This window comes from Helianthus annuus, chromosome 6 (genome assembly GCF_002127325.2).
Source record: "Helianthus annuus cultivar XRQ/B chromosome 6, HanXRQr2.0-SUNRISE, whole genome shotgun sequence".
NCBI lineage: Eukaryota > Viridiplantae > Streptophyta > Magnoliopsida > Asterales > Asteraceae > Helianthus > Helianthus annuus.
This window is the reverse complement of record NC_035438.2, coordinates 768,873-874,702: the sequence shown is the minus strand read 5'-3', so window position 1 is coordinate 874,702 and position 105,830 is coordinate 768,873. Positions and strand designations below refer to the sequence as shown.

The following is a 105,830-nucleotide window of genomic DNA, read 5'->3' as shown; positions in this document are numbered from 1 at the left end:
CAATAGTTGCCTGTGAATTGTCTGAACCAGGAATGCAGCTCAACCCCAGCCAGGGGCTCTGCCCCTTGGACCCCGCCAGGGGCTGCCGCCCCTGGGACCCTGCAACCAGGGGCTGCCGCCCCCGGACCCCCGCCAAGATCGTAAAACGCAATGACTAAATCAAAAACCCAGATCGTGAAAATGAAATTAAAGAATTTCTTACATGGATCGAAGCCGATTTCTTCATCGATTGACGAAATTTGAATGATCGAAACACTTATCAGTGACTGAATCGAACGGATCGAGTGATTATCTTCAAAATCACGGGAAAAAACGAGATTTTGAATGAATTTAAACTAGGTTTTCTTCAAAAAAAAAAGCTGAAGAACACGTTGATCGGGTGTTTAAATCATTGATTGATGACGAAAATCACACTATAATGTAGTGATTATTGAGATAGTAAGTGAAGAAAAGGTTGGAGATGGTGGATTTTGAAAATGGTGGGTTTTGAAGTAACTGGGGAGAAGAAGGAAGAAGAAAGGATGAGATTGACTAAAATACCCTTTCTCTTTATTTTAAAATTTGCCACATGTCATAATCCTATTGCTTCCTATCCTTCCTAGCCAAAATAAACTTCTTATTTGATCTTTTCCCTATATTTGGATTGTTAAAATAATCAAAACAACTTTTTAGATCTGAAATTTATCGGCTTCTAATCTCGATCTGTTCAAATATTTTTTTTGAATGCTTAAAATACTTTTATCAGAAATGGTAAGCTTATCAGAAACAATCACTTCAGTATTTGTTGATTAAATGTATAGGTTATATAAGGCCATTTCTAATAAGGTGATTAGATATGTATATAGAATACATTTGTTAAAAATTAGAACAAGCTTTCTTAGTAGATAGTAGTTTTACCTTTCCAAGACAAGGCTAACACATCCTCGGACACACCGCTAGCACTAGTAACTCAGTATGAGTAACCCTGCCTCCGCTACTGAAACCCCTCTTCCGAACTCTGCACTATTGGTCGTTGATGTTATACTCGTTTTGTTTCATACGATTGGTGTCATTGTTTTACGATAACGCATTTCTGGCGATTTTTCCTGTGATAAGAACCGTCGTCGACCATCACCGATTTTTCCAGCGGCACCATATTCAACTTCTGTGGCAGTTACAGTCAACACCGATTCAAATCGGTGAACCGTCGTCGACCATCACCGATTTTTCCAGCGGCACCATATTCAACGACGAATTCTCCGTGGCAGTTACAGTCAACACCGATTCAAATCAGAAATAAAAGGAGAGATATGCGGATATTCTTGTTGAAATTCTTTTAAGTTATCATCTAAATTTTTTTTACTCAATCATTACTATATATTTTTTCTTCACTATCAATGGCTCAGATTGCCTCATCAAATCCAATGGTGGATTTGACTACTTCCTCATCAAATACGTAACTGACCAAATTAAAAGGCATTAATTTTGAAGTAACTTTTTCAAATTAAAAGGCATTAATTGCTCATTAAATACGTAACTAACCAAATTAAATACGTAACTGACCAAATTAATGCCTCATCAAAATGGCTCAGATTGCCTCATCAAATTTATGACCAAATTAACTGACCAAATTATTTACTTAAATTTTTTTTTCACTTAAAAAAAAGGCTTTCATTATTAAGCTCGTAGTTTTATCAACTGAGAATTTTGTAGCTCATCCGTGTAGCTCGTCCTGGTTTACATTTTTTTTTACAGACCAATTTAAGAAACATGAATCTTTTATATTAAGATACCATGTCGAGTTTGTCAAATCTTGAATTCACTGCACTTGAAATCTCGGGCAACTACCCCTCGTGGGTTTTTGATGCTAAAACCCATCTTGAAGCATTGAGTCTGGGGAGACAATCATTAATGGGAATAAAACATCACTTCAAGAAAAAGCTAAAGCCATGGCATTCCTTCGCCTTCATCTTCATGAAGACCTAAAGATGGAAAACTGTATTGTCGAGGACCCTCTCGAGTTATGGAAAAACATTCAAGAAAGATTTGACCACCTGAAGTTGGTCTTACTCTCTAAAACTCGCTACAAGTGCGTTCATTTAAGGCTACAAGATCATAAGACTGTTAATGAGTACAACTCTGCCCTTCTTCACATCACCTCTGAACTTAAATTATGTGGTGAACAAATCACCGACAAAGACATGATTGAGCAAACTATCTCAACGTTCCGTTTATCAAACATGCTCCTGGCGCAACAGTACAGGGAACGTAATTTTACAAAATATTCTGAGCTAATATCATGTTTGTTGGTCGCGGAACAAAACAACAAACTCATACTACAAAATCATTAAATGCGTGTTATGTGATGATTTTTTTTAGACTATGTTTTTTTTTTGGATTTTATTTCAACTCTATTGGTATTTTATGTTTTGAACTATTGTTATGGTTTCACTTAAAATCTTTGTGATGTTTGATTCATATTTGTGTGATGTGATGTGATATTTTTTTATCATACTCAAGCAAGTAGTTCGTTATATTAATTTATTTTATTATTACCAGAGGAAATATGTTTACAAGCTCCAATAAAGCTATCATTGGTGATGAATGTCTCGTTGATAGTGGTACTACCAACACTATTCTCAAACATAAGAAATTTTTCTCTGAGTTGTCTCCTCCTGAGACACTTGTGGGTACTATTTCTAGTGTGTGTGATCTTATAGAAGGCTCTGGAAGAGCAAGCATCATATTACCATCGGGTACTAAACTAATTATAAATGATGCATTATACTCTAGTAAATCAAGATGAAATTTATTTAGTTTTAAAAGTATTCGACAAAATGGTTACCACTTCAAAACAACATCCGAAAATAATATTGAATACATACAAATTACTTCAAATGAAAATGGCAAAGATACTATTGTAGAAAAGCTAAAAGCTTTATCCTCTGAATTATATTGTACAAATATTACTCCTATTGAAGCATACATGGTGGTGAGTAACCATATGTTACTAGATAAAGACACATTCACAATATGGCATGACCAACTAGGTCACCCAGGTAACATAATGATGAGGCGAATAATTAAGAATACAAATGGGCACCCTCTTAAAAATTTAAAAGTCTTACAATCAAAAGATTTGTTATGTGCGGCATGCTCTCTAGGCAAACTCATTACTCGGCCCTCACCAACTAAATTGACACAAGAAAACCCATCATTTTTGGAAAGAATCCAAGGGGACATCTGTGGGCCTATACATCCTCCTTGTGGTCCATTTCGCTATTTCTTAGTCTTAATTGATGCCTCATCGCGATAGTCACACGTGAGTCTTTTATGTCACACCCCCAAAATCCCACCTGCGGAGTACTACCGCTTGGAGGCGTGACTGACCAGGATCCAGCCACCAATCATACTGAACAAGCATATAAATAATTATAAAAGTTTAACCATTCACGATTGGTGTTCCAAAACAAATAAGTTTAAGTTGCAGGCGGAAGCATAAGTTTAAAGTTATAACATAAGTTCCAAAAGTTTCAAGTTTAACATAGTCTTGTAGCAATCCCTGTCCCACAACGATCTTCCTCCATGCAAGCTCCCACTGAGTACCTATGGTCCTGCAAAGCATGTAGTAACGAGTCAACAACTAGTTGAGTGAGTTCACGGGTGGGCGTTCGTTTTAGTTGTTTCGAAAACAGTTTACTTTATCAGGCATCCTGCCGTGGGGGTTACCCCATAGTTTAAAAAGACGTGACCAGTTCATTCCCAGTTACTCCGGCACTCCGGCCGTGGGGGCTACCCCATGTAGTTATCAGGCATTTCGGCCGTGGGGGCTACCCCATGTACATCATCTGGCTCTCCAGCCGTGGGGGCTACCCCATGTGTATACTAGACTCGTTACCGTATCGATTGCTGACTGTAGTCATGTTTATGTGCCCTGAAAACATCAATGTCTATCATCATTGACGTGCCCCAGATCCATTAGTTCACGCCCGTCCTCTGCGGCACGGTGTGAGGCTTGTCAGACCTAAATAGCGCTATCTAACTAATGACCCGCTCGCCATTGGCCCGGCGATTAGTCGATACAAAAAGGAGGGACTTCGTGATAGAGTTTTAGTCTAGTACGTTTATTCGTCCATCCGGACGAGGAATCACATTCCTGAACCACTGACGTCCTACCCAAGGTAGACGAGGAACCACGTTCCTTAACCCCGTTCCCAACCCAGGGAATCCCATGCTTTGTAAAGGGTGTGAACTCACCTTGGTTTGCTCGGCAGTCAAACACAGAAAGTCAATCAAGTCGCAAGTAGTCAATAACGTCCTATCACGGTTATCACGTATAATCAGAGTCGAACCAAGTAGTGCACAAATGTTCAGTACGTTTGGCAATCACGTATAATCAGTAACAGTTAACAGTCAATAGAAGCACATACGGTTCACAAGTTCAGCCCAACTACTTAGGCCCAAACACGTAAAAGCAGTTAACACAGAAGCCCATCAGTCTGGCCCATTAACTAAGGCCCAAAAGTGTGGTCTCGAGTCGCAACCGGACTCGCAAGCATGGTCTCGAGTCATGCTGTGTGTTGATCATGGATGGTTGCGAGTCGCAACTGGTGTCGCAACCATGGTTTCGATTCATCATGCTGAGGTCTCGAGTCGCAACGGGACTCGTAACCTGTGGTTTCGGCTTGTCCTGTTATGGTTGCGAGTCGCAACCGCGTGGTCTCGAGTCATCACGCTGTGGTTGCGAGTCGCAACGGGTGATTGCGAGTCGGTAAGCTGTCATTTTCAAGTTCACGTGTTGATGCAGATGTAGTCAGATTAGTGGTACAATATAATCAGGCCCAAATCCGGAAATAACCAATAGAATTCCACTAACATATTTCCTAATCAGGTTATTAGTCAAAGATGGATCAAAATCACAAGGGTTTTCAATCTTCAACTATCATTCAAAGTGTTCTTCATACATTCAAAGCATATATTCAAGTTCTTCATAACATAAACAACACTTATTCACCCAAAATCATGAACAACCATCAAGATACAATTTTCTAGCATGCATCCTACTTGACAACCATATTTATTAGCCGATTTGTTTAGTTTAAACACCCACTTTTCGGATCAAGTGCAACCAATTTCATCATTCACCTTTTAACATATAATGAACCCATTTTTAACATCAAGCACTTATGCATAGTTCAACACATAACAAGAACATTCATGAACCGATTTCTTTTCAAATATCATGCATAACTCAACCACCATATTATCACATAATCTTATCATACATTTATTCAAGCACAAACACATCATGAACATATTTAACACTAGGCATTCAACAATAACCAACAAGAAATACTAACCGGTTGGTGAGGTGTGTGTGTGTGCCGATCCAAAGTCCAAATCCGAGAGTTTCTTGTGCCAACCGAGTGGATCCGAGAGTCTTGGAAATGTGTTTGTGTGCTAGAGTTCTAGTGGGAGAGAAGATAGAAGTGTGTGTGTGTTCTAATGTTCAACAAAGTGGTAACAAGTAACTAGGGGTGGTGTATTTATAGCCAAGTTCCAAGTGTTGCACCCTTATGGGTTTCGAGTGGGGGTTCACGGCCCAATGGCCCAACCGGCCACAAGGTTCTCGGCCCAAAGGCCTATTCGGTCACTATTCACTCGAGACCTCTTGGTCTCGAGTCGGGTCCGTTGTTTCGTGTCGGGTTCTCGGTTCACATATAACACGTACACACATATATATATATACAATACACGCGTAACAAAGCACTTATCACATAAAAAGATTCACGTTATCATTTTAACTAGTCACATAACGTACAAGTAAGTTACAACGAAAGGTTCTAAATTTCGAGTTGTCACATCATCCCCAAGTTGAAAGAAATTTCGTCCCGAAATTTGATGGCACTCACTGAGGAAGCTAGTCAAGTTGCAAGGTTTTCCCGGTTTTCCTGGGGTGTCACATCCACCCCCCGTTGATCTGGAATTTCGTCCCGAAATTCCGTAGCTTCAGCCTCAGTAGCGTTTGTACTGTTCTCAAACAGTTGGGGATACTTTTGTTTCATCCGATCTTCGCGCTCCCAGGTAAACTCTGGGCCGCGACGTGAGTTCCAACGAACTCGAACAAGAGGTATTCTAGTGCTCTTGAGGACCTTAACATCCCGGTCCGTGATTTCGACAGGTTCTTCGACGAATTTCAACTGTTCGTCGATCGTGAGTTCCTTCAGAGGAACTACGTGCGTCTCATCTGACAGACACTTCTTCAGATTTGACACATGGAAAACGTTGTGAACTGCACCGAGTTCTGCTGGTAATTTCAGTCGGTAGGCCACCTTGCCTATTTTCTCAAGAATCTCAAAAGGTCCAACGTACCGTGGGTTGAGTTTGCCTCGTTTACCAAAACGAACCACACCCTTCCAGGGTGAAACTTTGAGTAATACCCGCTCCCCAACCTGGAGCTCAAGTGGTTTCCTGCCCTTATCGGCGTATGCCTTCTGACGGTCACGAGCGGCCGCCATGCGTTGTCGTATTTGAGCAATCCGCTCAGTAGTGTCTACCACATGTTCTGGACCAGTGATCTGACTATCCCCCACCTCTGCCCAACAGAGGGGTGACCGGCATTTACGTCCGTACAATGCCTCAAACGGAGCAGCTTTAATGCTGGTGTGGTAGCTATTATTGTACGAGAATTCTACGAGTGGCAGATGCTTTTCCCAGCTGTTGCCAAAGTCGATTACACAAGCGCGAAGCATGTCTTCTAGTGTTTGGATAGTACGCTCGGACTGCCCGTCCGTCTGCGGGTGGTACGCTGTGCTCATATCAAGACGTGAGCCAAAAGACTTGTGCATTGCCTGCCACAGTTCCGAAGTAAAACGTGCATCTCGATCAGAGATAATAGAAGTGGGCACCCCGTGCCTCGAAACAACTTCCTTGAGGTATATTTCTGCTAAAGTGGAGAACTTATCCGTTTCCTTGATTGCCAAAAAGTGTGCGGATTTTGTGAGTCGATCCACGATCACCCAGATAGTATCGTTTCCGCGCTGTGATCTAGGTAGGCCAGTAACGAAATCCATGGAAATTTGCTCCCATTTCCATTGTGGTATCTCTGGTTGCTGAAGTAGGCCTGAGGGTTTCTGATATTCCGTCTTGACTCGCGCACAAGTCAAACACTTGCTGACATACGTTGCTATGTGGGCCTTCATGCTAGGCCACCAATACGTGGTTTTAATATCGTGGTACATCTTGTCCGAACCAGGGTGTACCGAGTAGCGAGATTTGTGCGCTTCATCCATCACAAGTTCTCGTAAATCGCCATAGAGTGGGACCCAAATGCGTCCTGTTACATAATAAGCACCGTCTTCCTTCTGTTCTAAGCGTTGCCTTGACCCGCGTAGAGCTTCAGCTCTAACGTTTTCTGGTTTCAGTGCTTCTATCTGAGCAGCTCGTATTTGCGAAGGTAGACTAGAATGGATCGTGAGTTGTAAAGCTCTTACGCGCTTAGGCGTAGTGTCCTTTCGACTGAGGGCGTCTGCCACAACATTGGCCTTGCCCGGGTGATACCTGATAGAGCACTCGTAATCATTCAGCAGCTCGACCCATCGTCGCTGCCGCATATTCAGTTCCTTCTGTTTGAATATGTGTTCTAAACTTCTGTGGTCGGTGTAGATGGCGCACTTGGTTCCGTAAAGGTAATGCCGCCATAACTTAAGTGCGAAAACAACCGCTCCCAGCTCTAAATCATGTGTCGTGTAGTTCTTCTCGTGAACTTTAAGTTGTCGTGAGGCGTAAGCTATGACTTTATCTCGTTGCATCAATACACAACCAAGACCTTGAATTGATGCATCACAGTAAACCACAAAATCGTCTGTGCCTTCTGGCAGTGAAAGGATAGGTGCACTGCAAAGTCTATCCTTTAGATGCTGAAAAGCTAACTCTTGTGCATTTCCCCAATGATAAACAACGCCTTTCTGCGTTAGTAAGGTGAGAGGCTGCGCGATCTTAGAAAAATCCTTAATGAATCTCCTGTAATATCCTGCCAATCCCAAAAATTGGCGAATTTCCTTTGGTGTGCGAGGCGCAGGCCAGTTCTTAATAGAGTCCACTTTGGATGGATCAACGTGGATCCCATCCTTGTTCACCACATGACCTAGGAAATGGACTTCACGAAGCCAGAAGTCGCATTTCGAGAATTTTGCGTAAAGCTGTTCCTTCCGAAGGAGTTCCAGAATAAGTCGTAGATGTTGTTCGTGCTCTTCTTTGCTCTTAGAATAGATCAGGATGTCGTCGATAAAGACTATAACAAACTTATCCAGGTACGGTTTGCACACTCGATTCATCAAATCCATAAAAACTGCCGGTGCGTTCGTCAGCCCAAACGGCATGACCAGAAACTCATAGTGCCCATATCGAGTCCTAAAGGCCGTCTTAGAGACATCCTCTTCCCGAACTCTCAGCTGGTGATATCCCGATCTCAGATCGATCTTTGAGTAGTAACTCGACCCCTGCAACTGGTCGAACAAGTCGTCAATACGCGGTAGAGGATAACGATTCTTCACGGTTACTTTGTTGAGTTCGCGATAGTCGATACACATTCTGAAGGTACCATCCTTCTTCTTCACAAATAACACTGGAGCTCCCCAAGGCGATGAGCTAGGACGAATAAAACCCTTATCCAAGAGTTCTTGTAGTTGCGTGGAGAGTTCCTCCAACTCTGATGGCGCTAAACGATAAGGTGCACGGGCTACAGGCGCGGCTCCAGGAGCTAGATCAATCTGAAACTCGACTTGGCGATGGGGCGGAAGACCAGGTAATTCCTCAGGGAATACCTCAGGATAGTCGCGTACAACCGGAAAATCCTCTAGCTTCTTCTCCTTCTCTGTGGTATCAGTAACTAAAGCCAAAATCGCAGTGTGGCCCTTTCGTAAGCATTTCTGGGCTTTAAGAAGAGAGATAATGTTCTCAACAGCACTTCTCTTGTCGCCTCGAATCATGAGAGGTTCACCACCTAAACCAGGAATACGAACGATCTTCTCGTTACAAAGAATCTCTGCTCGGTGTTGGGATAACCAATCCATCCCAATGACAACGTCGAAACTACCCAAGACAATAGGTATAAGATCAATAGAGAAGGTCTGGTTAGCGAGAATAAGCTGGCAACCCTTGACTACGTGTGAGGCCTCCAAACTCTTACCATTAGCTAGCTCGACAGTGTGCTTGTCGCTCAGGGGTGTAGGAATACGCTTAAGCATCTTACTAACTTCTAGTGACACATAGCTAGTATCGGCACCCGAATCAAATAAGACTGTAACATAAAAGTCGTCGAGAAGGAACTTACCCGTCACCACGTTGGGATCATTCCTTGCTTCACCTTGACCAATCACGAACACTCGTCCCCTAGCACCATTGTTGTTCCCATTGTTACCATTCCCCTGATTGTTGTTGTTGTTCTGGTTCAGTTGGGGACAATCCTTCTTGAAGTGGCCTTCAGCTCCACACTGAAAGCACCCTTTGTTGTTACCCTGCTGCTGTCGCTGGTTCTGCTGAGGTTGCTGACGATTCTGGTTGACGGGATATGCGCTCCTGCAATCCTTCGCAACATGACCAGGCTTGTTGCACCGATGACAGTTGCCCCTGGTGCATGGCCCACTGTGGTGTAGGCTACAACGATTGCACTTGGGGTGATTCCCCTTGTATCCACCATGACTTTGACCACCAGACGACTGCTGACTGGGGCTCTTGTGATCGTCCGTCTTTCTCTGCTGAGACTGAGTTTGCACTGAAGTTGAACCCCTGCTTGAAGTTCCATCCCATTTCCGTTTATCTCCACTAGAAGTACCAGAAGTAGTTGCAGCACCTATACGCTTCGGTAACTTGTTCTGCTCCACCGCTTGGTCAGTGAGACGGTGAGCCAACTGTACAACCTGCTGGATAGTAGTCAACCTCGCTGAAGTCACATGACTTTGGATCTCTGGCACCAAGCCCTTGAGATAGAGTTCAATTCGCTTGTAGGGAGGATCCACCATAGTAGGACACAACAAAGCAAGCTCATGCGATCTCTTAGTGTATGCCTCAATTTCTGACCCCGACATCTTAAGATTGTAGAACTCATCTTCCAGTTTGTGAATGTCGTCACGGCTGCAGTATTCCTCCCTGATCATTTCCTTGAAAGTTTCCCATGGGGTGGCGTTGGCAGCAACCAACCCTAACATCTGCACCTGAGCATTCCACCACGTGAGAGCCAAACCCTCGAGAGTACCAGTAGCATACTTCACTCTGCGCGCTTCAGGGCATTCGCACATTTCGAACACAGACTCCAGTTTCTCAAACCAATGTAGGAGACCTACTGCTCCTTCAGTGCCGCTAAAAGTTGTGGGTCGACAGTCCATAAAGGTCTTAAAAGTGCACACCGGTGCCTGACCTAAGGTAGGTGAAAGAAAAGACAGAGTTTAACACAAAGGTTGGTTCACGAGAGTAGGATCCAAACGATCCTAGAACAATTTCGGACTGCAGGATATACCTCCTGCGTGTGCAGCTGCGAGCGCTGCGGCAACTCGTTCGTTGATCAAAGCCGTCAACTGGGCTTGTGTCATGTTAACGCGTCCAGACATGGTTCTTCATAACAAGGGTAATACGTATGAGAGAGGTTCGCAAAAGCACGATAGTAGGACAGAGTAAGAACGCACGTGTTCAAACAACAGTAGTTATACTAATCAAGCATACCATGAGCAGTGTACTACGCAACTAACAAGTAGGCAATATACATACATCATATTACCTAGAACGTCGAGCCTTGCATGAGGAGCGAAGTGTCGTTGTGGACCGTTGAGCACTAAACCGGTTATAGTCTGGTTTTAACAAAAACGTTTCTCCTTTATTAAAACCAAGTTCACTATAACCAATGGCTCTGATACCAATCTGTCACACCCCCAAAATCCCACCTGCGGAGTACTACCGCTTGGAGGCGTGACTGACCAGGATCCAGCCACCAATCATACTGAACAAGCATATAAATAATTATAAAAGTTTAACCATTCACGATTGGTGTTCCAAAACAAATAAGTTTAAGTTGCAGGCGGAAGCATAAGTTTAAAGTTATAACATAAGTTCCAAAAGTTTCAAGTTTAACATAGTCTTGTAGCAATCCCTGTCCCACAACGATCTTCCTCCATGCAAGCTCCCACTGAGTACCTATGGTCCTGCAAAGCATGTAGTAACGAGTCAACAACTAGTTGAGTGAGTTCACGGGTGGGCGTTCGTTTTAGTTGTTTCGAAAACAGTTTACTTTATCAGGCATCCTGCCGTGGGGGTTACCCCATAGTTTAAAAAGACGTGACCAGTTCATTCCCAGTTACTCCGGCACTCCGGCCGTGGGGGCTACCCCATGTAGTTATCAGGCATTTCGGCCGTGGGGGCTACCCCATGTACATCATCTGGCTCTCCAGCCGTGGGGGCTACCCCATGTGTATACTAGACTCGTTACCGTATCGATTGCTGACTGTAGTCATGTTTATGTGCCCTGAAAACATCAATGTCTATCATCATTGACGTGCCCCAGATCCATTAGTTCACGCCCGTCCTCTGCGGCACGGTGTGAGGCTTGTCAGACCTAAATAGCGCTATCTAACTAATGACCCGCTCGCCATTGGCCCGGCGATTAGTCGATACAAAAAGGAGGGACTTCGTGATAGAGTTTTAGTCTAGTACGTTTATTCGTCCATCCGGACGAGGAATCACATTCCTGAACCACTGACGTCCTACCCAAGGTAGACGAGGAACCACGTTCCTTAACCCCGTTCCCAACCCAGGGAATCCCATGCTTTGTAAAGGGTGTGAACTCACCTTGGTTTGCTCGGCAGTCAAACACAGAAAGTCAATCAAGTCGCAAGTAGTCAATAACGTCCTATCACGGTTATCACGTATAATCAGAGTCGAACCAAGTAGTGCACAAATGTTCAGTACGTTTGGCAATCACGTATAATCAGTAACAGTTAACAGTCAATAGAAGCACATACGGTTCACAAGTTCAGCCCAACTACTTAGGCCCAAACACGTAAAAGCAGTTAACACAGAAGCCCATCAGTCTGGCCCATTAACTAAGGCCCAAAAGTGTGGTCTCGAGTCGCAACCGGACTCGCAAGCATGGTCTCGAGTCATGCTGTGTGTTGATCATGGATGGTTGCGAGTCGCAACTGGTGTCGCAACCATGGTTTCGATTCATCATGCTGAGGTCTCGAGTCGCAACGGGACTCGTAACCTGTGGTTTCGGCTTGTCCTGTTATGGTTGCGAGTCGCAACCGCGTGGTCTCGAGTCATCACGCTGTGGTTGCGAGTCGCAACGGGTGATTGCGAGTCGGTAAGCTGTCATTTTCAAGTTCACGTGTTGATGCAGATGTAGTCAGATTAGTGGTACAATATAATCAGGCCCAAATCCGGAAATAACCAATAGAATTCCACTAACATATTTCCTAATCAGGTTATTAGTCAAAGATGGATCAAAATCACAAGGGTTTTCAATCTTCAACTATCATTCAAAGTGTTCTTCATACATTCAAAGCATATATTCAAGTTCTTCATAACATAAACAACACTTATTCACCCAAAATCATGAACAACCATCAAGATACAATTTTCTAGCATGCATCCTACTTGACAACCATATTTATTAGCCGATTTGTTTAGTTTAAACACCCACTTTTCGGATCAAGTGCAACCAATTTCATCATTCACCTTTTAACATATAATGAACCCATTTTTAACATCAAGCACTTATGCATAGTTCAACACATAACAAGAACATTCATGAACCGATTTCTTTTCAAATATCATGCATAACTCAACCACCATATTATCACATAATCTTATCATACATTTATTCAAGCACAAACACATCATGAACATATTTAACACTAGGCATTCAACAATAACCAACAAGAAATACTAACCGGTTGGTGAGGTGTGTGTGTGTGCCGATCCAAAGTCCAAATCCGAGAGTTTCTTGTGCCAACCGAGTGGATCCGAGAGTCTTGGAAATGTGTTTGTGTGCTAGAGTTCTAGTGGGAGAGAAGATAGAAGTGTGTGTGTGTTCTAATGTTCAACAAAGTGGTAACAAGTAACTAGGGGTGGTGTATTTATAGCCAAGTTCCAAGTGTTGCACCCTTATGGGTTTCGAGTGGGGGTTCACGGCCCAATGGCCCAACCGGCCACAAGGTTCTCGGCCCAAAGGCCTATTCGGTCACTATTCACTCGAGACCTCTTGGTCTCGAGTCGGGTCCGTTGTTTCGTGTCGGGTTCTCGGTTCACATATAACACGTACACACATATATATATATACAATACACGCGTAACAAAGCACTTATCACATAAAAAGATTCACGTTATCATTTTAACTAGTCACATAACGTACAAGTAAGTTACAACGAAAGGTTCTAAATTTCGAGTTGTCACATTTTAGCTACCCGAAATGTAGCGTTTGCCCGACTATTAGCGCAAATGATACAGTTGAGAGCTCATTTCCCTGAAAATCCAATTAAAACCATACGAGTGGATAATGCAGGAGAATTCACATCCCAAGCTTTTAACGATTATTGTATGTCGATTGGGATAAAGGTTGAACATTCAGTAGCTCATGTTCATACACAAAATGGTTTAGCTGAATCATTAATTAAACGATTACAAATAATCGCTAGACCTCTCCTGATGAGATGCAAATTGCCATCTTCTGCATGGGGACATGCTATTTTACACGCTGCTGCACTAATCCGATTAAGACCAACTGCCGATCATGAATATTCCCCATTATAACAGGTCTCCGGAAGACAACCAAATCTGTCCCACCTCAAAATATTTGGTTGTGCGGTATATGTACCGATATCGCCACCACAACGTACCATAATGGGACCATAGAGAAGACTGGGCATTTACATTAGTTTTAATTCCCTTTCTATTATTAAATATTTAGAACTATTAATGGGTGGCATATTTACAGCACGCTTTGCTGACTGTCAGTTTAATGAGACAGTATTCCCAGTCTTAGGGGGAGATAAGACTAAAGAAACACTGGTAACACAAGAGTTGACATGGAATGCATCATCGTTTTCAAATCTCGACCCCCGAAGTGGTCAATGTGAATCTGAAGTCCAAAAGATTATACATTTGCAATGAATCGCAAATGAAGTACCAGATGCATTCACAGACACAAATAGGGTGACAAAGTCACATATACCAGCATCAAATGCACCTGCTTGAATTGAAGCAATCCCAGAAGCGATTACCATACAAAGAAAGCGTGGGAGACCAATAGGTTCCAAAGATAAGAACCCACGTAAACAGAAAGAGCAGAATAAATCAGTTGGTGAAAACTTAGTAAATGAAACCCTAGAAGAGGTAAATGTCCCAGAAGAGACAAATATAATTCCAGAGGAAAATGAAAATCCAGAAGACGCACCGGTACCAAACGAAAACGAGATCTCTATCAATTATGTACAAAATAGTACAATACGGAACCGAAATGAAACACGTGTTAATGATATATTTGCATATGCTATAGCAACATATGTAATCAATGAAAATGATTACATACGTAAAACTCTAGAAGAGTGCATGCACAGAATTGATTGGCCAAAATGGCAAGAGACCATAAAGGCTGTGTTAGATTCGCTTGAAAAGCGAAATGTTTTCGGACCTGTAGTCCGAACACCCATACACGTCAAATCAGTAGGTTATAAATGGGTGTTTGCTATAAAAAGAAATGAAAAGAATGAGATTGTACGATACAAGGCACGTCTTGTAGCACAAGGGTTTTCCCAAATCCCAGGAGTTGATTATGAGGAAACGTATTCCCCTGTAGTGGATGCGATAACCCTTAGATTTCTAATTGGCCTTGCAATCTCAGAAGGACTTCAAATGAGACTTATGGATGTCGTCACTGCATACTTGTACGGGACATTTGAAAATGACATCTACATGAAAATACCTAAAGGGTTAAAAATGCCCGAAGCATTAAAATCAATACCTCGAGACATGTGTGCTATAAAGCTAAAAAGATCTTTATATGGTCTTAAACAATCTGGCCGCATGTGGTACAATCAGCTCAGTGAATATCTCGAAAAAGAAGGATACAAGTCTGATGTAATCAGTCCATATGTTTTTATAAAAAGATCACACTCAAAATTCATTATTGTAGTAGTCTACATTGATTATATAAACATCATCGGAGCTCCTGAAGAGATAGAAAAAACTGCTAATATATTAAAGAGAGAATTTGAGATGAAAGACCTTGGCACAACAAAATTATGTCTCGGCCTGCAGTTTGAGCATTTACGAAACAGTACATTCGTCCATCAGTCAAACTACATCCAGAAGATGTTAGTACGTTTTAATATGGACAAAGCTCATCCGTTTAGCACACCCATGGCTGTCCGACATGATACTTAAGTGCGATCGGTGCTCTTATGTATCTTGCAAATAACACGAGACCCGATATTGCATTCTCGGTACATGTACTAGCAAGATATAGTTCAAACCCAACACATAGATACTGGAATGGAATAAAACACATATTCCGATATATTTGCAGGACACAAGACTTAGGTCTTTTCTACCAGAAAGATCAAAAGTCCCAGCTTGTTGGGTATGCTGATGCTGGATATCAATCAGATCCACATAAAGCAAAATCTCAAACAGGTTATGTATTCACATATGGTGGCACAGCAATTTCTTGGAAGTCAACTAAGCAAATAGTTACAGCAACGTCATCAAATCATGCCTAACTAATCGCACTATATGAAGCTGGTCGAGAATGCGTGTGGTTGAGATCAATGATTACTCACATACAAGAAGCATGTGGATTAGAACAGATCAAGAAGGAGCCGACGATTATTTATGAATACAATGCTGCTTGCATAGCTCAGATCAAAGAAGGTTACATCAAGGGTGATCGAACAAAGCACATATCACCAAAATTCTTCTCAACATAAGACTTGCAGAAAGAAGGGGAAATTGATGTTTGCCAAATCAAGTCAAGTGAAAATTTAGCTGACCTATTCACAAAATCTTTACCAAGAAACAGTTTCGAGCAACTATCACACAAGATCGGTCTACGTAGATTGAAAGATGTTTGTTGAATTTAGGGGGAAAATTATACACACTGTACTCTTTTTCCCTTAACTAAGTTTTGTCCCAATGGGTTTTCTTAGTAAGGTTTTTAATGAGGCAGTACAACTGATCCAGTAGTACCAGGTTATTATATAGGTCCTGAAGTATCTATTTAATATCATTCGGAAGTATGTTATTAACTGTGTATAATAAATAATAATATATATCTGAGGGGGAGTGTTATAAATATAGATATATTCCCTCCTGATTCTCCTCCTAAGTGGTTATGTTTTCAATTATATTTTGACTACATCAATGTGTATATATATGTGGCTAATAAATGAAAGAGAATACACTTCTCATATTTCTCTAAATTTTCATATCAAATATTAATTAATTGAAATGAAAGAGAAAATGTCTTTGTTTTTAGTGTAATTATATGGTAGAATTTGATAGAAGGATTGTGAATGCTCTTACATATCTAAGGGGTTGTTTGTTTACCTCTTAATGAGCCTCTTAATGGTTCAGACCTCTTACTAGTTCAGCACTTAATGGTTCAGACTGTTTGTTTCACGAGCAGATGTCTGAATGGTTCAGACATTTGCCTCTGAATGGTTAAGATTTATACAGAGTTTGAATGGTTAAGACCTCTAATCTGAATTGGTTAGACATTTGCCTCTAGACGGTTAAGCATTACACAGACTCTTAATGGTTCAGAACTCTTACTGGTTCAGCACTTAATAGTTCAGACCTCTTAATGGTTCAGCACTTAACCATTAAGATGTTGCTAAACAGCCCCTAAACGTTTGTTTTGAAGTTGTGGTTACATATAATTGTTTCAAAACTACCCTATAAACAAAGTACTATCTACATATTATGTAGAGCAAATTGATATACATAGTTGGGGTTATAAATGGACCAAACGTTCAGCGAACAATTCGTGAACCGCTTAGTGGGAAGTTCGTTTATTTTCGTTTGTTTAATAAAGGAACATCAACAAGAAATTTCATTCAATTAGTGAAATGAACAAATATGAACAGATGTCACGTTCGTTCAATTGTGTTCGTGAACGTTCGGTAACATGTTCGTTAATGTTCGTTTGTTTATGTTGTTCATGAAGATTTTTGTACTTTTATTTTACTTAAACTTTTTATATTTTATTATTTTTATCACCCTAACAATCAAAATAGGAAACTTTATTCCCACCGTGTTTATGCACATTTCTCATTTCTTTCTCAATATTTACATTGACGAGCACTACCACCTTATTCTATGATTATGGTTTCAAGTTCTGGTGCTGCTCCCTTCACCCTTCACCATTCACCTCTAGCCTTTGCACTTTGCCAATTTGATTTGTGTTCGTTTGTATTTATGAACCGTTCATAAACGCGTTATATATTTCCTTAATGAACGAACAGGAACATAAAATTCGTTCGGTAAGTGTTCATGGACCGTCGTGAACACATTTATTTCCTTAACGAATAAACTTCGTGATCGTTCGGTTCATTTACAATCCTATGCATACACGTACTAACAAAAAGTAAAATTAAGTTTTTACAATATTTGGAATTTTTATTTCATCATTTCCCTATATAGAGAATAATTTAAAAAAATAAGTCTACTAAAAAAAATTACTTGTAGCCTATTATTTGCAAAAATGATATGTTTTATATAATTACATGTAAAACCCGGAGTATATAGATATAAAATTTCGCATTTTATATAAATAATTTTAACAAAAGATTACATGTTTTGGATAACACGTATTAACTTGGTTAAATGTTACTAGTTAAAACATTTCATGTCAAAATATCATATTACACGAAATAGTCAATGTTAGTATTTTGGGAGTGTTACATTTCACGAAGAAAAAAAAATTATTTGGATGTATACAAATATTTTTTTTAACAACAAACTCACTTTATATATGAATATAAAGAGCCAGTAAGCGGCTGGAAACAGCAAACAATACAAAACGAAACACAAGAAAATTACATAATATCTATGATATCAAAAACCTTCCAATTCTCCCATTTCAGCGGCTTGAGCTTCGCGCGATTGCTAATCCAGAGATAAGCATCCTCTTTAATCTGCTCCACCATCCTGCTGGTCGGAATGAAATTGCCTTCAAAAAGTTTCTCGTTCCTAGCCCACCGAATTCTCCACATTGTCGCAATGGCGATCATGTAAATTGTTTTTTCCAAACTTTATCTACCGGGCTTTGAGTAATATGCTTAATAAAATCTATTAAGTTATTACAGTCAATGAACTTAATCCGAACCCAAGCCAATATATTCCACCACACACATCTGGCCCACAAGCAACTAATGAAAATGTGATCCGGGCTTTCATCGTATAAGCTGCATCTGGGACATAAACTATCACCGAGAGTGACACCCCTATGCATAAGCCGAACCTTTGACGCGATCTTCCCCATCATCGCCCTCCATAACAGATAATTCGCTTTCAGGGTGGCCCAATTATTCCAGCCGTATACTAACCCGTCGGGAGTCACCTGTTGCGTTGCTTTTTCGATGTCCTCCCGTGTCGCAACCCCCGTCTCCTATCTACCCGGGAACGGGCAGCCGCGAGATCAGATTCAGTGGTATCGGTGTTTATCAGTTTGGCTGCGGAATTTACATTAGGACCGTAGTTAGGAAATATTTTATCAGAGTAAAATACCATATTTTTATAATATTAAATACGTGGGAAATTCCCAAGTTTTCAGTACACACGTTTTCATATGGATAAACCTTATTTTATTTAAATAAAAACATCTCTTTATTTAGGTAACTTTTATAGCCACTTTTCCAAGCCTTCAGTATTGTCCAGCTGGCTTCTATTTGGCTTTCACATTTTGTTACCTGAAACGCGTTTAAAAACATTTTGTCAGTGGGAAATACTGGTGAGTGAATCCCAGTTTAATCAAGACAGGTAAAACCGTTTACAGCATTGAGGGCGGTCACGCAATTACATTTGTTTATTTTCTACTTTAATTACCACTCACAGTACTGTCAACCCGACTTGTGGTCATGTTACTACTCACAGTGTAGTAACAAATTTTGTATACAAAACCCCAACAAACCGACGATAACTGTAGAATACAAATACTCAATCACTGTTTAATATAATGTAAAACATTTGAGGTTTTGTAAAAACAGTTTACAAAAAGGAGGATTACTCACATTGTTATCTTATGGTTTTCCTTTGTGATTTCCTAGTGATTATCTATTAATTACACAATGCACATGCGTTAGTATAATAACCCAATATTTACATTAGTTATACCCTCTCCGAGACAGAACTCCAACGACTACGTCGGGCAGAGCCTCGACAGTCGTTACGGAATCCTTGATCAATCGGGCAGCGTATCTAATACGTAACCAGGGGTTATGATACTTATAACGAGGCAGAACTTCGTTATTTAGGGGGGGGGTATAATGCCCGGGTATAGTGTATACTATTCAGAAATTAGAGAGAATTCGTGGCTTAGCCTTCGCGGCCCGCGACGTAGGGGTAGTAGGGCCTAGCTTGGTCCAGTCACAAGTGTAGCTTTGACGGATGGCCTGACACGTGGCAGCACCGGGCTGCGCCCTGGTGACCAGCTGTCGCGGCCCGCGTAAGACGAAGAGCAAGTCTTCGCGGCCCGCCAAAGACTCCAGAATTTTGTTTTTATTTTGTTTTTAATTATATAAAGGTATTTAGGGTTATAATATGTATACGGGGTGTATTTTAAGACATATAGGGACATTCTAAATATATTAGGGGTGTCGGAAAAATTTTGGAGGGTTGTTATATCCTCCCCACCTTGTTTTAGAACTCGTCCTCAAGGTCTACTGAAATAAGTGTGGATATCTACTTTGCATTTCTTATTCAAGTTCCCAAGTGTACTCTGGTCCTCTCTTGGAGTCCCATTTCACTTTGACCAGAACTAATCTCTTGTGTTTGAGATTCTTGACTTTCATGTCTTCAATCTGTAGCGGCTTCTCTACAAACTTTAGTTTTTCATTTACCTCTATATCCTTAAGAGGTACTATTAATGATCCATCGGCTAAACAGTTTTTGAGATTACATACATGAAATACATCATGTATTCCTGCCATTTCCTCTGGCAGTTGTAGCTGATAGGCTACGGGTCCTATTCTTCTAATAATCTCAAAAGATCCTACATACCTGGGGCTTGGCTTTCCCCTTTTGATGAATCTTACCACTCCTTTCCTAGGAGAAACTTTCACTAGCACCTTGTCTCCTACTTGAAATTCCAATGGTTTTCGCCTGTTATCAGCATAACTCTTTTGTCGATCGCGTGCTGCTTTCAGTCGTTCCTTGACTTGAATGATTTTGTCCGTTGTTTCTTGCACTATCTCAGGTCCGGATAGTTGCTTTTCTCCAATTTCTGCCCAACAGACTGGAGTTCGGCACTTTCGTCCATAAAGTGATTCGAATGGTGCAACATTGATACTTGTGTGATAGCTGTTATTGTAAGATAATTCTATTAATAGTAGATGATCGTCCCAATTACCTCCGAAATCAATTACACAAGCTCTAAGCATATCTTCCATTGTCTGAATTGTTCTTTCGCTTTGTCCGTCTGTTTGAGGATGATAAGCGGTGCTTAGATTTAACTTGGTTCCCATTGCTTTTTGGAAACTTGTCCAAAAATGAGAGGTAAAACGGCTATCTCTATCAGAAACAATTGATAAAGGAATTCAATGTAATGAAACTATTTCATTTACATATAACTTAGCTAATTGTTCCATACTGAAAGTTTCCTTCATTGGTAGGAAATGAGCTGAGTTAGTTAGTCTGTCTACAATCACCCAGATTGTATCATTACCTTTTCTTGTTTTGGGTAATTTGGTAACAAAATCCATTGTTATCAATTCCCATTTCCAAACTGGCATTTCTAACTGCTGCAATAAACCTGAGGGTTTCTAATGTTCAGCTTTAACTTGTGAACAAGTTAGACACTTGGCAACATAAGCTGCTATATCCTTTTTCATTCCTATCCACCAAAAGTTCTTTCTTAAATCTTGATATATCTTATCATTTCCAGGATGTATCGTATACTTAGACTTATGGGCTTCCTCTAATATACGGTGGCATAAGTTTCCTAATTTAGGGATCCACATCCTTTTCTTATGGAATCTCCAAATTCCATCTGTTTCTTGTTCTAATTCCTTAATCATTCCTTTCAATTTCTCAGTATCATCCTTGATTACTGATTCCTGTGCTTTTCTAATCTGTTCACTTAAATCTACTTGTAGATTTAACTTAAGAGAACATACTCTTTTTGGCTTTTCGTGATACTTTCGACTTAAAGCATCGGCAACTACATTTGCCTTTCCTGTATGATACTGAATATTACAATCGTAATCACTAAGTATTTCCATCCAGCGTCTTTGCCTCATATTCAACTCCTTTTGCCCGAAAACATAACTTAAACTCTTATGATCTGTAAAAATGGTAAACTTACTACCATAAAGGTAATGTCTCCAAATTTTAAGGGCAAAAATTATGGCTCTTAATTCTAGATCATGGGTTGAATAATTCTCTTCATGATTCTTAAGTTGTCTAAAGGCGTAATGTAACACCCTTGCTATTATTTTAATGTTTTAGTATAATTTACGAAAATAAACATGTACTTATGATTACATATCAATTAATAATACAAGTTAATTAAAACTTTTCTAAATTTTATAACGTTACATCATGATTGGTAAAAATTTGCCGTTTAGAAATAACGACTAAACTATGTGCGGAAGCTTGTAACTGCATTGTGTTCGGTCCTTCAACAAGCTTGATCTTCATCCGTAAGCTTACTAAAGTTTACCTGTAATCAAAACCAACACCAATGTTAGGGGCTGTTTGGTAGCCTCTTAATGACCATTCAGATGCTACCTCTTAATGGTTTAAAACCTCTGAATGAATAAGAGGTAACCTCAAGTCTGAATGGTTAAGAGGTAACCTCTGAATGGTAAATCATTACATGTCACATTCTTCTACCTTCTCATTAGTAAAATTCTTAATGGTTCCATTAAGAGGTAGCCTCTTAATGACCATTCAGAGGCTACCAAACAGCCCCTTAGTTTTGATACTAAGATAACTAGTTTTATCAAGTCCCTTTATCAACAAATGAAAATAAAATAAATTTTTCCAATTCGTGCCTCCCGCGACACGCGGGAGGAGTCCCTTGTTCTGTCGCGTGTCGCGACAATCGTCGCGTGTCACGCCCCAATTACCGAATCCCGTCGCGTGGCGCGGGGGAAACTAATTTCCAGCAGGTCCGTTTCTGGACCTGCATGTTCTGCCCAGCTCAAGTTTTTTTTAACAAAAATTAAACTTCAAATGGCCATAACTTTTAATCCAGATGTCCGTTTTACACGATTCTTTTTCTTACGCGTCCGTAATTAAATTACGGACCCGTTTATCACCTTGGTTTGCATAAAAATCTGATTTATCCAATGTTGGCTCATAAGTCCTTTAGGTGATTATTCGACCCGTTTGGCATTATTATTTCACTACATGCTCTAAAAAGAAATTAGTTAATTCCTATCATTTTACCCATCCCGGGCTTGTCAAACCTTAACGTTTTCGCTCCCATCCTAGAGTTTACGTAGGTGTTTACATTCACCGATTCATTTGTTTCTATCTAAGCATTTAACCACAATTTACTTCTTAGTCTACTTTGACCTGCAAACGTTTTTGCCTATACTTTTTATATGTATCTAAGGGTTTCAAAATCAATAAACACGTTTCTAAACAAACTCTAACGGTCGTTTACCCGATTTACCCATCAAGGGATTTTTGGTCAATTCTAGTCTCTTTTTTTAAGACGAAGTCTCTCACTAATTATTTGACCAAAAATAACACTTTTAACCACAACATAATTATGCGTACCTGGCTCGGATCAACATATTGACCCATTGTAATACCTTGTCTTCATTTATTTGCTATTTCATAGCTTCGCTAATTCCCGAGCCGTTCATCCTGCGAGCATGAGACTCGGCATACACTTATTAGTCGTTAATTGTCAAATGGTATCAATATTACCATTTGACCCGTTTTACCCTTTTTATTAGTTTAGGCTTACTTATAAAGTAGCCGTCAAACACTCATTTTATCTTAGTCCTTTCGTGACTAATTTACCGTTCCACCCCGTTTCACCATTAACTATGGTTTTTACCATTTGTTTTTGGTTCCGACCCGTATCATTTTGGGTCAAAAACCTTATTTCGAATACTATCTCTATTGTATTTATAACTTATAGAGTAGACACATATTCTACAAAAGGTGTAAGTTTCACTTACCTTGCATCCATGCCACGCTTTTCTTTCCGTACTTGCTCCATTTGACCCGCTTCATCCACAAGCTTCCATCTAGCTCGTTAGGCGTCAAACTATCATCATATTTCGTAAGGTGGTTAGATTAGTCATAATCATTTATGACTATTCCATCCTACGGTTTTATGTCGAATTTATCATTCGTCCATATCAAAATTATCATTCGATCTAATCATTGGTCGGTTTGACTTTTTAAAAGTCAATTGACTTATCAACATATTCAAATGCACATTTGGTTCAATGAACTCACTTAGGCACATTTCATCCGAACTCTTAACGAAATCAAATTTTACATACCAACTAGTAGGCCGCGATTTCATTTAGACGTTTCATATCACTGAAAATGGGCTGTTTTTGGTGACTTGTTTAACCTGTTTACAAGCCTTCAAAAATTATGATTTTTTTTGTCTGGCATACCCCTCGGAGGGTTAGACCTTTTGTTAAAATTTCAAGATCTAACTCTTTACCAAAAATTCGTAAAAATTCATTTACTAAGCTGCAATCAGATTCGTCACTTCTGACTGCAGCTTACGGAAAAATTCATTTATAATTCCTCGTTTATCCGATCGATGAAATTCCAATTGGCAATTCTTCTAATCACTTAAATCTATCTACAGTAAGAATTTGAGATCATAACTCAATTCCTAAATTGAGTTATGTCATTCGTAATGGGCTGCAAATTCTGCCAGAAAACGCAGATTGAACCTTTGATACGGAAAAATTCATAAAACGCTCAATTTTTGTCGAAAAAATGCGATTCCAGTGGGGTTTTAAAGATATTTCCTGGAATTACATTTTAGACTCAAGAAACACATGTTTTTGTCACGTTTTATTCAGGTTACAGCCAATACAAGTCGGCTATAAATTCTGATCAGGAGTTGTTTGAATTCAGCTTTCAATTTAAGCATGTTCTTGACATCATAACACCAATTTTTAGCAGTCAAAACCCTAAAAACATCTCATACATGAATTTAGCATTAAAAAAATCTGAATTTACTTGAGCTAGGGATGATTTCAATATATACTTGTCTAGGGTTTACTCCTAAACAATATTTCACTTCAATATCATCCAAACAACACTCATGCAATACTAATTTCGGATTATAATTGTTCATCCAGAATTTTGAATAGAATCAAACAACGAATTTTGACATACCTTGTGATCCCCTAGGCTTGGTGATCACTAATTTATTAAAAGCCCCAATTTCCTAGCTTGATTTCCCTTGATTTGGCTGAATTTCTTGTGATTTAGGGTTTTGATCAAGAATCCTTTGTGGCTCATGTGTAAATCACGACCAGAACACACACATGAGTGTGTGTTTTGGTGTTTTGATTTTTATTAAATTAAAACTATTTTCTCATTTAACCCTTTTAGTCCCTCAAGTTTTTAGAGTTATCAAAAGGATTATAAACCAAGTTTTCTTTATTGTTTTCAAAGCACATAATTAACAAGGTTGATATTCCTAGTTACTTAGTGGGTTTTGAGAGTTATAACCCATTTTATTTTAAGTCCCGTTAACTCGGGCTTCTTATAAACTTACTTTTCTCAAAGCATTTATTCTCCTTTTAATTAATATTAGGTTTATTTACTTAAATCCTAATATTTACCGGGTAAATTTTCACCACTAACGGTACTTTACCCGTCTTTTCGTATTAACGTGGTTTGATTACCAAACCCGTTTTCGGGGTGTTACACATAAGCTATTAGCTTTTGGCGTTGCATCAACACACATCTATAACCTAACTTAGAAGCGTCACAATAGACTACAAAGTCTTCTGTCCCTTCTGGTAATTCGAGTATGGGTGCGTTGGTTAATTTTTGCTTAAGAATTCTAAAGGATTCTTCTTGTTTTGGTCCCCATTCAAATTTAACAGACTTACAGGTTAACTTTGTTAAGGGAATGGCTATTCTAGAAAAATCTCGGATAAATCTTCTATAATAACCCGCTAATCCCAGGAAGCTTCTAACCTCGGTTGGTGACTCAGGGGTTTTCCATATAGTAATTGCCTCAATCTTTGTGGGATCCACATGAATTCCTTCATGGTTGACTAGGTGTCCGAGAAACTGCACTTCTTCTAACCAAAATTCACACTTCGAGAATTTTGCATAAAGCTTTTCTTTTCTCAGTAAATTTAGGAGTGCATGCAGATGCGCTGCATGTTCCTCTTTACTCTTAGAGTAAATTAGAATATCATCTATAAAGACAATTATGAATTTATCCAAATATGGCTTACATATTCGGTTCATCATGTCCATAAATGCGGCTGGGGCATTGGTTAAACCAAATGGCATGACAGTAAATTCATAATGGCCATACCTTGTTCTAAATGCGGTCTTAGGAATGTCCTCTTCCTGTAACTTTAATTGATGATATCTTGAGCGTAAATCGATTTTAGAGAAAAATCGAGCTCCTTGCAACTAATCAAACAAATCATCGATTCTTGGTAATGGATACCGATTTTTAATTGTGACCTTGTTCAATTCACGGTAATCGATGCACATACGCATTGACCCGTCTTTCTTCTTAACGAATAAAATCGGTGCTCCCCATGGCGATGAACTTGGCTGTATGAATCCTTTCTCCAACAGTTCGTCTAACTGTTTCTTTAACTCTTGCATTTCTGCTGGTGCCAAGCGGTAAGGTGCTTCGGCAATTGGTGTTGTCCCTGGTAGCAGGTGGATTATGAATTCGACTTCTTCGTCTGGCGGTAGTCCTAGTAATTCTTCTGGAAACACATCTGAAAACTGAGATACTACTGGGATCTCCTTTAGTTCTTTTCCTTTAGTGTTAATGATTATGGAAATCAAATACACTAATGATCCTTTTCTTACATAACTAGCTGTTTTCATCACAGAGATGAATTTTGTGGATCTAGACGGCTTATCTCCTTTAATTATGTTCTGTTCACCCCTTGGTGAATTTACTTGGATTGACTTTTGTTCACATAGAATATTGGCTTTATTGGCTACTAACCAATCCGTTCCTAATACAACATCAAATCCTGCCAGATTCATTGGATAAAGGTTTACAATAAACTTTTGATTTAAAAACTCTATTCTTGCTCCCTGCAAGATTTCAGTAATCTTAATGGTTTCCATATTTGTTGTCTCTGCTAGACATTCTTGTGGGAGTTTAGTTAATGGTTGATTGAGAAGTTTGCAAAATGAAGTATTAATAAAACTTTGGTTTGCACCAGAGCCAAATAATACTTTAGCAAAAACATCATTAACTAAAAACGTACCAGCGATCACATCCGGGATCATCTTTGCTTCTTCTGCGGTCAGAACAAATGCTCTAGCATTTTTAGTAGTCTTGTTGTTTGTGGCTGAAGCTAGTTTCGGACAGTTTGGCTTGATGTGACCTTTTTCTCCACAGCTGAAGCACACTCCATTACTAGGTTTCTTCCTACAATCTTCTTCATTGTGTCCTGGTATCTTGCAGAAGTTACAGTAGGTGGAGCATCTTCCTGAATGTTTTTTTCTTACAGGCCTTACAGTAAGGTGCAGAGGTAGAACCTATGTTATTCCCACGATTTGAATTTCCATAGCGGAATTCCTGGGTGTGCCTTTGAGCTAGGTTCCTTCTCTGGTCATCTTCTCGTGTACGTACTAACTCATCAGTCAAGGTATTTGCTAGTTCTACAGCTTCTTCTATAGTTTGAGGTCTAGCCGCCTTGACTACATGCCTAATCTCACTGATTAATCCCCATATGTAACGGGAGATTAATACTAGTTCTAGGGATGTAAGGGTTGGTACTATTCTATCATATTCAAAGAATGTAGTGGTGTAACCCTTACTATCCACTCCAGTCATTCTAAGGTTTAGGAACTTATTTGCTATTTGTTCCTTTTCATTGGGAGGACAGAATTTTCTTTCTACCATGTTCTTAAATTCCTCCCATTCTATATTATAAACCATGTCACTTCCCCTAGATTGGAGGATAGTGTTCCACCATTCTAATGCTGAGTTTTTAAACAGATTGGAGGCAAACATTATCTTATCCTCTTCCGCGCACTTGCTTATTTTTAAGACTGCCTCAGTCTTTTCTATCCAGCATAAGACATGGTTCTTCTTCTTTTTGGAATGGGCACTTGAAGTATGGGTCCATTGTTTACACTGTGTTCTGGTTCAGTAGGTTGTTTACTGCCATTATTACTTTTATTATCCGCTTCCTTAACCGTTTTGATAATATATGACATTGCGTCTATAATCCTTGTGCCACTATGTGTTGGATGGCACTGTTATCCACTTGGTTTCCATTATTATTGTTATTCTGGTTATCGTTATTCTGGTTTTCCTGGTTCACTTCGTTGTCCATCTGAATTTTAAACATTTACCACGTATTAATATCACAAGATAATATCCAATACAAACAATCACATCACACGCATATTGATCCAAAATCGTTGTCATTGCGACCTTTACTCTATTTTATATATTATGTGTCTTGTACAAACTGGAACTGAAATAAAAAATCACAATACTAGTATGCATTCGTAGCTAATTATCTATTATTACTACTATATATTATTATTATTTTTTTCAACCATACACACATATTATATATTATTATTATTATTATTATTATTATTATTATTATTATTAATACTACTATTACTGGTATGGGTTCATCCAAAATTCCATGTTACGCTCGTTATATTTCCAGACGAGCCTTTCACCTATTTGCCCCATCCTCTCACTTCCTTCTAAAATCTCCTCACCAAAGGTTCGGAGTTCTTGTACATTTTCAGTGCTCATTGGTGGTGCAGGGGCTGGTATTGGGTCTGGGAACTGTGGCATGGGTTCTTCGTGTGGGTAAGGGTTCTCTAAGATTTCCCTGATGAATTGGTCATTATCATAATATGGGTCCAGGGGGTCCAGGTTTGGGTAGGCTGCTAGATTTGGCATGGGTTCTTCTGGTATTGGGTAGCGTTGTTGGTAATCCCTATGGTCGTCAAACCAGGGGTCATAGTCTGGGTCTGAGGGATGGGGTGCTGGTATTCTAGCTATTTCAGCTGGGTCAAAAGCAGGCATTGGGATTTGGTTTTCTGGGTTGGCTTCAATTTCTATTGGTTGTGTGGGAAACAGTGTTTACGGTTGGGGTGCTATGAGTTGCTCTAGATTCGGGTCTGCAGCTGTAATTGCTAAGATATGAAAATTTGCTAGTCTCCTATTAATCATATCCTGTGTTTGAGCATTCATTTCTCTATTGGCCGCTGCTAAGGCCCGCTGGTGCTGAAGTTTTCTCATCCTTTTTCTACGTTCATGGGCTCCTCTACTGAACCATCATCTCTTCTTGGGGGGGGGGGGATGGCTCTTCAGATTGTGCCTTGAACACGAATATCCCATCTTCGGTATCAGCCGAATACCCCGAGGGGGTAGGCTGTGAAGAGGTGCCTTCGTCCCTAGGTGAGCTGGACAACTGACGGTAAGCGTCTGAAGTTCCTTGGTCGCTCATACTGTAAACTAACAAATTGTTAAATAACACACAACAATAATATACAGATATGCATGTATCCATGTAAATTATTTCCTAACATATTGAATAATATTTTGGGTGTCAGCAGAACACTTCTCTGGCTGAATCAGTGGTTGTGGCCCTGATACCACCTTCTGTCGCAACCCCCGTCCCCTATCTACCTGGGAACGGGCGGCCGCGAGATTAGATTCAGTGGTATCAGTGTTTATAAGTTTGGCAGCGGAATTTACATCAGGACCGTAGCTAGGAAATATTTTATCAGAGTAAAATACCACATTTTTATAATATTAAATACGTGGGAAATTCCCAAGTTTCTAGTATACACATTTTCATAAGGATAAACCCTATTTTATTTAAAAAAAAACATCTCTTTATTTAGGTAATTTTTGTAGCCACTTTTCCAAGCCTTCATTGCTGTCCAACTGCCTTCTATTTAGCTTTCACATTTTGTTACCTAAAACGCGTTTAAAAACATTTTGTCAGTGGGAAATACTGGTGAGTGAATCCCAGTTTAATCAAGACAGGTAAAACCGTTTACAGCATTGAGGGCGGTCGCACAATTACATTTGTTTATTTTCTACTTTAATTACCACCCACGGTACTGTCAACCCGACTTGTGGTCATGTTACTACTCACAATTTAGTAACAAATTTTGTATACAAAACCCCAACATACCGACGATAATTGTAGAATACAAATACTCAATCACTGTTTAATATAATGTAAACCATTTGAGGTTTGGTAAAAACAGTTTACAAAAAGGAGGATTACTCGCATTGCTATCTTAGGGTTTTCCTTTGTGATTTCCTGGTGATTATCTATTAATTACACAATGCACACGCGTTAGTATGATAACCCAATATTTACATTAGTTATACCCTCCCCGAGACAGAACTCCAACGACTACGTCGGGCAGAGCCTCGACAGCCGTTACGGAATCCTAAATCAATCGGGCAACGTATCTAATACGTAACCAGGGGTTATGATACTTACAACGAGGCAGAACTTCGTTATTTAGGGGGGTATAATGCCCGGGTATAGTGTATACTATTCAGAAATTAGAGAGAATTCGTGGGAAATGAGCGACGACAACTGAAGACTGAAGGCCCTTATTTGTAGTTCTGTTCGACCACTTTCTCGTGCCCCGCGTAAGCCGAAGGCTTAGCCTTCGCGGCCCGCGACGTAGGGGTAGTAGGGTCTAGCATTGGCCAGTCACAAGTGTAGCTTTGATGGATGGTCTGGCACGTGGCAGCACCGGGCTGCGCCCTGATGACCAGGTGTCGCGGCCCGCCAGAGACTCCAGAATTTTGTTTTTAATTATATAAAGGTATTTAGGGTTATAATATGTATACGGGGTGTATTTTAAGACATATAGGGACATTCTAAATATATTAGGGGTGTCGGAAAAATTTTAGAAGGTTGTTATATCCCGTACCTGCCTCACATAGAACGAGCCGCCCGGATCGTTGCGCCATTTCCAACCCGTACCGTCATTAATAAGTTTATCTTTGATATCAATCCCAATTTTAGAGAGGGCCAAATCAATCGACCCGATGTCCTTCCAAACCACGGGAACCGATTTTTTTAACGGAATCATGGCCATACTACTATGAGAGTGCATATTACCTCCGTGAACAGCGGTGACGACCTCGGCCCAAAGCTGATTCGGATGGGCCTTTATCCTCCACCACCATTTTGAAAGCATAGAATGATTGTATCCTTGAATATCCCCCATGCCCATTCCTCCAGCTTTCCTAGATTTGAGCAAAATTTCCCATCATCCATCTCATCTTATGCCCAGAGTTAGTCTTGCCCCAAATAAAATCCCTCCTGATCTTCTTGAGTTTTTTAACAACACTTTTGGGCGCAGAAAATAAAGAGAGAAAATAAGACGGCAAGCTCCCAAGGACCGACTTAGCTAACGTCATCTGATCCGCAAAAGAAAGGTATCTCGCTTTCCATTTAGATAGTTTTGCAACGAATTTATCGACAATCGGCTTCCAGAACTTGACTCTTTTCATATTGGCACCTATTGGGATCCCCAGATAGGTGAAAGGAAACGAACCCACTTCACAATTGACCATTTTAGCGACCCGAACCACCTCATTATCATTCATCCTGATGCCATACAGTTTACTTTTATGTCTGTTAACTTTGAGACCAGTAACCAAATATATCCATCTTATAATCCGGCTTAAAGCTAACATATTTTCTTGGGCCAGTCTCCTATAAAGAGCACATCGTCAGCGTAGCAGAGATGTGATATGTTTGGACCCCCATTAGGAAGTTGACAACCATGAAAAATGCCCAAGTTTTTTGCCCTGTTGATGAATAAGCTGATGACTTCCATAGCAATAATGAACAAAAAAGAAGCTAAGGGATCACCCTGTCTAAAATCCCGCTTGTGTTTGAATTCTTTTATAGGCAACCCATTAACAAGCACCGATCCCATACCGGATTCGAGACAACCCTTCACCCAACCAATCCATTGCTCAGGAAAAAGCCATTTTTGTCAACATTATCATGCGACCAAATATTATTTATAGATTTTAATTATAAAATTTGTTTATTTGCAAAATTCGAGAACTATTTACAAATTACAAGTTAATTATTTTGTCATTTTCAAACGACCAAACAAACAAAAAGTCTCCCATTTGAAAGTATTGCCTGTCTAGAGATTTGAAAGTATTGCCCGTCTAGATTTAGAAAACTCAGGCCTCATAAGACCCAACCATTCAGTCATCCCAAAAAAAGTCTGTAGAATCGGTCTTTCTAGATTTTTTTGATTTTCTTTTTTTTGGAACGGGGCACTATTCAAAAAAGAAAACTAGCAATGGGCTAATAACATATTATAACATGAGCGCCAACAATCTCAAAGCCAGAATCACCTACATGTAATATATTTTTTAGAATTTGTAGCTCTAAGAAAGTGGGGGCCCAAAACCCTTGTTTTATTTTAGTCCCTTTTGAACCGGCCCGTACATAGGTAAATATGATAGTATCAACACATGTATCAACACACCCGTGAGAATAATCATATGCACCAGCTTTTCTAGAATAACTATACAATTGTTTTGCAATAAGTAAATATGATAGTATTAATAATAAAAAGAACGTAATATCAATTTTAAATCTTGTAAAACACGTTTAACTACTTGAGAGAAAGTCTTATAAAGATATAACTAAGATGCTGTTTGTTTTTTCTGCAGGAAAAGGTTTGCAGTCTGCGGACCACATCTGCAGCCATCTGCAGGAGAAGAGGTGGACCAAAGGTCTGCAGTCTGTAAGGAGAAGAGTGTTTGTTTTACATATAACCCTTCTCTTCTCTTCTCTTCTCTTCTCACACACAAAGACACACAGAAACACACACAACACCTCATCTCTCTCTGCCTATCATCTACCACCACCACCACAACCACCGCCACCACCTCATCTACTACCACCACCACCACCACAACCGTCGCAACCACCACCACTACCGAACACCCACCCTCGTCGCAACCACCACCACAACCACCCACCCCCGTCGCAACCACCACCACCACCGAACACCCACTGCCATCACCGTCACCGGAAGGATTGAGGGAGAGAGATCGAGGGAGGAGAGAGAGATCAAGGGAGGAGATGAACGGTAAGGAGGGTTTCGATTTGGGGGTTTTATTTGCCTTCATCTACCACCGCTGCCACCACCGTCACCGGAAGGATCGACGGTTTTCGAAATCGAATCTTCAGGTTAGGGTTTATGTATTTGTTATATTTAATGGTTTGGGGATTTTTTTTCCTTTGTTAAGAGATTTGGGGTTTTTTTTTGGTTCAGATGAGGGTGTGGTGTCGGAGTGGAGGTGGTGGCAGAGTGGAGGTGGCGGCAGGTAAGGGTGGGAGGTGGTGGCAGAGTGGAGGTGGCGGCAGGTGAGGGTGGGAGGTGGTGGCGGAGTGGAGGTGGTGGCAGAGGATGTGGTGGTTTCTGCTGGAGTGGAGGGAGAACAGGGAGAAGAGGGAGAAGAGGTTGTGCAGACCTTAGAAGACATGGGTTCATGTCTGTTTGAAGCAGAGGTCTCGTAGACCTTTTTTAATGAAAGGTCTGCGAGAAAACAAACAAGCTGCAGACCCTTATGTCTGCGCATGGTCTGCGTGGCGCAGAGATAAGAGACTCTGAAGTGCTTCTAGCAAAAAACAAACACCACCTAAGCTAATTCACCGGTGATAGCAATTTTCTGGCCTCTACATGAGCATTTGATTTAACAACATCAAGGGTGTGGGATTTTCTATTTAAATAAAAAGTTATATAAATATCAAGAACATATAATTTAATTTAAATTTAATTTAAATACTATAAATAACAGTTGGCAAATTGGAAATAAATAATCCCAACTCACTGTTATTGGCCAATAATAAACTCAACTCATTTAATCATCAATAATAATCCAAACTATTCACTTTTGTTTGTAAAATACTCTCACGTTAAAAAAACACTAACTAGGTTAAAATATTTCTGATGTGGCTTAACATGTGTAGACTGACGTGGCTGGTTAACATCGTACCTGTGTATAAAAGGATTATCAGCCTCATTTGCACACACAATCGACTGAATTTGCCCAATTTGTAGAATTAGGGGTTTGAAGGAGAGTGCGATTGTGTGTGCAAATGAGGCTGATAATCATTTTATACACAGGTAAGATGTTAACCAGTCATGCCAGTCCACACATGTTAAGCCACATCAGCAATATTTTAACCTACTTAGTGTTTTTTTAACGTGGGAGTATTTTACAAACAAAAGTGAATAGTTCGGATTATTATTGGTGATTAAATGAGTTGAGATTATTATTGGCCAATAACAGTGAGTTGGGATTATTTATTTCCAATTTGCCATAACACTTTGATGCATAGGGGTGTTGTAACCCATGCTTAGGAGAATTTTCAAAAAAAAAAATTTTTTCATATTACACTTTTAGCCCAAAACTATTTTATTGTTTACTTTTAACCCAAAAGTTTTCATATTTTCAATTTAAACTCACAACTTTTTTACTTTCAACTTTGATCCCCTATACTTTTTATATTTGCAAATTTTTCATTTTATGTTTTGTTCTAAATTTTGCGAGTTAACACGGCGCAAGGTGCGTGTGTGGTTTAACGTTTTTACGTTTCGTTTTTTGCTTCGTTCTAAATTTTGCGAGTAAACATGGCGCAACGTGCATGTGTGGTTCAACGTTTTTATGTCGTCTATTTTTTTTCACCGTTTGATAGGTTCGTCGCGACGTCGGGTCTTAAATCGTCTTAGTTAGTACTTTCTATGTTTTACGTTTCGGTCTAATTTCTTCACATTAACACTCCGCAACTTTAGTGTTGATTGTTGCTGACCAGTGGCGAAGCTTGAGATTTCCGACCTGGGGTCGAAAACGTATATACTCAAAAATTTCTATAAAACCGGGGGGTCAAAAACGTATATACCCAAAAATTTCTATATGAAAACTACATACTCTCCACTACTGAGCGAAAAGTTCGGGGGGTCGGCCGCCCCTTTCTGCCCCCACTATGTTGCGCCATTGTTGCTGACGATGCATTGGTGTTATTTATCATGGTTTTACGCTCCCACCGCAACGCAGGACTTAATACTAGTTATATATAAATATCAATCTAAAATAATGGCTTATTGTTTATAGGGCAGTCTACTTATCCACTTTAATATAGTTTGAATTGATTTTTTGTATATAAAAACCCGTGAGCTTCTTCTAAAAAATCGTTTATAGGGCAGTCTACTTATCCACTTTAATATTAATATTAATATTAATATTAAGTATGAAATCCACTTTAATATAGTATGAATTATCAAGTATGAAATCCACTTTAATATAGTATGAATTAACTTTTTGTATATAAAAACCGCGAGCTTCTTCTAAAAAGTATATGTAGTCTAAAACAAAAGGTTCATTAATTAATTTGTATTTTTCTTGGTTGGTTTTCTCTTTTCATCTTTAATCAATCCATTTTTTAAGAATTTATGTATATGTATGGCTTTTTATTTTAAATAAGTCATGAAAAGTTTCTTTAAAAAAAAAGTGGCTTCTTGTGCTAAACACATAGTCCCAACTATAAGCAACTTTTTCATCAAAGTACTAGTTGATTATAGATATGTGATGATCATTTTATGCTACTTGATCCGGGAAAAACCATGTAATCAATAAACAAAACTCAACTACTATGCACAAGAAAAAATAGATGAAAATTATGTGTAGATCACTGTATTTTTATGAAACAGTTGTTTGTTGTTAGGTTTTTGAGTTGAGACTGTCATAGAAAAACTTCATTATTTATTATTATAAAGCCATACATACATACATACATACATACATACATACAAATTAATCAACGGTTCTTAGAACACCAACAAAGAAAAATGCAAACTAATGAACCTTTTCGTTTAGACTATGCTTTTAGAAGAAGCTCATGGATTTCATGTCTATACAAAGGGGTAATTAGGTACCTTTTTAGTATGCGACGGTGAGAGTATTTATAGCTTAACTTAATAGAGACATAAAAGTACAAATGATAAGCCACTAGATTGATATTCCTACAGTTTTGTTTTAATTAAAAAGAAATACATAGACGGGCTAGAACATGTAGATAACATCCGACATCAATCGATGTACTCTAGGACACTGGATTACCTCCTTTATGTTGGTTGTAGAATCAGCTAGTGGGAGACGTCAAATGGTAGCGTACACCATTTCTAAACAAGCCTAAACATGTCCAAAACTCAAAAAAAAAAGGTCTTTTTTTTGCTATGCGTCTTGCTCGTCTCTGGCCCTCTCTTTTCTAAGTGTCTTGCCCCTAGGCCCAAAGCTCACCATTTACGTCTTTCACCTTTGACAACTATGCCCAATATAGTAAACATCTATTACTCGTGTTGAACTAAAGTCACTCAAAAGGTTTTTTTGTTCGTCTAAATTACAAAGTATCTCAACTTTCATCAGGTGTCCCATTCTAGAGAATTATTTTTTTAGATGTTTTTAACTTTTTTTAAAAGTAGGTGAGATGAAGGAATCATATATGAATCCAAATTATTGTTTAGTAATTATTTTTTTTTTTAAATTGACTTGAGGTAGAAAGTAATAGTAAAGGAAAAAAAACTCATGCTTTTTTATAGTAAAGGAACATTTTTAATAGTAATATCAGGTTTAAAAAAAAGTAATAGTAATATCAGGTCTAAAAAAGTAATAGTAATATCATGTTTAAAAAACTACTAAAAGCTAGTGGTAAAAAAGTAATAGTAATATGAGGTTTAAACTTTGATAAAAAGCATGTTTAGAAGTTTGTTACGGTACCAATATGGTACCTACACCTAATATAGCTTACGATACCAAAATAGTATTTACTCGCTTTTGACATGATGGTCCCCTCATGTTATGCATTTGGTAAATATCAAAATCGACCAAATAGATTTTGACTTGCATTGTAGGAAACGGGTTTGTAGTGTAGGAAATGGATCGGTTTATGAATGCTAAAAAACATTTTAGATGTCGCTGGTATATCAAAATTTACGAACTTATCATGTTGTGTCGTTAGTCAAATGACTCAAGGTGTACCGGATTTTTTATGATTTAAATGTATTAACTGACTAACTTAATTAAAAAATATTTGAAAAAAAATCATATATAAGTTTAGATATATGATATTTATGTTTGTACATTGCTGTCAAGTACAAGGATTACCTTTACATATGGTTATTTTAAGATGTTTATCTAGTATGATTGTTTTTTTGTAATATCATTTGGATTCATCCATAAGATCATTTGGTTTTCAGGAGTATTTTATGTTTAATCAAACTATAAGTAATGTTTTTTAACTTAATTCTAAGTTATAAAAATAGCAATGTAACGTGGCAAATGGGTAAAGCTAATATGTTAATAGTTTGTGAAAACATTAAAGGGTATCTTCTTTTTTTTTTGAGCATCAAACATAAGAATCGCCGGATACTCCGTACGCGACACCCATTGGCCGAAAGGTAGCCCGCGGCAACCCAACCTGCACGCACGGAGCCCCTAGCCCACCATGCCACCAGTTCCGGGGAAAACCCGACCCTGCACCCACCCGAAAGCACGACAATGCCGAGCCGGTAAAACCCGGGTGGATCGGGAATCGAACTCGAGACCTTTCGGTCAAGAGTCTTCCTTCATTTCCATAACCACTGAGCCAAAGCCCAGGTTTATTAAAGGGTATCTTCTACTTATTGTGTTTCAAAGAAAAAACGAGTGTTTGTTTATTTTATCTGTTTTCGTAGTTTAGATTGGGCGAAATGGTCAGCCTTCGATTTGTAATGTTATGGTTGTTGTGGTTGTGTTTTGGCCCGTTCCTAGCGGCTTGCTAGGGGCGTTTTCTAATGAAATTTGTCGTTCCAAAAATAATTTGTTTTTGTAACAAGACCATCAAATTTGTTTGCCTAGAAACATAGTTTTGGAGAATACACCGGATGCAACTACATGTCATATGGCCCTCATTCCATGCAAAGGTCAAGCTGGAAGAAGGAGCGGCACCACTAGGGGTGTAAACAAGCCCAGAGACTCGAAAGCTACTTGGGATCGGCTCGGTTGAAAGCTCCAAAGAGTCCAAGCACGAGCTCGAGCCTGAAATACAACTCGTTTAGTTATCGAGCCTGAGCTCGAGCCTGAAATACAAAGCTCGTTTAGGCTCGAGTAGCGGAATGCTTGGGCCCGGCCCGACTCGTTTATACTCTAGGCACTACCAAAAGAGAAGGTAGGCACTACTAGGGGTGCAAACGAGAGCCCGAGCTCGGCCAGGCTCGAGCTCGAGCTCGATTAACTTATGAGAGCTCGGGCTCGAGCTCGGCTTGATTCGAGCTTTGTTTTCAAAGCTCGAGCTAGGCTCGTTTGTATTTTATCAAGCTCGAGCTCGGCTCGGGCTCGACTCGTTTATTATCTATTAATTAGTATATTAAATAAAAATAATATAAATAATAGACTTTTTAGGCTTGCGAGCTCGATAAGTAAAGCTCGAGCTCGGGCTCGTTTACTAAATAAGCTTATTTTTAGGTTCGAGGTCGGCTTGTAAACAAGTTTAAATAAGCTCGGCTCGACTCGGCTCGTTTACACTAAGGCTCGATAAGGCTCGACGAGCCTAACGAGCTTCACATGTGAGGCTCGAGCTCGGGCTCGATAAACAAACGAGCTTTGTTTTGAGTCTCAAGCTCGGCTCGGGCTTGATAAGGCTCGGCTTGTTTCGAGCTTTTTCTCGAGCCGATCTCGAGTAGCTCGCGAGCTGCTCGGCTCGTTTGCACCCCTAGGCACTACCAAAAGAGAAGGAACAAAGACAATAGCCTTTCAAATTCTTGTACCGTTCAAAGTTATACGTCGCTCGCGCGACAACAGTCAACACCTTGCCACCAGTCGACCATAGGCCTCCACCCTCCGGCCACAACCTTAGCCCACCGGCGCACCACCACAACTATTACAGTATATCATTCTACTATTTTAATACTATATTTTTAATTTTTGTTATGTAACGTATCACCGTTTAAAAAATAGTTTATGTAATTTATTAGGCTTAAGGGCCTTTTTTTCAGCTCGTACAAGACACTTAAATCCACAAGGACAGCTCTGGGTTTGTGTATCAAGTATTAACAACTGATTAAGAGTCGCATATACACAAATAAGCATTATCTATGTCAAAGAAAAGAATGGAAACAAATCAATGAATCATATACTTTCACTAAACACTCCCTATTCGAGAACATGTCTCAATTTTCGATTTGCCAACCACACTCAAAGACCAAGTGTTATGTCATAACTTTTATAAAATGTGTAAGAAATTGTCACAAGGATGAGTTTCTACGTATTTTATAGCCTCGAAATATACAAATTTATATACTTCCATTGAGCACTCAACTATTTGAGAAGTTGTCTTAACCTTCCATTCAGCAACCATACTCAAAAGAATTTAAAAAGATTTCTCAATTAAGTGATTAACTTGATGCTTTCTAAGACGTTAATCTCACTTATATTCTTAAGAAAGTTTCTTCTAAATGAGTTTGTCACAGCTACAAATGGATCCATTTCAATGCACAGGAAATGCATAACTGCAAAAGAACGGTGGACTGTTGCTTCAGTCACTTTTGGCCTTAGCTTTTGCTTTCCTATGGATCACACCTAACAGTACTTAACACTAGATCAAAGATTCAAGAATGCAAGAAAAGATGCGACGTTGTTACTTGTTAGCATTAACATATAGTATACACTATTAAACGCCCAATTGTATTCATGAGTGAGACGAGGTCATAAATCATCTAGAACTGTAAAGACCTAAAACCTATGAACACAAACGAAACACCATCATAAACATACAAACATATAACATAAATTTGCTACGGAAGTCTCCTAAAAACTCATTCATAGATATGAAGTATTGGCTTCCATCAAAGAATGAGAAAACAAGCGACAGTTTCGGGTTCTTTAGACAACACAAACTCATAACTTGAATGCTGAAACATAATAGAATTGATCTGCATTCCAACATAAACTTAAATCTTGAAACTAACAAAAACAGAGCATCATTTTGCATGAAATAAGCTTCAATCCCAAATTTCAATTCTTGAAATCAATCTCCCCAAACACTACCTAAATGCAGATTTTAAAAACTCATATATACAAGATTAACTAAGCATCAAATTCATCTCAAAACAACACAGATCGGAGCCACAAAAACATACAGAAATAAGTATAAATCTCGTAATCCATAACAACCGATTTCAAATTTATATCAAACTCATCTTCAATAACCTATTTAATAACAAAATCCCAATTCGATTTTGGTCATTATAACCCTAATTGCAATCAAATCCCCAGGGGTTTTCAACAAAACAATATTCAAACCTCCTTCAATTAACCAAAAACAAAATATAGGGTTATTAAATTGTTACTTGAAAGCATCATCGTCGTCGTCTTTCTTCTTGGGTTTGCGATAATTCTCTTCATAGTGTTTGGCAATAACGAGACCGGTCTTGTAAAGCTTGTGAATGTTGGGAACATCGTAGTTCTGAGCAACGTAGATCCCACAAACTGTTCCGATCATGAACGAGAAGCTGCTTTTAATGATACCCATGGTGGATTTTTGAACCAAATCGTCGACTTTTGGATCGGATTGAAATAGGTTTGATTCGGAAGAAGATCGTGATCTTGGTTTCGGGGATTTTTCTTGCAGATGAGGCAACAATTTGCGTATTGTTGGTATGTGTTTTGGGTTAGTGGATGTTTCGCGATGAATGCGAGCGAAACGCTTTTGCCCTAACTTGTTTTCAATGTAAACCAGAATTTTGACCCGTGTCGCGTGACGGCTATATTGCGTTTGTGATTTTCTTATTTGCGTAACGATGATGACATTAATGTCATTAAACGTAGATAAAAAAGAGTATATCTCAGACATTTGCGGTGTAAAATCGTAAAAGTAATTTAAACAGTGTTATAAAGTCGTAAAAAGTAAATTAGACATTAACGTGGTATCGTATTTGTTCAACGTAAAAGTAAGACATCATTTGTAAATGACTTTAACGTGTCAATATAAAATTGAGGTTGCTATAGTAATTGTATTAAGGAACATTATATTTATCAATTACAAATATTTAGTTAAATAATTCAAAAAATAACACTTATAATCTAGTGGTATAGTTGTATGGTATTGGCTCACCACAAAAGTGACGTTAGTTCAATAATTTGCAAATAAAAATATTTAAAAAACATTTTATTCTGAATACGCCAACATCTTCATCAAAGGCTTAGCGTGTCCGCTGTTTCAAACGTTTAGGAGCAGTTTGAACGTTTGTCAACCGCCCGCTCTAACCGCGGGGTACTATTAGCGTATATATTCTGTCCATTATTGTATCAGTATTATATATGGTTATATTAAAAAAAAAAGTATTATATATGGCTAGGTGATTAGATTTCCTTTTAACTAGGATTGTGACCCGTCGCAATGCGGCGGGTATATTCTTTAGTTATAACTAAGTCGATTTAGGACATGCACGTTATGTTAAACCTGTCAAACGGGGAAAAAACAGACGATGTAAAAACGTTCACCCACACACGCACGTTGCGTCATGTTAACTCGCAAAATTTAGAACGAAACGTAAAAACGTTAAACCAAAGACGCACGTTGCGATGTGTTAAGTGACAAAATTTAGAACCAATCATAAAGCGAAAAATTTGCGGAAAATGAAAACTATAAAGGATCAAAGTTGAAAGTAAAAAAAAGTTATGAGGATAGATTGCAAAAGATAAAAAGTTTTGGGTTAAAAGTAAAAAAAAACAAATAGTTTTGGGTTAAAAGTAATTTATGAAATACTTTTGGGTAAAAAGTAAAAAAAATCAATTTTTTTTGGAAAACCCCCAAAGCCAACGTTACGACAACCATACGCATAACCATTTTTTCTTTGAAAAACCCCCAAAGCACACCCCGAGTTGCAGCGGGGCGTAAAACGGTGTCAAATAGTACTAATGTCACACAACCGTCATCGAACACTAACACTGACTCGACCTAGGATATGCGTGTTGAGACGAACCTGTCAAACATGGAAAAATAGAGGTAAAAACGTTGAACCACACATGCACGTTGCGTCGTATTAACTCGAAAAATTTAGACCTATACGTAAAACAAAAATTTGTGAAAGATGAAAAGTATAAGTGACAAAAGTTGTGAAGTTAAATTGTAAATAATGAAAAGTTTTGGGTTAAAGTTAAAAAACAAAGTATGTAGGGTTAAAATTACAAAAGGTAAAAACTTTTGGGTTAAAAGTAAAAAATCAATTTGTTATTTTTTTTTTTTTTTTGACAAATACCCAAAGAACAATGTATAACTCATGATACAGATATAACTTGCTAATTTATATATGGAATAATTGGCTAGTGTGTTTCATGGTGTATATATAGATTGTACAGTACTCTCTTTTGTATCATTCTTTACACTCAATTGCTTTTATATAGATACAGATATATCTATTTTTTCTGATATTATTTAACAAAGAATCACTTTCTTAGATAAGAAAAAATCAAAATAAGTTATCAACATTTTCTGATTTTGCCTCTTTATGCTTTTTTTAGTTTAGTTTATTACTTTTCTCTTTATCTACAACGTCTTCTTCACACTTTCCATTTCTCATTATATTTATTAAAGAAAACAATATATTTAATTATTTATTAAAGATAAAAAAATTAAAAAATGCTTATTAAGGAAACAAAAGCACTTTATTTCTTTGTATCCTTTCTTAAACGAGCATGGGCTATGCGTACAAGTAAACCTATATGTCTTGCACGAAACAGAATTAATCAAGACTTACAAGTTACAATCAAGCCATAAACATCATTATTGGTTCTTAGGTCTCGATGCTCCATTATTAATGTCATTCCAATTTCCATGCCATATTGAATTAACTCCACACATAATTTTCAACATAGATCTAGACCCCCTTTAACTTTACCCATTCGAATTTTCATTTTTCAATGATGATAGGATAGGAGTGTCCAAAAAGTAAAAGATAAGAATATAAACTTATATATACACAACCCCTTGTCTCAACACAATTAAGCTAATTCTCTTTCTCTTCCAAATCTAGCTAATGGGGTTGCACATACTCTTAGGGTTTTCTAAGCTTAATGGTGCTCCATTTGTGGCCACCTTGGCATGGCCATTCTTCCTAAAAGTGTTATTGAGTTTCAAACCATTTAAAAATGTTATCATGTCCATGGTGCAAGATTCCAGGCTGTTTGTGTTTCAGTTGAACCAGATAATTGGGTCCGAGGGTGGGTTAAGGTTCGCTATCGGTCTGAGAAGATGGGGGCGGGTTGTCCGGTTAGTGCATGAACGGTTACCTAATGTTAGCCGCTCGACGCCATTCTCCAACTATGATCAAAGCTTGCAGGCTCTCTCGATTGTAGCCTTCTAATGGCACGTACTAGCTTCATTCATTTTTCCTGATGTTTTATCTCACTTATAATTATAAGTTAATTAATAGAATATTTTTTATCATAAGTTTATGTTTTGTTTATATGCTTTTTTAACATGAAACTATGAAAGAGAACAAAGTTTGTCCCTCTTCCCAATGCAAAAGGTGAGTGTGTGTGACACTCGAATGTTGTTTCGTAAAAGTAACGCCAATAAAATCTTCCGTTCAAAAGATAAAAAGAAAAAAAAAATATTTTAAGCAAAGATAATAGCTAATCACAAGGATAATTAATTAATTACATGTATATTGATCACATAACGAGTAGCTTTACAATCAAGGCCGGTTCTGAGAATTCATGTACCATGTTCGAGCTTGAAAAAACGTGTCCTTAGGCCTTAACGAAATTAGGTATTGGGCTCGTTAAAGGTTTAAACCTAATGGCAATGGGCTCTCGTTAAAGGTTTAAACCTAATTGCAATAGGCTAATAACTAATCTAAACTATAAAAATAGTTTTGTAAGTGGGCCAATGTTGGTATTTGTATGAGTATACCCTATTAATTTATTTATTTTTACATTTACATATCGGATTTTTTTAAATAACGTGCCCTTCGAGGTATCGGACCATGGCTGGTGGTCCCCCCGCCACCCTAAGGGCCGACCATGTTTATAATGATTTAACTTTTGTCTATAGAATGTGTGTAGTGGAGGCACCAAAGACTCCACATCACACCCAACTGGCGCCAAACGCAGCTGGCCATCCGTCAACTTGGGCCGCGTAAGGTACTCTCCACCATTGCAATGACTGGCGTGAGAGGAGAAGTAGCGGGACCAAGAGGTCTCTCAACCAATCACATTTTGTTATCTTTAATTTAATTTTTAGTTAAACCACTACACTCATGTGAATTTGTGAACTTTTTACTTTTTTAGTGATTTGACAGTAGATGTGTACAAAAAAAAAAAAAAAAAAAAAAAAAAAAAAACTGTTTGAGGCTGCTAAACCAGTTTGTTGATGGTAAAAAACCGCTATGGGCCACACGGGTCTGGCCCCGACCTAGCCCAATAGGTTATGTCTAGTTCGAGATCTCATATGCACAAACCGGTTTGAGCCCGAACCAGATCGAGGATCTAAGAAAGATGCATGAAAAAATAGGCTGTTTTGGGTCGAATCGGTTTTGAGATCGATCCAGATCGGTTTGAGCTGGTTGAGTTTTTCAACCCTAAAATCAGTTCTCAACCCGCACTGATTTGGGCCCAGCTGGTTTGAGTCCAATAAAAAATAAACCGATCTGCTTTGGGTCCAAACTAGATTTTGTACGCCTTTACATGGCAGTGACATCTGAACTTTTTAGTTATTCCACTGCACTCGATCTTAGTGACCAACATATCGTTTCTATAATATAAGTTTTTTAACAATTCATTCATCGTTACAATCATATTTTTAAAATTTTAATTAAATATTATATTTCATAAAATATTTCATTATTTAATAAACTATTTATGTTTATTATAGTATTACTATTACTTAATTAAAAATAAGCTTTACGTACATTCATTCTTATCACCATCTTTACCCACACGGAGAACACACATCAACCACAAATGTGTGTAACTTAAGACCATGCGTAGTGGTAAGGGTGAATAATGCCCCTACCCTTTGGCGTTTTCTGTCATGTGGCAGTACAGTTAGCAAGAGACATTATTGGGCGTTTTTCTAAAACGGGTGTAGTGGGGATGTGTGCATTATGTTAAAGGGTGTAAAGAATTAAATAAAAATAAAAAACCAACAAAAAAAAGCTATTGGACTAAAAAAGGAAGATTAAATGTTATTGGCCAACTCGCGAAAAAAAAAAAAACAAGCCAAACACGCCCAGGGGTGGATCCCCGGCATGATTTGGCGTTTTCGGGCACAAAAAAACGCCCCAAATGGAGCCACTACGGGTGGTCTAAGGACGTTAAATACGTCAATTACATGCTAAACAATATAATATGTCAAGTTTTAATTATGCAGGACGTTAAATTGCCTTATTGAGATGTTAAACAATATCACCCGCGAGATGTATAATCTATAGTTAATAAGATCTTCAAGAAGCTGATTAACATTTGAACCAATATAATACATGAAATTTACCGCAAGACTTACAATATATAGGACGTTAATTAGGTTAATAACATGTTTAACAACATAACCCTTGAGCTATCATAACTGTCATGTAACCTATAAATCAACCATTAAGTATATCAACATAAAAAACAAAATATCCTGCATAACCGCTATAAGATACATATCACAAGTATCTTACCCGTCTCACACTTACGCCTTAGATACTACTCTATTAGAGTATTAGGTGTACCAAAGGGCTTGTAGCCTAGTGGTACTAGGTGTTGGAAATGTGTACCTCCCCATTAAGTCCTATAGTGGACAAAAAGGTGTAGCTTTAACCCATATATCGTGAGATACCCCACTCGAGAACATGTAATGTTCGAGAGAATCAAGTGTAGCTTCTACTTTAAGTTGTGTAGTTAGATATATAAAAGTGTTCGACAACTGTTTTAACCATAGCTAATATTGTGAAGTGACATACAAATGGTAAACTTCAGGCAAAAACAACATTATTCCCATCCTTTCTTCACATTATGCAGCAGTTTCCCTGAGAATCAAGCATTTCTGGTGATCTGCAATAAAAAAACTTAATAAAGTAACCAAAACTATATATGCAATGCCAATATTGGAAAGAGACTTATTCCAGCAATGATCTCTGTTCCAAGAATCATGTACACTTTGAACTTTTTGGGTCAAATTTCTTACCTTTTTTGTGTCCAAGATGATCTGTTTTTCTTCATGAAACTAAAATTAGAGTTTTGGGTTTTGCAATGCTTGCTTTATAGTTCAACTCAATTGTCAAACTCTTCGAATATTAAAAAAAAAAATTATCTCAGTTTTGTATTAGAATATTAATCAGTTTGACCTCAAAAGTCAGCCTATAAGAATTTCAATACTCTTGCCAGGTTAATAGTATGACATACGAATTACACGACGAATACCTTACGCATAAAACTTAAAATGGCCTTTTTACCCAATACGTTCATACATTTTGTTGTATGTGTCGCCTAGAGTCAAAACTGGAAGTAGAAGTCAAACTTAACATAATTCTCATTCTGAACATTGAAAGATGGAGAAAAGAGCACTTACAGCTGGTTAAAAGTTGATGTATCAAAATCAGGAGCAAGCTCTTTCACAATATCATTTGGCGGTTGACCACATTCTTGCATTTTTTGCATGAGCTCAGCGATTTTTCCAAAATTACCAGGCTCGGTCTCATAAACCATGTTTAATTCCTTTATGAGTTGATGCTGACGAAAATAACGGTCGTATTCTATTTTATTTAGTTTAGATTCATTGTCTTGTAACCATTTCGGATATTTTTCTTCAATTTCCTTCATGGGTTCATGAAGAACTTGTTTTGACAGAAGCTGTTGCATCATCGTCTCCATCATAGACTCCAGTTCCTGGAGAGGGGGAAATGAAGTGTATTTTAGTACCTCTCGATTCCAAACAATTAAAACTTAATACCCCCCCCCCCCCCTCTCCCTCCTCATGTCCCGTTTAAATTGAAAATTCCCATGTGATGGTGTGTGTCCAATCGGGCTCAATGTTTGGGCTTAGGCCTGTATGAGGTCTGGCCCATTGGGCCCAACCCAGCCCACATTGTCTCCTATACAAAGGGGGATCACGGATCACCAATGCGACTAGACCACAAAGCCTTTGGCAGATGAACAATAAACATGTAATCAAGCAAAAAAATCACAATTGAACCAAACCATGGAACAAGGTTTACCTGAGAGCTTGTAAGTTCCTCGAACTGTTTGACCCAATCCTCCAACATTGCATCATCATCACCACCACCTGCTATAGACTCCAACCCCTTAACAGTCTCCCTAGTTTGCTCCCTTAGCTTATTCAGGGTCTCGGAAACATGCGACTCCTTTTGCTTTCCTTCCTTCTTACTTCTCAAAACAGGTAATCCCAATCCTAACCCTTTAGGTAAACAAGATCCCTCTGCTTTCTTAACTCCATCATCTCTGCTTTATCACCCACCACATAACATGAAAGTTGAAACCATATGAAAAGGCTTCAAAATAATATTCGATGTGCGGTTTAAAAACGATTATTGCAGTTTCCAGTATCCAGGTACCTATCGACTTATGATCATATGTTTTTTTTTTTGGGGTGGGGTGGGGTGGGGTGGGGGGGGGGGGGTCAAATTACTACATTTTATCAATAATCAAGCATTAAACCATTCATCACAATAACTTCAATGTTTATCAACTATGTGCATGCATGTGGGAATTCTATTCTATTTTGAATTAAAAATAAATGAGAAGTTACAAAACCTTTGAGCAGAGGAGGCAAGATTAAGAGTTTGGAAATCATCCAAAGCACCTAATACATACAATTAAACAATTATAGTCATATGCACAAAATAATAACAAAAATCATGTGAAATAATATAGTGGACTTACTGTCAAGAAGTTGGTCTAAATCGTCTGAATGGTTGGTGGTCTGAGCCATGATCTTCTCTTCTCTCTAGGAATCGTTTCTCTCTCCTAATAAACAAATTCTATGTTGTCGGAGAATCTTTGTATAATTCAAGGAATCGGCTACGTGACGTCGCTAGACGAGTGGACGGAGAGTTCGAAGAGGAACCGAGCATCTGGACTATGGTTATGATCGTCGTTCCTTATTATTATTGTGAAAAAAGAATAGCAAGCAAATTGCCCAATGATTTAGGAATGAGAGGTTATTTAGTATTTCTTTAGTCCTTTTCTACTTTATCTTTTCTTTTTTCTACAGCCTTTATTTTATACATAAGTTTTAAGTGATATTAAGTATTTATATTATCTGAAATTTTCTGAAAAAAAATGTGTTCTAAAACTTGACCACGTAATTATATAATACTATAATTATGTGTAGTGAATTAAAATCTTTAGCCTTAAATATAGTGAACTTTGTTGATTGAATTATACTATATATTATACAATATATAATTGAGGAAGGTAATCAGGGAGTCTCAATTTGAATTGAGAAGACGGAGAACACTACGACCCCCGTCCATGCTACATTATTATTTGAATACCTCATCACCTTTATGATTTCGTCGCCCCACCAACGAGTCTCCTTAGCAATATTGCCATTCCCCTCCCCTTCTTGGTACCCTCCTTATAAGGCTTTATTAGTGATAGTAATGAATCCAAGAAATAAAGAACAGATACAGTTTAATAGCAATATAATTGAAACAACAAATACAAATTAATTAATTTAGTGATGCCAAAATGAAAAAAAAAAAAAAGGTTACCAACTACTGCAAGTACTTTTTTTTTGTTGTTGCAAATGATTAATATGTTATATTAGGTTACAGTTACGTTACAGAGGTATTAATTTAACCAATGAGGTTTTGTTGTATTGAAGTCTCAAATATTAAGCCCAATGCTGAATCAACGACTCAACTTTCATTTGGCCCATTATTAAGTCCATACAAACCTAACCCGTACCCGTATCGGCCCTGTCAGAGGGAGTAACAGAGGGAGGGGTCAGTAAACATATTAAATTTACCTTCCGATTACGACTTCTTCGACCGTTCCGGTTGGCGGCAAAATATCAATTTTATAGTATTCCAAAACCCTAACAATCATCCTGCAATCTGTTTCTTGAAGTCAAAATCAACAAGGCATCGATCGATCAAAGGATGGTGAAGCATAAGGCGCAGTTGAAGAAGCGCGGTGTAGACTTCAAAGTAAGTATCATATTTCATTGTCTTCACAAATGAGTTTGAAAACTGTCGACGTTTTTTTCACTGATATCGTGTTTTGAAATCCTGCAGAAAATAAAGCGAAAGATTGGAAAGAAATTGCGGCCACCGAAGAATACTACGAATACCGAACTCAAATCGAAAGGTAACATCATGTAATTGATTAGATTGTGAGTTGTGACTTATGAGAGTATAAGTTTATGCTGGATAAATTATGTTGTTGAGGATGATCGATGAAATTAAAAACATCATGAAAGCTTATAGACTTTACAAATAAAAGCCAAGGAAATTAGAAGTTTTCGTGTCATCATCTTATACATATATATGGTCAGGATTATCTCCTCTCCGGATGTAGCAAATGCTTGACTATTATATTCAATAACTATGAATTTCAGAGACGAGGTACCTACACAACGGGACTACCGTTTTGACGACTTTTATTATGTTGCCATCTTTTGGCACTGAGAGTGTCATGGTTGTTCCTAAGTTGAACTTGTTGATATGTTATTATCTGAAAGTAGAATTGTAAATGGTAAAAGTTTGCTACATCAGAGGGCTCAAATGGTGTTTGATGTAAAATTGTAAATGGTGAGAGTTTTCTTAACATGGTTATGTGCAGCAATTATATTACCGGAACAAAGTTTGGCATCAGAGAAGGCTGGTTTAGCCGTGAGCAAGAGAGGTTTGACGTTAAAAGAGCTGCTTCAGCAGACATCTCATCACAATGCAAAAGTTCGCAGAGGTACCGTTTCTTTCATTAACATTTCATTAGGGTTCTCAAACAACATCAAAACAATAAGTAATTTCATCAAGAGACAAGCGATCTTTTCTGTTTGTGTTTGCATTTGCTATTCATATTTCATCAGAAGTGTGTTTACATTTGTGGTATAACCCTTAACTGCATTTGTAATATGCATACCCTAAATTTTTAATAATATATACAAAATGCAGAGTCCTGTCCGAAATCACTAAAGCAATATCAGGTAAAAACTTGCACAGGATAGCAAGATTTTGTTATTACCTGCTTATTTACAGAAAGTGTGAAAGGTGTATTGAATGCAGATTAACATATTATATATGTGATACATAGTAAAACTTTTGTGTGAACATTCTAAATGAAGATGCATGATAAACACTAGCACTACTATGCATGATTATGTGTCAAGATGATAATTAGAACCGGTAACCTGAACATTCGTATGACGATCCATAGGCTTTGAAGTTTTAAGTATTGGTTTTGAAGCTAACCAAGGTATTAACACTGGCTGTGTTTCCATCAAGACGCGTTAGTCGGCATTAGGGATATCTTCCTCAACCATCCGTCAGAACTCAAAATGCACAAACTCCGTGTTATAGAAAAACTGCGTGAGCGCATGAGTGACGAAGACAAAGTTGTGCGTGAGACTCTTTATCAACTTTTAAAGACAGTCATATTTCCTGCCTGTAAAGAGGTGCTTGCTCTCTCTCTCTCTCTCTCTCTCTCAAGATTTTAAATTTTTCACAAAAAGAAGCCAAAACTGTTGTGTGGAGAGTTTTTGATTGTTAATATGGTTCATCTTGTTTATCAATGAACTTTATGGTAACGGTATTGTCCATCACTTTATCCCTTGAGTATTTATTTTTTGTTTTTAACTTCTCCAGGGTAACCAGGGAACTTTCATATCTTTGATGATGGCATATGTATTCAATGCAATGACACATTTGACGATTGATGTTCGTTTGATGGCTTTTAAAACTTTTGACCTTGTTGTCCAGCACTACCCAGTGTCATTCTCCATGTTTGCCGAGAAGGTATTTGTTTTATATAATTAACTTTACATGGAAAAGAATATCTTTATAAGACACACACACACACGCACGCACACATATATATAGTTATATAGCTTATTTCCATTTAGTGTGTGAAAATCTCAGGAGGTGTTCCTATTATTTTGTTTAGGTGCATGTTGTAATTCGATTGTGGACGTTCATGCTTTCTTTCGTCGTGCACTTACAGAATAGTGTATATAGTTACGTGTTGATATATTTACCGAAATCATTTTTTAATTTACAGATTATCCAACATTACAAAGAGATATTGCAGAAGAACCAGTTTAATTTGCACGACAAGGGAAAACTTAAGAGTGTTCTTGCTGGTTTGGCATACTGTCTCTCTTTGTTGCCTTGTAACACGACGGATAACAACTCGTCAACTGATAATGTACTTTCTAACTTTCAATGTTAGAATTTTATGTCCTTAAAATTCCTGTCATCCCTGCACTCCTTGTTTAATTATAACTTCTTTTGAAGTTGTTATATTCCTTGTGCTGTTTTCCATCCGATTTTATATTTATAATGCTCACCCCTCACCTTTACCCTCTTGCTATTAGGCTGTTGCTGATAGAAGAATTTTGCATGCTTTTGAGTCTGAAACACATAAAGATCATTCTGGTAAGTGAAAATCAGATATTGTATGTATAAATTTAAGTAGTTACAAATGATAATCAGTAAATACCAACTATTCCAATCATGGACAACATGTGGCATAATGTGAACAAAGAAGTAACAAAAAGAAATTGATCAATTGAGTAAGTGGCTTGCGCGTAAATTATCTTCAATTTTGTTATATAATAAAACTCAATTTCTGTAGTTGTGTGTCGTCTTTTCGTTTTATATGTATGCTTACATTTTGGTTGTCTCTCTCATTTTAACATAGGGTTTTCTTCGACTGAAAAGGAATTGAAGGGCCTTTTGCCTATTTTAATCAGTGGTATCCAGGATTTTATGCCTTCATGTTTGGCAATGGAAACACAATCATATGATTGTGTGCTTTCTATATTGAAAAGTATAGATCTTGTTGTCAAGTTTTTTGTTAATGGGAAGGGTAGAAGCGCGAAACAACTAAAAGTCTCACTACCTTCAAATGGAAGTGATCAAGTTGTGCTGCAAAAGCTATTGAAGAAGTTGTTCGTTTTATTTCCCCTTAACCCCACACATCAGTCATCAGAGAAGGTATTGAAGAAGTTATTGTATCCATGGTTCTTCGCTCGTTGATCTCTAACTTTACCTTTATACTTGTTGGTGTTTTTCTGTTCACGTTTTAATCCAATTGCTTGAACGTTGTACGCATTGCAGGTTGAAAATAGGCTTTTTAAGTTGAATGTAATAGTTTCAGAGATCTTCTTTTGCTTATATGATTGGTCCGCTCCCCCATCTGTGTTTCTGGATAAATTTCTGGTGTTCATTATAGATGCATTGTCTGAGAAGGTAAACATTATGATATCCTTGTGTCAAGAAAAATGAGACTTTTAATTTGACATGAAATGTGTATTGCAGGTAGTGCGTTCCGGCAGAGCGTTTTTCCAAAAGCATTTCCTTTCATCCCTAAACTGGTCATGCAAGTGGACAATGCATGGAAATCACATATTCTTCAGGTTTGTAGCGTTTTGTATATAGACGATTTTTCTTCACAATGTCGAGATCCTTGTATAAGATGTAGGTTCTGAATGATGCATATTTCAGGCTTTTACAGAGGTTTTCAAAAAGTGTGATCCAGAGTCTTCAATGAAACTAGTTTGTCTTTCAGCAGTCGAAGAGATGCTATTTCTTGTAAGCTCTTTCACCTATATCTCTGTGTTTACCATCAACCATTGCTTTTTTTTTTTAAATTATTTTCTCGTGTCTGATTTACAGAAAACCAGTTGGGTATCCCCAAACACAAGTGATTCGGAAATTATAGACTTTCAGATATCCTGGATAAGGGAGATTCCTTTGTTGCTAACCCTCTTGGGTGATAAAAACCCATTGGCGACCAAGGTATATGCTCGCTCACAACCATTACTTAAATATTGCTTTAATTTGTATTTATGGTGATTTTCCACATATGATTTAGCAGGATGTATTGCGTCTTCAACTTCACTTGGCACAATGTGGAACTCACTCACAGGAGCTTGACAACATGCAGTACACGTTGAGAGAATTTTACAGTACATGTCCCTGTGACGGTAGTTAGTTGCTCCTTCTACTACATCTCGGTTATTGTCTACTTTTTTGATATTCTTTTCTTTTGGCAGGAGATATTTCCTATGGCCCTTTTATGAAGCTCGGAAGAGAGATTCAAGAACTTTCTGTTTGCTGCCTATATTACTTCTCCTTCATGGACCCATCTCTGCTTCAGTCGGTAGCTGGCTGTTGTTTGTGTGAGTACTTCAACAACATGATGCGAAATTGAACAAATAATTCGATACTGATGAATGTCATCTTAAATGCAGCACATGATCTGGATCCATCTCTCTTATTTCGCTTCTTGGAAGTTCTGAATTGTGCTTATAGAGCTGGACATATCCAGATTGCTGACTATATTAGTTTTCTCATCACATTACTGTCACGATATCAGGTGTCTTCTGGTAAGCATTTTCAGTAAAATATGATTTCTGTTAAGACTTCGGGCACAGCACAAGTAGTGCTGCCTAAATGTTGCATTTTGTTATCATCAGAAAGCGGTTCACTCGATGTGGAGATTTGTGTGAAGTCAAACTCTGAATTGTTTAGGTCTGTCACTAGTGCTGTTTGCTCTTGTCTGCATCAGATTGGAGATGATCATCTTGTTTTTAAGATGCTAGAGGGAGCAGTTGTTGACCAGATTGTAAGTTTGCCATGCCGGTGTTTTAAAGTTTTGTATTATTAATTATTGGTTTATTAAATATACCTTCATCATGCATGATTTTTTAACTTTTTTTTTTGAACTTTCAGTCAAATAAGCCACCCTTGGACAACACCTGTGCGTTGCTTAGAATGATCATCACACTTGATTCAAATCCCACTAAACTTTGTGAACAGAGCATCTTGAAACTAGGGAGCGTCCTTACAGGGTACATGATTGACGTTGTTTCTGTAAGTGTAAGTGCTACACACCGATCGGTCAAATACCGAAAATAACGGTCAATACCAACGATAATATCGGTACCGATATTTGACATCAATATTTTGCATGGGCACCGATAACCGATATTAACTAATATATCACCGATATTAGTTACCATTTTTTGCTGTTAAATGCAGAGTCTTGGAAAAGAAGATTGTGGGTTAAGCAACGGCATTCATACCAGCAGAAGCCGTTACTATATTTTGCCTTGTTTCCTTTTGTTCTATAGGGGTGAAAAGATTTTAAATCATGTGTTGAATGTGATGTCATCTTTCATCATGGGAAATGATTCCCCGACTTTTGACGGTCAAAATGGCCATGTTGTTATGATTGACCATTTAAACAGGATAACTGCAGTTGTTGGCATCCTTTTGCTAATGAATGAGGATGCTAAAGTTTGGCAAATGTTACAGTGTTACAAGAAAGAGACCGACAGCATACTGCAAAATATACTCACAGTAATGGTAGGTTGTTCATGTGAAATACCCACTTTAGTTTCTTATTCCCTTATATGTCTCGGAAAGTTGTCATTTTGAAGATATTGTGTCATAGCATTCATTGACGAAGCTTTGAAGGGGCGGGAAGGGGCGCCCGACCCCCGAACTTTTCGCTCAGTAGTGTTATATATGTAGTTTTCGTATAGAAATTTTTGGGTATATATGTTTTCGACCCCCCGATTCTATAGAAATTTTGGGTATATACGTTTTCCGACCCCCCGTCGAAAACGTCAAGCTTCACCACTGATAGCATTGTCTTTTGGAACGGGGGTAGTTGGGTTAATATATTATTGTCTGATATGATTGTCATGTTTAACGCTTTTGTACAGTCTGATGGAGACAACTTGAGGATCGAAGAGAAGCACAGAGTACAATGTTCATATGATCGATTAAAGAGACTCTTTACTCTGTAGATAGTATTAATAAGGTGGTGATGTATGAAATTTGAACTGGTAAGCATTCTTTCATCTTTCCTAATCATGAAGTTATGATCACGAGACATTGCTTTGTGTCTGATGAAAGCAGTTTAAAAGTGCAAAATCGCTTTTAAATCTATGGATTTTAACATAATATTTAGCATTTTAGTAGCATAAACACCTTTAAGATGATCCGTTCTATAGTTAATAACAATCTCTGCAGGTATGTCGCAAGACCTGTGGATCAAGGCCAGTTTTCCAATAAATTTACCAACAAAGTGCTGAAGCTTGTTTACTGCGCTGAATCAAGTGGGGAAAGATATAAGTAGGTAGAGAATGGTTTGATTATTGCGGCTACTCTCTCAATGACCGGGGTCAATTCTAATTGACATAGATGTTATAACGCGAAATGTCTACCTACCAAGCATTTTAACTTTTAATTACCGGTATTTTTCTTTAATTTTCTTTCGGGTTTTGGTTATTTAAGGGACATGCGTGCTATGAAGAGAAGAAAGGTAAATAAAAAAGATGTAAAAGTGACATATGGATGCGTTCAATATGTTATTAGTTATAAGTAGACAACTATAGAACCATTTCCATATATTAGCAAGATACATCAATGAAACTAGAATATGGACGCTTAAATGACATACAAATTGCTTGTAACAATGGTTGAACATGAAGCTTAATTTAGCTAAACACTCCTTTACCGATCATCTTATGAGGGTGATCCGATTTCCAAACATTTGCTAGATATTTATATACATTTAATATGATATTCTTTCATAAAAATATATATATTTAATTGCGACCTAGTGATATTGATGATTGTCTCCCAAAAAATAGTTAGGGTTTAAATTCATGTGAAAGTTGATTAAATGGTATTTAGAAGTAATTTTTTTTACAAACTAGTGACAACTTAAGTAAAAGTTTGATAATGAGTGACCATGTGCAATGGAAGAAAATTTTGAATTTGATTAATATGTATATACTCTTGTGAAATTTAAGGTGTAAATGAGACAAGTTGTTTGTGTGCTACTAGAGATTGGTTTGTCACACGAGCTCGAGCTTAAAAATAAGCTTACATCTCTGACAATCTAGCCACTCATGTGTTATATGGGTTGTACATAGAATAGACAATACGGTTGTATGGCATGGAGAAAATAACAATACTAGTCGTATTTCAAAGTGGGAAATGGTTGTGCGAGTCGTATGAGGCTAACCATACTTATGTATTGACTGACAACGAAATTACAGGTATGCCTATAAACAAAGCCATACGGTCCGTGTTTTTACAGTGTGATATGACACGCATAACTCGTACAACCGGTATAATATGACATCTTAGCTGGTGTACATTTAGGAATGGTATATCTAACATCACCTTACAAATATAAACATGTCTATACTTAACGGTCAAAACACAGTTGGCCAAGTTCATAAATTTGACCAACTTGGCGGTAGATAGCTGAACAAAACTGTACAAGTTGTTAATGCATCACAAGTTCATGGGGTACAAGTCACTAATGCATCTGTAGAGTATAAAATTGGCGCGCATTCATACGAGTGAACGTTGGACTGGAAATGGAAGACGACACTGGAGAGCGATCAACCCATGTTGGGTTTCTAATCACTGTACACCCACTTAACATTGTTAATTGTGTATGTAATGCATCTAACCCATGTTTAAAGACAAAGTCAAAAAGTAAAGTGTATGGAGGAGATCAAGCTTCATATAGAATAAGATTATGAGATTCTGCAATGCAAAGCAAAAGTAGAAATATAAAATATTGCAAAGAGTTCACCCCAAAAGATCTACTGGATTCATACAGCTTTAAAAAAGGTTAATACTTGAAAATTTAACAAAATGGGGCTTTGTGACAAGTCTAGAAAACCAACAATGAAATGGCTTGAAAATTATTGCTTCCTTCCTCTGCCTCTTTTGGGAGGCTGCGCTATTTGTTCTTTTCCGGTGACCTCCGTTATATCAGCTGCAAAAACATGAGAGAAAGTTAGCGACAGTTTGTTATTCTCAACATATTATTGACTCTGGAACGAACGCCCTATATACATGTGTGTGCATATGTATGTATGTGTCTATAGAGAGAGAGAGAACAATGATGAAAAAAGCTATGGTATTTTCGTAATACATTGTCTTAATTGTTCCTACAACAGACAATATTAAAAAATTCAAGATGGCATTTGTATATCAGTCTTGATCTCTGCTATTTCATGTTATAAGCCTACTAAAGGCATAAATCACGACATCCAATATCATGTTTAATTAGATAGAGGTGGCAAAATGAGTTGGTCAGACGGTGAGGTCAACGTGGAACTGGGTCAAAATGGAGTCTTTTAGTTCCAGCCAAAACCGGTCAGACTGACCCCCAAACAGTTTTTGTAATTTTTATACATCTTTATATGTGTTGGATATGATTATAGAAACGAAATCATGTAAAATGCAAAGGAGAAAGTATTAAAAAGAAAGAAATTAAGAGAAAGGGCAACAGTAATGGTAATACTTTCAGGACCGCGAGCCATGAGGGTGAAGAATATGTTGTTGAGCTTCTCCATCTTTTTAGCATCTTGTGCCTGATCTGTTTTAAACTTCAGACACTGCAACAAATACACCATGAAAAGTGGGTCAATTAGGGTTATGTGTCATTTCTAATGATCAAACAGGTAAAAGAAATTAACTACTTTCATCTTTGTAATCAATGGAAATGGGTCCTAACGTCCTATATACTTTTTTATCCAAAAATTTGGATTGTTAAATAATACAATACGTGTGATAATTTCGACAGACTAATACAGATGAAGATGACTTTTACTTCAATTCCACCTTCTTAGAAGGTTCAATTCACCAAAATACAGATGAAGAAATGCTACGATTGTCACTAAAGTAGTTCAAGTTTGGCCTTGGAGGGCAAAAACGACAATAGTTTGTAAAAGCCTAATAAAGTCTAAAGATAAGTCGAATACAAAGGGTTATATGATATTCAACAAAAACCATGATTATTCCCATCTAATAAATCTAAATCTTATCAGCAGTAGCCGTATATGGTGTTTCTTTTACGTAGAAATGACAATTTCAGTACCGGTACCGTACCGATCGAAATTCGGTACTTATTTTTTGGCATTGTGGGGATCGGTATTTCCGGTTCGGTAGTACGGTACCGGTATATTACCAATTTTTGGCGTCTACCGTACCGTACGAACATTTTTGGTACTGGTACCCACTTTTGGGGATTTTCGGGATTGGCACGGTCCGGTACCGAGCTCATCCCTACTTTTAAGAACTCAAATCCAATGATTTGAACATAGATTTCAATATGAAAAGGCAACCTACTCTACCTCAATTGAGCACAAGTATAGGAACAAACAACTCCACTTTAATTGCATTTTCATCCAAAATTTCAATCTTTATACAATTTATTTCATACCAACAGATTACATATATCTCGTGAAAGCATGTATATTTCTTAACATGTCTAAAAAAGAGATGTTACATTATTCTTTTGTGATCTGCTCTTTTAGTGCCAAATCTTGTAAAGCAGGAAAAAAAAAAAAAAACCAGAAAGATAGCGATTACCCAATGTGTGTTATACCTTCTATAGTCATGTCAGACAAAAATCGCGTATGAAGCCTTGACATACGCCAATTTCCTGGGTGTTTTATACCTCATGGCTATAAACGTGTTTTTGTCTAAAATGGCTTTAGAGGTAGACAAGCCAATAAGCCATAGGAAATGGCTACTTTCGTGATTCTCTCAATCAGAAAACATTTAAACTTCATCACTAACTTAGATGACCATGACACCACATGAGTTAACTGTTAACAACCTCACTAATATTAAGATTATAAAGCAAACTCAACAGTGAAAATGCTTCTTTTTCATTGTTGTGTTAATTGGGAAAAGGTCAACTCGAGTGTAAGTTCAACTTCTTTTTTGACGTTTTTGCATGGTTGTAGAAATCGCTAGTCGGCCGGTGGGGTGTAGCGATTAATCGGATATAATCGCGATTAATTGTAATTGATCGGAAATTAATCGGTGTCTAGTCAGGATTTTTACAACCATGCATTTTTGGGCACCTTGTAATAAATTTACAAGAGTTAAATGCCATTTTAGTCCCTGTGGTTTGGGCCATTTTGCTAGTTTAGTCCAAAGGTTTCATTTTTCGCCTGTGGGTCCAAAAAGGTTTCACTGTTACCATTTTAGTCCATTTGGTTAACTTCATCCAGTTTTTTTGTTAACGAGAAGGGCGTTTCGGTCTTTTTTTATGGCCAAATTGCCCATCTAGTTAAGTTAATAGATTTACATATAAAATGACCGAATTGCCCTTTTCGTTAACACAAAAAATGGATGAAGTTAACCCAGTAGACTAAAATGGCAATGGTGAAACTTTTTTGGACCCACAGACGAAAAATTAAACCTTTGGACTAAACTAGCAAAATGGCTCAAACCACAGGGACTAAAATGACATTTAACCCAATTTACAAACTTAACAACTTTTACACGGTTTCTTAAATCTTTATTTTTGCTTGCTCAAAAAAATATTGATATTGAACTTTAATTTCAGTTTATTTCTAGTAGGTTTACTGTAAAAGAAATCCTATATAATAACCCTTTCTTATTTCATTCATAGTTGTCAAAGATGACAAAGGCACCCAGAAAATGTAAAGCAAAAGGCCGCAAAACACACCAAAGCGCCTAGCAGCCTAGTGCAGCAAGGCACAAAAAACCGGAAAAAACTGTCATGAACCTGCAAAAAACATATCTGAACCAACCAAAACTAGTCTAAAGCAGTCGAAAACCAGTCTAAAACAGCCGAAAACAAATCTTATACAGCCAAAAATGGCCTGTTTGGCGCCCTACTTGTCTAATTTTTTAAGCACCTTGCGCCTTGAGGGGTACAAATCGGTTTTTTTTTTTAAACCGGACCGGTTATTTTTGTATGGGAAAAAACCGGTTCGGTTTTTTAACCGGTTTTTCACGATGGGAACCCAACCTGCTATAACCAGTTCGTCTCGGTTTATAACCGGTTTCGAATATCAAGATCCCTAACCAGTATACTAACCGGCGGTTCGGTTCGGATTGGAACCGGTTTTTAAAAAAGTTAATTAAAAAAACATAGAAACTCAAAAAAGTTCATAGCACCAACACAAACACAAACACAAACATCTTAACATTAAACATCACATGTAAACCTAAGTAGTAATTTTCCATCAAAATCTACAGGTCAAAGTAACCAATTAAACCACAATACACACATCATAATAATAATTTGAAAATTCATCAACAAAATCTAACAAAAACAGTCCCTCCAAAAACCAACTGTGCAATCAAAGTATTTGCTAAAACAATCATAAAATAACAAAAATAAAAGTACCTCTTTGTCATCAGTGACCTTGAGGACCAATTTACCATCAGAATGTCTGTATTTCATCACATAACGAGTCTGCAATCCATAATTTTACAGTGAATAATAATAATAATAATAATAATAATAATAATAATCAGATAATTTAGATCTAAAATATAATAATAAAAACAGATGAAAATATAGCGTACGTTTTGGGGGCTATTGCGGAACAACTGAACGGATCGTTCGACAAAATCGTCCCATGAAACAATGTACACCATTGTTCCGATCAAGATAACTGTCAACGGCGGCGATCAAAGTAGGTATGAAAATTTGTCAAGTTTCTTATCGAGGGTTTTGTTTAGAACAACCCCAAAGCTATTGAGAGGAAAATTACCCAAAAAATTAATTAATTAAATTCAATATTGAATATTAGTGTAAAAACAATAACGTCAGCAGGGCCCGAGCCAGAGAACGAATTAAGCGCTTTCATAACGGGCTTCCTCGAAACCATCACGGCTAGTGGTGCACAAATCGAGTTTTTTTAAAAACCGGGTTTCGGGTAGGATCGGGTTTTACAAAATCGGGTTTTTTTTAAAAACCGGGTCGGGTCCGGGTTTTCTACCAAAAATGTATACACTATATACCCGGGTTCGGGTCGGGTTTTATAAAACCCGGGTATTATAATACCCTATTTCCGGGTCCGGTTCGGGTATTCATCGAGTAGGGTTCAGGTAAGCATCGGGTTGGGAAAAAACCCGCACCGGGTATTAAAAAAACCTGACCGGAACTATGCTTATAAAATGTATCAAACATAACTCTCACACATAGACATCAAATCTAATGATAAACAGAGGCACAATTTATAAACAGAGGCACAATTTATAGTTCTTCAGAACATTTTGAATTTGATCAATATGTATATACTCTTGTGAAATTTAAGGGGTAAATGAGAGAAGTTGCTCGTGAGCTACTAGAGATCGGTTCGTTATAAGTCTGAGTCGAGCCAAGCTCAAACGAGCTCGAGCTTAAAAATAATCTTACATCTCTGATAATCTGACATCTTACTCACACAACCATTTCCACTTTGAAATACGGCCAGTATTGTTACTTTCCCCATGCCATACAACCCGTATTATATACTACAACCCATATAACACATGAGTGGTGTATATGTGAGTCGTATGAGACTAACCATACTTATGTATTGGCTGACAACGAAATTACAAATGTGCCTATAAACAAAGCCATACGATCCGTATTTTTACACAGTGATATGACACGCATAACTCATACGACCCGTATAATATGACATCTTAACATCACCTTACAAATATAAAGAACGGTCAAAACACAATCGGCCCAGTTCATAGATTTGACCAACTGCGGTAGATCCGTAGATAGTTGAACAAAACTGTACAAGTTGTTAATGCATCATAAGTTCATGGGGGTACAAGTCACTAATGCATCTGGAGTCGCGTAAATTGGCGCGCATTCATACGAGTGAACGTTGGACTGGAAATGGAAGACGACACTGGAGAGCGATCAAGCTTCGTGATCGGACTCATCGAGAATCGAGCCAAGGAGGTATCATCGTTCACCTCTTAACCCTAATTACTAACTGTATTTTGTGCCTGTGCATCTATAGATATAGATATCTGTATCTATATCCACGTACTTGACTCTAAATTCAAATTAGGACAATAATGTAGAAGAAAACACATCGTCGTTTACCTCTCAGTCCTAATTCTTAACTGTATTTTGTGTCTGTGAATCTATAGATATAGATACCTGTATGTATATGCACATACTTGACTCTAAATTCAAATTAGGGCAATCATGTAGAAGAAAACACATCATCGTTTACCTCTCAATCCTATTTCTTAAGTGTATTTTGTGTCTGTGAATCTATAGATATAGATATCTGTATGTATATGCACATACTTGACTCTACATTGAAATTAGGGCAATGATGTAGAAGAATGCATAGCATTAGTTAACACTCAATTCCTAAAACGTCATCGCTGTGTGTTAACGGAGATTTATATAATGTTTATACTGTGTTTATTGTTAGGTTGGAGTGGCTGCTTTTGACTTGAGATCAGCTTCACTTCACCTTTCAGAGTATATTGAAACTAGCAGCTCATATCAAAACATCATGAACACTAACCGATTTGAGAGGATGGAATAAATGATTGATCCGAACAAGAAAGATCTTCGATAGAGAGGGTGTGTGTTGCCGTCGAGTTCTAGAGAGAAGGAAGAGAGCTAGGGTTTGTGTGTGTAAAGTGCTTTGCAAGTTATGAGAAACAAAACTCTCTAAGGGTCAATGTATGCGTATAGTAGGAGTGGGCCGAATTCGGTTCAAGTTCAAAAGAAGTGGGCCGAGAGTAGTAAAGCCCAAAGGCTTGTGTGTTCGAGTTGCTATTGTGCGATTTGTTTATTTCACATAATCATAACATTCAATTAATCAGCTAAGTTCATATAATCGTATCACGTTCACATATGTTACATCAAAGTACAAAGATAGGTTCTGAAATACGAGTTGTCACATATTTCTAGTTTGGGATATTGGATTTAAATAACCCTAACTTTCATCAATTGGCCGATAGCACTCCCAACTTTCGATTTGTACCACATCACTCCCAACTTTCAACTTATTGGCCGATAGCACTCCCAAACTAACTGAACCCTAACCCAATTAGTTTTTTTGCTGATGTAGCACTTGTGTGGTGATGTGGAATCTGACGTGAAATATTTGATGACGGGGCGTCTGACTTGGCTCTTTTTGATGGTGTGGCAACTGACGCGGCATCTGAATTGGCTTTTTTGATGATGTGGCACTGGTTTGGTGATGTGGCAGCTAATGTCAGCAAACTGGGTTAGTGTTGGGTTAGTTTGGGAGTGCTATCCGCCAATAAGTTGAAAGTTAGGAGTTGTGTGGTACAAATCAAAAGTTGGGAGTGTTATCGGCCAATTGGTAATAGTTGGGATTATTTAAAAAATGGTTAAATTATTTAATTTTTTGTTTTTTTAAAGACAACTCAAACACTCATTGTAACTATTCTTGTCAATACTCAAAAGTTGGAGGATTTAAATGGTTTATTTTTATTTGTATTTTATTTTAGTAGGAAGATTAGGATTTATACTAGTTTTACTTTATTTGGTTTCCTTATAGGAGTAGGTTACTTGTTCTCCAAGGGGTTGTTTAGTATATATAGGGATTATATGTTTAGGGTTTATGTACCTCCAATTTTAGTCAAAGAGTTTTTCTTATGTTGAAGAAGGCTTGATTTCCGACAACTGGTATGAGAACGGTTCATCAATTTGGTAAGCTTGTTATCATTAAGCAAGTATGGCTCAATTCAGTAATCAGGCGTAAATAGGGGAACTAAAAAGAAGGAAAAAAGGTTGTTGCGATAAAGAAAGCAGGTGCAAGAGGGTTTGTTGATCAAACAACATCAGTAGGTATCGAGGTTGTGATCAACAACAGCAAGTTCGTAACAATCAAGAAGCATTGATTGTATGCCTGATCAAAGGAGAAAACTCAGGTTTAGTGTAGCGTTTTTCCAAAAGCATTTCCTTTCACTTATTCCTTTCATCCCTAAACTGGTCATGCAAGTGGACAATGCATGGAAATCACATATTCTTCAGGTTTGTAGCGTTTTGTATATATACGATTTTTCTTCACAATGTCGAGATCCTTGTATAAGATGTAGGTTCTGAATGATGCATATTTCAGGCTTTTACAGAGGTTTTCAAAAAGTGTGATCCAGAGTCTTCAATGAAACTAGTTTGTCTTTCAGCAGTCGAAGAGATGCTATTTCTTGTAAGCTCTTTCACCTATATCTCTGTGTTTACCATCAACCATTGCTTTTTTTTAAATTATTTTCTCGTGTCTGATTTACAGAAAACCAGTTGGGTATCCCCAAACACAAGTGATTCGGAAATTGTAGATTTCAGATATCCTGGATAAGAGAGATTCCTTTGTTGCTAACCCTCTTGGGTGATAAAAACCCATTGGCGACCAAGGTATATGCTCGCTCACAACCATTACTTAAATATTGTTTTAATTTGTAGTTATGGTGATTTTCCACATATAATTTAGCAGGATGTATTGCGTCTTCAACTTCACTTGGCACAATGTGGAACTCACTCACAGGAGCTTGACAACATGCAGTACACGTTGAGAGAATTTTACAGTACATGTCCCTGTGACGGTAGTTAGTTGCTCCTTCTACTACATCTCGGTTATTGTCTACTTTTTTGATATTCTTTTCTTTTGGCAGGAGATATTTCCTATGGCCCTTTTATGAAGCTCGAAAGAGAGATTCAAGAACTTTCTGTTTGCTGCCTATATTACTTCTCCTTCATGGACCCATCTCTGCTTCAGTCGGTAGCTGGATGTTGTTTGTGTGAGTACTTCAACAATATGATGCGAAAATGAACAAATAATTCGATACTGATGAATGCCATCTTAAATGCAGCACATGATCTGGATCCATCTCTCTTATTTCGCTTCTTGGAAGTTCTGAATTGTGCTTATAGAGCTGGACATATCCAGATTACTGACTATATTAGTTTTCTCATAACATTACTGTCACGATATCAGGTGTCTTCTGGTAAGCATTTTCTTTCACTTTTCTCCTCTTACTTTTTCCCCAGTAAAATATGATTTCTGTTAAGACTTCGGGCACAGCACAAGGAGTGCTGCCTAAATGTTGCATTTTGTTATCATCAGAAAGCGGTTCACTCGATGTGGAGATTTGTGTGAAGTCAAACTCTGAATTGTTTAGGTCTTTCACTAGGGCTGTTTGCTCTTGTCTGCATCAGATTGGAGATGATCATCTTGTTTTTAAGATGCTAGAGGGAGCAGTTGTTGACCAGATTGTAAGTTTGCCATGCCGGTGTTTTAAAGTTTTGTATTATTAATTATTGGTTTATTAAATATACCTTCATCATGCATGATTTTTTAACTTTTTTTTTTGAACTTTCAGTCAAATAAGCCACCCTTGGACAACACCTGTGCGTTGCTTAGAATGATCACCACACTTGATTCAAATCCCACTAAACTTTGTGAACAGAGCATCTTGAAACTAGGGAGCGTCCTTACAGGGTACATGATTGACGTTGTTTCTGTAAGTGCTACACACCGATCGGTCAATACCAACGATAATAGCGGTACCGATATTTGACACCAATATTTTGCATGGGCACCGATAACCGATATTAACTAATATATCACCGATATTAGTTACCATTTTTTGTTGTTGAATGCAGAGTCTTGGAAAAAAAGATTGTGGGTTAAGCAACGACATTCATACCAGCAGAAGCCGTTACTATATTTTGCCTTGTTTTCGTTTGTTCTATAGGAGTGAAAAGATTTTAAATCATGTGTTGAATGTGATGTCATCTTTCATCCTGGGAAATGATTTCCCGACTTTTGACGGTCAAAATGGCCATGTTGTTATGATTGACCATTTAAACAGGATAACTGCAGTTGTTGGCATCCTTTTGCTAATGAATGAGGATGCTAAAGTTTGGCAAATGTTACAGTGTTACAAGAAAGAGACCGACAGCATACTGCAAAATATACTCACAGTAATGGTAGGTTGTTCATGTGAAATACCCACTTTAGTTTCTTATTGCCTTATATGTCTCGGAAAGTTGTCATTTTGAAGATACTGTGTCATAGCATTGTCTTTTGGAACTTGGGTAGTTGGGTTAATATATTATTGTCTGATATGATTGTCATGTTTAACGTTTATGTACAGTCTGATGGAGACAACTTGAGGATCGAAGAGAAGCACAGAGTACAATGTTCATATGATCGATTAAAGAGACTCTGTACTCTGTAGATAGTATTAATAAGGTGGTGATGTATGAAATTTGAACCAGTAAGCATTCTTTCATCTTTCCTAATCATGAAGTTATGATCACTGTGGTGCATCTACAATAGACATTGCTTTGTGTCTGATGAAAACAGCTTAAAACTGCAAAATCGCTTTTAAATCTATGGATTTTAACATAATATTTATTATTTTAGTAGCATAAACACCTTTAAGATGATCCGTTCTATAGCTAATAGCAATCTCTGCAGGTATGTTGCAAGAACTGTGGATCAAGGCCAGTTTTCCAATAAATTTACCAACAAAGTGTTGAAGCTTGTTTACTGCACATAATCAAGTGGGGAAAGATATAAGATATATGTAGGTAGAGAATGGTTTGATTATCGCGGCTACATGTTATAACGCGAAATGTCTACCTACCAAGCATTTTAACTTTTAATTACCGGTATTTTTCTTTTATTTTCTTTCGGGTTTTGGTTATTTAAGGGACACGCATGCTATGAAGAGAAGAAAGGTAAGTAAAAAAGATGTAAAAGTGACATGGATGCGTTCAATATGTTAACTAAAAATAGACAACTATAGAAGTTGTATAACCACGCGTGTAGTGTGTGTGAGATATAGGAGAGATAAAGGGAACTTTATGGTTATATAACCGTCTTATGTTAAAACAATAGGTTTAGGTGTCCAATAAAAAGTCTTTTGTCGCATCTTAATCACATAGATAGGTAACAACAAGACACCAGTTACATGCATTTTCATATATGAGCAAGATACGTCAATGAAACTAGAATATGGGCGTTTGAATGACATGTGAATTGCTTGTAACAATGGTTGAACATGAAGCTTAATTTAGCTAAACACTCCTTTACCGATCATCTTATGAGGGTGATTCGATTTCCAAACATTTGCTAGATATATTTGGTTAAAAGTAAAAAAAATAGCTTAGGAGATATATATATATATATAGGGTAGGGTTCTAGAGTGAACAACCTCTCAAGAGTGAACGGTGTGAACTGATCATAGCCCTTGATTATCCTTTTTGTTGAAAAGGATATGATGGTAAGTATACATTAAGTTATTATTAGTTATTTATTTTAATTAATCCATGTAAGTTACACTTTCCTATTTTTTTGTTATTACCTAAAATATCTTTTAAATCTAAACAAGATGTATATCATAATCACCATTAAAAAACCCAGATTTTTTTTCAATCCACCCGTTCTTCGTCGATAAAAACCCAGATTTCAATTACATACACACATTCATGAATCCCGAAGTACACCCGTGTATTTAAGTTTAATACACCTATGTACATACATATATACATTTGTGTATAATCCTTTTTTTTAGATTAGTAAACTCATACTATTTCACCATAAACCATAACATGTCCCAAAAACAAATTCAAAAATATATTATAAGGTATACCAACCAATTAAACATCCAGTTTACATAAAAAAAATAACCAAACCAGACAAACAAAACCACATATCGGGGAAAAAATAGTCTTTACTACTATTGTTTGCATGGAACGTTTTAAACACTAAGCCTACTTGCCACGTTGTATGCTACCGATCCAACGATTACTTCCATCGCGGAGCGTGTTAGCATAGGAGCACAAAATCTTCATAGCAATCTTCAGAGCATACTTTTTTCACAGTAACCTATCCGGTATTATTCCTTCAAATTGACCACATTTCGAATGATTCACTGATTCCTTCAAATTACCAACTGTAAAACACAAAATACGTTTACCCATGTCAACGAATGTCTTAGATAAATAAAAAGACCAACACTATATACACAGGTGTACACCCACTTTACACAGGTGTATACACAGTTTATACCTACAAAAATTTTCATACACATGTGTACACTAAATGTAAGGTGTACACCCAATTTACATAAGCAACAAACACAAGTTTTTGAAATATCACAAAACTACTACTATACACATGTGTATACCCAGTTTACATAAACAGAGTACACAGTTTACATAAACAGAGTACACATGTGTACATCGACCTGAAACACCGACATAAACAGAGTACACATACGTACTCACCATCAACATGATCGAAACAAAAATCTGGCAAAAATTGACCTTACAAAAATATAAAAAGACACGCTATATTTATAAGAATAGCTTCACAATCATCAACAAGTATTTAAATCATGTTTTTGGCCATTCCCATTTCCCACTATTGTATGCTAGAGTGTACCTGCTTGAAGAAGTCATAAACTAACGCTACTGTCCAGAGTCTATTCTTGAGCTGATTATTGATCGCAACAGTCAAAAACTCATTCCAGACAAACATCGTTTCATAATCACGCCGGCCTGTTTCCTGAGTAGACAAATTCTTTCAAAGACTTTGCATGACATGATAGGAGTAGCTAAAAAAGAAGTCCTTTGTAAGATCCACATAACAGAGAAACTTCTTGTATCTAGTCAAACAGAAAAATAATGTCAAAAAATCTGATTGAATGCTTAAAGATAGAAAACCAAAAACACGAGAGCTGATAATGTTAGAAATTAGACATGAATATAACAACGGAGTAACAGACAATACTTATAGTGCAACGATCGCAGAGAGAAATGAAACGTGCAAAAGCAATATATCAAGTTATGGGTAAAAACAAGAAAAATAAATGAAAAACAACCCAGGGTAAAGTCTGTATTTATACCTAACTTCAAAACAAGCCCATGTATTTGACACCCTTCTTCACGATATCGATTTTGCGCAAGCCCAGAGATCATAGCTGTCCATGTAACCACATTCCGATCACTGGTTTCAACAAAAACTTGTCGTCCGAAACCAGAACACCCACAACAAAAATAAGCTGTAATCAAAGTATTGGCAACTGTAGTCTCCCGTTCGTGCCCGTTAACAACAACCAACGTATGAATCATCTTACTAACATTAACAAACTCCCACCTTTCACAAACAGATTAAATAGTCGTAATCATCCCACGATCAAACAGATAAGCACCCGAAGAGCCATACATCAGTTTGAAGTACTCAAACCCAACACTAAACAATTCTTTCTTGAAACACCCTGATATGATTGTGTTAAAAGATATTGTATCTCTCACAGGCATTTCGTCGAATAGCTTGTGTGCATCATACAAGTGGGCACATTTCGAGTACAAGAACATTCAGACATAACAAACAATTTGTGAACGAATTGAAGATTCGATCTATGTAACGATGATAATAAATGACTAATTTACCTTTTCTCTGAGATTTCGCCTGTTGGCTGTTGTCATCGTGCGTCTGATGTCGAATCTGAAACATAATATGAAGAAATGTCATCGTGCATTTGAGATCGAATCTGACATTTCGAATCTGAGATATCTCTGAGATTTCGCCTGCTGTCATCGTGCTTAGTGAGTGTTTAGCTATGAACACACCAGAGGCTTTTTTAAGAGCTCTCAAATTGTGAATTTTGAAAGTGGTTCTTGTTTGTATCGTGAAGGAGAGAGAGAAATTAATAGGGATAGAAACAAAAATAATGGATTTGATTTGATAAGATTTTAATATAATGGAAACAATTTAGGTTTCTAATTTGAATTCTTTTGATTGTGTAATTACACATGTAACCTTTTGTATTTAATTAAATAGAAAAAATTAATCAATTAATTACCATCATGCCACTCATTTAAATCTCAAGATCATAAAAATCAAGGGTCTAGATTAGTTCACACAGTTCACAAACAAGGATGTTGTTCACTCATGATCCTAACCCTATATATATATATATATATATAGTTGCGGTCTAGTGACATTGATGATTGTCTCCGAAAAAATAGTTTGGGTTTAAATTCATGTGAAAATTGATCAAATGGTATTTAGAAGTAATTTTTTTACAAACTAGTGACCACTTAAGTAAAAGTTTGATTATGGCAATGGAAGAACATTTTGAATTTGATTAATATGTATATACTCTTGTGAAATTTAAGGTGTAAATGAGACAAGTTGTTCGTGAGCTACTAGAGATCGGTTCGTTATAAGTCCGAGTCGAGCCAAGCTCAAACGAGCTTGAGTTTAAAAATAAGCTTACATCTCTGACAATCTGACATGGTTAATTATACATACACCACTCATGTGTTATATGGGTTGTACATAGTATAGACAATATATGTTGTGTGGCATGGAGAAAATAACAATACTAGCCGAATTTAAAGTTGAAAATGGTTGTGTGAGTCGTATGAGGCTAAGGTGCTGTTTGTTTTTGCAGACATAAATTGTCTGCAAGCTGATTTCATCTGTTTTCATGTCTGCAACTGAAGATGTGGTCTGAAGCTCTTCAAGCTGAAAATATAAGACTGTTTGTTTTTATAAACTGATACTGTCTATACATATTTTTTTTTATTTGGATTTCAATAAAACAATTAATAATAGAGAAAAATGCCCGGATAGTCCCTGTGGTTTCGCCTTTTTTCACCTATAGTCCCTATCTTTCTAAAACTACTTGAATAGTCCCCAAGTTTTCGATTTTTGTTCTCGGATAGTCCTTGTGTCTAACTTCAGTTACTTTTCTCAGTTAAGTGGGTGTTGAAATGACCAAAATACCCTTTCCTTAAAAGGCCAAACCATAGGGACTATCCGGGCACCTTCTCTTTATAAAACCCATCCACCCTTCATCTTCAACATTAAGAAACCCTAATACCCACACCCTGCTTCTCTTTAAATCCACTACCAAACACCCCCTGCCTCTTGTTTTCCCTACCGACGAGCACAAGGGAGTCCGACTGAACTCCGGTGACGGGTCTAACTAGTTAATCGGCCGGCAAGACACCCCCAAACACCTCCCCTCGTCGAAAAAACGGACCACCACCGTCCGGTGGTGGTGAGCGATGGCTGCGGAACCAGAGAGACAGAGAGGAAGAGAGAGAGAGACCGAGGAGAGGGAGAGAGATGGCGGAGGTTGGTGAGTGGCGGCGGGTCGCGGCGGTTTCATTCAAACTGATTTCATTCAGATCTGATATACAATTCAGATCCGAAACACATCACTGTTTCATTCAAACAATCGAATCTAAGTTGTTTCTACATAATTTCCGAACATAATCAGTGAACTTTGTTTCGGTGAAATCGAATGAGTTTCGATTGATTTTTAACGTGTCTAGGACTGATTTGAATGAGTTTCGGTGATTTTCGAACTGTTTCGGTTTGTTGATTAAGAGTTTCGAACTAATTCGGTTTGTATCGGATCAAATTTGTTCAAGTTTCTGTGTGAATCAGTGTTTTTGATCGAAGTTTTGAGATTTCAAAAATTATAAGACAATTTTAAACTGTTTACATACTTATTGAACAACTATATTTGAACGAACTGATCTGAATCTGAGTTGCTGAAAGAAGCTGGTGTCGATTCGTATTTCGATCTAGTTTCAGATTGTTTCGTTTGAATTTCAGACAAATTCGGTTGATTTAAGACAAATTTTGATGTGTCGTATGTGCTTTTCGAACCGATTTCGATTGATTTTCAGAGAGTTTCAAGTTGATTTGATCTGTTTCGGATCAAATATTGTTAGTTTTGGACTGATTAAAAGATGGTGTTGGTGTCCCGCCTGAACAATGGTAAAAGATGGTGGTGAAAAGACGGCGTCTGAACACCGATAAGGTGTCGGCACCGGAGATGAAACAACTATGGAGAAGATCCAACAGGTGGAGAAGAAGGGTGGGTGTGGGGGATTTTATAAATAAAAATGAAGAAGGTGCCTGGATAGTCCCTATGGTTTGGCCTTTTAAGGAAAGGGTATTTTGGTCATTTCAACACCCACTTAACTGAGAAAAGTAACTGAAGTTAGACCCAGGGACTATCCGAGAACAAAAATCGAAAACTTGGGGACTATTCAAGTAGTTTTAGAAAGATAGGGACTATAGGTGAAAAAAGGCGAAACCATAGGGACTATCCAGGCATTTTTCTCTTAATAATATAATATTGTTTGTAATAACCAATCTCCAACCCAATTCCCCAAATTCCCAAATCATCGCTGAATTCACATTGCAATTCATACACCTCCTGCTTCTACATCTGCAATCCAAATCACCTGCACACACACCTACCTTCAAAATCAACAACCTACCCATGGGAGGACATCTTATAGTATCAAGCAAAGAAAATTATGGGTCGACATCTCATCACCTCAGTTGTGGCTTCATCCAGTTTCAACCGCATAAAGTAAACTCGAAAGACATCAGCTTAATCGATGACGACCATTCTTGTATTGATACCTCATCAGAACCGGAAAGTTCGTCGAAGTGCGGTTCCGAGAAGGTTGTACAAGAACACGACGGAGCCGGCAAGGTACAAGAACACGACGGAGCCGGCGAGGTTCTCCGGCCGACCGATGATGATGACACGAGGATGATGATGATGACACGATGAGAATGATCGATGATGATGTTGAAGGAGGGTGGTTTTTTTGTGAAGATGAGAGAGGATGGTTTATTGTGAAGATGTTTGAAGAAAGGATATCATAGCTTTTTTTTTTAAGTTGAAAAAAGCCATTTTCAAATCTGTTTAAAAAAAAAAACAAACAGTCTTCAAGGGTAACGTCTGCGCGCCTGCAGACATTAGCCCCCTTGAAGATGTTTGAAGAAAAAACAAACACCCCCTAACCATACTTATGTATTGACTGACAACGAAATTACAGATGTGCTATAAACAAAGCCATACGGTTCGTATTTTTACACTGTGATATGACACGCATAACTCATACAATCCGTATAATACGAAATCTTAGCTAGCTAGTGTACATTTAACATCACCTTACTTAACGGTCAAAACACAATTGGCCAAGTTCATAGATTTGACCAACTGCGGTAGATAGTTGAACAAAACTGTACAAGTTGTTACTGCATAATAAGTTCACGGGGGTACAAGTCACTAATGCATCTGTAGAGTATAAAATTGGCGCGCATTCATACGAGTGAACGTTGGACTGGAAATGGAAGACGACACTGGAGAGCGATCAAGCTTCGTGATCGGACTCATCGAGAATCGAGCCAAGGAGGTATCATCGTTCACCTCTTAACCCTAATTACTAACTGTATTTTGTGCCTGTGCATCTATAGATATAGATATCTGTATCTATATCCGCGTACTTGACTCTAAATTGAAATTAGGACAATAATGTAGAAGAAACCACATCATCGTTTACCTCTTGTGTCTGTGAATCTATAGATATAGATACCTGTATGTATATGCACATACTTGACTCTAAATTCAAATTAGGGCAATCATGTAGAAGAAAACACATCATCGTTTACCTCTCAATCCTAATTCTTAACTGTATTTTGTGTCTGTGAATCTATAGATATAGATATCCGTATGTATATGCACGTCCTTGACTCTACATTGAAATTAGGGCAATGATGTAGAAGAATGCATAGCATTAGTTAACACTCAATTCCTAAAACGTCATCGCTGTGTGTTAACGGAGATTTATATAATGTTTATACTGTGATTATTGTTAGGTTGGAGTGGCTGCTTTTGACTTGAGATCAGCTTCACTTCACCTTTCAGAGTATATTGAAACTAGCAGCTCATATCAAAACACAAAGACACTGCTGCATTTTTACGATCCGATAGTGATTATTGTTCCTCCTAATAAGTTAGCACCTGATGGCATGGTTGGAGTATCTGAATTGGTTGATAAATTCTACTCGTCAATTCGAAAGGTGATATCGGTTTTGTGTAAACTGTTTCTTATTTGTTTCGGTTTCGGATTTGGAGATTTAGGCTCTCAGCGTATGCTAATATTTGTAGGTAACTATGGTTCGTGGTTGCTTTGATGATACAAGGGTAATACTAGTAATTTTCAATTGTATTACATTCCTCATTATGTTATAAATGGTGTTAGTGGTATTTATAGACTTATAGTATTTATGCATGTGTCTCTGAAGGGCGCTGTGCTAGTAAAAAGTTTAGCTGCTAAAGAACCTTCTGCGCTTGGGTTGGATACTTACTACAAGCAATATTATCTCTGCTTGGCTGCTGCTGCAGCAACTATCAAGTGGTATCATTAGTTTCATGGAGTTTTGATTCGATGTATCTACGTGTATTTATAATAGCTGGTTTATGCATATATATTGTGAATTTGCTTAACAAAGGATTGAAGCAGAGAAAGGAATCATCATTATGAATCATTCACTATTAGTACGTCATTTTTTTCTTCACACGTTTTCTCTTAGCAAGTAGTTCTGATATGAGCTTGTTCGTAATTTTCGTCCAGTATTTCTTTACCGTGATGATCTGTTTCTCTTCTGCTAATTCTTTATTCCTTCCATCTTTATTCATCCCTCAGGTGACTTTTAATGGATCATTTGACCATATGAATATTGACGCAACTAGGTACCGCTTCAATATTTTGCAGCATTTTGAAATGATCATGCGTGTCATTCTAATAAGAAGACTATCAAACTTACAACTAAACTATTATTATATTGTACTTATGGTAATAGCATTTTTATCTGCATGATAGTGTCCATAACTTGGAGATTATAGAGCCACTTCATTCTACGCTATTGGGCACAAGCAGCAAAAAGAGAAGTTTATTCCAGACTCTGAAGTCAACAAGAACTACTGGAGGGTATGCTATCAATAACCTAATCCCACATTATATTCATTTACCTTTCATGTATTATATTAGTTGTCTTATACCTTTGGAACATAAACATTTATAACTTCTTTGGTTTTTATCCATTAATTTTGTGCAGGACTAGACTTCTTCGTGCCAATCTCTTGCAACCTTTGAAAGATATAGAAACTATCAAGGCTCGACTTGATTGCCTGGTCAGTAGTTCTTTTTGTTTATCATTTATGCCAAGTTTTAGACTTCTTGACGATCGGTTTGTAAAGGAATTCAAAAGTCTAGAATACACTCTTAAAGGGAACATTTTTAACTATCTTGAGCATCGAAACCAGGATCCTGACCTAACTCTATGCACGCAAACAAGGTCTAGAATATTAGTCTCTTCACATTAGCTTTTGCTACTTGAAATATGAATAGTTCATGCTTGTTAGCTAGTAGGCAATAGATAAATGAAATAATGATTGCATGGGAACATCTACGCTGTGTCATTAATAGTTATTTATTCATGCAACCATGTTCACACTGTACAGAAGATATTGTATTAACTTGATGATCCCTGCTCAACTCTAGGATGAACTGATGACCAATGAGCAACTGTTTTTTGGGCTGTCACAGGCTCTTCGAAAGTTTCCAAAAGAAACTGGTTAGTGCATGTTGTAGAAAGCCTTACGTATAATGCTGAAAGACTTGTTAGTTTCAAGTGCTGTACTTATTCTAGTTTACGTTCAGACAGGGTCCTCTGTCACTTCTGTTTCAAGCCAAAGAAAGTTACCAATGAAGCTGTAAGCATTGATAATGCTAGAAGGAGCCAGGTTCTAATATCAAGTATTATCGTTCTTAAAACAGCTCTGGATGCCTTGCCACTTCTCTCAAAGGTATGTACGCAAATTCTTTTGTTTGTATTGTCAAACTATTAAAAAAAACTTTAAGCAATTGAAAGTTATATATTGATTGGTGCTAGGTATTGAAAGATGCAAACAGCTTTCTTCTTGGAAATATATACAAATCTGTATGTGAGAATGAGAAATATGCTTCTATAAGGAAAAGGTAAAGTCATTGGTTTGTTCATCATTACCTTTTATTTCAATCTGCGATTAAATTAATGAAGCCCTAAGTTGATTTTATATCCCAAACTATGTTGTAATCTCAGAATTGGGGAGGTGATTGATGAGGACGTACTTCATGCACGAGTTCCTTTTGTTGCCCGAACACAGCAGTGTTTTGCTGTGAAGGCTGGAATAGATGGATTTCTGGATATTGCACGAAGATCGTTCTGTGACACCAGCGAAGGTATGATCTCAGATCTAATTGTTGTAACATACAAACTCTAATTGGTTATAATATGTACAGCTATACACAACCTTGCAAATAAATATCGCGAAGATTTCAAGCTTCCAAATTTGAAAATCCCGTTCAATAATAGACATGGATTTTACTTCAGTATCCCTCAGAAGGACATACAGGGAAAGCTTCCCAGCAAGTTCATTCAGGTAGCACAGGAGATACCTCATACTTGTGCATGTCTTTGGTATCCTCTAGTGATTTTGCTTATGAGTGTGACAATTTTTAGGTTATGAAGCATGGGAACAGTATACATTGCTCAACTCTGGATCTTGCTTCTGTGAGTATCATCATCATCGATTGATAGTTTTATATTGATCTAAAACTGATTAAGATGCTCCCCTGTATGCTTTCGCTTATCGTATATTGTTGCATTAAATTTGCAGTTAAATGCAAGAAACAAGTCTGCAGCCAAAGAATGTTATTTACATACAGAACTTTGTTTGGAAGGTCAGTTTTTCTTTGTTTTTCAAAGTTGATCTGTGGTATTTTAATCGTGCATATATATTTACGTGTCAAACAGTATTTGGGTGCTTGTGTAGTCAAGCTATATTGTTGTACACTTGCCGATTGTTGCTTATATTGGGGAAACACTTTCCGAAGTTATTTTACTTTCATTAATGTGCAGCACTAATGGATGCAATACGGGAGGATGTCTCTGTGCTGACCTTGCTAGCTGAGATCCTATGCTTATTAGATATGATTGTTAATTCATTTGCTCACATGATTTCAAGCAAGCCTGTAGATCGATACACCAGGCCTCAATTCACAGGCAAGTATATTAATGTTTTCTTGCTATTTGTTGGTCCCAGAATGTTTATGACATAAACGCTCGACTTGTTATATTTTCTGATAGAGAATGGGCCACTGGCAATTGATGCTGGAAGACACCCTATACTGGAAAGTGTGCACAACGATTTTGTTGTACGCCATACTCCTTTATTTCATGAATTGATTTTTGTGTTATAGAGCATATGTATATTAAGATTTTCACCCAAAAGCTGACCAATGTCACACATTCTATTTGATGTGTTTTTGCAGCCCAACAATATCTTCCTTTCAGAGGCTTCAAACATGGTGATTGTCATGGGCCCCAACATGTAAGTAATAAATGAATAAACTATAACTTGGATGCATCCTATAGCTCAACTATAATAATATATGGTTGATTTGTTTCCTACAGGAGTGGAAAAAGTACATACCTACAACAAATATGTCTCATTGTCATTCTTGCTCAAATCGGTTGCTACATTCCTGCCCGCTTTGCAACCCTAAGGGTGGTTGATCGTGTTTTTACAAGGATGGGTACAGTTGATAATCTTGAATCGAATTCCAGTACGGTACATACTAAATTACTTCCTCAAGTTTCTCATTAATATGTATCTTTATATGTGTAAATATCATCTTAGGACGCTCCTAAAAAATCTAATTTTGCAGTTTATGACAGAGATGAAAGAGACGGCTTTTATCTTGCAGAATATCTCCGAAAGGTATAACAACAATACCGATATCATCAGCAAGGGGTTGGTAATATACTCATGTAAATACGTAACATATTGTTTAATTAATTGGAACAGGAGTCTTGTTGTGATGGATGAGCTGGGAAGGGCCACATCTTCATCCGATGGTCTTGCAATTGCATGGAGTTGCTGTGAAAAACTACTAGCGCTAAAAGCGTAAGCCACATATCTCACGCTACAGCAATTAAAAAATGTGCTTACAACAAGCAAGATTATCTACAAAAGTGTGTGTCATTTGGTTTCAGTTACACAATATTTGCCACACACATGGAAAACCTATCAGCGCTAGCAACCATGTATCCAAATGTAAAGATTCTTCACTTTGATGTTGAAGTGAAAAACAACCGATTGGACTTCAAGGTACCTTAGCCTTATGTGTTTACATTTCCAGCTCTTTGTACATAACCAATTTTAGGTAGATAACTGTAATAACCACATAAACGCTTCCACTTATTGTTATAACTATAATACATAAGGCTATCATGTAACATGTTTCACTCTCTTTCTCTCCCATTATATCTGACTAGAATTACGTACAAGTGCTTATGTGCTTCTCGCCCTACATCTGGTTTTGCATTGAGTGATATGTATATATATATATATATATAGAGAGAGAGGCATGTCATATATTTGAGTAGATAACCGCATACACATTTTTACGTAGTGTTTTAAAGACATGGGGGGGGGGGGGGAGAAGGTTATGCGATTACATAATTGCGTTATGTGTCACACAATCTAAAATGTTCTTTGTATTTAATATATATGTTTCTGACTGGTTGATTGACATAAACAGTTTGAGCTGAAAGACGGATCACGGCATGTGCCACATTACGGACTTTTATTAGCAGGAGTAGCGGGGTTACCAAGTTCAGTTATTGAGACTGCTAGAAATATCACCTCAAGGATTACAGAGAAGGTTAACCTGTCTCATTGTTATGGTTTCCTGTAGTGGTGCATGCATGCGATTATTTGATGGATGTTTTTTTTTTCATATAATAAAATAGGAAGTGAAGACGAAGGAGGCGAACAATGAGCAATATGAAGGTATTCAGATGATATATCGAGTGGCTCAGCGCCTCATTTGCTTGAAATATTCCAGCCAAGATGCAGATTCCATTCGACAAGCACTTCAACATCTTAAAGATTGCTATGCCAACGGTACCATTTAGACGTATAACCTTCTATCGTGGTGGTGTTGACACTTAAAATTGACTTTATTAGATATGGTAAAAATATCAGCAAAAAGAAAAGAATTTAGTTTTCAAAAATTTAAAAAAAAGGAGCCAGAATCAAAATAAGATCAGTTGAAAGAGTTTACCCAAAAGTAACTGACCCAAGTACCTATCTGGACAAAAAAAAGTGACACAGAATAATCTACGAGTTCGTTAAACATCGATCATGAAAACACTTCAAGTTGTAATTTTTTTAATCTTTATTACACATACAAAATGATATTTTGCAATCCGGTGTTCAATTGAGACTACTCAACCAATCTAATCCACCTGAAAATCCATGTAAAAGTTGCGAGTTCTACTTTTAATAGATTCCCAAATAGAGAAACTATTGAATCCATTGGTAGGCAAGATACAACCTGGCGATTTGAAAAATTCTAGAGGAAAGGAAAATTTATTCATTTATTAACGGAAATCAAGATTTTAGTTTTTGTTTTATAGAAAATTGATTCTTGTCATAAACACAAATTCATTTTGACCACCAAGTTTTTATTGTGGTTTTAAACCGTTTAAAAAATATTATTGTAAATGATTATTGGTCATATGAAACATAAATATATTTTTAATTTACTTAAAAAGAATTGGATCTAGTATTAAATTTATCGTGTTATGAATTTACATCAAGATAGATGGTAAACGGGCAACAAGCTGCGCCGCTACCCCTTTTGAAACCCTTTTGAAAGTTTAATATGGTTTTTATTGAAATAATTTTCAAGAGTTAATCATTGAAAAGATATAATTTTAATTGTAGGCTAAAATTGGTAAATCATCGATATAAGTACACATAGGTTTTCTTATTATTTATTTCCATCATAATTATTTTTTAAGTAAACAATGTCATTTATTATCACTAATGTTATTTTTATAATTTCATGTATGCAAAAGGACACAATAATATGAATTTTTACATGGTATAGTATTATATTGATTATACCTGGATTAAAATTAAATGAAATGATATTCTAAATTGCTATCGTGGTTGCTATAAATGCTCAACCAATGTTATAAATATGAGGAATTCTCGTGAATGATGGAGGCTCATTCAATACTTGCCACCTGCTTTTATTTACTTATTCAGTGTCAGTTTAAATTTTATACTTAATTTTACGTCGAAATTGGACCATGTAATACATGCTACCCGTAATTTGTGTCGTGGAAACATCTGAAACTTCTGAAACATAAAATAACTGCACTCTCGTTACAATGACCCCATTGTTACAATAGAGAAAAAAAAAGTTCATGATTGCAATGGCGATGGTGCGCATGTAATTATGGTGCAATGGTCCAAAGAAAAGATTGGTCATTTATGTTGCTTGTTAGCTTGGGTACATGCCTATGTGTGAGGAGAATGGTCCTCTTTTGATGACTTACAATCCCCATGTGGGCCTTTTCTTGCATAGAGGTTCTAATCAACTTGTTTAATTCTTGTCCTGTCTTTTTATTATACATTTAATTTGATGGTCTTCTCTTTCAGCCTCTTATTTATTTTTAGATGACAATTTGTTAAAGATTATATGTTTAAGTTTCATTTTCAGGCTGATATATATCTTTTTCTGTGTAAATATAGTTCTCCTTTTCTATAAAGGAACAACTAAACGGTATAATTATAACTATTTATGAGATTAATACATTTTACAAGTAATTATGACCTGTAGGCTAAATAAATTAAGTGATTATTAAACCCAAGGCCTCCCCCTCCCAAACTAAGGTGTTTAAAAGCTTCGTCTTACCAATAAATCACAACCCCATTGGTAAAAAAAAAGGTAAAAGCTAAAATTTTGAGTTAATTGGTGGGTGAAGACAAAGCTGATAAAACGAACCATTCAGGTTAATTCACTGACGTGTCCATTATGTGGTTAGGCAGACGAATCATTGGAACACCTTATGATTTCTTGTTATGTAGCGAGTGTTCTATGGCAAACGATCTCCATCTGCTGTCATATTCCTCAAATATACGCTTTTGCCTTGCAAGACCTGCTCAATGTTCACAGAACCTTAGGCGGATCAAAGGTTAAAAGAGATGTTGTCAAGTCGATAATTCTGTTATCTTGCTGGATAATCTGGAAAAATAGGAACGGAGTTGTATTCAAATCTAAGAGGTTGGCTATTGGAGACATTATGGATGAGGTGAGATGCCTTGGATATTTATGGCTGAAGAATCGAGCAAAGACATTATCGCTCGATTGGAAGAAATGGTGCAACTTTATTTTGGTTCTTAATATGTATATGTGATTGGGTTGTTGCCCTTTGGCTTGTATTTTTCTCTTTGTTTTAATAAAATTAGCCTTTAAAAAAATTGGTGGGTGAAACCCGTGTGCTGCGACACAGGGGTGTTAAAAATTGTAAGACTCGGTTTTAACAACTTGTACATTAGAATCCACCATGTGGAAACAAAATCACATCGAAACGCTATTAAAAATAAGCACGTTGTAACGGGAAAATGAGAACTTTATAAAACAACATATTTTAAATGTTTTGAGAGGAAAAGAAACTTAAAAAAAAAACCTTTAAGCAGCTAATGGTTTGTACTTTTGTGCTTTGATTACTTGTAAATTATTATGCACAATTCGGTTTTGAAATAAAATTTATATTAAAACGTAAATGAAAATGAACACGTCGCACGTTACATTCGGACTTTTATAAGATAAGAAAAAGAGTCGTGACGTTGTCATGTGTTATAAAATAAAGTGTTTGGTTTGTAAGAAAGTGTTTGGTTCCTAAGAAAGAAAAAAAACAAATTAAAATGTATGGAGGGGCAATAATTTTTAAGGGCATTATTGTAAATATAATAATCTATACTTAACTCGTTTGTATAATGTGCTCCAAGCACTTATAATATGTGATTTAACATATAAAAAGTGTTATGTGATAGCTCACCAACCACATATATGATATATGAACATAAATCAAGAAAGAAGTCAAATTCCGAACAAAATATATGGTGCAGTGAAAAGTGAAAGGTATTATATATTCCTTCGAAACTTTGTTGGTTTTGCAAATGTGTAATAGATAAATGGGATTTAATATTCACACACTCCTCCTTATATCTCTCTATACATACATAGATACATATATAGAGAGAGAGTAAAAAGGGATATGAAAATAAGATTTATGGATATGAGAATAGGGAAGCCTAGACAAAAACGCAAATAAATAGGAATGTTGACCCTAGGCTAATAAATAACTCCAATAAGTGGTCCCTTGAAAATTTATAGTAAAGATAATCTTTAGAGTAAATATATTGGAAAAATGCATTTAGCTCGATTATATTTTGATGGGTTAATAGTGAATTAGATGAGTATCTGAGTTGTTGTAAAAAAAAGATAAATTACTTATTTTTACCTATATATAGTATATTAAAAGTTATGAAATAGGTCGTTTAGTATAATTTCATTCCTTGTCTCTATGTTTAATTTGTTACGAATTCGTAATTAACAACGTTATTTTGTGCCATTAAGTTTCTCGAAGTGTATACGCGAATTTGAATATATTTTTTTTATTTCTTTCCTTTTCAACTCCTGTCAACTTCTAAGGCTATTTTCCCATTCCAAGTGTGTGATGTACACGAATTTGAATATTTTTCTTTATTTCTCTTCCTTTTCAACCCCATCAACTTCTAAGACCATTTTCCCATAAACAATAATCTTTAACCTATGTTTTCTTTCCTCAATGCCAATAGTTCACACTTCACACATTTCTAATCACTTGGTTATAATCATATGGGTCGAGTGCTCTAGTAAAAAAGAAATTTGTGAACATTTCGCCATGATTAGATTATCCCGTTTCATATGAATATTGCAATTATAAGTGAAATTAGATGGGTTTTATCCTATTAATATCACTTATCTCTAACGAATTAGAACCCATACATTTTAGAAGTAAATAATTTATATTAAATAGACCAAAAAAAAAAAAAAAGGAGACATCAAAATCTACAGTGATGAGGGTGGAAGAGGGTATGCATGTTTCACTATTGGGAGATCACCTAAACTCTTGTTTATAATCAAAGTGAACTACTTTAAATGAATACAATTGCCAAAAGGGAGGGTTGGCTATCAAGAAAGAATCTAAACTTCCGAAAGTTCCATTTACAAACTAGGACCCAACCTCACTATCATTATTATTAGTATTAATCAATAAACATAGATCTTTTAAGCAAACCAAGAATATATCTGTTCCATGTAACATATATATAAAGACAATATCAAACATATTTGGCATGTGTTCGGACCAAGGCATGCAAAGAAAACCCAAAAAAAAATTATATATATTGTCCCAAATGATGAAATGATGATGAAATGAAGACAGTAGAAACAAAAGGGGTAATGCATGAAAAGCACAAAAATGGTATTCTCCAATCATTTACATCTCTTCACTCATGTCTAGTGGTCCCTCCCCTTTTACCACACCCACTACCATCCTTACATCTCACCTCATTCCCCCGACCATCGAAAAGTTTGAAAATGATTTTTTTTTAACGGAAAACAAATCAATACTACGCATTTTCGGAACATTTACTGGATAAATGGAGTGCTATGAGAGTAACCGAGTCGTCCACCACCAATTCTGGGGAAAACCCGGTAACCCACCCGTCTATAGGCACGACAGTAAAATACGGTAAAACTCGTTTGACTCAATGCTAAGGATCCAACCCAGGTTTACTTAGGTCTCTTATCACTACCCACCAGTGTCTCACTCCTTTTTTACAACAAATGAGAATTGAATTTGAGTCTTTCAAATAAGAACTTAAATTCTCCTACCACTTAAGCCAGATATCATTGGCTTTGAAAATGACATTTGTTTATATATTAAAATATATGAAATCTATAAATCATAAACAGTTATACTACTCTCTTATGCCTTATATATCATCTTAAATAAAGTAAACAAAACCACAACATAAAATCTTGTTAATAGTATCCTGATTCTGAAAAATATATAAATTATATTATTATTCAATTATTATTGGCTGAAATATCATAATAATAAAGAACAGATTGTTTTACTAATAATAAAATAAGATTTATTTTATTTATTTTAGCTTAACAACAAAAAAAATGGAAAAGTATCATGTGCAGCACATTTATAATATTACAAGGTGTACATATTGGCACATCAAGCTGGCTATTTGCACATCAAACCCTAGTTTTATGTACATCGCGTATAGGTCTATACGCAACCCAAACCAGGGATAAAATTGTCTTTTTGACCCTTTATATACGTTGTGTATAGACCTATATCACTCTATGCAGCGTATATAAAGAGTTTCTTTTAGAAACATTTATAAAATATTGCCTTTTTGACTCTTTATATACGTTGCGCATAGGCCTATACGCAGCGTATATGAGCATCCAAACTAGAACTGAACTCAGTCAGACACTGATTTTTATGCAACCCTATACACTGCGTATAGCTCTATACGCAACATATATAAACCCTAAGGGGTGTAAATAGACACCTTTGGTATGCCAATAGTTTGAGCGATATTATATTGGTCCATAATAAGTAGCACGTGGCATATGGAAAGAGGACAATTGAATAGAGTAAATTGCCCACCATCACTAGTTGTATACATTTTACCTACATCTTTAATTTTATATCGTCTGTCCGGACTTCTTGGTGAAAGATAATCAATGTATTATTATATAATAAAAACACTTTATTATATGTAGTGAGGTTATCAAATTTGGATCTTAGTGATCCCTTTCACGACCTAATAAAGAAAGGGAGTTGATGTTTACACACCTCTTTACCCTATCTTTTTTATACATACATATATACATACACACATACATACACACACATATATATATATATATATATATATTGAAGGGGTATGGTCCCAAAAAGTCGCGCAAACCTCCGCCCAGGTTGCGCGCGGAACCATACTCCTTATTTCAGAAAACTTATTAACAGTATCCACGCGCGACTTACACGCGTTGTAGTTTGTCCCGCGCGAGGCAAGGCTCACAAGAGGCCCAGATATCAGCACTCAGCATAAAACAATGGAACAAATGAGCATGCTAACCCCTCGCGGGTTAGTTTGTTGTCCAACAAGAGCCACTCAGTAGGGAAGCGCACGGCTACCTACAGTGGTACATAAGGTACAAGTGGCAGTAAAAGGAGCCAATGAGCGTCTAGCAGGCTCTGGTCAATCGTGCGCCACGATCGCCTGACGAGAAGTACACAAGGACGCCTACGTGGCACCAATCAGAGGACGGGGACAACTGTCCCACGATCTCCACTTGTCTGCTGATGACAGAAGGACAACAAGGCCGACAACAATGACACGTGGCTCCAATCAAGGTGCGCCAGCACCGACGAGCGTCTAGAAGCCACTAAGCGGTCGACGCTAGTGAGACAAAGAGCATATCCGTTTTGTTGTCCGCTTCTGGCCCAAGGCCCATCAGCCCATAACCCCTTACACCTCTCCGGCTATAAATAGAGACCTTATCCCACAGGTTAAACATTCGATTCCCTCGGCTCTCACTCTTTACACTTAATTACTCTCAAAGCAGTCGCTTATTCTCACGCCGGAGCCTGGTTAAGAGGGAAACCCCCACATTCCCCTCTTAACGAGTAACGGTGTTCTGTTTTGCAGGATTGATTACCAAGTTGGAGCTCAAATATCCTTAAGAAGATTAACCATCATGAAAGGAACATAAACCAATCTAATTAACCCCTTAATTAGATCATTGTTTCTTCATTGGCGCCCACCGATTTTTTCTATAACCACCCTCATCTTCTTTTATTTGAGCCTTTGACATCTTTTTCTTCCTTCGACTATGACTGGTCAAGGAATCATCCCAGAGTTCGGTTTCGGAACCAACTCTAACACGGCGTTGGGTGAAGGAATCCAAAACTTCCAAGCCCAACAAATCGAAGAAATCGGCGAAGTTGAAATCAACAATACTGGGGGTCCGCGCGGGAGCTTCACCCGCATCACCCAAGTGGTCACCCCAGGGAACAACGGAGAAGGACCTTCGAACACAGCGCCACCTCAAAATGTATCTGCATTACTTGGCTTACCAGAAGGCGAAACCCCAGCCTCGTGGTATGCCAAGAACATCGCCACCATCAATGCAGCATACCAATCGCTTATCGCGCAGCAAGCAGTTTTGACGGCAGAACCGTCCCTGGTCACCCCTCAGAGTCAGGGGGTGCGCCAAATGCCCCGCCTGCCAATCTACAAGGCAGAATCAACAGGCCTCCCCCTACAAGACGTTTAAGCGTACAAGACACGCGCGATACAAGAGGGGAAACGGATAGTTACTACGACTATCCGTCGAACCTTCAGCGAGGCCCTGTTCACAGCCGGCTCACGCCGCGCAACATGAACAACGAATGGGAAGAAACGGACCCGTATGATCCCACATGGGAAGGTGACGAGGAATCGTCAGTCTTTAATCGTTTACCAAAAAATCATGAGTACTACAAGCCAAGACAACACATTGGCTACACAGAAGAAGCTGAAAGAGATTTCCGCCTGGCATACAGACCAGCGGAAGCTGCGGAACACTTCAAGTTTATCCCGAAAATTGCACTCGCGCCGCTTTCACGAGAAAAACTACCCCCAACTGTTGGGAAATTCAATGGGTTGACTGACCCAGACGATCACGTCAGAACATTCACGAGTGTGGGCTGCATGGGAGGGTGGAACATGCCCATGTGGTGCCACCTGTTCATTCAAACTCTTACCGGAGCGGCTCGCGCCTGGTTTGACAGCCTTCCGCCTGGGAAGATTAAATCATGGACAGATTTCAAGACGCAATTCTTAAGCTACTTTAGCCAACAACGTCGCTACCAACGTGACACAGCCGAAGTAGAAGATATTTGGCGAAGAGATGGTGAAGGTCTGGAGGACTTCATCACGCGTTTTAACAAAGAGTGTCTGGAAATAGGCGGCGTCAGCGAGCAACTCATGCGTTGTCACTTCAAAAAGGCTATACGCTGCGATAGTCTCATTAGAACCATCACAGGCAAAGATGGAATGCCAAAGGAGTGGGATAAACTAATGGAAGCCGCAAAAATCGTCGCGCAAACTGAGGAGTCCCTTGCTGGTGGAAAGGGCTACTACCCAGAAGATCGATTCTCAAGAGGAAGTACGCGCGATAACAACAACAAGCGTAACAAATATAAGAGTCATGACTGGAAGTCTGAGAGACCAAGAGGCCGTGACGACAGGCCGCGCTACAGAGAAGATGCGCGAGAAACGATTGACCGAATCGGTTACAAGAAGGCGGTCAGAGACGACAATCGTGACAAACACTGGACTCCGCTCACAAAAACTCCAAAGGAGGTATTGATGACGGAGAATGTCGATTTCAAGGCGCCCAGACCAATGACAAACAAGAAAGGGCAAGACCCCAACTTGTACTGCGATTTTCACAAAGATTCAGGGCACCTGACCGACGACTGTTATAGCTTGCGCCAAGAAATCGAGAGAGCGCTCAAAAGCGGTAAGCTAAGCCATTTAGTGAAGAATGTACGCAAGGAAACCCGTCAACTCCAGCGCCACGATGAAGGGAACCACAAAAAGGTCCGACGACTAGAGACTCACATGGTCAACGGACCCAGGTATAGCGCGAAAGAGAAAGGCAAACGCCCTTATGAACCTTCTTGGCAAGAGCAGCAAGTTATATTTCCGGTAGTGCGTGGCGGACCTCGCGCCACACGTCCCGTGGTCATTACCGGCATAATCGGGCATTATGAAACTGACTACATATTCATAGACCCGGGAAGTACTGCCGACATCATTTACGAACAGTGTTTCAATCAGTTGGATGAAGAGGATAAAGCGCGACTCGAACCAGTCGATTACCCTTTGTCTGGATTTTGCAACGAGATGGTTTTTCCTCTCGGACAGATCAGTTTCCCCGTCACGCTTTCTGACGGGAAACACTCAAGAACAACAAATGTGAACTTCATGGTAATGCCAGTGAAATCGAGGCATGATGTACTTATTGGGAGGGAAACGCAAGGCGAGCTAAACATGGTGACTTCAACGCCTCATTCTGCGATAGGTTTCCCAACCAAGACAGGAGTAGCAATCATATATGCCAAGAAAGAAGTAATGTCAACTGAAGAGCTGCGCCCAACAAAGGCGGCGAAGGTCTCCACGACCGATAAGGGGCAGGTCCTCGCCGACTTCATCACAGAAGTGCCGGCCGATAAAATCAAGGAGTGCGAGCTGATAGAGACTCCCGAGAAAGATACAACAGATGAAACTTGGATGCTTTACACCGACGGGGCATCAAATGAAGATGGCGCGGGAGCAGGATTGCGCCTGGTGAGCCCAGAGAATCACGAGTTTACTTACGCCATTAAGTTGGACTTCAAAAACACCAACAACGAGGCTGAGTACGAAGCGTTTCTGGCAGGCTTACGCCTCGCCATCAAAATGGGAGCCAAAAGCTTGCGCGCACATGTTGACTCACTCCTAATAGCCAGTCAAGTGAATGGCATATACGACGCGAAGGGAGAAGTCATGGCTTTGTATCTGGAACAGGCGAAAGAATTGCTCCAACAATTCAAATCCCACAAAGTTATACACATCAATCGCTCCGAAAACAAGCCAGCTGATGCCTTGAGCAAGCTTGCCTCGACCTCCTTTCAACATCTTGCCAAAGATGTAAGGATAGAGGTACTCAAGAATCCATCGGTATTACTGCGACAAGTGAACGTGATCGAAATGGGCCAATCTTCATGGATGACCCCGATAATCCAGTACTTGCAAGAGGGAGTGCTCCCTGAAAACAAAGCAGAAGCGAGGAAGATCCAAAACAAAGCCCTACAATACGAAATGAACGGTGGTATTTTGTACCGAAAATCCTTCCTAGGGCCACTACTACGCTGTGTGGACCCTCAGGATGCGAATTACCTGATAAGGGAGATCCACGAGGGGATCTGCGGCATTCACTCCGGACCACGGATGGTTGTCGCGAAGATCATGAGCGCCGGTTACTACTGGCCTGGTATGCATGTCGACGCAATGAAGGAGATCCGCAAATGTGACTCTTTCCAGAGGCACTCTCCAAAAACATTGCGCCCTAAAAATGATCTTATCCCTGTATCCACCGCATGGCCCTTTCAGCAATGGGGAATTGACATGGTGGGACCCTTCCCGGATGCTCCCGGCGCCGTAAAGTTTATCATAGTGGCTGTCGACTACTTCACCAAGTGGGTAGAGGCCAAAGCCCTTGCATCCACCACAGCTATGATTGTGCGCAAGTTCATCTGGGAGCACATCATATGCAGATTTGGTCTTCCGCTCAAGATCGTAACTGACAATGGCACTAACTTCGCATCAGACGATCTCAAGAAGTGGATGAAGGAGATGAACATTGAACACACTTTCACATCCGTTGCGCACCCCCAAGGCAACGGACAAGTAGAAAGCGTGAACAAATGCATCGTCGAGGGAATAAAGGCCAGATTGGGAACAAGGCGACGAGGATGGGTTGATGAGCTCCCAAGCATTTTATGGGCTCACCGAACCATGCCAAAGACGAGTACCGACGAAACCCCCTTTAGCTTGGTATATGGCTCAGAGGCGGTTATCCCGGTGGAAATTGGCCTACCCTCACCACGTATGACAGCGGTCAACTCAGTTGACAATGAAGCAGAAAGGCGCCTGGACTTGGACCTGTTAGAAGAAAGGCGCGAACTCGCGCGAATCAAAGAGGCCAAGTACAAAACCCAGCTGGAAAGGTACTACAACACAAGGGTCCGCGTTTGTACCTTCACCCCAGGGGAATACGTCTTTCGCGACAATGAAGCGTCAAACGCGGAACGTTCAGGAAAGTTGGCACCTAAATGGGAAGGCCCATATCTGATACATGAGGTCTTGGGCAAAGGGGCCTACAAATTACGCACCCTAGATGGCCACATCTTACCAAGGACATGGAATGCACAACAACTGCGCAAATGTTATATGTAATCTATTCCGGCCTTGCGCCCCAGTTTAATTCCCTACGTCGGCTATAAGCCACTAGCAATTATGTACGAAGGCCTACGCGCCCACTTTTGACTTAATGAACGCATACGACATGTTTTTCTATTACATTTTTTCGTTACAAATGCATGCTAAACTTTTGATTAGCGCGAAAACACTCCAGTATCTCAGAGTTTGTTCAAATCGCCTCCAAGGTCCTCCGCAAACAAAGCGCGAGACCGGGCGGTAACCTTTTATATAAAGGACACTTCCATTTATTCGAGCTAATTTAACCTAAGTTTTATAAGCAATGCAATAATTGCAACGGAAAAAACGAAAATCTTTCATATCATTTAAAACTTGCGCAACAGCGCAGCATTGTACATTCAACTACCAAAAGAAAATTACAAGGGCATAAAAGCCTATCAACAACCTACCCTATTCAACATGACGGTCACCATCATCATCGCCGTCATCATCGCCATCATCATCATTGCCATCATCATCGCCATCGCCACCATCATCACCAGCTGGCTCTTCATCGGATAACTCGACAGTAACTGGTGGATCGAGGACCGCTTTAAGGCGCTGGCACCAGTCGTCTTTCTTCAAGGATTCCACAACCAGATCCATGATAGGCAAGGAAAGGTTGTCATACGAGTCTTCAGCTTGTGCAAGCGCATCATCAGCACGATCAGTCACCGAGCAATGACTTACATCAAATTCTTGCCCTAGTATCTGCTCAACGTGACTGGCACATTCTAAGTAACCACCTCGGTGACCCACCGCACGCGCCGCATCCGTAAGACCAGCAACGGCGCGATCTAGCTCACCAGCATTCAAAATGGAGTTGGCAACCTTCAACAAAAGAAAAGCGTTAAAGATAACCCTTAACAAGATAGAAGCATAAAAAGTACTCACCAGCACTACTCCACGAGTGCGCATCTATTCAGCTTCTGAGACAAGCGTATCGACGATGCCTTGAGCCTCGGAGTAGTTGGTTTGGGCCACATTCAGCGCAGCAGTGCTAACAGCACGCGCCTCATCAGCTGTGGCAGCCTTAACCCTCTCAGCTTCCAGGTCGATCTCCAACGACTCGCATCTGTCAATTTGCTCGTTTAAGCGACGTTTGAGCTCCGCAATCTCAGCGTCCTTGGCGTGGAGATCTCTGTCCTTGCTGGACAGCTGTAGTTTGGCCTCAGACAATTCAACCTGAAGGCCGACAAAACAACTTAGGCCGATTTGTTAACAACACAGCAAGAATAAAGGAAAACAAATAAACTAACCTCCACCTGCTGTTTGGCAGCCTTCTCTCCCTGCGCCTCCTCTACCTTCGAGGTCAAGTCAGCAACTTTAGCCTCAAGTTCAACTATCTTCTGTCGAGCCGCATAGGCGCGCTCGTTGTCTTGGGCACAAATACGTTTAAACTCGGCCTTCTCCTTGGCCAGTTGCTCCTCAACATTGTGGAGTTTCTTTTGCAAGCCCTCACGGCCCCATGCTTCAGCCTTCTTATCAGCTTCAAATTTGGCTCTCTCCTCACCAAGAGCAGCCTTAGACTTTTCAAACTCAGCTATTCGTTTTAACGAGCGCTCACGATAAGCCTCCCAGTCGGCGCGCTCTCTAACCATTGTTCGCCATTCACGAACTATCTGGTGATTGGCAGCACGAGCGTTGGCCTCTCCAAGTATAAAGGTGCGGTATAACATTTCGTGGGGTTTCGCCCTTTGCCGGTTAACTTCTGCAGGGGTAAACGAATTCAAGAACCACTCGCGGCAAGGGGCAAATTCATGAAATGTATCTTTCTGCTTTAAGCTCCAAGGGGCTTGGTGAGGAGCATCGCCGCGTTCTTCTTCATTATAAGTTTTATAATAAATATCGCCGACGGTATCCTTCGCCCCGATCACGTTCGGGTTAAAACCCCCTGCACCACCAGAGCTCGCGCTGCTTGAAGCATGTCGACCCGCACCCTTAGAAGTAATGACAGGAGCGGAGTGGGTAGGGTTTGTAACCTCAGGCCCTTGAACATTAACAGGATGCTCCATAGCCTTCTTTTTTTCTAACTCCTCCAGGGCCCTCTTCTTCGCCGCTTCGGCCACCCTCTCCTCCTCCGCCTTCCTTTTCCTCTCCTCCTCTTTCTTTTTCTCCTCCTCCTCCTTCCTCTTCCTCTCTTCTTCATCCTTCCTCTTCTTCTCGGCAACCCTCTTCTTCTCTTCCTCCCTCTTCCGACCCTCCTCCACCTTTCGCTGCGCCTCAGCAGCCTTCGCGGCATCCTGAGCAGCAGTGTCAGTGGACTTGATGGTAATCTTGGGCCTCTTCGCCGCAGCCTCACTGAACGTGACACCCTTCTCAGGGGTCTTCTTCTTGACTTCTGAAAAAATAAAGCAAGTGCATTTAAGCAAAGAGAAGTATTAAGAAGAGAAGCGAAGAACATACCAGGAGAAAATTTGTATAACGAGCGCAGCTTGCTCATTTTCCCAACCGCGGGAATCACAACAGATGTAGGGGCGGAAGCCACACCAGTCGTGGCTTCGCTCCTACCCCTCTTCCGCCCAATAAGCTGGGCACCAGCATCTTCTTCTTCAGCTTCGTCATCTTCAGGAAAAGATGGAGTCGCGCCAGCTTCAGGGTTACGAGAACCCGCGCTCCCAGAGCTTTTCGACCCACCAGCACCAGTTTTTCCCTTAGCTACACGTGACAAGCCTTCAAATGAGTCACTGATGATCACATAATCATCTAAGTCACGTTGACGAAGGCGAAGAGTACCTTTGACAGCAGCAGTTGTCGCGCGACTAGGGCCAGTGCCCTTGCTGGTCACTTCAGGCTCCACCTTCTTCTTCTTCTTCACAGGTTTCTTTTTCTTCTCCTCAGGGTCAATCCCCAGGTCGCGCAACACACCTGCAAAGATTTTAGACCAGGAACTTAGCTCGCCGCTGGAAGAACCTACTGACTCCTCGCTGGAAAGATAGAGAGTCTCTTTCCCAGCGAAAGTCACAGAGCGCAAAGGACGAGGTTTAGGGTATTGCGCACCTTCAGTAGTGGTTGGCGGCGAAGCAAAGGCATCAGCAGCTGGGAACATGAAGTTGCCTCTAATCTGGTCATACCAGCTTTCCTCATCATCGCGCAACGGGCGAACGCCCATGGAGCCACCAAATGTCGAGAAGGCAGCTTGATAGAGTTGCGCTTCTACACATGGAAGTAAGTAAGTAACAATTAAAGCAAACTTACTTGGAAAAAGAACAAAGAAATAACTAACCTTGATCGCCAAGCTTCAACACCGGAACCTCCCTGCTGCTAGGTGACCACTGGTCACTCATCTTCGCTGCGACCAAAACGTTTTCCCCAAATACCCGATTCGGGGTTAGGGTTAGCTGCTGGTACCACAGGGCGTTTTTGGGAATCGGTAGGTCTTCCTTCGGTATTGCCTCGGTCCAGTCCCTAAAGGGCATAGCAATCGGCAAAACCTCCTCCCGGATAAAGAAGAACTTAGGTTTCCAGTCGTGGAAACTCTTCGGTGGGTTTAACAAGATCTTCTTAGCCGCACCACGGCTCGCAAAGGAGAAGAAGCCCATCGTCCTTTGCAACTGATAAAAGGCCCGGAATTTATCCACCGACGGCTCAATGCCATGAGAATGGCACAAAAACTCGAAGTGTCGTATCCTAACCATGCCCGGTGGGCTCATCTGCGATAGATGGAAGTTGTAGTGATGAAGGATATTGCCCAAGAAGTTGGTCGCCGGCAGCCAGAAATTGCCCTGAAGAAAGAAGTCTTCATATAAAGTAATATATCCGGGTGGTGCATCAGCCGCGGTTTGGCCCTGAGCCGGATACCGGGCATCCCACTCCGACGGGAATCGAAAGCTTCGAACAATTTGTTCAAAAAGCCCTAGATCCCATCTGAGGACAGGAACTGGTCCTTCCTCAGTAACAGCAACTTCTTGGTGTTCTTCGCTCATATCTGAAAATTCTGGAAAAAATTTTGAAGATTTGAAGAAATCTTGAAGATATGAAGAACAGGTTTGAAGATTCAAAGAGAAGTTGAGAAGAAAATAGAGAAGAAACGAAAAGAAGTGAAGAGTCTCTCACCTCTCTTCGGATATATATACCCATCGCATTTAATGCGATGGGTAACCGTGCCGCGTTCGCCGCTAGGCTAACCAACGAGGGGCTGCCACGTCAAGCGGGAAACCAGGGGTGACGGTTACCACGCGCGCGTGGGCCTCACTCTCCTGACACGAAGTGCAACCGCCGCAGACGGCATAATGACACTCGTGCCAGAGGTCAACTCAAACGTCGCACTCAACGACTTACCCCACCAACTTGTCAGAAGTTCAAATTTCGAAGTTTCCCGCCATAAAAACTACAAGTAACTTCATGCAAAAGTTGCATGAGCTGCGCCAGCTACATGTCACCTCCAATAAACCCGCGCGCCTGATCAGACAAACGGCAATCCCTAAAGACCTGCATTGGTACTTGCGCAATTGAAAACAACATTTTCCACATGCGCCACACCAATCAGGATCAAAAGAACATTTCCCCTATTACACTTATTTCTCCTAATTTTATTAAGTCCAGAGCTCCAACCACTTGTGTTGCGCATGGTGCAGCACTGGACTAGGGGGACTTGAAGGGGTATGGTCCCAAAAAGTCGCGCAAACCTCCGCCCAGGTTGCGCGCGGAACCATACTCCTTATTTCAGAAAACTTATTAACAGTATCCACGCGCGACTTACACGCGTTGTAGTTTGTCCCGCGCGAGGCAAGGCTCACAAGAGGCCCAGATATCAGCACTCAGCATAAAACAATGGAACAAATGAGCATGCTAACCCCTCGCGGGTTAGTTTGTTGTCCAACAAGAGCCACTCAGTAGGGAAGCGCACGGCTACCTACAGTGGTAGATAAGGTACAAGTGGCAGTAAAAGGAGCCAATGAGCGTCTAGCAGGCTCTGGTCAATCGTGCGCCACGATCGCCTGACGAGAAGTACACAAGGACGCCTACGTGGCACCAATCAGAGGACGGGGACAACTGTCCCACGATCTCCACTTGTCTGCTGATGACAGAAGGACAACAAGGCCGACAACAATGACACGTGGCTCCAATCAAGGTGCGCCAGCACCGACGAGCGTCTAGAAGCCACTAAGCGGTCGACGCTAGTGAGACAAAGAGCATATCCGTTTTGTTGTCCGCTTCTGGCCCAAGGCCCATCAGCCCATAACCCCTTACACCTCTCCGGCTATAAATAGAGACCTCATCCCACAGGTTAAACATTCGATTCCCTCGGCTCTCACTCTTCACACTTAATTACTCTCAAAGCAGTCGCTTATTCTCACGCCGGAGCCTGGTTAAGAGGGAAACCCCCACATTCCCCTCTTAACGAGTAACGGTGTTCTGTTTTGCAGGATTGATTACCAAGTTGGAGCTCAAATATCCTTAAGAAGATTAACCATCATGAAAGGAACATAAACCAATCTAATTAACCCCTTAATTAGATCACTGTTTCTTCATATATATATATATATATATATATATATATATATATATATATATATATATATAAATAAAGAGAGACAGAGAGAAAAAGATGTGAAAATAGGAATAATGGATTTTAATAATCCTAACTATTAGCCGTTGGCTAGCAACGGTACCAACTTAAAAATTAACCAGTGATGGTCCCACCTTTTTATATATTGTAAACTAATAGATCTTTACTAGACCGAAAAGGATAAGGGAACTAAAAGAAATTAAGGTTCTCTAGTAAAAGTCCATTAATTTACAATATGTGAAAATGCGGGTCCACCACTGGTTATTTTTGAAGTTGGGACCATTGCCGGCCAACAGCTAATTGTTTGGATTATTAAAATCCATTATTCCGTGAAAATAAGATTTATGGCTGTGAGAATATTAGAAGCCTAAAAAAACCATCTAATAAAGAAGCAAATGTACACGTTAAAATCTCACTTATATCAAAATTATTAGTATAGTGTGAGAAAACGAGATGAGACAAACATTTTATTTATTCTAGAAGATAAAGGGATCGCTACCGGTGAAATCTTTGACTCCAAAACCATATATCTTTACAATATGTAAAGTATAGTACCGGATAGTGTTTCACGGAATTAAAAAAACATCAAAAGAAGACACCGGTAGTAGTGATAAACTAGCGATAACCACAAAGTGGTAAGAAAAACTATGGTAGTAACAAATAAAGTTATCAAGAGTTAAGAAGATGGTAGACGAACCCCCTTGAAAGTACTTACACGTTTCCTAATAAAAATCTATATGCCAAGGTCACGCTAAGGCAAAATGAAGGCAAGACAACCAAAAGTGTAGAAAAAGATAAAGCTAAGACAAATTTATACACTCCTCTAAAAGTCTATAACTTTAATCTGGCATCTCCACAATCTCCTATCCCTATCATATCCTCGGAGATGTGCAATTTTAGCAAATTTTACCTAATTCACTCATTTTATGTCAATTTACGTCTGCCTCTGCTCCTCATCCCCTCCACAGTACGGGTTTCTATGGTTCTTACTGGCATCGTCTTTTGTCTCATCTTCACATTCCCAACCCATCTTAATTTTCCATTTCTGATCTTATCCGAGATACAACTCACCCCTATTTTCCCGGAAAAAAATTTTCATTTCATATCTAGTCCAACCTTGTGTGACAACACATTTACCTTGCCATCCTCATCTCTACCACTTCCAATATTCATATTTGTGTCTTTTTGATGGCCTCTTAATATATCCCGTATAATAGAGTAGATTGAACTGTAACTTTATAAAATTTCATCTTTAATCATTTTAAGAACCTCATGTTCCACAATATTCTTGTAGCTGCTATCCACTTGCACCAACCTTCTTGAATATGGTGTGTTACATCATTGTTGTATACAGAAGATTTTAAATACTTGAACTTGGTTGTTTGTAGGAAAACTTGGCCTTCAATGGTGATTTAGGTGTCCTGGTCGTTATTTGCACTACTAAAGTTACACTAAAGGTACTCAGTTGTAAAGTGTCTCATCTATAAAATTTTGCGCTCTAAGGCTGCAAGGCACTTCTCTAGCCTCATATTCAGGCTTGGTTTACTCTCTGTTATAAACACAATATCATCTACATAAAGCATGCATCTCATGATTGTCTTTTGGATCGACTTTGACAACTTATCCGATACTACTTTTAACCTTTCACGATATATATGTATATAATAAAATATTTGGTTTCTTAACAAGATCGTATATAACAACGCAAATGAAAAAAAAAAGTTATAAAAAATTATATTGAAACGAGATGATTTTAGGTCTAATGAAATAATCAAGAAATCAATATCATATCACCTTTTAGTCTCTTTAAATTTGAATACAAAGTGAAAGAGAAATTTTTTATGACCACCCTTAATGGAACTACACGCTAATAAGGATCACTTGTCTTGGCTTGAAGCTGACTTAATAAGACCACCCGAAAGAAGGGGAAAGTCTTCTCGGGCATTTTATTGCGCTTGACACCCTAGCCATAGATTACTTAAAAATATCTAATCATTGAGATTTGCTCACGAGTCCAAACATGTGAGTTTAGGAAAAAACCCTTCTACGCTTCCTCTATAAGAGCATAGGGAGTCGTATCCTTTTCCGCACATTTTTCACATGTCACCTCAATATTCTTCTATTTTTCCCCATTCTAAACAGAATCATCCCAATTTTTCACACACACACACACACACACACATATATATATATATATATATATATATATATATATATATAAGGTAAGAATCCTAAAAGAAACACATGTTAATTGAGAACTATTCTGAATCATATATTTTCTCTAAGCAAAAATAAATTATTGCTAATTGCATCTTTTTAAGGTTTTTTTTTTTTTTTTTTTTTTTTGGAAGTATACGCATGTGTATATTGTCAATTTTGTATATATGTATATATATATATATAGAGAAAGTATAATGTACTTCAAGGCTTAACCTACATTAACATACATGACAAAAAATATAACGTGCGTTATTATCATAGAACGTGCGTGATTATAGTCCCATGCGTGATTATGTGGTCCCATGCGTGATTATGTGGTCCCATGCGTGATTATACACCTGATCCAACGGTTACCATTGTCTCCTACGTGATGTATGATAAGGCTTTTTGTATGTTAACCTTACTCTATATATATATGTGTGTATGTTATCAAACATATATATACCATACTTATTTTTTTAGTTTTAGACACATAAGTACACATATGTACTTAGCAAAAAAAACAAGTTTAGAACTATAATCTTCTTTTATGTACATTCATTTGTACCCATTGTGTATATATGTACAATACTTATGTTTCAATTTTAAATACGTATATAAACATGTGTATAATAAAAAAATTGCATTTTTTTTCTTAAGAAAGATATATGGTCCAGAATTGTTCTCAAAGTTCTCAATTACCTTAGTGATTCTCACACAATCCTAACCCTATATACACACACATGTGTGTATGGGTCAGCACACGCTTTAATCGGTGATAACCGGTGAGGCGGTGAATGCTTACCAATCGGTGAGTGAAAAAGGTGTTCTCAGTACCCGGGAAACGGTGTTCCCAAGAGGGGACGAGTTTCCCCGCTCCCACTTTGTCCCCACTAAGTACCAACCTTACTCTATAATATTAGGATTTTTTTTTTCCGAACAACTAGTATCATCTAAGACCTAACATATATTTTTCTATGCCACATATATATAATCTTTTGGACCATTTCCTTTACAATGATTCATGCTCGACTCGTGGCAGCATTTTTTAACCAAATGCAACTCCCACCCAATTTAAGATGCACTTTATTTCTTTCTATCTAAAACATGGCCACAAAGAAAACCTATCGTGAGCCTGACATTCCGATGATAACGATATGAAGGAAAGCCTCTGACGGGTTGAGTAAACATCACTTCTTATATGCCTAAGCCTAACTATCTTTTCTCTGTGTAGACAATTTGTGCACATTGTACAAACTATAAAGAGCTCTACGTTATTTCAGGGAATTCTTTTTAGTGCATATAAGTTTTTGACAAGGGCCGGCTCAAGGGTAAGCCAAATGAGGCTTGGGCCATCAAAACTATAGGGCCTCCACAATTTGAAAAAGCTACAATCCATTTATAATCAACAGATTGATGGTTGGTAGTGTAGTGGTTTTGTATATGTATGGATGTTGGTGAGACCTGGGTTTAAATCCCTTGTTCAGCATTTTTTTTCTTGTTTTTAAATTTTAACACAATCTTTCAAATAATTACACTTGGGCCCTTCAAGTTTAACTTTCAATTACATGCATTTTTTTTTTGGAAAAGGCCACAAGATTTTACTTCGTCTTAGGCCACCAAAATGGTTGAGCCGGCCCTGGTTTTTTATAACAATATTAATTGGTGCTCTTTGTCTGAAACGTACGCGTTGCAACGGATGAGAGGGGTGCATGCCTAAGGCCAGTGGGGGTGGTCCGTTATGGACACTCCATCACGAGTGATGGAGTTTAGCACACCGCCGCCACCACAATATATAACGCGTGGAAACTTTAACGCGTTGATAATATCACGCGTTGAAGAATTGTTGAATGTATGTGTATGACTTGTACATTGTGTATTAATACGTATACATTGGAATCCCATCACTAGTGATGACCACCGCCACTAAAGAATGCTTGTGAGTGATAGAATAGTGGTTGCTGACATGGCGAAACATGATTGGATGTTTGTGAGTGACGGAATTTCATCACTAGTGACCACCCCCACTCCCTTAACCCCTTTAGGCAAAGTTTCCCTTCACCCAATTGAATTGTGCCATGTAATTTGCCTAAGGTTTTTGCCTATTACCCAAAAATCATAAGGAGTGCATGCCTAATAGAGATTAGGCAAACCATTTAAAAAAACAAAAACAAAAAGATGTGATTGGTATGGGTCCCACCTTCTCTTTCCCGCAGCGGCATACACCTGCCGATTTCTTCCCCTCTCTCTTCTTGCCGATCCTCACCTTCTTCTTGACGGTGGACTACCGAATCGGCAAGAAGTTTGCCATTCACCTTTGCCGCGACTACCCCGGTGGCCCTTAAAGATTTGTAAGGCTTGGTTTTTGGTGATATGTACATTAGTATTTATTGCGTGAAAAAAGGTACGGGACTCTCACTAATTACACCCTAAAAAGTATTTAATGGTTTAACTAACCATTTTATTAAAATAATTAAATAAATAAAAATTTAAGACAACGGTGGATGGTGTGTAAATAAATGATTGGTTTAGAAAATTAAACGGGAAAGAAAAGAGGGGGAAAGGGTGTTGCTGCAGTGACGCCAAAGGAGCTAACGCCCTTAACGAAAATGGTGTAATGGCGTGTGGTGGCGCCAAAGGCTAAGGTGGAGTGGGGTTGGCGCCATCTACACTTAGTCTCATATTGGGGGTTTTATGTGTGAGTATAGAAGGTTGAACACCAATCAACCTCAAAGTCATTCGGTGCTTCAAATCGAAAGGGTTATATATATTGCCGAACACAAAGCAATACCAAAGTCATTGGATGCTACTCATGGTGTTTTACACATGTGAGGAGTTGCAACTTTTGATGAACCAATTAATGTGACTTTTGGTGAACCATTGTGACCTTGTTCTTTAACTACTTCAAAAGAGAATTTAACGACCAGACATGACTAACAAGTAATATCTATATATAGATAACTTAGGGATGCCCAGAATCTTTCCTTTCCTGCTCATACACATACACATACATATACATATACTTGTACTCTATTGGTTCAAATGATGTTTAGATATTATATATCATTTTCTTGTCTACATCTCTTGAAGCAAAGTGGTCCTCATATATAGGGACTTAATCCGTAACCCAATTATGGAATGGAATAGTATGGTCTAACTATCCTTAATTAAGGATAGTACTTTCTATTAAGGATGTCAATTCTTTTTGTTTACTAATTTTAAATAACTTATGTACTACCGGTTCTAAGAATTCTGGACTTTTACCTTCTTCTAGAATTATGAATATAAATACTTTTTTTAATTGCCTAATGCATCTATCTGAGAAATAATAAACAAAAAAGGAGAGAAATTAAAAATGAGAAAGTATGCATGAATAAATCAATAAAGTTAAGAACTTTATTGATATATAATCGTGACACAATTATCGAGTACAAGAGGCATCCCAAGATGTAAAAATGCTTCCTAGATCTATAGCACAAATAAAACCTAGGAATATTTACAGACAAAATCCATCCATTTCCATGACACATTGACCTGGAAGATTCTTACTTCACACTCACTCATATCCACATGTGGTTTCTTCCTGCAGTATTTTTATTTTTATTTCTGTTTTTCTTTTGTTAATTCCCCTTTTTACCATGCATAAATTACTAAAAAATTAATTAATATAAGTACCTCTGATGCATGTTATGCTATCACAATTCACAAGGGGTTGCTTTTCATTTTGGCATTATTATCAACTCATTAGTTGATTGTTTTGTGTAGTTCTAATAACTTTTTAATCAACTATGATCTATTAAAAAAAACAAGTTAAATAAAAAATCAGCTAATTTATTTATTTATATTAAATTAAAATGATAATGAATTAAGAAAACTTGCTAGCTACTCCACTAGGATTCATGCAAATCAAAGATGCCATTAATTAATTTCATTAGTTTACAAAAATGAAGGAAAAAACAAATATAGCTTCCCATTTGACAAATAATAAAAATTTGGTTTTCTGATTGTAATATTCTTATTTAAATTTTTTACATACACGCTTGTCTAACTATAGTTCCACAAGAAATGATCTTCTGGCCAGAATTCACTATTACCGGTGGCTGATCCGGTGATCTTCTCCGGCAATGTGTAGAATATCCGGTTTCCAAGATCCATGTAAAGATCCGGCAAATCAAGAAACGGGTCATCCGTTATATCACTTTGAGGTGAAGATGAAGAACATGGAAGCTCAATCTGGCTCGGCTCGGCTTCATCTTTATTGGAATTAAGGTTTTGTACGTCCAAACTTGCGGCGGCTTTAAGCGCGGCGGCTTGAATGTCTCTAGGGGAGTTAGAAGCCGGTTTGGGAAACTGGTGAGCCAGTTCTGGGAAGTTGAGGATAGCTGAGTGACCTTTGATGGCGACTGCAGCCACATCATGGGCTCTAGCCGCCATCTCTGGGGTATCGAAAGTCCCGAGCCATATTCTTGATTTTTTCTTTGGCTCGCGGATTTCAGATACCCATTTTCCCCAACTCCTCCTTCGTACCCCGCGGTATACGGGGTGATCAATGTCGATTTTCTTCGTCTTTTTGGTAACTTCATCATGACTTAATTCTCCGTCTTTGGGCCGCTTCGTGGCGGCGGTGCTGGTGGTGGTTGTGGTTGCTTGATCCATGTTATTCTAGAGTGGTGGTAGTAGGTGAAGATATGAGAGCATGTGGGGAAGTAATAAGCTTAGGGGTCTTTCTTGGAGAGGAATATGAGCAAGTGTCGTTCTTATATATAACCCTTTCTTTCTAGACTTCTTTTTCTTTTTCTTTACGTTTTCCTTTCCTCTTGTCATCATATAATTGATACATTAATTTTAGTAATTATAGAAACAATACTGAATTGATAGTCCAATTTTCTTATTATTTAAAACAATGTTTATGAACACTACTGCCTTGTTGTAAGTGGTTTAGAGGGTGTTTGGGGTTGAGTTTTGAAGGAGATTTTTAGATTATTGAGTTTTAAAATCGTAAATAATCAGTTTTGAGTGTTTGTGTAAAAAAATTAAAAAATTAATTATTTGCGTTTAGAAAGTTACAAAACGCAGCCCCCCCCCCCTACTGCAACAAAACGCAGTTTTCCAAAAATTGATTATTTGCGTTTAGAAAAGGATTTTCACTTGTTTGTTTTTTAAATATATATTTGTCAAACACTCATATAGTTGATTATCTGATTATTGTGATATCAAACAACATAATCAAATCCAAACACTATCTTTCAACATCACGTTTTGTTACAGCTAATTATCTGATTCATTATTCAAAACGCATAATATATTTTCAAAACTCAACCCCAAACACCATCTTAGTCTTTCTAGGAAAGATCTTAGGTTCAAATCACTCCTAGATCTATTTTGAATGATGATCTCATCACAATTAAAAAATAATATTTTTATACGTGCTTAAAAGAAATGTAATATTTTTATACATGGTTCGCACCTACAAAACAAACACCTAACATCTTAAATTGAGTAATCTAGACAAAAATAATAGATTATTACATATAAATCTAAAATAATTGGTAGTTTTATTGAAGAAGTATTATAATAAAAAAAATTATAGATTAAAGAAGTATTATACTCCGGAATTTAAGACAAAATGGGACAGCATTAATTTATGCACAAAGAAATGGGTGGAATAAAGTGATAGAAAAAGAAAAAGCTTACAATCTTACATGAATGACTGACTACTTAGGGTTAGGACAACTCCTTCCTTAAAGGAAACCAATGCTTTAACTATGTGTACTTAAGAGCATTCACATCCATTCCATCAAAGTCTGAGTGTGGAGTTTTTATAATATAAAGAGTATAAAAAGTGGTTGTGAGTGGAGGAGAGAGAAAATGTTACTGTTCATCTGTATATTTGGGGGGACACTGTTCCCCCTCTATAATTTTTTAATATATTTTGAAAGTGGTTGTGAGTGAAGGAGAGAGAAAAGGTAATGATAAAGGTATAAAAGAATATTATTTAATTGAAAAGGAGAGAGAAAATGTAGTGTTTTTTAGTGTAATTTATGGTGAAAATATAATGGAATGGATGTGAATGCTCTAATACAATAAAATCGTTAAATTTGGCATTTTTTTTTAACTGAGAAAAAGGTTCCCAAAGTCCAAATTAACGATTGTATTTGGCTTATCTACCAAGACTCATTTGCCAAAAACCATAAACTTTCTTTTAGTAAATTCCTTTAATGCCTTCATTTTTTTTCTTTTCCTTTTAAACCTTTAATCAATCAACTATGCTTTAAGACTAAGAGGGTGTAACATATGGCTTGTATATTAACAATAAAACAGAAAATACTAGTATTTTAGTTTATATTAAACGTCCATATTTGATGTACTAATAGACAACCACATCTTTACTCTATATAGTTAGTGGTATATTGGTTTTATTGCAAATAAAAAAAAGGTGAAAAGGCAAGAAACTAGAATATATAAGCATGATCGAGTAAGGCTTATGAACACGAGGTTTTTGTTCGTGTCTACGTCCACTCAGCTATAAAAGACTACGAACACAAACAATTGTATCTTGGATTGTTTATTGTAACGGGTATTTCTAAAAAAGATATATTAATTATCAAATGAACGTGATCTTTTGACCTAATGATGAAAACTTTTTTAAGACCACACTCTTTTAAAAGAATTTTTTTTCCAGGAATACTCGTTCGACTACAACTTTATATTTTATTGCCCGTGTTCAGTTATTAATGAAAAAAAAGGTTCATGTTTGTTTGTGAGAGAATTTGGAAAAGTGAATAATTCTATTGATAACCACCTCCATATATACATCAAGACAAACTGAGAATATGGAGAAAATATCTCCCTCAATAACTACATAATAATACACAATAATTTAAATTTAAACTTGTGCACAATTAACTCCTATTATCCCCCGTTAATCGAAAAGGTGGCGGTCCGACACGAAGTAATAAACGAAACTTCTCGAACAATGGTTTCGGCAAGCTTTTGGTGAAGATATCCGCCACTTGAAGATTGGTTGGCACAAATTTAGTGTGTAAACGACCAGACGAAACCAGCTCCCGAACGAAATGGTAATCAATGTCAATGTGTTTTGCCCGCTTGTGTGACACCGGATTTTGACTTAGGAAGATGGCACTCCTGTTATCGCATAAGATAGTGGGACGTGTAGACGGAAGTGCATGCAATTCTCGGAGGAGGTGAGTTAACCAAATGATCTCTGCCGCTGTATTTGCCATTGCACGGTATTCGGATTCACAACTTGACCGAGCAACGGTAGGTTGCTTCTTCGCGCTCCAGGAAACTAGATTGCCACCTAGATAGATGGAGTAACCATATGTTGAACGCCGCGTTTCAATACACCTAGCCCAATCGGCGTCCGAATATCCGACTAAAGCTGTTGACGGTGGTCTGTCAAAAGTAAGCCCATAAGAGATAGTTCCCTTTACGTACCGAAGAATACGTTTTACCAATTGAAAATGGGTAGTGGTGGGTTGCTAAAGGTATTGGCTGGCTTGGTTGACGGCATAGGATAGGTCGGGTCGTGTGATAGTTAGATATTGGAGTGCACCGACTAATGAACGATAGAGGGTGGGGTCGTGAAACGGAGTGCCATCGGATGAAAAGACATCCGATGTTGACAGTGGTGTGGCCACAGGTTTTGCATCCAGGAGGCCGGCCCGAGTTAGGATATCTCGAGCATACTTAGATTGGGTGAGAAAGAGACCGGTGTTGGACTTTACGACCTCGAGACCAAGAAAGTAATTTAGAAAACCCAAGTCTTTGATAGCAAACTCCTTGTGGAGACGAGTGGTGAAGCGGGAGATGAGTGATTCATTGTTTCCGGTTAATATTATGTCATCTACGTACACAAGAAGGTAGAGAATGGATGACTCTTTCTTGTACACGAAAAGAGATGGGTCGGCACGACTACATTGAAAACCGAGAGAAACAAGGAACGAGCTGAGGCGATGAAACCAGGCTCGAGGAGCCTGTTTTAGGCCATAAAGAGCTTTCTTTAAACGACACACATGGGTGGGTCGTTGTTTGTCAACAAAACCCGGAGGTTGTTCCATGTAAACGGTTTCGTTTAAGTGACCGTTTAGAAACGCGTTGTTAACATCGAGTTGGCGTAAGGACCATTTATGAATCATGGCAAGAGCAAGGACAACACGCACGGTAGTGGCTTTAACGACCGGACTAAACGTGTGAGAGTAGTCAATACCGGGAATTTGCGTGAATCCTTGAGCTACCAAACGAGCTTTGTATTTGTCAATTGATCCATCAGACTTGTATTTGGTTCGAAAAATCCATTTTGAGCCAACAATGTTGTGTGAGGTGGGACGTGGAACCAACTCCCATGTGTTGTTGTTTATGAGAGCATACATTTCCACCTTCATAGCATCAACCCATTTAGGTTGTTTCATGGCTGATTTGAAACCCTTAGGATCATGAGAAGCCAATAAAGCATGGTGCAAGGCTGATGCCGAAGCAATGGACAGGTCGGCGACATGCTTTGGCTTAAAGATCCCGGACTTGGAACGTGTGTTCATTGGATGAATGGACACAGAGGGCGGCGGGTCTGGTTGAGAGGAGACAACAGAGTCTGGTTCAGGGGAGGTTGGATGAGGTGCGGAAGGGTGAGTGGGAGGCGGGTGTTGAGTTATCGGTGGAGATGGTGGGTTGGATTGAGCAATGGGCGATGGTGGTGGTGTTTGGGCCTGGGGTTCAGTTTGTTGGAGTTGGGCCTCAGGTTCAATGTGGGTAGTTTGGTCCGATGGAAAAA

At 38.3% G+C, this 105,830-nt stretch overlaps 7 protein-coding genes and 1 long non-coding RNA gene across 13 annotated transcripts; 3 read left to right on the top strand and 5 right to left on the bottom strand.

The window, feature by feature from the left end:
- Positions 1–21,707: 21,707 nt before the first annotated feature.
- Positions 21,708–24,728, bottom strand: LOC118479657. Its single transcript, XR_004859819.1, has 3 exons — positions 24,571–24,728; positions 22,972–23,470; positions 21,708–21,904 (listed from the first exon to the last, which is right to left on the bottom strand). It is a non-coding gene; the product is annotated as an uncharacterized LOC118479657 (long non-coding RNA).
- Positions 24,729–39,551: 14,823 nt separating this feature from the next.
- On the bottom strand, positions 39,552–40,208 carry LOC110864289. The gene has a single exon (XM_022113331.2). The coding sequence runs from the start codon at positions 40,005–40,007 to the stop codon at positions 39,822–39,824; it is 186 nt and encodes a 61-aa protein (XP_021969023.1). The 5' UTR covers positions 40,008–40,208; the 3' UTR covers positions 39,552–39,821.
- Positions 40,209–45,320: 5,112 nt separating this feature from the next.
- Positions 45,321–47,635, bottom strand: LOC110864290 (peroxisome biogenesis protein 19-2). The gene is made up of 5 exons (XM_022113332.2): positions 47,363–47,635; positions 47,234–47,282; positions 46,678–46,921; positions 46,032–46,348; positions 45,321–45,514 (listed from the first exon to the last, which is right to left on the bottom strand). The coding sequence occupies exons 1-5, from the start codon at positions 47,409–47,411 to the stop codon at positions 45,469–45,471; spliced, it is 705 nt and encodes a 234-aa protein (XP_021969024.1). The 5' UTR covers positions 47,412–47,635; the 3' UTR covers positions 45,321–45,468.
- A 657-nt stretch (positions 47,636–48,292) lies between these two features.
- LOC110864291 lies at positions 48,293–64,047 on the top strand. Of its 5 annotated transcripts, none has more exons than XM_022113335.2 (17): positions 49,930–50,099; positions 50,290–50,439; positions 50,702–50,848; positions 51,018–51,078; positions 51,344–51,639; positions 51,763–51,894; positions 51,964–52,061; positions 52,150–52,236; positions 52,321–52,443; positions 52,523–52,631; positions 52,701–52,826; positions 52,899–53,033; positions 53,124–53,272; positions 53,380–53,526; positions 53,689–54,015; positions 54,378–54,500; positions 54,688–54,924. In XM_022113335.2, exons 7-16 carry the CDS (start codon positions 52,023–52,025, stop codon positions 54,459–54,461), a joined length of 1,326 nt encoding a protein of 441 aa, XP_021969027.1. In that variant the 5' UTR covers positions 49,930–50,099; positions 50,290–50,439; positions 50,702–50,848; positions 51,018–51,078; positions 51,344–51,639; positions 51,763–51,894; positions 51,964–52,022; the 3' UTR covers positions 54,462–54,500; positions 54,688–54,924. The 5 variants fall into 5 exon arrangements, with proteins under 5 accessions (XP_035830190.1, XP_021969026.1, XP_021969027.1 ...); XM_035974299.1 differs by having other exon boundaries at positions 52,520–52,631; positions 53,380–53,520; XM_035974298.1 differs by having other exon boundaries at positions 52,520–52,631.
- Positions 56,195–62,144, bottom strand: LOC110864294 (signal recognition particle 9 kDa protein). 2 transcript variants are annotated; one of them, XM_022113342.2, is made up of 5 exons: positions 61,998–62,144; positions 60,037–60,125; positions 59,855–59,923; positions 56,987–57,080; positions 56,195–56,455 (listed from the first exon to the last, which is right to left on the bottom strand). In XM_022113342.2, exons 2-5 carry the CDS (start codon positions 60,106–60,108, stop codon positions 56,382–56,384), a joined length of 309 nt encoding a protein of 102 aa, XP_021969034.1. In that variant the 5' UTR covers positions 60,109–60,125; positions 61,998–62,144; the 3' UTR covers positions 56,195–56,381. The 2 variants fall into 2 exon arrangements, with proteins under 2 accessions (XP_021969034.1, XP_021969033.1); XM_022113341.2 differs by having other exon boundaries at positions 60,037–60,205; positions 61,998–62,143.
- LOC110864293 lies at positions 64,002–65,685 on the top strand. The gene is made up of 7 exons (XM_022113340.2): positions 64,002–64,029; positions 64,117–64,233; positions 64,315–64,449; positions 64,569–64,717; positions 64,825–64,965; positions 65,108–65,434; positions 65,602–65,685. The coding sequence occupies exons 1-7, from the start codon at positions 64,002–64,004 to the stop codon at positions 65,683–65,685; spliced, it is 981 nt and encodes a 326-aa protein (XP_021969032.2).
- Positions 65,686–72,590: 6,905 nt separating this feature from the next.
- Positions 72,591–78,404, top strand: LOC110864292 (DNA mismatch repair protein MSH4). The gene is made up of 24 exons (XM_022113337.2): positions 72,591–72,694; positions 73,158–73,361; positions 73,450–73,485; positions 73,587–73,699; positions 73,794–73,839; positions 73,988–74,034; positions 74,165–74,272; positions 74,400–74,475; positions 74,846–74,918; positions 75,005–75,150; positions 75,237–75,322; positions 75,426–75,565; positions 75,626–75,765; positions 75,846–75,896; positions 76,003–76,066; positions 76,245–76,388; positions 76,473–76,540; positions 76,658–76,716; positions 76,800–76,956; positions 77,054–77,106; positions 77,194–77,292; positions 77,382–77,496; positions 77,930–78,052; positions 78,141–78,404. The coding sequence occupies exons 1-24, from the start codon at positions 72,629–72,631 to the stop codon at positions 78,303–78,305; spliced, it is 2,379 nt and encodes a 792-aa protein (XP_021969029.1). The 5' UTR covers positions 72,591–72,628; the 3' UTR covers positions 78,306–78,404.
- Positions 78,405–100,935: 22,531 nt separating this feature from the next.
- Positions 100,936–101,759, bottom strand: LOC110864296 (ethylene-responsive transcription factor ERF038). The gene has a single exon (XM_022113343.2). It carries the CDS (start codon positions 101,693–101,695, stop codon positions 101,084–101,086), a length of 612 nt encoding a protein of 203 aa, XP_021969035.1. The 5' UTR covers positions 101,696–101,759; the 3' UTR covers positions 100,936–101,083.
- Positions 101,760–105,830: the final 4,071 nt, after the last annotated feature.

Excerpts from the sequence above, each read along its gene's own strand:
- LOC110864289 (XM_022113331.2), bottom strand. The coding sequence starts at position 40,007 with ATGGGTATCATTAAAAGCAGCTTCTCGTTCATGATCGGAACAGTTTGT.
- LOC110864290 (XM_022113332.2), bottom strand. The coding sequence starts at position 47,411 with ATGGCTCAGACCACCAACCATTCAGACGATTTAGACCAACTTCTTGAC. Across the intron at positions 46,349-46,677 it reads AGGAACTTACAAGCTCTCAG|GAACTGGAGTCTATGATGGA; the intron begins GTAAACCTTGTT and ends CCCCCTCTCCAG. Across the intron at positions 45,515-46,031 it reads ACATCAACTTTTAACCAGCT|ATCACCAGAAATGCTTGATT; the intron begins GTAAGTGCTCTT and ends TTTTTATTGCAG.
- LOC110864291 (XM_035974297.1), top strand. The coding sequence starts at position 48,586 with ATGGTGAAGCATAAGGCGCAGTTGAAGAAGCGCGGTGTAGACTTCAAA. Across the intron at positions 48,634-48,720 it reads AGCGCGGTGTAGACTTCAAA|AAAATAAAGCGAAAGATTGG; the intron begins GTAAGTATCATA and ends GAAATCCTGCAG. Across the intron at positions 63,657-63,737 it reads TCGAAGAGATGCTATTTCTT|AAAACCAGTTGGGTATCCCC; the intron begins GTAAGCTCTTTC and ends TCTGATTTACAG.
- LOC110864294 (XM_022113342.2), bottom strand. The coding sequence starts at position 60,108 with ATGGTGTACATTGTTTCATGGGACGATTTTGTCGAACGATCCGTTCAG. Across the intron at positions 59,924-60,036 it reads TCCGCAATAGCCCCCAAAAC|ACTCGTTATGTGATGAAATA; the intron begins GTACGCTATATT and ends TATGGATTGCAG. Across the intron at positions 57,081-59,854 it reads AGGTCACTGATGACAAAGAG|TGTCTGAAGTTTAAAACAGA; the intron begins GTACTTTTATTT and ends TATTTGTTGCAG.
- LOC110864293 (XM_022113340.2), top strand. The coding sequence starts at position 64,002 with ATGCAGTACACGTTGAGAGAATTTTACA. Across the intron at positions 64,450-64,568 it reads ACGATATCAGGTGTCTTCTG|AAAGCGGTTCACTCGATGTG; the intron begins GTAAGCATTTTC and ends TGTTATCATCAG. Across the intron at positions 64,966-65,107 it reads ACATGATTGACGTTGTTTCT|AGTCTTGGAAAAAAAGATTG; the intron begins GTAAGTGCTACA and ends TGTTGAATGCAG.
- LOC110864292 (XM_022113337.2), top strand. The coding sequence starts at position 72,629 with ATGGAAGACGACACTGGAGAGCGATCAAGCTTCGTGATCGGACTCATC. Across the intron at positions 76,389-76,472 it reads CACCAGGCCTCAATTCACAG|AGAATGGGCCACTGGCAATT; the intron begins GCAAGTATATTA and ends ATTTTCTGATAG. Across the intron at positions 77,107-77,193 it reads TTGCAGAATATCTCCGAAAG|GAGTCTTGTTGTGATGGATG; the intron begins GTATAACAACAA and ends TAATTGGAACAG.
- LOC110864296 (XM_022113343.2), bottom strand. The coding sequence starts at position 101,695 with ATGGATCAAGCAACCACAACCACCACCAGCACCGCCGCCACGAAGCGG.